The sequence below is a fragment of the Salmo salar genome, chromosome 14, assembly GCF_965601325.2.
Source record: "Salmo salar chromosome 14, fSalSal1, whole genome shotgun sequence".
In the NCBI taxonomy this organism is placed as follows: domain Eukaryota; kingdom Metazoa; phylum Chordata; class Actinopteri; order Salmoniformes; family Salmonidae; genus Salmo; species Salmo salar.
In genome coordinates, this window is record NC_138304.1 from 43,885,116 (window position 1) to 44,029,294 (window position 144,179).

General features: G+C 47.0%; 4 protein-coding genes and 2 long non-coding RNA genes across 10 annotated transcripts in view; 4 read left to right on the plus strand and 2 right to left on the minus strand.

The window, feature by feature from the left end:
* The window catches only part of LOC145860352 (uncharacterized), a 6,840-nt gene extending 2,740 nt beyond the window's left edge, over positions 1 to 4,100 (minus strand). Inside the window, exon 1 of the long non-coding RNA XR_014380381.1 lies at positions 3,751 to 4,100. This is a non-coding gene — a long non-coding RNA (uncharacterized LOC145860352). The remainder of the gene's footprint in view (positions 1 to 3,750) is intronic.
* Positions 4,101 to 10,128: 6,028 nt separating this feature from the next.
* On the plus strand, positions 10,129 to 13,859 carry LOC123726707 (uncharacterized). Its single transcript, XR_006758826.2, has 2 exons — positions 10,129 to 10,646; positions 13,242 to 13,859. It is a non-coding gene; the product is annotated as an uncharacterized LOC123726707 (long non-coding RNA).
* A 1,842-nt stretch (positions 13,860 to 15,701) lies between these two features.
* On the plus strand, positions 15,702 to 69,029 carry LOC106569638 (cullin-3). The gene is made up of 16 exons (XM_014141192.3): positions 15,702 to 15,977; positions 18,729 to 18,926; positions 19,866 to 19,979; positions 22,446 to 22,606; positions 23,080 to 23,194; positions 25,034 to 25,262; positions 26,825 to 26,970; positions 27,488 to 27,664; positions 27,874 to 28,044; positions 28,337 to 28,444; positions 64,522 to 64,646; positions 64,741 to 64,837; positions 65,587 to 65,721; positions 65,897 to 66,083; positions 66,571 to 66,716; positions 68,446 to 69,029. Exons 1-16 carry the CDS (start codon positions 15,918 to 15,920, stop codon positions 68,575 to 68,577), a joined length of 2,301 nt encoding a protein of 766 aa, XP_013996667.2. The 5' UTR covers positions 15,702 to 15,917; the 3' UTR covers positions 68,578 to 69,029.
* An 8,579-nt stretch (positions 69,030 to 77,608) lies between these two features.
* On the plus strand, positions 77,609 to 85,928 carry LOC145860353 (cullin-3). 3 transcript variants are annotated; one of them, XM_082960995.1, is made up of 8 exons: positions 77,609 to 77,754; positions 78,010 to 78,187; positions 81,420 to 81,544; positions 81,639 to 81,735; positions 82,485 to 82,619; positions 82,795 to 82,981; positions 83,469 to 83,614; positions 85,344 to 85,928. In XM_082960995.1, exons 4-8 carry the CDS (start codon positions 81,688 to 81,690, stop codon positions 85,473 to 85,475), a joined length of 648 nt encoding a protein of 215 aa, XP_082817121.1. In that variant the 5' UTR covers positions 77,609 to 77,754; positions 78,010 to 78,187; positions 81,420 to 81,544; positions 81,639 to 81,687; the 3' UTR covers positions 85,476 to 85,928. The 3 variants fall into 3 exon arrangements, with proteins under 3 accessions (XP_082817121.1, XP_082817122.1, XP_082817123.1); XM_082960996.1 differs by having other exon boundaries at positions 78,089 to 78,187; XM_082960997.1 differs by lacking the exon at positions 78,010 to 78,187 and having other exon boundaries at positions 77,617 to 77,754.
* An 8,565-nt stretch (positions 85,929 to 94,493) lies between these two features.
* Positions 94,494 to 120,364, plus strand: LOC106569635 (AP-1 complex subunit sigma-3). 3 transcript variants are annotated; one of them, XM_045694395.2, is made up of 6 exons: positions 94,505 to 94,653; positions 94,909 to 95,086; positions 109,891 to 110,069; positions 118,263 to 118,371; positions 118,614 to 118,751; positions 120,036 to 120,364. In XM_045694395.2, exons 3-6 carry the CDS (start codon positions 109,891 to 109,893, stop codon positions 120,069 to 120,071), a joined length of 462 nt encoding a protein of 153 aa, XP_045550351.1. In that variant the 5' UTR covers positions 94,505 to 94,653; positions 94,909 to 95,086; the 3' UTR covers positions 120,072 to 120,364. The 3 variants fall into 3 exon arrangements, with proteins under 3 accessions (XP_045550350.1, XP_045550351.1, XP_045550349.1); XM_045694393.2 differs by having other exon boundaries at positions 94,519 to 94,653; positions 94,988 to 95,086; XM_045694394.2 differs by lacking the exon at positions 94,909 to 95,086 and having other exon boundaries at positions 94,494 to 94,653.
* Positions 120,365 to 121,096: 732 nt separating this feature from the next.
* On the minus strand, positions 121,097 to 124,051 carry scg2b (secretogranin II b). Its single transcript, XM_014141187.3, has 2 exons — positions 123,963 to 124,051; positions 121,097 to 123,309 (listed from the first exon to the last, which is right to left on the minus strand). The coding sequence occupies exon 2, from the start codon at positions 123,307 to 123,309 to the stop codon at positions 121,504 to 121,506; it is 1,806 nt and encodes a 601-aa protein (XP_013996662.3). The 5' UTR covers positions 123,963 to 124,051; the 3' UTR covers positions 121,097 to 121,503.
* Positions 124,052 to 144,179: the final 20,128 nt, after the last annotated feature.

Here is a 144,179-nt window from a genome sequence, read left to right on the forward strand (position 1 = left end):
TTTTAGATAAAACTATAGTAAATATATTCACGTCACCAAGTAAATGATTAAAACACACTGTTTTGCTGTAGTGAAGCAGGTTGAGAGCTTCAAGTTCCTTGGCGTCCACTTCACCAACAAACTAACATGGTCCAAGCACACCAAGACAGTCGTGAAGAGGGCACGACAAAACCTATTCCTCCTCAGGAGACAGAAAAGATTTGGCATGGGTCCTGAGATCGTCAAAAGGTTCTACAGATGCACCATCGAGAGCATCCTGACGGGTTGCATCACCGGCTGGTATGGCAACTGCTTGACCTCCGACCGCAAGGCACTACAGAGGGTAGTGCGTACGGCCCAGTACATCACTGGGGCCAAGCTTCCTGCCATCCAGGACCTCTATACAAGGCGGTGTCAAAAATTGTCAAAGACTCCAGCCACCCTTGTCATAGACTGTTCTCTCTGCTACCGCACGGCAAGCGGTACCGGAGCGCCAAGTCTAGGTGCAAGAGGCTTCTAAACAGTTAATTTTGCCTACTCAAAAACCTGACTCAAACAGTGAGGGATGTTATTTACATTAGCTAGCTGGCTAAGGCTATCCAACTCGGCAACTCTTCCAAGACAAGGTAAGCTTTCGTTTTTATTCATTCATTTCCACCGGGGACCAATGGTGTAGCTGCTAAACTGCTTGCTGTATACTGTACTGCATGATTGCACACGCATTAGTTCTAGTTTGATGAGTTTAATGTTAATATGGTGACAACGATGTAGGCTGTGCAGTGGTTAGCAGTTATGGTATAAAGGTTTGGCTTAGAGAGTTTTTTTGCCTGGTCACAGACAGCTGTTGTGTTGTGCACTGAACTCCACAAGCGAAGGGAAATGGTGAGAAGAGGAGAGCGCGTAGATCCATGCTAGCATTGTGCTAAAGGCTAATTAGCAATGACTCACAAAATTATTTCTAACTTCCTTCATACTGGACAAAGAGACAAAACTTTTTTTTGTATTTGCTACATATAGGTCTACTAATACAGGACTAGTACTAGTAAGTCCCAGTGCATTACTTTTGTGCGAAATATATATATTATTATTATTATGTATTTTTTTATTCCGATTTTTCAGGGGGTGCTGCAGCACCCTCACCACCCCTACTTTACATACAGTTGAAGCCGGAAGTGTACAGACACTTAGGTTGGAGTCATTAAAACTTGTTTTTCAACCACTCCACAAATTTCTTGTTAAGAAACTATAGTTTTGGCAAGTCGGTTAGGACATCTACTTCGTGCATGACACAAGTAATTTTACCAACAATTGTTTGCAGACAGATTATTTCACTTAGAATTCACTGTATCACAATTCCAGTGGGCCAGAAGTTTACATATACTAAGTTGACTGTGCCTTTAAACAGCTTGGAAAATTCCAGAAAATGATGTCATGGCTTTAGAAGCTTCTGATAGGCTAATTGACATCATTTGAGTCAATTGGAGGTGTACCTGTGGATGTATTTCAAGTGCCTCTTTGCTTGACATCATCAAAAGAAATCAGCCAAGACCTCAGAAAGAAAATTGTAGACCTCCACAAGTCTGATTCATCCTTGGGAACAATTTCCAAACGCCTGAAGGTACCACGTTCATCTGCACAAACAATAGTACGCAAGTATAAACACCATGGGACCACACAGCCGTCATACCGCTCAGGAAGGAGATGCGTTCTGTCTCTTAGAGATGAACGTACTTTGGTGCGAAAAGTGCAAATCAATCCCAGAACAACAGCAAAGGACCTTGTGAAGATGCTGGAGGAAACAGGTACAAAAGTATCTATATCCACAGTAAAACAAGTCTTATATCAACATAACCTGAAAGGCCGCTCAGCAAGGAAGAAGCCACTGCTCCAAAACCGCCATAAAAAAGCCAGACTACGGATTGCAATAGCACATGGGGACAAAGATCGTACTTTTTGAAGAAATGTCCTCTTGTCTGATGAAACAAAAATAGAACTGTTTGGCCATAATGACCATCATTATGTTTGGAGGATAAAGGGGAGGCTTACAAGCCAAAGAACACCATCCCAACCGTGAAACACGGGGGTGGCAGCATCATGTTGTGGGGGTGCTTTGCTGCAGGAGGGACTGGTGCACGTCACAAAATAGATGCCAACATGAGGAAGGAAAATTATGTGGATATATTGAAGCAACATCTCAAGACATCAGTCAGGAAGTTAAAGCTTGGTCGCAAATGGGTCTTCCAAATGGACAATGACCCCAAGCATACTTCCAAAGTTGTGGCAAAATGGCTTAAGGACAACAAAGACAAGGTATTGGAGTGGCCATCACAAAGCCCTGACCTCAATCATATAGAAAATGTGTGGGTATAACTGAAAAAGCTTGTGCGAGGAAGGAGGGCTAGAAACCTGACTCAGTTACACCAGCTCTGTCAGGAGGAATGGGCCAAAATTCACCCAACTTATTGTGGCAAGCTTCCCGAAACATTTGACCCAAGTTAAACAATTTAAAGGCAATGCTACCAAATACATTTCAGTCATTTAGCAGACACTCTTATCCAGAGCAACTTACAGTAGTGAATGCATACATTTCATACATTTTTTTTCCTCCGTACTGGTCCCTCGTGGGAATCGAACCCACAACCCTGGCGTTGCAAACACCATGCTCTACCAACTGAGCCACACAGGACTACTTAAATACTAATTGAGTGTATGTAAACTTCTGACCCACTGGGAATGTGATGAAAGAAATAAAAGCTGAAATAAATCATTCTCTCTACTATTATTCTGACATTTCACATTCTTAAAATAAAGTGGTGATCCTAACTTACCTAAGACATGGAATTTTTACAAGGATTAAATGTCAGGAATTGTGAAAAACTGAGTTTAAATGTATTTGGCTAAGGTGTACGTAAACTTCTGACTTCAACTGTATATATGTTTGTAGGTTAGGTTGTAGCGACCTTATGATGGGTATAGGGCAAATTCAAGTATCATGTAGTAGCCTAAACCTATCATTGTTACATTGAGCTGGGTAAATGGCATATGAATGACAGTCATCACATATGCTGTAATAGAAAGAAGGCCATGCTCATAAAAAATGTATTGTCCCGCCATCGACCGCCACTGCTATTGATGTACTAGGTCTACTTAAGTTATATAAGAACTATGCATGCATTCTCTGTATCAACCCCTGTGAATGAAAGTAAACAAAGATATGTATTTGACTTTCACAGTAGCTCCCTAGAATTGACAACACAGAAGGCCAGGTTCAGAGAGAAACTCATGGCCATTAAACAGAGGACAAGCTGACAAATACATCTCATCCCTGTTTCACTGAATATATCCCTGGATATATTTTCTCAGTAGCCAATGTGGAATATAAACTGTTTCAAGGTCAACACCATTATGGGATTCATTTCCTCCAATATTGTGCTGTTGGCACATAGACAAAAGTGACTTGCTAAAATGATGAAACAGGGATACGGTAGTCAGCAGCGTTTGTTTTCCTGACCTTCCATAATGTCAGCGCTTTTTGCATCAGTGCCCATGCACCGTGGATAACGTTGGGCCAACGTAGCATAAATCAACGGCAGCAGCAGTGCACCTATCAGCATTACTGAAAAAACTACAGGTAGCCTGTGACTTGTTCTGCCTTCACCACAACGTGCACCCGCCGTTTACCGTTAACTTTAACAACAAAAACACATACCACTTATAAAAGGGGAAAACGTTTGTTCTATAATCTTTGCACATACTTTTCATGTCTCTTACCTGTCCTGAGTTCGACATTTGTATGCTTCTTCAGCGAACGACAGCAGATTTAGATTGCCAGCTAGGCTGCCAAAGAATAGCACGCGACACTGACATCTGTAGGTTGATTTTGGTACTTCCGTTTTTAATTAAGGACTCAACATTTTAAATGATGTACAGAACTGCGGGAAGCAGGGCTGTCGAGGGTGCTGCAGAAGCCCCTAAAAAATCGAAGAAGAAAAATACCAGGAAATAAAAATATGTCTATATAAAAAAAATCCCAAAAAGTTGTGCACTGGGCCTTTACTAGTCCTGTATTAGCAGAACGATTTAGCCTTTATCTACAGATGCTTTCAGACTTCAGTGGTTAACTTCCTGTGTTTACTCAACACCATGACACAGTTAGAGGAAGGAAGTCAGTCTATCTGTCAGTTGCTGTAAGGGTTGTTATCAGCAAGCAAACAGCAGCTGAGACACTGTTTTGTGGAATGGGAGGAACGCAGATTACAGGCTACAGCGGTGGTTCCCAACCTTTTTCGATGACTGTACCACCAACTGAATTTTGCTCTGCCAGGAGTACCCCTGAAGTACCCCCTCATGTGCATTTTACCAGTAGGCCCAGGGCCAACTTTAGCCTTTTGGCTAGAGTTGTTAAGCGAGATTTGTTTTGGGGGACCAATTTACAGCTAATTGCCTGCAATTCTAGCATTTTATAATGACTTGTGCCATGTTAATAAGATTTCTGAGTGAGAATTACTAACAAAATCAATGGGGGTCCCCTGGACATCAGGGCTGGCTAGACTAACTACCAATCTAAAAACATTTGGCTGACATTGCTAATTGAGTGACTGTCAGTGACTGACATAACAAGAGGAAACTGCTGATGAACAACCACATTTCTAAATTGCCCCTGGTGTGATCTACTATTCTAACTCACAATAGTGAGTTGAGACTCCACTGAGTTCCCCCAAAAATATGATAAATAAAAAGCTTATGTCGCTTATGCCTGGAACCGGCCCTGAGTAGGCCTATGGTCTTGTGAGTCTTCTCCAGTACCCCCTGTGGTTAGGACAAGTACCCCCAGGGATCCTAGTACCCCTGATTGGGAACCACTGGGCCACAGTGTTGAAACATGCCACTATGTACACACACCCTATTCACTATTTAATACACTACTTTTGACCAGAAACGTATGGGCCCTGGTCAAAAGTAGTGCACTCCATAGGGAATAGTGTAGCATTTGTAACGGGCCCACAGGCAGCACACACACATGCTTAAACACCATTTACACACATATCTATGTGCTCATGTGGCCCAATTGACATTGAAAGGACTAAAACCAAATCGAAAATGTGTAGGAATGATAATGGACCTACTGTACATTTACAGTCTCTACTCTCTGTCCAGCTAGCTAACAGTCATCTATAGTCTCTTCTCTCTGTCCAGCTAGCTAACAGTCATCTATAGTCTCTTCTCTCTGTCCAGCTAGCTAACAGTCATCTATAGTCTCTACTCTCTGTCCAGCTAGCTAACAGTCATCTATAGTATCTTCTCTCTGTCCAGCTAGCTAACAGTCATCTATAGTCTCTTCTCTGTCCAGCTAGCTAACAGTCATCTATAGTCTCTTCTCTCTGTCCAGCTAGCTAACAGTCATCTATAGTCTCTTCTCTCTGTCCAGCTAGCTAACAGTCATCTATAGTCTCTTCTCTCTGTCCAGCTAGCTAACAGTCATCTATAGTCTCTTCTCTCTGTCCAGCTAGCTAACAGTCATCTATAGTCTCTTCTCTCTGTCCAGCTAGCTAACAGTCATCTATAGTCTCTTCTCTCTGTCCAGCTAGCTAACAGTCATCTATAGTCTCTTCTCTCTGTCCAGCTAGCTAACAGTCATCTATAGTCTCTTCTCTCTGTCCAGCTAGCTAACAGTCATCTATAGTCTCTTCTCTCTGTCCAGCTAGCTAACAGTCATCTATAGTCTCTACTCTCTGTCCAGCTAGCTAACAGTCATCTATAGTCTCTTCTCTCTGTCCAGCTAGCTAACAGTCATCTATAGTCTCTACTCTCTGTCCAGCTGATAACAGTCATCTATAGTCTCTTCACTCTGTCCAGCTAGCTAACAGTCATCTATAGTCTCTTCTCTCTGTCCAGCTAGCTAACAGTCATCTATAGTCTCTTCTCTCTGTCCAGCTAGCTAACAGTCATCTATAGTCTCTACTCTCTGTCCAGCTAGCTAACAGTCATCTATAGTCTCTACTCTCTGTCCAGCTAGCTAACAGTCATCTATAGTCTCTTCTCTCTGTCCAGCTAGCTAACAGTCATCTATAGTCTCTACTCTCTGTCCAGCTGATAACAGTCATCTATAGTCTCTTCACTCTGTCCAGCTAGCTAACAGTCATCTATAGTCTCTTCTCTCTGTCCAGCTAGCTAACAGTCATCTATAGTCTCTTCTCTCTGTCCAGCTAGCTAACAGTCATCTATAGTCTCTACTCTCTGTCCAGCTAGCTAACAGTCATCTATAGTCTCTTCTCTCTGTCCAGCTAGCTAACAGTCATCTATAGTCTCTACTCTCTGTCCAGCTGATAACAGTCATCTATAGTCTCTTCTCTCTGTCCAGCTAGCTAACAGTCATCTATAGTCTCTTCTCTCTGTCCAGCTAGCTATCAGTCATCTATAGTCTCTTCTCTCTGTCCAGCTAGCTAACAGTCATCTATAGTCTCTACTCTCTGTCCAGCTAGCTAACAGTCATCTATAGTCTCTTCTCTCTGTCCAGCTAGCTAACAGTCATCTATAGTCTCTTCTCTCTGTCCAGCAAGCTAACAGTCATCTATAGTCTCTACTCTCTGTCCAGCTAGCTAACAGTCATCTATAGTCTCTACTCTCTGTCCAGCTAGCTAACAGTCATCTATAGTATCTTCTCTCTGTCCAGCTAGCTAACAGTCATCTATAGTCTCTTCTCTGTCCAGCTAGCTAACAGTCATCTATAGTCTCTTCTCTCTGTCCAGCTAGCTAACAGTCATCTATAGTCTCTTCTCTCTGTCCAGCTAGCTAACAGTCATCTATAGTCTCTTCTCTCTGTCCAGCTCGCTAACAGTCATCTATAGTCTCTTCTCTCTGTCCAGCTAGCTAACAGTCATCTATAGTCTCTTCTCTCTGTCCAGCTGATAACAGTCATCTATAGTCTCTTCTCTCTGTCCAGCTGATAACAGTCATCTATAGTCTCTACTCTCTGTCCAGCTAGCTAACAGTCATCTATTGTCTCTTCTCTCTGTCCAGCTAGCTAACAGTCATCTATAGTCTCTTCTCTCTGTCCAGCTAGCTAACAGTCATCTATAGTCTCTTCTCTCTGTCCAGCTAGCTAACAGTCATCTATAGTCTCTTCTCTCTGTCCAGCTAGCTAACAGTCATCTATAGTCTCTACTCTCTGTCCAGCGGATAACAGTCATCTATAGTATCTTCTCTCTGTCCAGCTAGCTAACAGTCATCTATAGTCTCTTCTCTCTGTCCAGCTAGCTAACAGTCATCTATAGTCTCTTCTCTCTGTCCAGCAAGCTAACAGTCATCTATAGTCTCTTCTCTCTGTCCAGCTAGCTAACAGTCATCTATAGTCTCTTCTCTGTCCAGCTTGATAACAGTCATCTATAGTCTCTTCTCTCTGTCCAGCTAGCTAACAGTCATCTATAGTCTCTTCTCTCTGTCCAGCTAGCTAACAGTCATCTATAGTCTCTTCTCTCTGTCCAGCTAGCTAACAGTCATCTATAGTCTCTTCTCTCTGTCCAGCTAGCTAACAGTCATCTATAGTCTCTTCTCTCTGTCCAGCTAGCTAACAGTCATCAATAGTCTCTTCTCTGTCCAGCTTGATAACAGTCATCTATAGTCTCTTCTCTCTGTCCAGCTAGCTAACAGTCATCTATAGTCTCTTCTCTCTGTCCAGCTAGCTAACAGTCATCTATAGTCTCTTCTCTCTGTCCAGCTAGCTAACAGTCATCAATAGTCTCTTCTCTCTGTCCAGCTAGCTAACAGTCATCTATAGTCTCTACTCTCTGTCCAGCTAGCTAACAGTCATCTATAGTCTCTTCTCTCTGTCCAGCTAGCTAACAGTCATCTATAGTCTCTTCTCTCTGTCCAGCAAGCTAACAGTCATACAGCTAGCTAACATTCATTGAACAAAGCTAGACAGTCAGGAAGCATCACAAATTCTAAAAGTAATGGACAGAGGACTACCTTTGGCAAATTTTGACTTCAAGGAAATATAATACATTTTAGGTGTGGCCCTCTGGACCTCGGTGAAGACCAAATGCGGCCCCTGGGGCAAAATGAATTTGACACCCCTGGCCTACATTGTAGTACATTATCACTGCTTACTTTGAGTAATATTACACAGTAATGTCTATGACTATAATGTGAAAGACTCTGTTTGACTTACAGGTTGTATCTTCATGTCAATCGCCCGACGCCTTCAGAGAGCTTCTTCTCAACCAGAGGAATCCGATGTCCCTCCTAGACGGTCTCTTCTGGCTGTACACACCGTTGGGGTTAACACTGTAGCACTTGTAGTACCAGAAACCTCACAGGTAACTCTCAGCACAGTTCACATGCTGTCCTGGTCCATGTCGTAGGTAGAACACCTCTGGATGTTGTTGTGGGAGAGGGCATAATCAAAGGGGTTTAGGATTAAGTTGAATTTAATTGTGATACATTTTGAATCCAGATGTGTCATTCAACATAAAAAACACAATAAAATGTTAGGCCCTAATTTATGGATTTCACAAGACTGGGAATACAGATATGTTTCTGTTGGTCACAGACACCTTAAAAGGTAGGGGCATGTATCAGAAAACCAGTCAGTATCTGCTGTGACCACCATTTGACTCATGCAGCGTGACACATCTCCTTCGCATAGAGTTGATCAGGCTGTTGATTGTGGCCTGTGGAATGTTGTCCCACTCCTCTTCAATGGCTGTGCGAAGTTGTTGGATATTGGCGGGAACTGGAACACGCTGTCATACACGTCGATCCAGAGCATCCCAAACATGCTCAATGGGCTACATGTCTGGCGAGTATGCAGGCCATGGGAAAACTGGGACATTTTCAGCTTCCAGGAATTTTGTACAGATCCTTGTGACATGGGCCGTGCATTATCATGCTGAAACATGAGGTGATGGAGGCGGATGAATGGCACGACAATGGGCCTCAGGATCTCATCACGGTATATCTGTGAATTCAAATTGCCATCGATACAATGTAAGTGTTAACATGGCAGCTAAGAAAGCCATTTATACAGTGTTACAGTGTTTATAGGCTACTGTATACACTGAGTGTACAAAATATTAGGAACACCTTCCTAATATTGAGTTGCACACCCAGAACAACCTCAATTTGTCAGGACATGGACTCTGCAAAGTGTCAAGCGTTCCACAGGGATGCTGGCCCATGTTGACTCCAATGCTTACCACAGTTGTGTCAAGTTGGCTGGATGTCCTTTGGGTGGTGGACCATTCTTGATACACACAGGAAACTGTGGAGTGTAAAAAACCCAGCAGCGTTGAGGTTCTTGACACACTCAAACCGGTGTGCCTGGCACCTACTACCACACCCCGTTAAATCTTTTGTATTGCCCATTCACCCTCTGAATGGCACACATATACAATCCATGTTTCAATTGTCTCAAGGCTTAAAAATACTTAATTAACCTTAACCTAATCTCCCCTACAGCTACACTGATTGAATTGGATTAAACAGGTGAGGGGATCATAGCTTTCACCTGGATTCACCTGGTCAGTCTATGTCATGGAAAGAGCAGGTGTTCCTAATATTTTGTAGACTCAGTGTATGTAACAGCAGATAAGGATAGCAGTGTGGGAACTGGAAAATATGTTTTGGACTTCTCAAGGATCCATTTTGACCTAGATCTAACGTAAAGGTCCCTATTTTTCACAACTTTCAAAAGTTGATAGAGACATTCTAGGCCTGCAAGAAAATAGTCTACAAAAGCCTATAAAAGTATACACATTTTCTAGTATAGGAATCACCTAAGTAGATCTAGCTATTTATATATTCTTAATTCCATTCCTTTACTTTAGATTGTGTGTATTGTTAGATATTACTGCACTGTTGGAACTAGGAACACAAGCGTTTCGTTACAACCGCAATAACACCTGCTAAACACGTGTATGTGACAAATACCATTTTATTTTATTTTCAAATTAGTTTTAGTGACTGGAACGGATGGAGAGAATACAGATGCAGGTGAATGGCAGACGACAGTAAACAAGAGACAGAAAATGAAAGTGATTCAATGAAATCACCACAACGTTGCAGTGTCTTCCTACGTGTCACTGACCCGTACTAGATTGCCTATTGCTGCTTTACGTTGACAGAACGGATAAATATTTAACTGTCGCAGAGAAAGTGGGCGGCATCGGGTCTCAGAGAAGAAAATGACACTAGTTGGCCTACGTCATGTGGCTGTGTTATCAATGGTGCGATGACAGGGTAATTGTTTGTTTTGTTCATTAAAAAAAAGTGAGAGGAAGAAAACGTTGCTCCACATGGATCACTAACCGGGTACGCGCGCGACAATCACATTGACAACCGAGATGAGGGGAGGAAAAACTAGGCCTACCATGTGACTGAAATAGTGTATGTACAGAGGAAAACAGTTTAGGAGAGCATGATATCTATTTACCAGGTCAGGTGAGGCAAGTGGCTAAGGGTTAGATATTTTGTCCCAATGGCACTTTACGCGCGGACATAAATCAGTCGTTTCAGCACCATGGATAGCGAACGGAGACTCGCGCAGGTAATCATAGAAATGCGGTCGGAAATCCGGAAATTGGAGTTAGAGAACATGGGGCTGAGAAGAGTTGGAAACAAGTTAAGAAGGAGTACTACCGCCCCTACATTAGTGGCCGAATACAAAAGTGAGTCAACCCTTCACGTTTTCCTTTTTTCTCACTGTTTTTAGGGGTTGAAGCATATTGTTTTTTCTCTGTATTCTTATCATTTGTTTCCCTTGACATGGTGAAATAACTCAAACAGGGATTGGTAACTTGTTTTCTAATTTGGCACACAGAAACAAGACGCCATGAGTAACTTGGTGAAAAAGAATGGCACCGATTGGCCTACAGGTGGTGCTGTTATAAGCAGTCTCACTTAAACCCTCATATCTATAGGCCCGTTTGACCTAGAGACTTGAAACGTTGTATGTAGGTGTCTTTCCTTATGCTGAACCAATCTGCCTCAAGGACCCATAAGGTCCGTCAGGATAGATTTTCCTCCATCTTGGAAATTTCGGAAAACATTTTAAAAACATATTCTCATGAAACATAAGACCAAATAACACCCAATTTAGAATGTAGGCCCATGGCACATCTCTTAAATTAATTGGTTAAGAGATGGCTAAGTTAGGGATAAATCAGGAAATCAGGGCTATCATGGCCTATCAACTTGAATCTTGTCATCAAAGTCATTACCATGATGAACCATGTTAAGATTGGCATTGATATCTTTGAACAATAAGGAAACCACTGACAATTCAGTTTTTTGACTTGTAATGCTAATGCTTAAAACAATCATAAAATGTCTTCTTCTAATGGACTTAAAGTCACAGATTCACTCCAAATTTGGTCTTTGGACTCATCACAATAGTCCCTAAAAAGTTTGAGAAAATAATGCTGATGAGTTCAAAGATGGCCGCACTATGCCAGAATATGCTAAAAATGCTATAAAAATCTTCTCATGAACCATAGGACCAAATTACATCAAATTTGGAATGTAGGCACATGGACATGTCTTAACTGAGTTTGAGATAATACCCCAAAAATATATGTCAATTTAAACCGCTGTAGCTCTGTAGCTCAGTTGGTAGAGCATGGGGTTTGCACCGCATGGTGTTTGCAACGCCAGGGTTGTGGGTTCGATTCACACGGGGGGCCAGCACAGGAAAAAAAAAACATGTATGAAATGTATGTATTCACTACTGTAAGTCGCTCTGGAGAAGAGCGTCTGCTAAATGACTAAAATGTTGTTTTTTTTAAATGTAAAAAATCCACTCCACAGTGGCCTATCAACTTGACCTTGTCATCTCTGTTAGGGACATCCCTAAGATAAGCCACACTGAATTTGTTATTATTATAAAAAAGTTAACTAACTCATTCTTTGTTCGTGTAATGTTAATGTTAATGTTCAAAATCATATGCAATCATCTTTTCCTCATGAACCATTCGTAAGATTCACCCTAGATTCTGTATTTAGACTCGTTACATCAGAATAGTTGCTACATTAAAATATAGCTGCACTGTACAACTAGATGCATGTTAGCATGCCTAGTTAAATAAAGGTTAAATTAAAAATAAAAATAAATAAAAAGCACATATGCCAATGATAAAAAATACTTTTAAAAATGATTCTTCTCATGAACCATATTGACTCCAGAATGGGTATATAGACTCAATGAATTAGCCTCTAATGAATTTGAGATTGATTAGTTGCTGCATTCAAAGTCAGCCACCCTACACTACTAGATGGCACCATATCACAGCAGGGCTAGAAGAAGTGAAGCGATGGACATGGGGCCATGAAATTTGGTATGTAAACCTTACGTATATGTCCTTAGAAGCTGTGTGACTATAAAGTGACTGCACCAGACCAGTTGGTGGCACTATAGATGTCATTGGCACCAGTGGCACCATAGGATACTAGAGCAATAACTAGTGATCAAGTGGACTTTGTCTCGTGCAAATTAATGTTAGATTTAAATTATGCAGACAAACAATGTGAATTATTGTGATTAGTATATCTGTATAATCACATAAACTAGCCCTATTATTGGTTTGAACTTAGTGAAAAGTGGATGTTTTATTCTGGAAAATGTGAAATTGGAAGTCTTGCTGCTTGCGCAATCAGCATATATGTATGTATGTATGTATGTATGTATGTATGTATGTATGTATGTATGTATGTATGTATGTATGTATGTATATATATATATATATATGTATATGTATGTGTGTGTGTGTATATATATATATATTTATATATATGTGTGTATATATATATATGCAGTATACATATAAATATTCATATATAACCTCAATACATTAAGTAATGACTTTCAGAATGATTACCTGCTGCATCCTACAGCACTACACAAAACTTACATTTACATTACATTTTAGTCATTTAGCAGACGCTCTTATCCAGAGCGACTTACAGTAGTGAATGCATACATTTCATTTCATGCATTATTATTTTTTTAAATGTTGTACTTCACTTGCGTCATCCTTGTGGTATTGAAAGATAAACATGGTAATGCTTTCACATAAAGGAAGATAGTTCCTACATGATGTGCTTGCTTTGTTATATCCAACTGATCTTGTGTTCTTTCTGTCATCCCGTAAACACTGCTGCTTGCAGTTATATTTTTGGTTTGTAGCCTTATGTGAAGAATACATGGGATAATGCAATGCATTTGGCTATACAACATTATTTTACAATCTGTCTATTGCCTTATTCAGAGAGCATCGTCATGACTGTGAGAAGATATTCCATCTTCCAGTCCTTGGTCGATCATCGACCCAGGAGATTTTAATGTGACCATGGTGCAGAGAGAGAGAGAGAGAGAGAGAGAGAGAGGGAGAGAGAGATGGAATAGCCCTCTGACGGAGGCACGGTGGACACTGGACAGCATAATGTGACATGTGAAGGGTGACATTTACTTTGTTTTTCCGTTTATCACCTGACCCTCGCCTGACCCTCGTCTTGTTGTGATGTGTGTTTTGTCCTATATTTATTTATTTTATTTTTTATTTAATCCCAGGCCCCGTCCCCGCAGGAGGCCTTTTTCCTTTTGCCTTTTGGTAGGCCGTCATTGTAAAGAAGAATTTGTTCTTAACTGACTTGCCTAGTTAAATAAAGGTTCAATAAAAAAATTAAAAAATAAATAACTATAGCCTTGGATTGATAAGAGTGCAACGTTACCCTCTTGTGGGTGTTTGCTGTATTGCAGTGGAGGCTTATTTTCACGAATGTAGCCAGCACCGGCTACTTTAATTCTCTGAGCAAATACCAACAGTAATTGTAACACAATTATTTTTGTGCATAGCCAAAATAATTAAAGTAATTCTTTAAAATGTCACCGTCTCCATTTTCATTTCATCATCTGATTTTGTATAAGGCCTAGTGTAATATCTAGATGTAGCCTAATATTTAGGCCTACAGTAACAACAGGTTCCAGGCCCATTTATAGGGAAACAGTCTGATGGGGGGGGACAAGTAGTTTATTAAAGGTTCAAGGTAGAGATTTCCTTGTAATAATGGGTAACAGTACAAAACACCTACACAAAAGGCTTTTTTGATCGAAGTGCCTTCCTGAAGTGCAATAGTGCTTTCACAGGACTACAGGTTACAAAACAAAAAACAGATCAACAAGTGACAAACATAACCTACCTGTAAACAGTTAGACTAGGCAATAAGAGAACAGTAAAATAACAGTTAGACTAGGAGGCAATAAGAGAACAGTAAAATAACAGTTAGACTAGGAGGCAATAAGAGAACAGTCAAATAACAGTTAGACTAGGAGGCAATAAGAGAACAGTAAAATAACAGTTAGACTAGGAGGCAATAAGAGAACAGTAAAATAACAGTTAGACTAGGCAATAAGAGAACAGTAAAATAACAGTTAGACTAGGCAGTAAGAGAACAGTAAATAACAGTTCGACTAGGAGGCAATAAGAGAACAGTAAAATAACAGTTAGACTAGGCAGTAAAATAACAGTTAGACTAGGAGGCAATAAGAGAACAGGAAAATAACATTTAGACTAGGCAATAAGAGAACAGTAAATAACAGTTAGACTAGGAGGCAATAAGAGAACAGTAAAATAACAGTTAGACTAGGCAATAAGAGAACAGTAAATAACAGTTAGACTAGGCAATTAGAGAACAGTAAATAACAGTTAGACTAGGAGGCAATAAGAGAACAGTAAATAACAGTTAGACTAGGCAATAAGAGAACAGTAAATAACAGTTAGACTAGGCAATTAGAGAACAGTAAATAACAGTTAGACTAGGAGGCAATAAGAGAACAGTAAATAACAGTTAGACTAGGAGGCAATAAGAGAACAGTAAATAACAGTTAGACTAGGCAATTAGAGAACAGTAAATAACAGTTAGACTAGGAGGCAATAAGAGAACAGTAAATAACAGTTAGACTAGGAGGCAATAAGAGAACAGTAAATAACAGTTAGACTAGGAGGCAATAAGAGAACAGTAAATAACAGTTAGACTAGGCAATAAGAGTAAATAACACACATAGGCCTTTATTTACTTTAACAGTCACTTGGCGGGTTCAGAAACAACAAATCACAATTACCTCTCAGGACCTGTAGGACAAAATATTTTAAGCCTACCTGAAAAAAAGGGTTGTTTTTCTACATTTCACATGGTAACTAAGTGTTTCCTTAAAGGGACAGATACTATGGTTCCTACCCTGTCACACTATTAGGACGAGTACATCACAATATCCCTTTGTTTACATTAGCACTGTGTCATGTTGTTGGCTTTAATGTGTTCATGCACACTGGTATTTAAATAACAAAACAGCATGGATATCATGTGAGTGAGACTGTATTGGCCAACTCATCATAGTTGACAGGCCTAGTGCATGAGTACTGACTACTCAATTATGTAGCTAGGTAAGTATCTAGTGAGCACAAAGAAAGAATGCTAGATTTTGAAATGTGCACGTTTGTGTAATATTTAAAAAAAAATCAATGTCACCTCCAATTTTGGCCACCTGATAAAATGCAATATGATATGAACTGAATAGACTGTATACACATACATTGTCCAGACTTGATACTGGGTTAAAGTGAATTGGATATATATCCAACTGGTGGAATGAGGATGAACGTGCTATATCTTTTTGCAATATTATGTTTTCCATGGTTCATCTCGCGTGATTTCGGTTCGCTGTTACCACTGCCCTGTAGAAGCTTGTTGTCCGCCATCACTGCAAGGAGAAGCTAGGCAAAAATTGAGAGAAGAGGAGTGACAACAACAGCGCAGAGAGACGGACCCAAGCCCAAGGGGAAGGTCGAGGGGGATCTTTACCACTTTCCATTCGCAGGCATCCCTGTTGCAGCCTAAAATAGTATTTCATGATAACGTAGAGAAGACGGACGTACTAACTAATCATGTCCAACCTCAAAGGCGGCGTCAAGAAGGACACCAAGATGAGGATAAGAGCCTTTCCTGTAAGTATTAGCCGGGTACGCTGAGACGCGAGCACTGGGGATGTAATTTGCTAAAGACGGGCCTGGCTAGTTAGCTAAACATATACTTTGAAAATGTCACTGTCAGCTAACAACAACCTAGCTAAATTAGCTTCGTGTTGCGTAGATTCATATTCGCTAGTTTGCTAACTAACTTTGATTCGATAAGTTTCTGTTATTTGTACAGTGCACATTGGAAAATATCCACTAGCTAACTATTAGTTAGCAAACGTTAGCTAACTTGCGGTGTTGCTGACAAACTAGTTTCTAGCTAGGTTGTTGGCTAGCTATATACATTGGCAGCCAGCTAACTTTATTAGCTAGTTAGCAGAAACCTAGCTTGGTAACTAACTAGTTACCTGGTTAACTAAACTTTAAGTCAACTATCTATCGTTAGCTAGTAAGCTACCGGCTAACATACTAACGTTAGCCAGGACCTAGTCTAGGTAGCAGCTAACGTTAGCTAGTTCCTTAGCTGTGTAGCCAACTGCCCACCCGTAAAAATTGCCTGTAGCGTAGGCCTAATTTACTAACTCAGAAAGGGTATAACCAGAGATTATAAACTAATTTGTCAGTGTTTAAAAAAAAAATAATCTGTCACGATTTGTAGATATTTAGCATGGCTATATTTAGCCTGACTATGTTGCAGAACTAGCTAAGCATGTATACCGATTGCTCTACGTTAGTTAGTTAACGTTAGTCTCTCTTTTTATGAGAGCAGCCCTACATTGTTGGATGCCAGACATTGGCTGTATGTGTGAAGGAATGACATTGCAGTCGGCCCTGGGCTTAGACAGAAATGTACTCTCTCATCCCCTGAATATCTCACACACATGCACAGTGTTACACTGACTGCTTGAATGCTGCAGGAATAACAGCAGCGGAATGGCCGTGCGAGTGCTTCTGTGACCACGCACTCAGTCTGTGCACCTGGACAGTAGCCAGGGTATGGGATATGCAGTTTTGTCTGCCTGCATACCTGCAGCAGCCCCACCTAATAATAACTGAGCAGGAGAAGGGATGAGCTTTTCATCTTACACAACTACTTGCCCCCCAGTTTATTAGGCCCATGTTCCAAATTTAGGCCCACCAAAGTGACTTTCAGTGTAGTGTGTGTGTTTGGGGCCTATGTGTTTGCTTGCATGTCTGCATGCTTGAGCAGGCTTTAATTTAGACTTCCATGAAGAACTGGATTCTATTTAGGCAGTTTTCCCCTTTGCACATGTTGGTGCATCCTGTACCCCTCAGTTCAGTTGTTGGCCCCAATATAATAAAACAGATGATGTAATTACTTTGTGGAGTGGGGGGGGCACTCAGTGTAGAATAATGACTTGATGGCATGGCCCTCTCTCTTGCTCATTTTAAACTCTTTGACTGTTTTAATATGCTCTCTGGTCAGGTGACGGGATCCCTGAGGTTTGAATGGCCAAAAGAATGGACATCTTGACAGGGTTTGATAGCTAGCTAAGCTTTTGTCATACTAATAAGCTATGGGGCAAAAAGACTTGACTCATCTTGGCACCTCTGCTGTGCCCACATGAATTTTAATCAGAATCATATCTGTAGGTGATTTTTTTTTTTTTTTTAAATGTATTGTCCGCATATTTTTTTCCCCTCGCCTCATCTTGGAATTTTCCATTCTTCTGCACCTGCCTAGGGAAAGACAAAATACTTTCCCATAACAAATTCTCTCATTAATTAATGTGTTTATACAGACAGGCTAGCATAACAACTCCTGGTTTGTTCACTTTGTTGTAGTGATAGACCCTATCTGCATTAATAATGTCATAGATTATGATCATGTAGGCTAACGCAAGCAAATATATAATTTACTGCTATGTACACCCTACTCGTTCTACTATTGATAATTACCAATACTTCAAATATTTAAACACCTAGGCTTAGACCGACATTCATGCTATTTCTAACCCACCGGAGGGGATGTGACCTGGACACGTCAGCCTCTGTTGATGACCATTGTCCGGCCCAACAACTACATGTACTTTTGTTTTTAAGCGTCTTTGAGATTATCTGTATAATGAAAATCCCTAACTTAAATAAATATATTATTGTTTGTATTTAACTTATTGTGTGTTGTACCATCAACAATAGGCCTGATACAGATGTTCTGACTACAATTAGCCTAGTCACTAGATTTTCTAATGGACCAACTCCTACCTTCTCTCTACCAATGAGAAACACAGACATCCCTAATAATAGGCCAATGGTGTTGTCTCTTTGTTTCAAATGTGTCCAGACAAGGTATGTTTCAACTGCCATGATTGAGTCACTGTGAAGTCATAATTGACTGTTTTGTTTTTCATGTTATTGTCACTCAAGTTTTAGGCCCTAGCTGCCACCTGTGGTTTATCAAAGAAAGCTCTTAGAACATTTTTAAGTTAAGGCTTCAAATCCTCACGCAAATCACAAAAATGCATACTAGGTGCAGGGCCAGCTTGTCGGTGAGTCGTCGATCATAGCCATACCTAAACAACTTTAATGAGACTGTAAGATCCTTATAAACTTGCATCATTGTTCTAACCCGATAGCAACCTCTAATGAATTACCAACATCTATGCACTGCTGTCATATATCAATTGACAAAGATGTCATCTGTTCAGATTTGCAGAATGAGGAAACAATCCTTACTAAGAATGAACGGACACGGGTGAAAAGGGTTGAACTGTTCCATTGTCATTGTTTCTTCATTGTGTCCGATTTCTCTCTCCCTAGATGACAATGGATGAGAAGTATGTCAACAATATCTGGGACCTTCTGAAGAACGCTATCCAGGAGATCCAGAGGAAGAACAACAGCGGGCTGAGCTTCGAGGAGCTCTACAGGAACGCCTACACCATGGTGCTGCACAAACATGGCGAGAAGCTCTACACGGGCCTGCGCGAGGTCGTCACTGAGCACCTCGTCAACAAAGTAAAGGACTACGCCTCCCACAATGCACCGCTGTTTATCTTCTATAAATCATTTCCCATAATACGCTGTGAAAGTGACCATCCCTCATGCCTTGTAGTTTGGTTTTTATGGTCTTCAAGAGCAAAAGCATGTGAAAATGACTGCACTTTCATGAATTTGAGGATATAATCTTGAATCCCATTCAAAATTTGTGACTGGGTAAATCGGAATAGGTGTTGACTTTCACAGCGAATTAGGCCCAGGAGTTTCTCCTGGTCACGTGACCATGTGGTCAAGAGAAACTCCTGGCCTTGTCTGTAACGTTTACCTTTTTTAACGGACACAATTTGATATGCAAAATCAGCACCTGTACACACACAACACAGTGCAATCCAGTTTGCAAATTAAGTGCAGCGCACAATGAAACAATCCCTTGTTCAGCTAAAATATAGATAGACGAATGATAGATCAGAGCTATATAGCCTACATGAAAAGTCACCACACTCAAAACAGAACCAGACAGACAGACTTGATAAAACTCTTGTGATTGATTAGTATGGGATCTGTAGCAGTGTATTCTGTCTGGGGACTAGGCTAATTCATATGAACCACCTGCTGGTCTGCACTGGAATTTAGTATTTGGCATCGCCTTCTCTCATGAATATAACATTTAGCATTCAGCAGGCCAGATAGCTGGGGTCATAACCTGTATGTCCACATGTTGTCAGTCTCCAGTTGTTGTAACACAGAGCCCTGGGTAGACGATGCCCATAGGTACAGATCTAGGATCGGTTCATTCAATCTCATTCCTATCTTACACCATTAGGTTGGAAACTCCAAAAATGGAGACACTGATCTCAAATGTTTTTGCCTTGGATCAGTGTCTACAGGCAACTTCAACATAGACAGAAGCTATATCTTCACTAAGACTTTCAGTACTTATTTTATGTCTTTCCGCAGGTACGGGAAGATGTCCTAAACTCGTTAAACAATAACTTTCTGCAGACTTTGAATCAAGCGTGGAACGACCACCAGACAGCGATGGTCATGATCAGAGACATCCTGATGTACATGGTAGGTGAACTGCTTTAGATCTAGTTCGCGTGTCTAACTCATTCCACGGCGGGCCGAGTGTCTGCAGGTTTTCGCTCCACCCTTGTACTTGGTTGAGGAATTAAGGTCACTAACTAGTAAAGAACTCCATCTCACCTAGGTCTTAATTGAAAGTTTGACATTCCTGTTCTAGTGCGTTCTATGGTTATTGACGGAAGAACAACAGTTTTGTTGCACTGAATTGGAAGTGTCCAGTTCATGTCAACCATGCCCAGAAGCACAACTACTGTCTGTATTCCGGGGATATGCTGGAAAATATGCAGAATTTCCATGAATCTGCAGAATTCCCAAACCCCAGTCCAGAAGGATTCTCTAGATGTCCTTTTAACCCCAGACAGGCCTAGTCAGTAGTATTGCTTCTCCAGAAAGCTGTAGAGTTTTATCTCCAGTTTAGTGTTTTGTCTCCAGTGGTTTCCCTAAAGTGTAAATAATAGTTTTCCTCGTATGAAAGAATGGCCCGGGCAGACTCTCTTCAACAACGTGTCATGGTGGGGGTTGGGCGTGCCAGCCTTCTAGTTGCTGTTTACCCTGGGCAGACTCTCCTCAACAACGTGTCATGGCGGGGGTTGGGCGGGCCAGCCTTCTAGTTGCTGTTTACCCTGTTTACCCTGGGCAGACTCTCTTCAACAACGTGTCATGGTGGGGGTTGGGCGGGCCAGCCTTCTAGTTGCTGTTTACCCTGGCAGACTCTCCTCAACAACGTGTCATGGCGGGGGTTGGGCGGGCCAGCCTTCTAGTTGCTGTTTACCCTGGCAGACTCTCCTCAACAACGTGTCATGGTGGGGGTTGGGCGGGCCAGCCTTCTAGTTGCTGTTTACCCTGTTTACCCTGGGCAGACTCTCCTCAACAACGTGTCATGGTGGGGGTTGGGCGTGCCAGCCTTCTAGTTGCTGTTTACCCTGTTTACCCTGGCAGACTCTCCTCAACAACGTGTCATGGCGGGGGTTGGGCGTGCCAGCCTTCTAGTTGCTGTTTACCCTGGGCAGACTCTCCTCAACAACGTGTCATGGTGGGGGTTGGGCGGGCCAGCCTTCTAGTTGCTGTTTACCCTGTTTACCCTGGGCAGACTCTCCTCAACAACGTGTCATGGTGGGGGTTGGGCGGGCCAGCCTTCTAGTTGCTGTTTACCCTGTTTACCCTGGGCAGACTCTCCTCAACAACGTGTCATGGTGGGGGTTGGGCGTGCCAGCCTTCTAGTTGCTGTTTACCCTGTTTACCCTGGCAGACTCTCCTCAACAACGTGTCATGGCGGGGGTTGGGCGTGCCAGCCTTCTAGTTGCTGTTTACCCTGGGCAGACTCTCCTCAACAACGTGTCATGGTGGGGGTTGGGCGGGCCAGCCTTCTAGTTGCTGTTTACCCTGTTTACCCTGGGCAGACTCTCCTCAACAACGTGTGATGGTGGGGGTTGGGCGGGCCAGCCTTCTAGTTGCTGTTTACCCTGGGCAGACTCTCTTCAACAACGTGTCATGGCGGGGGTTGGGCGGGCCAGCCTTCTAGTTGCTGTTTACCCTGTTTACCCTGGCAGACTCTCCTCAACAACGTGTCATGGTGGGGGTTGGGCGGGCCAGCCTTCTAGTTGCTGTTTACCCTGTTTACCCTGGCAGACTCTCCTCAACAACGTGTCATGGCGGGGGTTGGGCGGGCCAGCCTTCTAGTTGCTGTTTACCCTGGGCAGAACAAAGAGCTTCTTTTATTTCTCCAGTTTTTTGGGCAACTAGTGGCAACTCTGCTTGATTTACTGTAACAGTAAGGCCAGCTGTCTGTGTGCTGTATGAGGTGGGGGACAATCCAGTGACACAGCCGCTATGGAGACTGCAGAATTCTCTCGGGATTCTTTTGTTTTTCTCTCTCCTTCTCCCTGCTCTCTCCCCCCACCCTTCTCAATTCAAAGGGCTCAATCGCTCTCTCTCCTCAATTCAAAGGGCTTTAGTGGCCTGGGAAACATATGTTAACATTGCCAAAGCAAGTGACATGGATAATAAACAAAAGTGAAATAAACAATATAAAATTAACAGTAAACCGTACACTCACAAAAGTTTCAAAGGAAGTTTGACCTTTTCCCTGCGTCCTGGGTCTCCAGTTAGCTGCCTGGCCTACTCAGTGCTAGGTGCAGAAATGGGATGATGATGTACTCTTATTTTGGTATTAAAAACATCTAATCCCAGAACTGAGATTTCAGCCATATTTATTTTGTATCTGCGTAGTAGGCTATAGATTTGTATTGGTGAGTGTAACCAAGGACACCAGCCTATCAGGTATCATATGGCTTTTCAGAGCAAAAAATGACATTTTTGGGAGTCCTCCCCCTTACCTGTTCCTGAATTTTTCAGTTGAGTAAACTCTAACTGTGCAAAGAATATTCTGTTCGGAGGACAAAGTATTCAAATGGGTTTTATTCTAACGCACTGTACTCCACTTGGCTCCAGGACCGGGTGTACGTGCAGCAAAACAACGTGGAGAACGTCTACAACCTGGGCCTGATCATCTTCAGAGACCAGGTGGTACGCTATGGCTGCATCCGAGACCACCTGCGACAGACCCTGCTGGACATGATCGCACGGGAGAGGAAAGGAGAGGTGGTGGACAGGTAAGGACTGTTCTGGGATCTGTCTAACAAAAGAAAGACCTGTATCTATTCACAAAGTGTCTCAGAGTATTAGTGCTGATCTGGGATCAGTTTTGCCTTTCCGATCATGATGACTGACTTGCTTTGTGTATACAGTCCCTGCTACTGTTGATTAGATAGTAGGTATTTGGTGAGGCTGGTGCATAAGTCATATCCTAGGGGACAATGGCCGGCTGTGATGTGAGGTTTAAGCCCCTGAAACCACTTCATCTTTCTCTTTGGCTGTTTTTTTATGTAGGCCTATGATAAGGGCAGTAGCACATCCTATTCACAGAGAATTGACCTTTCAACTTGGGAGATGAACTACTACATTAATACCCAACTCATCACCACTCTGGCAAATAGGTTTTATTCAATGTTACTTAAAGAGAAAAATCCACCCCAAAATCTAGATCATATGTTTATTCCTCGTGTGTGTGTGTGTGTGTGTACAGGGGAGCGATCAGGAACGCCTGTCAGATGCTGATGATTCTGGGTCTGGAGGGTAGGTCTGTGTACGAGGAAGACTTTGAGTCCCCCTTCTTAGAAATGTCTGCAGAATTCTTCCAGGTGGGTTGGGCAACATTTTACACGCTCTCTTTTTTTTGTCCAGTCATTGTGACTGCTGAGATTTGTTTTATGATGTTGGCATGGATGCTAAAACCACAAAAACACGTAACCAAGCTATTACAACACGTTAAGCTGCATTAAGTCAGTGGAGCTTCTCACTATCCTCATCTAACCCCATATAGGTGACCTCTTGGTTTGTGGTCATCCAAATCCTGTTCATGAGTCGAAGCCCATCACTTCGTCATTTTGTGCTCCTCAATTGTCCACACTAATAAAATGCTTTTTATTTTTCAGTTTTACATAAAATTGTATTGCTCTATCAACCTCTTCCAACTTCCACTTTTATCTGAAATACCTCTATCTCACGTCAAACCCTACCCTGTCCTACCCCCCCTCCTCAAACCGTACCCTGTCCTACCCCCCTCCTCAAACCCTACCCTGTCCTACCCCCCCTCCTCAAACCCTACCCTGTCCTACCCCCCCTCCTCAAACCCTACCCTGTCCTACCCCCCCCTCCTCAAACCGTACCCTGTCCTACCCCCCCTCCTCAAACCGTACCCTGTCCTACCCCCCTCCTCAAACCCTACCCTGTCCTACCCCCCCTCCTCAAACCCTACCCTGTCCTACCCCCCCTCTTCAAACCGTACCCTGTCCTACCCCCCCTCCTCAAACTGTACCCTGTCCTACCCCCCCATCTCAAACCTGTACCCTGTCCTACCCCCCCATCTCAAACCTGTACCCTGTCCTACCCCCCCTCCTCAAACCTGTACCCTGTTCTACCCCCTCCTCAAACCTGTACCCTGTCCTACCCCCCTCCTCAAACCGTACCCTGTCCTACCCCCCCCATCTCAAACCGTACCCTGTCCTACCCCCCCATCTCAAACCGTACCCTGTCCTACCCCCCCATCTCAAACCTGTACCCTGTCCTACCCCCCCATCTCAAACCTGTACCCTGTCCTACCCCCCATCTCAAACCTGTACCCTGTCCTACCCCCCCATCTCAAACCTGTACCCTGTTCTACCCCCTCCTCAAACCGACCCTGTCCTACCCCCTCCTCAAACCGTACCCTGTCCTACCCCCCTCCTCAAACCTGTACCCTGTTCTACCCCCCCCCTCAAACCGTACCCTGTTCTACCCCCCCTTAAACCTGTACCCTGTTCTACCCCCCCTAAAACCGTACCCTGTCCTACCCCCCCTCCTCAAACCGTACCCTGTTCTACCCCCTCCTCAAACCGACCCTGTCCTACCCCCTCCTCAAACCGTACCCTGTCCTACCCCCCTCCTCAAACCGTACCCTGTCCTACCCCCCTCCTCAAACCGTACCCTGTTCTACCCCCCCCTCCTCAAACCGTACCCTGTTCTACCCCCCTCCTCAAACCGTACCCTGTTCTACCCCCCCTCCTCAAACCGTACCCTGTTCTACCCCCCCTCCTCAAACCGTACCCTGTTCTACCCCCCCTCAAACCTGTACCCTGTCCTACCCCCTCCTCAAACCTGTACCCTGTTCAACCCCCCCCTTCAAACCGTACCCTGTTCTACCCCCCCTTCAAACCGTACCCTGTTCTACCCCCCCTTCAAACCGAACCCTGTTCTACCCCCCCTTCAAACCGTACCCTGTTCAACCCCCCCTTCAAACCGTACCCTGTCCTACCCCCCCTTCAAACTGTACCCTGTCCTACCCCCCCCTTCAAACCGTACCCTGTTCTACCTCCCCCCCTTCAAACCGTACCCTGTTCTACCCCCCCCTTCAAACCGTACCCTGTCCTACCCCCCCCCCCCCCTCAAACCGTACCCTGTTCTACCCCCCCCTAAAACCGTACCCTGTACCAACCCCTCAGATGGAGAGCCAGAAGTTCCTAGCGGAGAACAGTGCCAGTGTTTACATCAAGAAGGTGGAGGCCAGGATCAACGAGGAGATAGAGCGGGTGCTGCACTGCCTGGACAAGTCCACAGAGGAGCCCATCGTCAAGGTGGTGGAACGGGAGCTCATCTCCAAACACATGAAGACCATCGTGGAGATGGAGAATTCTGGCCTTGTTCACATGCTCAAGAACGGCAAGACAGAAGGTGAACATGGAAAACAGGCTTGTTTTACAGGCAATGGATTAAGACTGAATTGAGTTCTAATCAACACTTTACTTGTGTGTTTAATTATATCTGGAGACCTGGGCCCTTTTTTTTCAAAAAGCATCCTCCTGTCCAAAGAATCTTTCTCACTGTGGTCTAAAAGAGGAAAACGTAATCCTAGATCAGCGTTCCCCTTCTGAGACTTGGGCTGTGGGTGATTTTCATGTAAAAAGGTTGTCCGGACATAGGCATGTTATTCAGGGTTAATCAATGATTCTCCAGACCTAGCCATAGTCTTCTATCCAATCTTATTTTTCTGACTGTCCACACTCATATCAGATTTGCACATTCCCACTGATGTAGCCTCTGAAGTAGCACACAGATGTAACACTCATTTCCTGTCACTGTTACATAACATTTTCGGGGTGGTTGATAACGGCAAGTCATGCGCACACAAACAAAAATCACTTTAGAGCAAACAAATGAGGCCACATATTGGAGCATCAGAATTGCGTTAGGATTGAGGTCCACGTATGGACATGGTATGAATCTGAAGGCAAAAGATCATATTCAATATGTTTTGTTGTTGCTGTTCATACCTTAGGAAAAATATCAGATTGGGATCAGATATGGAAATAATTGGCAATAGATCTGAATGGGTTGCCTATGTAACCGTAGCCAATTAGGCACAATCTACCGGACACCCAAAGCTGATTAGTGAAGCTACTGGAGTCAAAAAGTGAAACGGAGAAAAACATCTCCGCACACTTCCAGTCAGATCCACATTTATTTTAATTATAGCTGAGCTTTTGGTCAGTCGACCAATCAGAGCATATCTCCACAAACAACAGTGGGATAGAAGGCCACACAGAGAGCCAGAGATAATTAGACAGGTGTGTTAGTCTGACGTATCCAAAAGGGCCACTAGATGTCATACTACCAGATAGGAATACAAATACTAGATAGTACAAGACCTATTATCGATGAGTGGACTGAATCAAACCCTCCTGTTGATGATTATCAAATCAGAGAGAGAAATAAGTTCTCTGTCACTCATGTATTTACTGGTTCACGTCAGTTCACTTTCTTGACTGGAATTTGCTTCAAACGCATTTCCTGAGCTCTGCATTTACCTCACAGATTAACTCTGAAACCAGACACGCAGAAATACAGACAGGCAGAGCCAGTGAATCTTTGACATCTAAACCAATGTGAAATACAGACAGGCAGAGCCAGTGAATCTTTGACATCTAAACCAATGTGAAATACAGACAGGCAGAGCCAGTGAATCTTTGACATCTAAACCAATGTGAAATACAGACAGGCAGAGCCAGTGAATCTTTGACATCTAAACCAATGTGAAATACAGACTGTAGATCTGTGTATTGGTTTGAACTTCCTTCATAACTAATCTATTCTCCATTTTCCTCCCCCCCCCCCCTTCCTTTCTCCCCCCTTCCTCTCTCCCCCCGCCTTATTCCTCTTCCTCTCTCCCCCCTCTTCCTCTCTCCCTCTCTCCTCCCCTCTTCCTCTCTCTCCTCTCTCTTCCTCTTGCGCTCCAGACCTGGGCTGTATGTACAAGCTGTTCAGCCGTGTGCCTAATGGCCTGAAGACCATGTGTGAGTGTATGAGCTCCTACCTGAGGGAGCAGGGCAAGGCTCTGGTGTCAGAGGAGGGAGAGGGCAAGAACCCTGTCGACTACATTCAGGTACACTGGGCCTAACCTCAAATCAAAGATTGGCTGGCATTTTTATTCTCTGAACATGTCCATAACAATCAGGGCACAGATTATTTCCTGACCAGAAAGAACTCAAATCTAAAGCGTTTTTAAAATAGTAACATTGGTAACTACCCCCATAAGCATTGAAGCTAAGGTTCCAGCCCACTCTTTTCAGGGAGTATCTTTTGGTTATCACTACGGCAACAGCTTCCAGGAACGACACAATATGTACATCTTACAGTTATTCAGAAAATAAGCAAAAGGAATAAAACAACAATATGTACATAACTGCCAAGTGGTACAGTAATTAGAATTTCAGTACAGAAGAAAGATCATTGTTATTGTGGTAAACAATGATCTTTTTAGGGCATCCCCAAGAGTTAACACGTAAACCACTTGAAATCTCTATAGTATCTGTGTGTTTGTGTGTTATTACTTATTTTAAAGCGTGCTATGAATTTTAATTCCCTTTCAATAAAGTTGGATTTGATTCCCTGTCCTATAGGGCCTGTTGGACCTGAAGACGCGGTTCGACCGTTTCCTCCTGGAGTCGTTCAACAACGACCGGCTCTTCAAGCAGACCATCGCCGGAGACTTTGAGTACTTCCTCAACCTCAACTCCCGCTCCCCAGAGTACCTCTCCCTCTTCATCGACGACAAGCTCAAGAAGGGAGTCAAAGGGGTACGTCAGTGTTGCTAAATGTTATATTACTACACTTCAGTGGACTAATCTCATGTAGTACCCTACCTTCCACATAGTGCACTAGTTCTGGACAGGACCACGTGGAGACGTGGTTATTAAAGGAAAACTATTCAAACCAATATCCTGTCTCCTGTCTGTCTCCTGTCTGTCTCCTGTCTGTCTGTCTGTCTGTCTGTCTGTGTCTCCAGCTGACAGAACAGGAGGTGGAGTCCATCTTGGACAAGGCCATGGTTCTATTCCGGTTCATGCAGGAGAAGGATGTGTTTGAGAGATACTACAAACAGCACCTGGCCCGGAGGCTGCTCACCAACAAGAGTGTCTCGGACGACTCTGAAAAGAACATGATCTCTAAGTTGAAGGTGAGGAGATGAACGAGTCTGCTGTCAATTACACGTTGACATTTCATATCCAATATATTACTAATTCATTTGATTTTAATTAGATTATTACTTTATTATTATTAATCAGGAATTCAGAATGTTCATGACTATCTTACATCTCTATCTAAGCATTAGAATGGACTGGTAGTTGTTTGACCTGGTTTTCCATATTGTGCTGGTCACAACCCTGAACATGTGACTCGCTGTGCTGTGTGAATGGTTGTGCTGTGTGACGTGCTGTGTGACTCGCTGTGCTGTCTTCTCTGTGTAGACTGAGTGTGGCTGTCAGTTCACCTCTAAACTGGAAGGGATGTTCAGAGACATGAGCATCTCCAACACCACCATGGACGAGTTCAGACAACACCTACAGTCCACGGGGGTAAGACTTATACATCCACACACACCCCTAACAGTCCACACACACACCCCCAACAGTCCACATTGTCATCACCCCCCCCCCCCCCCAACAGTCCACATTGTCATCACCCCCCCCCCCCCCCAACAGTCCACATTGTCATCACCCCCCCCCCCCAACAGTCCACATTGTCATCACCCCCCCAACAGTCCACATTGTCCACACCCCCCCAACAGTCCACATTGTCAACACCCCCCCAACAGTCCACATTGTCAACACCCCCCCAACAGTCCACATTGTCAACACCCCCCCAACAGTCCACATTGTCCACACCCCCCCAACAGTCCACATTGTCCACACCCCCCCCCCAACAGTCCACATTGTCCACACCCCCCCAACAGTCCACATTGTCCACACCCCCCCCCAACAGTCCACATTGTCCACACCCCCCCCAAGAGTCCACACGGTCCACACCCCCCCAACAGTCCACATTGTCCACACCCCCCCAACAGTCCACATTGTCCACACCCCCCCAACAGTCCACATTGTCCACACCCCCCCCAACAGTCCACATTGTCCACACCCCCCCCAACAGTCCACATTGTCATCACCCCCCCAACAGTCCACATTGTCATCACCCCCCCAACAGTCCACATTGTCATCACCGCCCCAACAGTCCACATTGTCAACACCTCCCCCCATTACAGTCCACATTGTCAACACCCCCCCCAACAGTCCACATTGTCATCACCCCCCCCAACAGTCCACATTGTCATCACCCCCCCAACAGTCCACATTGTCATCACCCCCCCAACAGTCCACATTGTCATCACCCCCCCAACAGTCCACATTGTCATCACCCCCCCAACAGTCCACATTGTCATCACCCCCCCAACAGTCCACATTGTCAACACCTCCCCCCCATTACAGTCCACATTGTCAACACCTCCCCCCATGACAGTCCACATTGTCAACACCTCCCCCCATGACAGTCCACATTGTCAACACCTCCCCCCCATGACAGTCCACATTGTCAACACCTCCCCCCCATGACAGTCCACATTGTCAACACCTCCCCCCCATGACAGTCCACATTGTCAGCACCTCCCCCCCCATTACAGTCCACATTGTCAGCACCCCCCCAACACAGTCCACATTGTCAACACCCCCCCCAACAGTCCACATTGTCATCACCCCCCCAACAGTCCACATTGTCAACACCCCCCCAACAGTCCACATTGTCATCACCCCCCCAACAGTCCACATTGTCATCACCCCCCCAACAGTCCACATTGTCATCACCACCCCCCCAACAGTCCACATTGTCATCACCCCCCCCCCAACAGTCCACATTGTCAACATCACCCCCCCAACAGTCCACATTGTCAACACCTCCCCCCCATTACAGTCCACATTGTCAACAGCCCCCCAACATTCCACATTGTCATCACCCCCCCAACAGTCCACATTGTCAACACCTCCCCCCCATTACAGTCCACATTGTCAAGACCTCGCCCCCATTACAGTCCACATTGTCAAGACCTCGCCCCCATTACAGTCCACATTGTCAACACCCCCCCCCTAACAGTCCACATTGTCAACACCCCCCATTACAGTCCACATTGTCAACACCCCCCATTACAGTCCACATTGTCAACACCCCCCATTACAGTCCACATTGTCAACACCTCCCCCCATTACAGTCCACATTGTCAACAGCCCCCCCAACAGTCCACATTGTCATCACCCCCCCAACAGTCCACATTGTCATCACCCCCCCAACAGTCCACATTGTCATCACCCCCCCAACAGTCCACATTGTCATCACCGCCCCAACAGTCCACATTGTCAACACCTCCCCCCATTACAGTCCACATTGTCAACACCCCCCCCAACAGTCCACATTGTCATCACCCCCCCCAACAGTCCACATTGTCATCACCCCCCCAACAGTCCACATTGTCATCACCCCCCCAACAGTCCACATTGTCATCACCCCCCCAACAGTCCACATTGTCAACACCTCCCCCCCATTACAGTCCACATTGTCAACACCTCCCCCCATGACAGTCCACATTGTCAACACCTCCCCCCATGACAGTCCACATTGTCAACACCTCCCCCCCATGACAGTCCACATTGTCAACACCTCCCCCCCATGACAGTCCACATTGTCAACACCTCCCCCCCATGACAGTCCACATTGTCAACACCTCCCCCCCATGACAGTCCACATTGTCAACACCTCCCCCATGGCAGTCCACATTGTCAACACCTCCCCCCATGACAGTCCACATTGTCAACACCTCCCCCCCATGACAGTCCACATTGTCAACACCTCCCCCCCATGACAGTCCACATTGTCAACACCTCCCCCCCATGACAGTCCACATTGTCAACACCTCCCCCCCATTACAGTCCACATTGTCAACAGCCCCCCCAACAGTCCACATTGTCATCACCCCCCCAACAGTCCACATTGTCAACACCTCCCCCCCTAACAGTCCACATTGTCAACACCTCCCCCCCATTACAGTCCACATTGTCAACACCTCCCGCCCCATTACAGTCCACATTGTCATCACCCCCCCCCAACAGTCCAAATTGTCAACACCTCCCCCCATTACAGTCCACATTGTCAACACCTCCCCCCCATTACAGTCCACATTGTCAACACCTCCCCCCATTACAGTCCACATTGTCAACACCCCCCCCCCCCAACAGTCCACATTGTCATCACCCCCCCAACAGTCCACATTGTCATCACCCCCCCAACAGTCCACATTGTCATCACCCCCCCAACAGTCCACATTGTCATCACCACCCCCCCAACAGTCCACATTGTCATCACCACCCCCCCAACAGTCCACATTGTCATCACCACCCCCCCAACAGTCCACATTGTCATCACCACCCCCCCAACAGTCCACATTGTCATCACCAACCCCCAACAGTCCACATTGTCAACATCACCCCCCCAACAGTCCACATTGTCAACACCTCTCCCCCATTACAGTCCACATTGTCAACAGCCCCCCAACATTCCACATTGTCATCACCTCCCCAACAGTCCACATTGTCATCACCTCCCCAACAGTCCACATTGTCAACACCTCCCCAACAGTCCACATTGTCAACACCCCCCCAACAGTCCACATTGTCAACACCCCCCCAACAGTCCACATTGTCATCACCCCCCCAACAGTCCACATTGTCAACACCTCCCCCCATTACAGTCCACATTGTCAACAGCCCCCCAACAGTCCACATTGTCATCACCCCCCCCAACAGTCCACATTGTCAACACCTCCCCCCCTAACAGTCCACATTGTCAACACCTCCCCCCCCATTACAGTCCACATTGTCATCACCCCCCCAACAGTCCAAATTGTCAACACCTCCCCCCATTACAGTCCACATTGTCAACACCTCCCCCCCATTACAGTCCACATTGTCAACACCTCCCCCCCATTACATTCCACATTGTCATCACCCCCCCAACAGTCCACATTGTCAACACCTCCCCAACAGTCCACATTGTCAACACCTCCCCAACAGTCCACATTGTCAACACCCCCCCAACAGTCCACATTGTCATCACCCCCCCAACAGTCCACATTGTCAACACCTCCCCCCATTACAGTCCACATTGTCAACAGCCCCCCAACAGTCCACATTGTCATCACCCCCCCCAACAGTCCACATTGTCAACACCTCCCCCCCCAACAGTCCACATTGTCAACACCTCCCCCCCTAACAGTCCACATTGTCAACACCTCCCCCCCCATTACAGTCCACATTGTCATCACCCCCCCAACAGTCCAAATTGTCAACACCTCCCCCCATTACAGTCCACATTGTCAACACCTCCCCCCATGACAGTCCACATTGTCAACACCTCCCCCCCATGACAGTCCACATTGTCAACACCTCCCCCCCATGACAGTCCACATTGTCAACACCTCCCCCCCATGACAGTCCACATTGTCAACACCTCCCCCATGGCAGTCCACATTGTCAACACCTCCCCCCATGACAGTCCACATTGTCAACACCTCCCCCCCATGACAGTCCACATTGTCAACACCTCCCCCCCATGACAGTCCACATTGTCAACACCTCCCCCCCATGACAGTCCACATTGTCAACACCTCCCCCCCATTACAGTCCACATTGTCAGCACCTCCCCCCCATTACAGTCCACATTGTCATCACCCCCCCAACAGTCCACATTGTCATCACCGCCCCAACAGTCCACATTGTCAACACCTCCCCCCATTACAGTCCACATTGTCAACACCCCCCCCAACAGTCCACATTGTCATCACCCCCCCCAACAGTCCACATTGTCATCACCCCCCCAACAGTCCACATTGTCATCACCCCCCCAACAGTCCACATTGTCATCACCCCCCCAACAGTCCACATTGTCATCACCCCCCCAACAGTCCACATTGTCAACACCTCCCCCCCATTACAGTCCACATTGTCAACACCTCCCCCCCATGACAGTCCACATTGTCAACACCTCCCCCCACGACAGTCCACATTGTCAACACCTCCCCCCACGACAGTCCACATTGTCAACACCTCCCCCCCATGACAGTCCACATTGTCAACACCTCCCCCCCATGACAGTCCACATTGTCAACACCTCCCCCCCATGACAGTCCACATTGTCAGCACCTCCCCCCCATTACAGTCCACATTGTCAGCACCCCCCCAACACAGTCCACATTGTCAACACCCCCCCAACACAGTCCACATTGTCAACACCCCCCCAACAGTCCACATTGTCAACACCTCCCCCCCATTACAGTCCACATTGTCAACAGCCCCCCAACATTCCACATTGTCATCACCCCCCCAACAGTCCACATTGTCAACACCTCCCCCCCATTACAGTCCACATTGTCAAGACCTCGCCCCCATTACAGTCCACATTGTCAACACCCCCCCCCCAACAGTCCACATTGTCATCACCCCCCCAACAGTCCACATTGTCATCACCCCCCCAACAGTCCACATTGTCAACACCTCCCCCCTAACAGTCCACATTGTCAACACCTCCCCCCCTAACAGTCCACATTGTCAACACCCCCCATTACAGTCCACATTGTCAACACCCCCCATTACAGTCCACATTGTCAACACCTCCCCCCATTACAGTCCACATTGTCAACAGCCCCCCCAACAGTCCACATTGTCATCACCCCCCCAACAGTCCACATTGTCAACACCTCCCCCCCTAACAGTCCACATTGTCAACACCTCCCCCCCATTACAGTCCACATTGTCAACACCTCCCGCCCCATTACAGTCCACATTGTCATCACCCCCCCCCAACAGTCCAAATTGTCAACACCTCCCCCCATTACAGTCCACATTGTCAACACCTCCCCCCCATTACAGTCCACATTGTCAACACCTCCCCCCATTACAGTCCACATTGTCAACACCTCCCCCCATTACAGTCCACATTGTCAACACCCCCCCCCCCAACAGTCCACATTGTCATCACCCCCCCAACAGTCCACATTGTCATCACCCCCCCAACAGTCCACATTGTCATCACCCCCCCAACAGTCCACATTGTCATCACCCCCCCAACAGTCCACATTGTCATCAACCCCCCAACAGTCCACATTGTCATCACCACCCCCCCAACAGTCCACATTGTCATCACCACCCCCCCAACAGTCCACATTGTCATCACCACCCCCCCAACAGTCCACATTGTCATCACCAACCCCCAACAGTCCACATTGTCAACATCACCCCCCCAACAGTCCACATTGTCAACACCTCCCCCCCATTACAGTCCACATTGTCAACAGCCCCCCAACATTCCACATTGTCATCACCTCCCCAACAGTCCACATTGTCATCACCTCCCCAACAGTCCACATTGTCAACACCTCCCCAACAGTCCACATTGTCAACACCCCCCCAACAGTCCACATTGTCAACACCCCCCCAACAGTCCACATTGTCATCACCCCCCCAACAGTCCACATTGTCAACACCTCCCCCCATTACAGTCCACATTGTCAACAGCCCCCCAACAGTCCACATTGTCATCACCCCCCCCAACAGTCCACATTGTCAACACCTCCCCCCCTAACAGTCCACATTTTCAACACCTCCCCCCCCATTACAGTCCACATTGTCATCACCCCCCCAACAGTCCAAATTGTCAACACCTCCCCCCATTACAGTCCACATTGTCAACACCTCCCCCCCATTACAGTCCACATTGTCAACACCTCCCCCCCATTACATTCCACATTGTCATCACCCCCCCAACAGTCCACATTGTCAACACCTCCCCAACAGTCCACATTGTCAACACCTCCCCAACAGTCCACATTGTCAACACCTCCCCAACAGTCCACATTGTCAACACCTCCCCAACAGTCCACATTGTCAACACCCCCCCAACAGTCCACATTGTCAACACCCCCCCAACAGTCCACATTGTCATCACCCCCCCAACAGTCCACATTGTCCACACCCCCCCAACAGTCCACATTGTCATCACCACCCCCCCAACAGTCCACATTGTCAACACCTCCCCCCCTAACAGTCCACATTGTCAACACCTCCCCCCCCATTACAGTCCACATTGTCATCACCCCCCCAACAGTCCACATTGTCATCACCCCCCCAACAGTCCACATTGTCAACACCTCCCCCCATTACAGTCCACATTGTCAACACCTCCCCAACAGTCCACATTGTCAACACCTCCCCCCATTACAGTCCACATTGTCAACACCTCCCCCCCATTACATTCCACATTGTCATCACCCCCCCAACAGTCCACATTGTCAACGCCTCCCCCCATTACAGTCCACATTGTCAACACCTCCCCCCCATTACAGTCCACATTGTCAACACCTCCCCCCCATTACAGTCCACATTGTCAACACCTCCCCCCCATTACAGTCCACATTGTCAACACCTCCCCCCCATTACAGTCCACATTGTCAACACCTCCCCCCCATTAGTCCACATTGTCAACACCTCCCCCCCATTACATTCCACATTGTCATCACCCCCCCAACAGTCCACATTGTCAACACCTCCCCAACAGTCCACATTGTCAACACCTCCCCAACAGTCCACATTGTCAACACCTCCCCAACAGTCCACATTGTCAACACCTCCCCAACAGTCCACATTGTCAACACCTCCCCAACAGTCCACATTGTCAACACCTCCCCAACAGTCCACATTGTCAACACCTCCCCAACAGTCCACATTGTCAACACCTCCCCAACAGTCCACATTGTCAACACCTCCCCAACAGTCCACATTGTCAACACCTCCCCAACAGTCCACATTGTCAACACCTCCCCAACAGTCCACATTGTCATCACCCCCCCAACAGTCCACATTGTCAACACCTCCCCCCCATTACAGTCCATTGTCAACACCTCCCCCCCATTACAGTCCACATTGTCAACACCTCCCCCCCATTACAGTCCACATTGTCAACACCTCCCCCCCATTACAGTCCACATTGTCAACACCTCCCCCCCAACAGTCAGCATTGTCAACACCTCCCCCCCAACAGTCAGCATTGTCAACACCTCCCCCCCAACAGTCCACATTGTCATCACCCCCCCCAACAGTCCACATTGTCAACACCTCCCCCCATTACAGTCCACATTGTCAACACCTCCCCCCATTACAGTCCACATTGTCAACACCTCCCCCCATTACAGTCCACATTGTCAACACCTCCCCCCATTACAGTCCACATTGTCATCAACCCCCCAACAGTCCACATTGTCAACACCTCCCCCCCAACAGTCCACATTGTCAACACCTCCCCCCCAACAGTCCACATTGTCAACACCTCCCCCCCATTACAGTCCACATTGTCAACACCTCCCCCCCATTACAGTCCACATTGTCAACACCTCCCCCCCATTACAGTCCATATTGTCAACACCTCCCCCCCATTACAGTCCACATTGTCAACACCTCCCCCCCAACAGTCAGCATTGTCAACACCTCCCCCCCAACAGTCAGCATTGTCAACACCTCCCCCCCAACAGTCCACATTGTCATCACCCCCCCCAACAGTCCACATTGTCAACACCTCCCCCCATTACAGTCCACATTGTCAACACCTCCCCCCATTACAGTCCACATTGTCAACACCTCCCCCCATTACAGTCCACATTGTCAACACCTCCCCCCATTACAGTCCACATTGTCAACACCTCCCCCCATTACAGTCCACATTGTCATCAACCCCCCAACAGTCCACATTGTCAACACCTCCCCCCCAACAGTCCACATTGTCAACACCTCCCCCCCAACAGTCCACATTGTCAACACCTCCCCCCCAACAGTCCACATTGTCATCACCCCCCCCAACAGTCCACATTGTCAACACCTCCCCCCATTACAGTCCACATTGTCAACACCTCCCCCCATTACAGTCCACATTGTCAACACCTCCCCCCATTACAGTCCACATTGTCAACACCTCCCCCCATTACAGTCCACATTGTCATCAACCCCCCAACAGTCCACATTGTCAACACCTCCCCCCCAACAGTCCACATTGTCAACACCTCCCCCCCAACAGTCCACATTGTCAACACCTCCCCCCCATTACAGTCCACATTGTCAACACCTCCCCCCCCATTACAGTCCACATTGTCAACACCTCCCCCCCATTACAGTCCATATTGTCAACACCTCCCCCCCATTACAGTCCACATTGTCAACACCTCCCCCCATTACAGTCCACATTGTCAACACCTCCCCCCATTACAGTCCACATTGTCATCAACCCCCCAACAGTCCACATTGTCAACACCTCCCCCCCAACAGTCCACATTGTCAACACCTCCCCCCCAACAGTCCACATTGTCAACACCTCCCCCCCATTACAGTCCACATTGTCAACACCTCCCCCCCATTACAGTCCACATTGTCAACACCTCCCCCCCATTACAGTCCATATTGTCAACACCTCCCCCCCATTACAGTCCACATTGTCAACACCTCCCCCCCAACAGTCAGCATTGTCAACACCTCCCCCCCAACAGTCAGCATTGTCAACACCTCCCCCCCAACAGTCCACATTGTCATCACCCCCCCCAACAGTCCACATTGTCAACACCTCCCCCCATTACAGTCCACATTGTCAACACCTCCCCCCATTACAGTCCACATTGTCAACACCTCCCCCCATTACAGTCCACATTGTCAACACCTCCCCCCATTACAGTCCACATTGTCAACACCTCCCCCCATTACAGTCCACATTGTCATCAACCCCCCAACAGTCCACATTGTCAACACCTCCCCCCCAACAGTCCACATTGTCAACACCTCCCCCCCAACAGTCCACATTGTCAACACCTCCCCCCTAACAGTCCACATTGTCAACACCTCCCCCCCAACAGTCCTCATTGTCAACACCTCCCCCCATAATGTCCACATTGTCAACACCTCCCCCCATTACAGTCCACATTGTCAACACCTCCCCCCCCAACAGTCCACATTGTCATCACCCCCACAACAGTCCACATTGTCATCACCCCCCCCAACAGTCCACATTGTCAACACCCCCCCCCCTAACAGTCCACATTGTCAACACCTCCCCCCATTACAGTCCACATTGTCATCACCCCCCCAACAGTCCACATTGTCATCAACCCCCCAACAGTCCACATTGTCATCAACCCCCCAACAGTCCACATTGTCAACACCTCCCCCCTAACAGTCCACATTGTCAACACCTCCCCCCCCAACAGTCCTCATTGTCAACACCTCCCCCCTAACAGTCCACATTGTCAACACCTCCCCCCCCAACAGTCCTCATTGTCAACACCTCCCCTCTAACAGTCCACATTGTCAACACCTCCCCCCATTACAGTCCACATTGTCAACACCTCCCCCCATTACAGTCCACATTGTCAACACCCCCCCCCCAACAGTCAGCATTGTCAACACCTCCCCCCCAACAGTCAGCATTGTCAACACCTCCCCCCCAACAGTCCACATTGTCAACACCTCCCCCCCAACAGTCCACATTGTCAACACCTCCCCCCCATTACAGTCCACATTGTCAACAGCCCCCCAACAGTCCACATTGTCATCACCCCCCCAACAGTCCACATTGTCATCACCCCCCCAACAGTCCACATTGTCAACACCCCCCCAACAGTCCACATTGTCATCACCCCCCCTAACAGTCCACATTGTCAACACCTCCCCACATTACAGTCCACATTGTCAACACCTCCCCCCCATTACAGTCCACATTGTCAACACCTCCCCCCATTACAGTCCACATTGTCAACACCTCCCCCCCCCAACAGTCAGCATTGTCAACACCTCCCCCCCAACAGTCAGCATTGTCAACACCTCCCCCCCAACAGTCCACATTGTCATCACCCCCCCAACAGTCCACATTGTCATCACCCCCACAACAGTCCACATTGTCATCACCCCCCCCCAACAGTCCACATTGTCAACACCCCCCCCCTAACAGTCCACATTGTCAACACCTCCCCCCATTACAGTCCACATTGTCATCACCCCCCCAACAGTCCACATTGTCATCAACCCCCCAACAGTCCACATTGTCATCAACCCCCCAACAGTCCACATTGTCAACACCTCCCCCCCAACAGTCCACATTGTCAACACCTCCCCCCCTAACAGTCCACATTGTCAACACCTCCCCCCCTAACAGTCCACATTGTCAACACCTCCCCCCCCAACAGTCCTCATTGTCAACACCTCCCCCCTAACAGTCCACATTGTCAACACCTCCCCCATTACAGTCCACATTGTCAACACCTCCCCCCCAACAGTCAGCATTGTCAACACCTCCCCCCCAACAGTCAGCATTGTCAACACCTCCCCCCCAACAGTCCACATTGTCAACACCTCCCCCCCATTACAGTCCACATTGTCAACACCTCCCCCCATTACAGTCCACATTGTCAACACCTCCCCCCCATTACAGTCCACATTGTCAACAGCCCCCCAACAGTCCACATTGTCATCACCCCCCCAACAGTCCACATTGTCATCACCCCCCCAACAGTCCACATTGTCATCACCCCCCCAACAGTCCACATTGTCATCACCCCCCCAACAGTCCACATTGTCATCACCCCCCCTAACAGTCCACATTGTCATCACCCCCCCTAACAGTCCACATTGTCAACACCTCCCCCCATTACAGTCCACATTGTCAACACCTCCCCCCCATTACAGTCCACATTGTCAACACCTCCCCCCCATTACAGTCCACATTGTCAACACCTCCCCCCCATTACAGTCCACATTGTCAACACCTCCCCCCCATTACAGTCCACATTGTCAACACCTCCCCCCATTACAGTCCACATTGTCATCACCCCCACAACAGTCCACATTGTCATCACCCCCCCCAACAGTCCACATTGTCAACACCCCCCCCTAACAGTCCACATTGTCAACACCTCCCCCCATTACAGTCCACATTGTCATCACCCCCCCAACAGTCCACATTGTCATCAACCCCCCAACAGTCCACATTGTCATCAACCCCCCAACAGTCCACATTGTCAACACCTCCCCCCTAACAGTCCACATTGTCAACACCTCCCCCCCAACAGTCCTCATTGTCAACACCTCCCCCCTAACAGTCCACATTGTCAACACCTCCCCCCATTACAGTCCACATTGTCAACACCTCCCCCCATTACAGTCCACATTGTCAACACCCCCCCCCCAACAGTCAGCATTGTCAACACCTCCCCCCCAACAGTCAGCATTGTCAACACCTCCTCCCCAACAGTCCACATTGTCAACACCTCCTCCCCAACAGTCCACATTGTCAACACCTCCCCCCATTACAGTCCACATTGTCAACACCTCCCCCCATTACAGTCCACATTGTCAACACCTCCCCCCCATTACAGTCCACATTGTCAACAGCCCCCCAACAGTCCACATTGTCATCACCCCCCCAACAGTCCACATTGTCATCACCCCCCCTAACAGTCCACATTGTCAACACCTCCCCCCCCAACAGTCCTCATTGTCAACACCTCCCCCCCAACAGTCCTCATTGTCAACACCTCCCCCCTAACAGTCCACATTGTCAACACCTCCCCCCATTACAGTCCACATTGTCAACACCTCCCCCCATTACAGTCCACATTGTCAACACCCCCCCCCCCCAACAGTCAGCATTGTCAACACCTCCCCCCCAACAGTCAGCATTGTCAACACCTCCCCCCCAACAGTCCACATTGTCAACACCTCCTCCCCAACAGTCCACATTGTCAACACCTCCCCCCATTACAGTCCACATTGTCAACACCTCCCCCCATTACAGTCCACATTGTCAACACCTCCCCCCCATTACAGTCCACATTGTCAACAGCCCCCCAACAGTCCACATTGTCATCACCCCCCCCAACAGTCCACATTGTCATCACCCCCCCAACAGTCCACATTGTCATCACCCCCCCCAACAGTCCACATTGTCATCACCCCCCCCAACAGTCCACATTGTCATCACCCCCCCCAACAGTCCACATTGTCATCACCCCCCCCAACAGTCCACATTGTCATCACCCCCCCCAACAGTCCACATTGTCAACACCCCCCCTAACAGTCCACATTGTCATCACCTCCCCCCATATTACAGTCCACATTGTCAACACCTCCCCCCATTACAGTCCACATTGTCAACACCTCCCCCCCATTACAGTCCACATTGTCAACACCTCCCCCCCATTACAGTCCACATTGTCAACACCTCCCCCCCATTACAGTCCACATTGTCAACACCTCCCCCCCATTACAGTCCACATTGTCAACACCTCCCCCCATTACAGTCCACATTGTCATCACCCCCACAACAGTCCACATTGTCATCACCCCCCCCAACAGTCCACATTGTCAACACCCCCCCCTAACAGTCCACATTGTCAACACCTCCCCCCATTACAGTCCACATTGTCAACACCTCCCCCCATTACAGTCCACATTGTCATCAACCCCCCAACAGTCCACATTGTCATCAACCCCCCAACAGTCCACATTGTCAACACCTCCCCCCTAACAGTCCACATTGTCAACACCTCCCCCCCAACAGTCCTCATTGTCAACACCTCCCCCCTAACAGTCCACATTGTCAACACCTCCCCCCATTACAGTCCACATTGTCAACACCTCCCCCCATTACAGTCCACATTGTCAACACCCCCCCCCCAACAGTCAGCATTGTCAACACCTCCCCCCCAACAGTCAGCATTGTCAACACCTCCTCCCCAACAGTCCACATTGTCAACACCTCCTCCCCAACAGTCCACATTGTCAACACCTCCCCCCATTACAGTCCACATTGTCAACACCTCCCCCCATTACAGTCCACATTGTCAACACCTCCCCCCCATTACAGTCCACATTGTCAACAGCCCCCCAACAGTCCACATTGTCATCACCCCCCCAACAGTCCACATTGTCATCACCCCCCCTAACAGTCCACATTGTCAACACCTCCCCCCCCAACAGTCCTCATTGTCAACACCTCCCCCCCAACAGTCCTCATTGTCAACACCTCCCCCCTAACAGTCCACATTGTCAACACCTCCCCCCATTACAGTCCACATTGTCAACACCTCCCCCCATTACAGTCCACATTGTCAACACCCCCCCCCCCCAACAGTCAGCATTGTCAACACCTCCCCCCCAACAGTCAGCATTGTCAACACCTCCCCCCCAACAGTCCACATTGTCAACACCTCCTCCCCAACAGTCCACATTGTCAACACCTCCCCCCATTACAGTCCACATTGTCAACACCTCCCCCCATTACAGTCCACATTGTCAACACCTCCCCCCCATTACAGTCCACATTGTCAACAGCCCCCCAACAGTCCACATTGTCATCACCCCCCCCAACAGTCCACATTGTCATCACCCCCCCAACAGTCCACATTGTCATCACCCCCCCCAACAGTCCACATTGTCATCACCCCCCCCAACAGTCCACATTGTCATCACCCCCCCCAACAGTCCACATTGTCATCACCCCCCCCAACAGTCCACATTGTCATCACCCCCCCCAACAGTCCACATTGTCAACACCCCCCCTAACAGTCCACATTGTCATCACCTCCCCCCATATTACAGTCCACATTGTCAACACCTCCCCCCATTACAGTCCACATTGTCAACACCTCCCCCCCATTACAGTCCACATTGTCAACACCTCCCCCCCATTACAGTCCACATTGTCAACACCTCCCCCCCATTACAGTCCACATTGTCAACACCTCCCCCCCATTACAGTCCACATTGTCAACACCTCCCCCCCATTACAGTCCACATTGTCAACACCTCCCCCCCAACAGTCCACATTGTCAACACCTCCTCCCCAACAGTCCACATTGTCAACACCTCCCCCCATTACAGTCCACATTGTCAACACCTCCCCCCCAACAGTCCACATTGTCAACAGCCCCCCAACAGTCCACATTGTCATCACCCCCCCAACAGTCCACATTGTCATCACCCCCCCTAACAGTCCACATTGTCAACACCTCCCCCCCCAACAGTCCTCATTGTCAACACCTCCCCCCTAACAGTCCACATTGTCAACACCTCCCCCCATTACAGTCCACATTGTCAACACCTCCCCCCATTACAGTCCACATTGTCAACACCCCCCCCCCCCCAACAGTCAGCATTGTCAACACCTCCCCCCAACAGTCAGCATTGTCAACACCTCCCCCCCAACAGTCCGCATTGTCAACACCTCCTCCCCAACAGTCCACATTGTCAACACCTCCCCCCATTACAGTCCACATTGTCAACACCTCCCCCCCATTACAGTCCACATTGTCAACAGCCCCCCAACAGTCCACATTGTCATCACCCCCCCAACAGTCCACATTGTCATCACCCCCCCAACAGTCCACATTGTCATCACCCCCCCAACAGTCCACATTGTCATCACCCCCCCCAACAGTCCACATTGTCATCACCCCCCCCAACAGTCCACATTGTCATCACCCCCCCCAACAGTCCACATTGTCATCACCCCCCCCAACAGTCCACATTGTCAACACCCCCCCAACAGTCCACATTGTCATCACCCCCCCCAACAGTCCACATTGTCATCACCCCCCCCAACAGTCCACATTGTCATCACCCCCCCCAACAGTCCACATTGTCAACACCCCCCCTAACAGTCCACATTGTCATCACCTCCCCCCATATTACAGTCCACATTGTCAACACCTCCCCCCATTACAGTCCACATTGTCAACACCTCCCCCCCATTACAGTCCACATTGTCAACACCTCCCCCCCATTACAGTCCACATTGTCAACACCTCCCCCCCATTACAGTCCACATTGTCATCAACCCCCCAACAGTCCACATTGTCAACACCTCCCCCCCCAACAGTCCACATTGTCAACACCTCCCCCCCTAACAGTCCACATTGTCAACACCTCCCCCCCTAACAGTCCACATTGTCAACACCTCCCCCCATTACAGTCCACATTGTCAACACCTCCCCCCCATTACAGTCCACATTGTCAACAGCCCCCCAACAGTCCACATTGTCATCACCCCCCCAACAGTCCACATTGTCATCACCCCCCCCAACAGTCCACATTGTCATCACCCCCCCCAACAGTCCACATTGTCATCACCCCCCCCAACAGTCCACATTGTCATCACCCCCCCCAACAGTCCACATTGTCAACACCCCCCCTAACAGTCCACATTGTCATCACCTCCCCCCATTACAGTCCACATTGTCAACAACTCCCCCCCATTACAGTCCACATTGTCAACACCTTCCCCCCCATTACAGTCCACATTGTCAACACCTCCCCCCATTACAGTCCACATTGTCAACACCTCCCCCCCATTACAGTCCACATTGTCAACACCTCCCCCCAACAGTCCACATTGTCATCACCCCCACAACAGTCCACATTGTCATCACCCCCCCAACAGTCCACATTGTCAACACCCCCCCCTAACAGTCCACATTGTCAACACCTCCCCCCATTACAGTCCACATTGTCATCACCCCCCCAACAGTCCACATTGTCATCAACCCCCCAACAGTCCACATTGTCATCAACCCCCCAACAGTCCACATTGTCAACACCTCCCCCCCTAACAGTCCACATTGTCAACACCTCCCCCCCTAACAGTCCACATTGTCAACACCTCCCCCCCTAACAGTCCACATTGTCAACACCTCCCCCCATTACAGTCCACATTGTCATCAACCCCCCAACAGTCCACATTGTCAACACCTCCCCCATTACAGTCCACATTGTCAACACCTCCCCCCATTACAGTCCACATTGTCATCACCCCCCCCAACAGTCCACATTGTCAACACCCCCCCTAACAGTCCACATTGTCATCACCTCCCCCCATATTACAGTCCACATTGTCAACACCTCCCCCCATTACAGTCCACATTGTCAACACCTCCCCCCCATTACAGTCCACATTGTCAACACCTCCCCCCCATTACAGTCCACATTGTCAACACCTCCCCCCCATTACAGTCCACATTGTCAACACCTCCCCCCCATTACAGTCCACATTGTCAACACCTCCCCCCATTACAGTCCACATTGTCATCACCCCCACAACAGTCCACATTGTCATCACCCCCCCCAACAGTCCACATTGTCAACACCCCCCCCTAACAGTCCACATTGTCAACACCTCCCCCCATTACAGTCCACATTGTCAACACCTCCCCCCATTACAGTCCACATTGTCATCAACCCCCCAACAGTCCACATTGTCATCAACCCCCCAACAGTCCACATTGTCAACACCTCCCCCCTAACAGTCCACATTGTCAACACCTCCCCCCCAACAGTCCTCATTGTCAACACCTCCCCCCTAACAGTCCACATTGTCAACACCTCCCCCCATTACAGTCCACATTGTCAACACCTCCCCCCATTACAGTCCACATTGTCAACACCCCCCCCCCAACAGTCAGCATTGTCAACACCTCCCCCCCAACAGTCAGCATTGTCAACACCTCCTCCCCAACAGTCCACATTGTCAACACCTCCTCCCCAACAGTCCACATTGTCAACACCTCCCCCCATTACAGTCCACATTGTCAACACCTCCCCCCATTACAGTCCACATTGTCAACACCTCCCCCCCATTACAGTCCACATTGTCAACAGCCCCCCAACAGTCCACATTGTCATCACCCCCCCAACAGTCCACATTGTCATCACCCCCCCTAACAGTCCACATTGTCAACACCTCCCCCCCCAACAGTCCTCATTGTCAACACCTCCCCCCCAACAGTCCTCATTGTCAACACCTCCCCCCTAACAGTCCACATTGTCAACACCTCCCCCCATTACAGTCCACATTGTCAACACCTCCCCCCATTACAGTCCACATTGTCAACACCCCCCCCCCCCAACAGTCAGCATTGTCAACACCTCCCCCCCAACAGTCAGCATTGTCAACACCTCCCCCCCAACAGTCCACATTGTCAACACCTCCTCCCCAACAGTCCACATTGTCAACACCTCCCCCCATTACAGTCCACATTGTCAACACCTCCCCCCATTACAGTCCACATTGTCAACACCTCCCCCCCATTACAGTCCACATTGTCAACAGCCCCCCAACAGTCCACATTGTCATCACCCCCCCCAACAGTCCACATTGTCATCACCCCCCCAACAGTCCACATTGTCATCACCCCCCCCAACAGTCCACATTGTCATCACCCCCCCCAACAGTCCACATTGTCATCACCCCCCCCAACAGTCCACATTGTCATCACCCCCCCCAACAGTCCACATTGTCATCACCCCCCCCAACAGTCCACATTGTCAACACCCCCCCTAACAGTCCACATTGTCATCACCTCCCCCCATATTACAGTCCACATTGTCAACACCTCCCCCCATTACAGTCCACATTGTCAACACCTCCCCCCCATTACAGTCCACATTGTCAACACCTCCCCCCCATTACAGTCCACATTGTCAACACCTCCCCCCCATTACAGTCCACATTGTCAACACCTCCCCCCCATTACAGTCCACATTGTCAACACCTCCCCCCCATTACAGTCCACATTGTCAACACCTCCCCCCCAACAGTCCACATTGTCAACACCTCCTCCCCAACAGTCCACATTGTCAACACCTCCCCCCATTACAGTCCACATTGTCAACACCTCCCCCCCAACAGTCCACATTGTCAACAGCCCCCCAACAGTCCACATTGTCATCACCCCCCCAACAGTCCACATTGTCATCACCCCCCCTAACAGTCCACATTGTCAACACCTCCCCCCCCAACAGTCCTCATTGTCAACACCTCCCCCCTAACAGTCCACATTGTCAACACCTCCCCCCATTACAGTCCACATTGTCAACACCTCCCCCCATTACAGTCCACATTGTCAACACCCCCCCCCCCCCAACAGTCAGCATTGTCAACACCTCCCCCCCAACAGTCAGCATTGTCAACACCTCCCCCCCAACAGTCCGCATTGTCAACACCTCCTCCCCAACAGTCCACATTGTCAACACCTCCCCCCATTACAGTCCACATTGTCAACACCTCCCCCCCATTACAGTCCACATTGTCAACAGCCCCCCAACAGTCCACATTGTCATCACCCCCCCAACAGTCCACATTGTCATCACCCCCCCAACAGTCCACATTGTCATCACCCCCCCAACAGTCCACATTGTCATCACCCCCCCCAACAGTCCACATTGTCATCACCCCCCCCAACAGTCCACATTGTCATCACCCCCCCCAACAGTCCACATTGTCATCACCCCCCCCAACAGTCCACATTGTCAACACCCCCCCAACAGTCCACATTGTCATCACCCCCCCCAACAGTCCACATTGTCATCACCCCCCCCAACAGTCCACATTGTCATCACCCCCCCCAACAGTCCACATTGTCAACACCCCCCCTAACAGTCCACATTGTCATCACCTCCCCCCATATTACAGTCCACATTGTCAACACCTCCCCCCATTACAGTCCACATTGTCAACACCTCCCCCCCATTACAGTCCACATTGTCAACACCTCCCCCCCATTACAGTCCACATTGTCAACACCTCCCCCCCATTACAGTCCACATTGTCATCAACCCCCCAACAGTCCACATTGTCAACACCTCCCCCCCCAACAGTCCACATTGTCAACACCTCCCCCCCTAACAGTCCACATTGTCAACACCTCCCCCCCTAACAGTCCACATTGTCAACACCTCCCCCCATTACAGTCCACATTGTCAACACCTCCCCCCCATTACAGTCCACATTGTCAACAGCCCCCCAACAGTCCACATTGTCATCACCCCCCCAACAGTCCACATTGTCATCACCCCCCCCAACAGTCCACATTGTCATCACCCCCCCCAACAGTCCACATTGTCATCACCCCCCCCAACAGTCCACATTGTCATCACCCCCCCCAACAGTCCACATTGTCAACACCCCCCCTAACAGTCCACATTGTCATCACCTCCCCCCATTACAGTCCACATTGTCAACAACTCCCCCCCATTACAGTCCACATTGTCAACACCTTCCCCCCCATTACAGTCCACATTGTCAACACCTCCCCCCATTACAGTCCACATTGTCAACACCTCCCCCCCATTACAGTCCACATTGTCAACACCTCCCCCCAACAGTCCACATTGTCATCACCCCCACAACAGTCCACATTGTCATCACCCCCCCAACAGTCCACATTGTCAACACCCCCCCCTAACAGTCCACATTGTCAACACCTCCCCCCATTACAGTCCACATTGTCATCACCCCCCCAACAGTCCACATTGTCATCAACCCCCCAACAGTCCACATTGTCATCAACCCCCCAACAGTCCACATTGTCAACACCTCCCCCCCTAACAGTCCACATTGTCAACACCTCCCCCCCTAACAGTCCACATTGTCAACACCTCCCCCCCTAACAGTCCACATTGTCAACACCTCCCCCCATTACAGTCCACATTGTCATCAACCCCCCAACAGTCCACATTGTCAACACCTCCCCCATTACAGTCCACATTGTCAACACCTCCCCCCATTACAGTCCACATTGTCAACACCTCCCCCCATTACAGTCCACGTTGTCAACACCTCCCCCCCCCAACAGTCAGCATTGTCAACACCTCCCCCCCAACAGTCAGCATTGTCAACACCTCCCCCCCAACAGTCAGCATTGTCAACACCTTCCCCCCAACAGTCCACATTGTCATCACCCCCCCAACAGTCCACATTGTCATCACCCCCACAACAGTCCACATTGTCATCACCCCCCCCAACAGTCCACATTGTCAACACCTCCCCCCCAACCGTCCACATTGTCAACACCTCCCCCCCTAACAGTCCACATTGTCAACACCTCCCCCCCTAACAGTCCACATTGTCAACACCTCCCCCCCAACAGTCCTCATTGTCAACACCTCCCCCCTAACAGTCCACATTGTCAACACCTCCCCCATTACAGTCCACATTGTCAACACCTACCCCCATTACAGTCCACATTGTCAACACCTCCCCCCCAACAGTCCACATTGTCAACACCTCCCCCCCAACAGTCAGCATTGTCAACACCTCCCCCCCAACAGTCAGCATTGTCAACACCTCCCCCCCAACAGTCCACATTGTCAACACCTCCCCCCCATTACAGTCCACATTGTCAACACCTCCCCCCATTACAGTCCACATTGTCAACACCTCCCCCCCATTACAGTCCACATTGTCAACAGCCCCCCAACAGTCCACATTGTCATCACCCCCCCAACAGTCCACATTGTCATCACCCCCCCAACAGTCCACATTGTCATCACCCCCCCAACAGTCCACATTGTCATCACCCCCCCTAACAGTCCACATTGTCAACACCTCCCCCCATTACAGTCCACATTGTCAACACCTCCCCCCCATTACAGTCCACATTGTCAACACCTCCCCCCCATTACAGTCCACATTGTCAACACCTCCCCCCCATTACAGTCCACATTGTCAACACCTCCCCCCATTACAGTCCACATTGTCAACACCTCCCCCCCCCAACAGTCAGCATTGTCAACACCTCCCCCCCAACAGTCAGCATTGTCAACACCTCCCCCCATTACAGTCCACATTGTCATCAACCCCCCAACAGTCCACATTGTCAACACCTCCCCCTCAACAGTCCACATTGTCAACACCTCCCCCCCAACAGTCAGCATTGTCAACACCTCCCCCCCAACAGTCCACATTGTCAACACCTCCCCCCCATTACAGTCCACATTGTCAACACCTCCTCCCCAACAGTCCACATTGTCAACACCTCCCCCCCCCAACAGTCCACATTGTCAACACCTCCTCCCCAACAGTCCACATTGTCAACACCTCCCCCCATTACAGTCCACATTGTCAACACCTCCCCCCATTACAGTCCACATTGTCAACACCTCCCCCCCATTACAGTCCACATTGTCAACAGCCCCCCAACAGTCCACATTGTCATCACCCCCCCAACAGTCCACATTGTCATCACCCCCCCTAACAGTCCACATTGTCAACACCTCCCCCCCCAACAGTCCTCATTGTCAACACCTCCCCCCTAACAGTCCACATTGTCAACACCTCCCCCCATTACAGTCCACATTGTCAACACCTCCCCCCATTACAGTCCACATTGTCAACACCCCCCCCCCCCAACAGTCAGCATTGTCAACACCTCCCCCCCAACAGTCAGCATTGTCAACACCTCCCCCCCAACAGTCCACATTGTCAACACCTCCTCCCCAACAGTCCACATTGTCAACACCTCCCCCCATTACAGTCCACATTGTCAACACCTCCCCCCCATTACAGTCCACATTGTCAACAGCCCCCCAACAGTCCACATTGTCATCACCCCCCCAACAGTCCACATTGTCATCACCCCCCCAACAGTCCACATTGTCATCACCCCCCCAACAGTCCACATTGTCATCACCCCCCCCAACAGTCCACATTGTCAACACCTCCCCCCCATTACAGTCCACATTGTCAACACCTCCCCCCCATTACAGTCCACATTGTCATCAACCCCCCAACAGTCCACATTGTCAACACCTCCCCCCCCAACAGTCCACATTGTCAACACCTCCCCCCCTAACAGTCCACATTGTCAACACCTCCCCCCCTAACAGTCCACATTGTCAACACCTCCCCCCATTACAGTCCACATTGTCAACACCTCCCCCCCATTACAGTCCACATTGTCAACAGCCCCCCAACAGTCCACATTGTCATCACCCCCCCAACAGTCCACATTGTCATCACCCCCCCCAACAGTCCACATTGTCATCACCCCCCCCAACAGTCCACATTGTCATCACCCCCCCCAACAGTCCACATTGTCATCACCCCCCCCAACAGTCCACATTGTCAACACCCCCCCTAACAGTCCACATTGTCATCACCTCCCCCCATTACAGTCCACATTGTCAACAACTCCCCCCCATTACAGTCCACATTGTCAACACCTTCCCCCCCATTACAGTCCACATTGTCAACACCTCCCCCCATTACAGTCCACATTGTCAACACCTCCCCCCCATTACAGTCCACATTGTCAACACCTCCCCCCAACAGTCCACATTGTCATCACCCCCACAACAGTCCACATTGTCATCACCCCCCCAACAGTCCACATTGTCAACACCCCCCCCTAACAGTCCACATTGTCAACACCTCCCCCCATTACAGTCCACATTGTCATCACCCCCCCAACAGTCCACATTGTCATCAACCCCCCAACAGTCCACATTGTCATCAACCCCCCAACAGTCCACATTGTCAACACCTCCCCCCCTAACAGTCCACATTGTCAACACCTCCCCCCCTAACAGTCCACATTGTCAACACCTCCCCCCCTAACAGTCCACTTTGTCAACACCTCCCCCCTAACAGTCCACATTGTCAACACCTCCCCCCCCAACAGTCCTCATTGTCAACACCTCCCCCCTAACAGTCCACATTGTCAACACCTCCCCCATTACAGTCCACATTGTCAACACCTCCCCCCATTACAGTCCACATTGTCAACACCTCCCCCCATTACAGTCCACGTTGTCAACACCTCCCCCCCCCAACAGTCAGCATTGTCAACACCTCCCCCCCAACAGTCAGCATTGTCAACACCTCCCCCCCAACAGTCAGCATTGTCAACACCTTCCCCCCAACAGTCCACATTGTCATCACCCCCCCAACAGTCCACATTGTCATCACCCCCACAACAGTCCACATTGTCATCACCCCCCCCAACAGTCCACATTGTCAACACCTCCCCCCCAACAGTCCACATTGTCAACACCTCCCCCCCTAACAGTCCACATTGTCAACACCTCCCCCCCTAACAGTCCACATTGTCAACACCTCCCCCCTAACAGTCCACATTGTCAACACCTCCCCCCCAACAGTCCTCATTGTCAACACCTCCCCCCTAACAGTCCACATTGTCAACACCTCCCCCATTACAGTCCACATTGTCAACACCTCCCCCCATTACAGTCCACATTGTCAACACCTCCCCCCCAACAGTCCACATTGTCAACACCTCCCCCCCAACAGTCAGCATTGTCAACACCTCCCCCCCAACAGTCAGCATTGTCAACACCTCCCCCCCAACAGTCCACATTGTCAACACCTCCCCCCCCATTACAGTCCACATTGTCAACACCTCCCCCCATTACAGTCCACATTGTCAACACCTCCCCCCCATTACAGTCCACATTGTCAACAGCCCCCCAACAGTCCACATTGTCATCACCCCCCCAACAGTCCACATTGTCATCACCCCCCCAACAGTCCACATTGTCATCACCCCCCCAACAGTCCACATTGTCAACACCCCCCCAACAGTCCACATTGTCATCACCCCCCCTAACAGTCCACATTGTCAACACCTCCCCCCATTACAGTCCACATTGTCAACACCTCCCCCCCATTACAGTCCACATTGTCAACACCTCCCCCCCATTACAGTCCACATTGTCAACACCTCCCCCCCATTACAGTCCACATTGTCAACACCTCCCCCCATTACAGTCCACATTGTCAACACCTCCCCCCCCCAACAGTCAGCATTGTCAACACCTCCCCCCCAACAGTCAGCATTGTCAACACCTCCCCCCATTACAGTCCACATTGTCATCAACCCCCCAACAGTCCACATTGTCAACACCTCCCCCTCAACAGTCCACATTGTCAACACCTCCCCCCCTAACAGTCCACATTGTCAACACCTCCCCCCCATTACAGTCCACATTGTCAACACCTCCCCCCATTACAGTCCACATTGTCAACACCTCCCCCCCCAACAGTCAGCATTGTCAACACCTCCCCCCCCAACAGTCAGCATTGTCAACACCTCCCCCCCAACAGTCAGCATTGTCAACACCTCCCCCCCAACAGTCCACATTGTCAACACCTCCCCCCCATTACAGTCCACATTGTCAACACCTCCCCCCATTACAGTCCACATTGTCAACACCTCCCCCCCATTACAGTCCACATTGTCAACACCTCCCCCCATTACAGTCCACGTTGTCAACACCTCCCCCCCCCAACAGTCAGCATTGTCAACACCTCCCCCCCAACAGTCAGCATTGTCAACACCTCCCCCCCAACAGTCAGCATTGTCAACACCTTCCCCCCAACAGTCCACATTGTCATCACCCCCCCAACAGTCCACATTGTCATCACCCCCACAACAGTCCACATTGTCATCACCCCCCCCAACAGTCCACATTGTCAACACCTCCCCCCCAACAGTCCACATTGTCAACACCTCCCCCCCTAACAGTCCACATTGTCAACACCTCCCCCCCTAACAGTCCACATTGTCAACACCTCCCCCCTAACAGTCCACATTGTCAACACCTCCCCCCCAACAGTCCTCATTGTCAACACCTCCCCCCTAACAGTCCACATTGTCAACACCTCCCCCATTACAGTCCACATTGTCAACACCTCCCCCCATTACAGTCCACATTGTCAACACCTCCCCCCCAACAGTCCACATTGTCAACACCTCCCCCCCAACAGTCAGCATTGTCAACACCTCCCCCCCAACAGTCAGCATTGTCAACACCTCCCCCCCAACAGTCCACATTGTCAACACCTCCCCCCCATTACAGTCCACATTGTCAACACCTCCCCCCATTACAGTCCACATTGTCAACACCTCCCCCCCATTACAGTCCACATTGTCAACAGCCCCCCAACAGTCCACATTGTCATCACCCCCCCAACAGTCCACATTGTCATCACCCCCCCAACAGTCCACATTGTCATCACCCCCCCAACAGTCCACATTGTCAACACCCCCCCAACAGTCCACATTGTCATCACCCCCCCTAACAGTCCACATTGTCAACACCTCCCCCCATTACAGTCCACATTGTCAACACCTCCCCCCCATTACAGTCCACATTGTCAACACCTCCCCCCCATTACAGTCCACATTGTCAACACCTCCCCCCCATTACAGTCCACATTGTCAACACCTCCCCCCATTACAGTCCACATTGTCATCACCCCCCCAACAGTCCACATTGTCATCAACCCCCCAACAGTCCACATTGTCATCAACCCCCCAACAGTCCACATTGTCAACACCTCCCCCCCTAACAGTCCACATTGTCAACACCTCCCCCCCTAACAGTCCACATTGTCAACACCTCCCCCCCTAACAGTCCACTTTGTCAACACCTCCCCCCTAACAGTCCACATTGTCAACACCTCCCCCCCCAACAGTCCTCATTGTCAACACCTCCCCCCTAACAGTCCACATTGTCAACACCTCCCCCATTACAGTCCACATTGTCAACACCTCCCCCCATTACAGTCCACATTGTCAACACCTCCCCCCATTACAGTCCACGTTGTCAACACCTCCCCCCCCCAACAGTCAGCATTGTCAACACCTCCCCCCCAACAGTCAGCATTGTCAACACCTCCCCCCCAACAGTCAGCATTGTCAACACCTTCCCCCCAACAGTCCACATTGTCATCACCCCCCCAACAGTCCACATTGTCATCACCCCCACAACAGTCCACATTGTCATCACCCCCCCCAACAGTCCACATTGTCAACACCTCCCCCCCAACAGTCCACATTGTCAACACCTCCCCCCCTAACAGTCCACATTGTCAACACCTCCCCCCCTAACAGTCCACATTGTCAACACCTCCCCCCTAACAGTCCACATTGTCAACACCTCCCCCCCAACAGTCCTCATTGTCAACACCTCCCCCCTAACAGTCCACATTGTCAACACCTCCCCCATTACAGTCCACATTGTCAACACCTCCCCCCATTACAGTCCACATTGTCAACACCTCCCCCCCAACAGTCCACATTGTCAACACCTCCCCCCCAACAGTCAGCATTGTCAACACCTCCCCCCCAACAGTCAGCATTGTCAACACCTCCCCCCCAACAGTCCACATTGTCAACACCTCCCCCCCCATTACAGTCCACATTGTCAACACCTCCCCCCATTACAGTCCACATTGTCAACAGCCCCCCAACAGTCCACATTGTCATCACCCCCCCAACAGTCCACATTGTCATCACCCCCCCAACAGTCCACATTGTCATCACCCCCCCAACAGTCCACATTGTCAACACCCCCCCAACAGTCCACATTGTCATCACCCCCCCTAACAGTCCACATTGTCAACACCTCCCCCCATTACAGTCCACATTGTCAACACCTCCCCCCCATTACAGTCCACATTGTCAACACCTCCCCCCCATTACAGTCCACATTGTCAACACCTCCCCCCCATTACAGTCCACATTGTCAACACCTCCCCCCCATTACAGTCCACATTGTCAACACCTCCCCCCATTACAGTCCACATTGTCAACACCTCCCCCCCCCAACAGTCAGCATTGTCAACACCTCCCCCCCAACAGTCAGCATTGTCAACACCTCCCCCCATTACAGTCCACATTGTCATCAACCCCCCAACAGTCCACATTGTCAACACCTCCCCCTCAACAGTCCACATTGTCAACACCTCCCCCCCTAACAGTCCACATTGTCAACACCTCCCCCCCATTACAGTCCACATTGTCAACACCTCCCCCCCATTACAGTCCAGCATTGTCAACACCTCCCCCCCCAACAGTCAGCATTGTCAACACCTCCCCCCCCAACAGTCAGCATTGTCAACACCTCCCCCCCAACAGTCCAGCATTGTCAACACCTCCCCCCCAACAGTCCACATTGTCAACACCTCCCCCCCATTACAGTCCACATTGTCAACACCTCCCCCCATTACAGTCCACATTGTCAACACCTCCCCCCCATTACAGTCCACATTGTCAACACCTCCCCCCCCCATTACAGTCCACGTTGTCAACACCTCCCCCCCCCAACAGTCAGCATTGTCAACACCTCCCCCCCAACAGTCAGCATTGTCAACACCTCCCCCCCAACAGTCAGCATTGTCAACACCTTCCCCCCAACAGTCCACATTGTCATCACCCCCCCAACAGTCCACATTGTCATCACCCCCACAACAGTCCACATTGTCATCACCCCCCCCAACAGTCCACATTGTCAACACCTCCCCCCCAACAGTCCACATTGTCAACACCTCCCCCCCTAACAGTCCACATTGTCAACACCTCCCCCCCTAACAGTCCACATTGTCAACACCTCCCCCCTAACAGTCCACATTGTCAACACCTCCCCCCCAACAGTCCTCATTGTCAACACCTCCCCCCTAACAGTCCACATTGTCAACACCTCCCCCATTACAGTCCACATTGTCAACACCTCCCCCCATTACAGTCCACATTGTCAACACCTCCCCCCCAACAGTCCACATTGTCAACACCTCCCCCCCAACAGTCAGCATTGTCAACACCTCCCCCCCAACAGTCAGCATTGTCAACACCTCCCCCCCAACAGTCCACATTGTCAACACCTCCCCCCCATTACAGTCCACATTGTCAACACCTCCCCCCATTACAGTCCACATTGTCAACACCTCCCCCCCATTACAGTCCACATTGTCAACAGCCCCCCAACAGTCCACATTGTCATCACCCCCCCAACAGTCCACATTGTCATCACCCCCCCAACAGTCCACATTGTCATCACCCCCCCAACAGTCCACATTGTCAACACCCCCCCAACAGTCCACATTGTCATCACCCCCCCTAACAGTCCACATTGTCAACACCTCCCCCCATTACAGTCCACATTGTCAACACCTCCCCCCCATTACAGTCCACATTGTCAACACCTCCCCCCCATTACAGTCCACATTGTCAACACCTCCCCCCCATTACAGTCCACATTGTCAACACCTCCCCCCATTACAGTCCACATTGTCATCAACCCCCCAACAGTCCACATTGTCAACACCTCCCCCTCAACAGTCCACATTGTCAACACCTCCCCCCCTAACAGTCCACATTGTCAACACCTCCCCCCCTAACAGTCCACATTGTCAACACCTCCCCCCTAACAGTCCACATTGTCAACACCTCCCCCCCCAACAGTCCTCATTGTCAACACCTCCCCCCTAACAGTCCACATTGTCAACACCTCCCCCCATTACAGTCCACATTGTCAACACCTCCCCCCCAACAGTCAGCATTGTCAACACCTCCCCCCCAACAGTCAGCATTGTCAACACCTCCCCCCCAACAGTCAGCATTGTCAACACCTCCCCCCCATTACAGTCCACATTGTCAACAGCCCCCCAACAGTCCACATTGTCATCACCCCCCCAACAGTCCACATTGTCATCACCCCCCCAACAGTCCACATTGTCAACACCCCCCCAACAGTCCACATTGTCATCACCCCCCCTAACAGTCCACATTGTCAACACCTCCCCCCCATTACAGTCCACATTGTCAACACCTCCCCCCCATTACAGTCCACATTGTCAACACCTCCCCCCCATTACAGTCCACATTGTCAACACCTCCCCCCCATTACAGTCCACATTGTCAACAGCCCCCCAACACAGTCCACATTGTCATCACCCCCCCAACAGTCCACATTGTCATCACCCCCCCAACAGTCCACATTGTCAACACCCCCCCAACAGTCCACATTGTCATCACCCCCCCTAACAGTCCACATTGTCAACACCTCCCCCCCATTACAGTCCACATTGTCAACACCTCCCCCCCATTACAGTCCACATTGTCAACACCTCCCCCCCATTACAGTCCACATTGTCAACACCTCCCCCCCATTACAGTCCACATTGTCAACACCTCCCCCCATTACAGTCCACATTGTCAACACCTCCCCCCCCCAACAGTCAGCATTGTCAACACCTCCCCCCAACAGTCAGCATTGTCAACACCTCCCCCCCAACAGTCCACATTGTCATCACCCCCCCAACAGTCAGCATTGTCAACACCTCCCCCCCAACAGTCCACATTGTCATCACCCCCCCAACAGTCCACATTGTCATCACCCCCACAACAGTCCACATTGTCATCACCCCCCCCAACAGTCCACATTGTCAACACCCCCCCCCTAACAGTCCACATTGTCAACACCTCCCCCCTAACAGTCCACATTGTCAACACCTCCCCCCCCAACAGTCCTCATTGTCAACACCTCCCCCCTAACAGTCCACATTGTCAACACCTCCCCCATTACAGTCCACATTGTCAACACCTCCCCCCATTACAGTCCACATTGTCAACACCTCCCCCCCCCAACAGTCAGCATTGTCAACACCTCCCCCCCAACAGTCAGCATTGTCAACACCTCCCCCCCAACAGTCCACATTGTCAACACCTCCCCCCCATTACAGTCCACATTGTCAACACCTCCCCCCATTACAGTCCACATTGTCAACACCTCCCCCCCATTACAGTCCACATTGTCAACAGCCCCCCAACAGTCCACATTGTCATCACCCCCCCAACAGTCCACATTGTCATCACCCCCCCAACAGTCCACATTGTCATCACCCCCCCAACAGTCCACATTGTCATCACCCCCCCAACAGTCCACATTGTCAACACCCCCCCAACAGTCCACATTGTCATCACCCCCCCTAACAGTCCACATTGTCAACACCTCCCCCCATTACAGTCCACATTGTCAACACCTCCCCCCCATTACAGTCCACATTGTCAACACCTCCCCCCCATTACAGTCCACATTGTCAACACCTCCCCCCCATTACAGTCCACATTGTCAACACCTCCCCCCATTACAGTCCACATTGTCAACACCTCCCCCCCCAACAGTCAGCATTGTCAACACCTCCCCCCCAACAGTCAGCATTGTCAACACCTCCCCCCCAACAGTCCACATTGTCATCACCCCCCCAACAGTCAGCATTGTCAACACCTCCCCCCCAACAGTCCACATTGTCATCACCCCCCCAACAGTCCACATTGTCATCACCCCCACAACAGTCCACATTGTCATCACCCCCCCCAACAGTCCACATTGTCAACACCCCCCCCCTAACAGTCCACATTGTCAACACCTCCCCCCTAACAGTCCACATTGTCAACACCTCCCCCCCCAACAGTCCTCATTGTCAACACCTCCCCCCTAACAGTCCACATTGTCAACACCTCCCCCATTACAGTCCACATTGTCAACACCTCCCCCCATTACAGTCCACATTGTCAACACCTCCCCCCCCCAACAGTCAGCATTGTCAACACCTCCCCCCCAACAGTCAGCATTGTCAACACCTCCCCCCCAACAGTCCACATTGTCAACACCTCCCCCCCATTACAGTCCACATTGTCAACACCTCCCCCCATTACAGTCCACATTGTCAACACCTCCCCCCCATTACAGTCCACATTGTCAACAGCCCCCCAACAGTCCACATTGTCATCACCCCCCCAACAGTCCACATTGTCATCACCCCCCCAACAGTCCACATTGTCATCACCCCCCCAACAGTCCACATTGTCATCACCCCCCCAACAGTCCACATTGTCAACACCCCCCCAACAGTCCACATTGTCATCACCCCCCCTAACAGTCCACATTGTCAACACCTCCCCCCATTACAGTCCACATTGTCAACACCTCCCCCCCATTACAGTCCACATTGTCAACACCTCCCCCCCATTACAGTCCACATTGTCAACACCTCCCCCCCATTACAGTCCACATTGTCAACACCTCCCCCCATTACAGTCCACATTGTCAACACCTCCCCCCCCAACAGTCAGCATTGTCAACACCTCCCCCCCCAACAGTCAGCATTGTCAACACCTCCCCCCCAACAGTCCACATTGTCATCACCCCCCCAACAGTCAGCATTGTCAACACCTCCCCCCCAACAGTCCACATTGTCATCACCCCCCCAACAGTCCACATTGTCATCACCCCCCCAACAGTCCACATTGTCATCACCCCCACAACAGTCCACATTGTCATCACCCCCCCCAACAGTCCACATTGTCAACACCCCCCCCCTAACAGTCCACATTGTCAACACCTCCCCCCATTACAGTCCACATTGTCATCACCCCCCCAACAGTCCACATTGTCATCACCCCCCCAACAGTCCACATTGTCATCAACCCCCCAACAGTCCACATTGTCATCAACCCCCCAACAGTCCACATTGTCATCAACCCCCCAACAGTCCACATTGTCAACACCTCCCCCCCTAACAGTCCACATTGTCAACACCTCCCCCCCTAACAGTCCACATTGTCAACACCTCCCCCCTAACAGTCCACATTGTCAACACCTCCCCCATTACAGTCCACATTGTCAACACCTCCCCCCATTACAGTCCACATTGTCAACACCTCCCCCCCCCAACAGTCAGCATTGTCAACACCTCCCCCCCAACAGTCAGCATTGTCAACACCTCCCCCCCAACAGTCAGCATTGTCAACACCTCCCCCCCATTACAGTCCACATTGTCAACACCTCCCCCCCATTACAGTCCACATTGTCAACACCTCCCCCCCATTACAGTCCACATTGTCAACACCTCCCCCCCATTACAGTCCACATTGTCAACACCTCCCCCCCATTACAGTCCACATTGTCATCACCCCCCCAACAGGCCACATTGTCATCACCCCCCCCAACAGTCCACATTGTCATCACCCCCCCCAACAGTCCACATTGTCATCACCCCCCCCAACAGTCCACATTGTCATCACCCCCCCAACAGTCCACATTGTCGTCATCACCCCCCCAACAGTCCACATTGTCAACACCCCCCCCCCCCTAACAGTCCACATTGTCAACACCTCCCCCCCTAACAGTCCACATTGTCATCACCCCCCCCAACAGTCCACATTGTCATCAACCCCCCAACAGTCCACATTGTCAACACCTCCCCCCCAACAGTCCACATTGTCAACACCTCCCCCCCATTACAGTCCACATTGTCAACACCTCCCCCCATTACAGTCCACATTGTCATCACCCCCCCAACAGGCCACATTGTCATCACCCCCCCAACAGTCCACATTGTCATCACCCCCCCAACAGTCCACATTGTCATCACCCCCCCAACAGTCCACATTGTCATCACCCCCCCAACAGGCCACATTGTCATCACCCCCCCAACAGGCCACATTGTCATCACCCCCCCAACAGTCCACATTGTCAACACCCCCCCCCCCAACAGTCCACATTGTCAACACCTCCCCCCCAACAGTCCACATTGTCAACACCTCCCCCCCTAACAGTCCACATTGTCAACACCTCCCCCCCTAACAGTCCACATTGTCAACACCTCCCCCCTAACAGTCCACATTGTCAACACCTCCCCCCCAACAGTCCTCATTGTCAACACCTCCCCCCTAACAGTCCACATTGTCAACACCTCCCCCATTACAGTCCACATTGTCAACACCTCCCCCCATTACAGTCCACATTGTCAACACCTCCCCCCCAACAGTCCACATTGTCAACACCTCCACCCCAACAGTCAGCATTGTCAACACCTCCCCCCCAACAGTCAGCATTGTCAACACCTCCCCCCCAACAGTCAGCATTGTCAACACCTCCCCCCCAACAGTCCTCATTGTCAACACCTCCCCCCCAACAGTCCTCATTGTCAACACCTCCCCAACAGTCCACATTGTCAACACCTCCCCCCCTAACAGTCCACATTGTCAACACCTCCCCCCCTAACAGTCCACATTGTCAACACCTCCCCCCTAACAGTCCACATTGTCAACACCTCCCCCATTACAGTCCACATTGTCAACACCTCCCCCCATTACAGTCCACATTGTCAACACCTCCCCCCCCAACAGTCAGCATTGTCAACACCTCCCCCCCAACAGTCAGCATTGTCAACACCTCCCCCCCAACAGTCCACATTGTCAACACCTCCCCCCCATTACAGTCCACATTGTCAACACCTCCCCCCATTACAGTCCACATTGTCAACACCTCCCCCCCATTACAGTCCACATTGTCATCACCCCCCCAACAGTCCACATTGTCATCACCCCCCCAACAGTCCACATTGTCATCACCCCCCCAACAGTCCACATTGTCATCACCCCCCCAACAGTCCACATTGTCATCACCCCCCCAACAGGCCACATTGTCATCACCCCCCCAACAGGCCACATTGTCATCACCCCCCCAACAGGCCACATTGTCATCACCCCCCCAACAGTCCACATTGTCAACACCTCCCCCCCAACAGTCCACATTGTCAACACCTCCCCCCATTACAGTCCACATTATCAACACCTCCCCCCCCCAACAGTCAGCATTGTCAACACCTCCCCCCCAACAGTCAGCATTGTCAACACCTCCCCCCCATTACAGTCCACATTGTCAACACCTCCCCCCCATTACAGTCCACATTGTCAACACCTCCCCCCCATTACAGTCCACATTGTCAACACCTCCCCCCCATTACAGTCCACATTGTCATCACCCCCCCAACAGGCCACATTGTCATCACCCCCCCAACAGTCCACATTGTCATCACCCCCCCAACAGTCCACATTGTCATCACCCCCCCAACAGTCCACATTGTCATCACCCCCCCAACAGGCCACATTGTCATCACCCCCCCAACAGGCCACATTGTCATCACCCCCCCAACAGGCCACATTGTCATCACCCCCCCAACAGTCCACATTGTCAACACCTCCCCCCCAACAGTCCACATTGTCAACACCTCCCCCCATTACAGTCCACATTATCAACACCTCCCCCCCCCAACAGTCAGCATTGTCAACACCTCCCCCCCAACAGTCAGCATTGTCAACACCTCCCCCCCATTACAGTCCACATTGTCAACACCTCCCCCCCATTACAGTCCACATTGTCAACACCTCCCCCCCATTACAGTCCACATTGTCAACACCTCCCCCCCATTACAGTCCACATTGTCATCACCCCCCCAACAGGCCACATTGTCATCACCCCCCCAACAGTCCACATTGTCATCACCCCCCCCAACAGTCCACATTGTCATCACCCCCCCAACAGTCCACATTGTCGTCATCACCCCCCCAACAGTCCACATTGTCAACACCCCCCCCCCCTAACAGTCCACATTGTCAACACCTCCCCCCCTAACAGTCCACATTGTCATCACCCCCCCCCAACAGTCCACATTGTCATCAACCCCCCAACAGTCCACATTGTCAACACCTCCCCCCCAACAGTCCACATTGTCAACACCTCCCCCCCATTACAGTCCACATTGTCAACACCTCCCCCCATTACAGTCCACATTGTCATCACCCCCCCAACAGGCCACATTGTCATCACCCCCCCAACAGTCCACATTGTCATCACCCCCCCAACAGTCCACATTGTCATCACCCCCCCAACAGGCCACATTGTCATCACCCCCCCAACAGGCCACATTGTCATCACCCCCCCAACAGTCCACATTGTCAACACCCCCCCCCCCCTAACAGTCCACATTGTCAACACCCCCCCCCCCCTAACAGTCCACATTGTCAACACCTCCCCCCCTAACAGTCCATATTGTCAACACCTCCCCCCCTAACAGTCCATATTGTCAACACCTCCCCCCATTACAGTCCACATTGTCAACACCTCCCCCCCAACAGTCCACATTGTCAACACCTCCCCCCCTAACAGTCCACATTGTCAACACCTCCCCCCCTAACAGTCCACATTGTCAACACCTCCCCCCCTAACAGTCCACATTGTCAACACCTCCCCCCCAACAGTCCACATTGTCAACACCTCCCCCCCAACAGTCCACATTGTCAACACCTCCCCCCCAACAGTCCACATTGTCAACACCTCCCCCCCTAACAGTCCACATTGTCAACACCTCCCCCCCCCAACATTCCACATTGTCATCAACCCCCCAACAGTCCACATTGTCAACACCTCCCCCCCCAACAGTCCACATTGTCATCAACCCCCCAACAGTCCACATTGTCAACACCTCCCCCCCAACAGTCCACATTGTCAACACCTCCCCCCCTAACAGTCCACATTGTCAACACCTCCCCCCCCCAACAGTCCACATTGTCAACACCTCCCCCCCCCAACAGTCCACATTGTCAACACCTCCCCCCCTAACAGTCCACATTGTCAACACCTCCCCCCCTAACAGTCCACATTGTCAACACCTCCCCCCCCAACAGTCCACATTGTCATCAACCCCCCAACAGTCCACATTGTCAACACCTCCCCCCCCAACAGTCCACATTGTCAACACCTCCCCCGCCAACAGTCAGCATTGTCAACACCTCCCCCCCAACAGTCCACATTGTCAACACCTCCCCCCCAACAGTCCACATTGTCAACACCTCCCCCCCCAACAGTCCACATTGTCATCACCCCCCCATTACTGTCCACATTGTCAACACCTCCCCCCCAACAGTCCACATTGTCAACACCCCCCCCCCCCCCCCCCCCATTACAGTCCACATTGTATAAGATATGATAAAAGTACTATTTCCATCAAATGAAAAACTGGCATTGCCATAACATGTCTGTGTTATAAACCCTGGACTCCTCCTGTGTCTTGGTTTTCCTTTTCATGTTGTGACTGCCGTTTCTCCCAGCTGTCTCTAGGGGGCGTCGACCTCACAGTAAGAGTACTCACCACTGGCTATTGGCCCACACAGTCGGCCACGCCCAAATGCACCATCCCACCCTCCCCGAGACACGCCTTCGAGGTCTTCAGAAGGTACCAGCCATCCTCTGAGCCTCATCGATGGATCTGTTATCTATTACTTATGTCTTCCACAGTGCAATCCATTTAATATACATTCTTCTGTTAGGTTCTACTTGGCCAAACACAGTGGCAGACAGTTGACCCTCCAGCACCACATGGGCTCAGCCGACCTCAACGCTACCTTCCACGGCCCCATCAAGAAGGTAAAGGTTTCCTGTCGGCAATAAGGCATGGGGGGGGTCTACTCAGAATGACATGAACTGTAGCTTTCCTGTTGTATGTTAATGTCAATACTGTTTTACATTTCTCTCACTCTCCCTCTCACTCTCCCTTCTCTCCACCTCTTTCTACCTGTAACTCTGGTCACTCTGTCTCAATTCAAGGGGCTTTATTGGCATGGGAAACATATGTTAACATTGCCAAATTAAGTGAAATAGATAATAAACAAAAGTGAAAAACTAAAATGTACAGTAAACATTACACTCACAGAAGTTCCAAAAGGATAAAGACATTTCAAATGATGACAGTACAAGTACAAAAGGGAAAATAAATCAACATAAATATGGGTTATATTTACAATGGTGTTTGTTCTTCACTTCTTTTCTTGTGGCAACAGGTCACAAATCTGGCTGCTGTGATTGCACACTGTGGTATTTCACCCAATAGGTATGGGAGTTTATCAAAATTGGGTTTGTTTTCGAAGTCTTTGTGGATCTTTGTAACCTGAGGGAAATATGTCTCTCTAATGGTCGTACATTTGGCAGGAGGTTAGGAAGTGCAGCTCAGTTTCCACCTCATTTTGTGGGCAGTGTGCACATAGCCGGTCTTCTCTTGAGAGCCAGGTCTGCCTACGGCGGTCTTTCTCAATAGCAAGGCTATGCTCACTGAGTCTATACATAGTCAAAGCTTTCCTTAAGTTTGGGTCAGTCATAGTCTCTCTCTGTCTCTCCAGGAGGATGGTTCGGAGGTAGGAGTGGGAGGAGCCCAGGTGACGGGCTCTAACACCAGGAAGCACATACTGCAGGTCTCCACCTTCCAGATGACCATCCTCATACTCTTCAACAACAGAGAAAAGTCCACGTTCGAGGTAAGAGCCAGATACAGGTCAGTCTCCATCACATGAAAGTGTAAGAATTCACAGATAAAGATGGCAAGCGGAAAAACTGAACTTCCTTCCTCCTCTCCCATTTTCTGCTTCCCTCCACTCCCTCTGCTCCTCCTTTACGCTCTCTCCCTCTCTCCCCCCTCATCCCCCACTGTAGGAGATCCAGCAGGAGACGGATATACCGGAGAGGGAGCTGGTGCGAGCGCTGCAGTCGCTGGCTTGCGGGAAGCCCACCCAGCGCGTCCTCACCAAGGAGCCCAAGTCCAAGGAGATCGAGAACGGCCACGTGTTTACAGTCAACGATCAGTTTACCTCCAAACTGCACAGAGTCAAAATACAGACAGGTGAGTGTGTCGTCTGTTATTCTAATGAGATGGGTTTTATAAATGATAAAAGGAGCCATATCACAGTGGTCTTCTGGTCTGGGGAGCTACAGGCTTAGGGTTTTAGGCTCATCTTCTAACTATTGCTCATTTAACCTGTGGGCATGTTGACCTTTGCCCTGATATTTGTTCAGCAGGATGTGCAGATAGAGATATGCTATTTAGAACAAACATACTTCTCTGACATGTCGAGTTTTGCAAAATAATTGGCTCTATTTGTGGTATTTCTATCTGCAACGTTTGGCTACTGAACGTGGCCCTCCGCCGAGGTTGCTGTCTCTCTCCCCCTCCCTCCGCCGAGGTTGCTGTCTCTCCCCCCCTCCCTCCGCCGAGGTTGCTGTCTCTCCCACCCTCCCTCCGCCGAGGTTGCCACTCCCTCCGCCGTGCTTGCTGCCACCCCACCCCCCCTCCGCCGTGCTAAGGTTGCTGTCTCTCTCCCTCCCTCCAGTCGCTGCTAAGCAGGGCGAGTCGGACCCTGAGAGGAAGGAGACGCGGCAGAAGGTGGACGACGACAGGAAGCATGAGATCGAGGCGGCCATCGTCCGCATCATGAAGTCCAGGAAGAGGATGCAGCACAATGTCCTGGTAGCAGAGGTGGGTGCGTCCTTAACGTCCTGGTAGCAGAGGCCTTAACGTCCTGGTAGCAGAGGCCTTAACGTCCTGGTAGCAGAGGCCTTAACGTCCTGGTAGCAGAGGCCTTAACGTCCTGGTAGCAGAGGCCTTAACGTCCTGGTAGCAGAGGCCTTAACGTCCTGGTAGCAGAGGCCTTAACGTCCTGGTAGCAGAGGCCTTAACGTCCTGGTAGCAGAGGCCTTAACGTCCTGGTAGCAGAGGCCTTAACGTCCTGGTAAGAGGTGGGTTGTTTCCTGGACACAGAGTAAGCTTAGGCCTATATGGCATCCATAGAGATTCTAACGGCAAGTGGTAGTGTTACCATGGAGATGGCCTTTCAGCAGTTGAGCAAATCAAATGGAGGCTTCCTCTCCCCTCCTTTTGAAGAAGTTCTAAGGTAATTGAGGAGAGAGAAAGTGGAGAAAAAAAGCGCTTTTATGAAATGAGAAGCTCCTTCTCTCGTGTGTCATCAGTCAAATGACGTTTACAGGGGTGGATCCCAAAATACATGTGTGAAGAGATAAAAACCTTGAGGCATATTGTTTTTACACGCCTGCATGCTATTCTCCTTCAGACAAAACAAAAGCTGATTCAAAGGGGGTGTGGCAGATTTCAAAACTCTTCCAATAAAAACCCGTAGTATACACATGACTCTTCTCGATGAAAGGTGGCTATAGAGGAGGGGATGAGCCTCTTCCGTTCTCCTACTAGACCACTTATCAGTTTCTGGGGTTACTGTGGACAGAGGAGAAAGGGTGGCGGACAGACCTTTGCCCTAGACTAAAAATAACTAGCTCAATGGGAGAATTTCCATTGAATCTGTTTAGGGAAACCGGTCCATGAGGTCGGGAGAGAACTCTCTGCCTTGATCTCCACTAGCTGTACTGCCCTGGACTTGGTTTGTTTCACAGGGACAACACACATTGTTCAATATTTCAGACTAAAAGGCGCTGCGTGGCCAATCTGTTGTCTGCATTGGCCGTGCAGCAGTAAGGGTGATAGGGCCACTGCAGAAGTCAGGGCTTTCATACTTCTCAGAGCAGTGCAGAGCTGTTGTGAAGGAAGTTGTCAAGGAAGTGAGTTTGTGTTTATACAGGACCGCCCTCACCTTCCATCAACCAATCATGTCAATGCGTAGTTTTACGGAGCCCTCTGCATTGTTACGAAATGTGCACGGCGGTGCGGTATGGAGCTCAATTTGGCCTCTGCATGCTTCCGTAGGCTCCACAACGTCCTCCGTATGGAACCACTGACCACATTTTCGGATCAAGCATAAATTGTCTCTGAGCCAGCTGGGAAATGTTCATGTGTTGTCCATTCAGTCGCTCGTCATAGCATGTGTAGGGTTGATGTGCAGCCAGGTTTGGAAGATGTTTTTTATTATTAAAATCTGCATCCCTAGATCATTTCAGTCAATTTGGTTGAATATAAGATTTTGTTTTCAATGTATTCTTTTTTTTAACTTGGAAATGTTTATCCCTACAGTATTTGTGGGTACTTTGAGGTAACTTTTTCAACATGTGTACCGGCAATCATCTCTGTGCTATTCTTTCACCAATCATGTTATGGTTTTTAATGGAAATACACTTCCTCAGAACTTGGATATTTTGGCACATGTTATTTCAGTGCAGGACATTTCAGCACAGTCTCTTGAACCAGAGAAACAATAGTGTAGTGTCTAATAGTGTTATTGTACTGCCTTTCTCCCCAGGTCACCCAGCAGCTGAGGGCCCGGTTCCTCCCCAGCCCTGTGGTCATTAAGAAGCGCATTGAAGGACTCATAGAGAGAGAATACTTGGCACGGACGCCTGAGGACCGCAAAGTCTACACCTACGTTGCATAAGAGGAGAGGAGCATTGTTGGAGAAGAGAAATGGATTGAGGGGAGGTTTTTTTGGAGGGGGAGTGTTGTGCGCATGGACTGGGAAGTTCCTTTTTAAAAGATAAATGCTGGGAAGCTGACTCCTCCCTTTACAAAAATGACAAAAACCAGAAGTAAATGGCAAAAAAAATAATACAAAAAAAAATCAAATCCATGAAGTGTTGTAGATTTTTTTTATCAGGCCAACTACTATTACTCTTGCTCCCTGTGAGAATTTCAACATGGATGGATTCCAGCTTTTCACCGTTTTACCCTTGTAGAGATCAACCTTAAAGAATCCCTCGGGAAAGATGTGAATGCACCACTTTTTTTTTTTTTTTTGGTTTTCAATACTGTATAAAAATGAGAATGAATTATTAAAAACAAAACAGCAAATGTGGATTGCTACAAAAATAAATAAAAAAATATTGAATATTGAGGTTTTATTTCTTATCCAACAATTATTTAATGCTGATCCTTCAGGCTAACACTAGCTGCAAAATCGTTGAATTCAAGTGTGTGCGCGTGTGTCCTGAGTTTCAGACAGGGATATACTCAATCTGTGTTTAAGGCCAAGTTCTTTATTACCAATGAGTACAGGTTGGAGATACTTAAAGCTACATCTATTTTTACCCATTTAATCTTAAAGAACAAGTTCCTCATGAGCTCAGTTCAGCTGTTGTGTCCCATTTTGTAAACAAAAACATGGTTAAAAATGTTATTTTGATATCCTGGATGGTCAGCCCTTGCATCCATAAGCTCCAGGCCCGTCCCTCTGCTAGGATTCTAGCTTAAGAGTCAAATGAGTGACCATGAATGTGTCAGGATGAGCTATCTACCACCTCATGGCTGTTGGTCACATACTGAGACTTTGCATTTCCTTAACATAGTGAAAAGTACAAAGGGGAGAATTCCATTTACATCAATGACTGAAGTTCGCATACTGACTGCAGGAATGTCAACCAGAGAACTGAATGTTAATTTCCCTCCCATAAACCACTGTTGTTTTAGAGAATTTGACAGTAAGTCCAACCGACCTAACATTTTTACATTTTAGTCATTTAGCAGACGCTCTTATCCAGAGCGACTTACAGTAGTGAATGCATGCATTTCATTTCATGCATTTTTTTTTTTGTACATATGGCAGACCAGGTGTAACCACGCCAGCCCTGGAACTCCACATCTGGCTTCTTCACCTGCGGGACTATCTGAGACCAGCCACCTGGACAGCTGATGAAACTGTTTGCACAACTGAATAATTTCTGCACAAACTGTCAAACCGTCCCAGGGAAGCTCACCTACGTGCTCGTCATCACCAGGGTCTTGACCTGACTGCAGTTTGGTGTCGTAACCGACTTCAGTGGGCAAATGCTCATCTTCGATGGCCACTGGCACACTGGAGAAGTGTGCTCTTCATGGATGAATCCCGGTTTCAACTGTACCGGGCAGATGGCAGACAGAGTTTATGGCGCCGTATGGGCAAGCGGTTTGATGATTGTGAACATGGTGGTGGTGGGGATATGGTATGAGCAGGCATAAGCTACGGACAATGAACACAATTGCATTTTATCAAGGCAATTTTAATGCAGAGATACCGTGACGAGTTCTTGAGGCCAACGAACACAATTGCATTTTATCAAGGCCCATTGTCGTGCCATTCATCAGCATGTTTCAGCATGATAATGCACTGCCATGTCACACAGCTCTGTACACACTTCCTGGAAGCTAAAAATGTCCCAGTTCTTCCATGGCCTGCATACTCAGACATGTTGAGCAAGTTTGGGATGCTCCGGATCGACGTGGTGTTCCAGTTCCCGCCAATATCCAGCAACATTGCACAGCCATTGAGGAGTGGGACAACATTCCACAGGCAATAGCCTGATCAATGCTTCTTCCTTTTTTTTAAGGTATCTGTGACAGATGCATATCTGTATTCCCAGTCATGTGAAATCCAAAGATTAGAGCCTAATTAATTTTTCAATTGGCTGATTTCCTTATATGATCTGTAACTCAGTAAAATATTTAACATTTTTGCATGTTGCGTTTATATTTTTGTTCAGCGTTAGAGCTGAATCATTTCAGCTAGTATTAGAATTGGTTCTTTAGGTAAGAAAGAGTTTATCAAATGGTTGTGTGTGTTTGGTTCCATTGGGGTCACAGCTTGAGACTGGAAAATACTAGCCTATGTTGATATGGTGCGTTTGGGTCACATAATAACAGTCTTAAGCAACTTTGACATTCGTATGCGATGAATACAATCTTATAGTGTGTTTGTATATAACTACTGTAGCCAAGCACCACCCCACCATGTGAACCCTGTTCTCTACTTCTACCTAGACCATGGGTCCATCAAAGGGACCTTTTGCAGACTGGAGGTCATCAGGCCGGAGCTTCTGGACCAGCATGCCCCTGATGTAACTAATCTGGGGGAAAGAGGATGAGACATGACCATGCCAGAATGGACAAAAGAGTTAATGTTGACAGATATTTATTTTTATTGCAGAAACTCCCATGGCATAGCCCCAAGGAATATCCAGACCATTGGTTTGTTATGTCTACTGTGTAAGTGTCCACCACCCTTGGGTCTCAACTCTTCTGCAGTGGAATGAGGCTCTGGTCACATACACAGTGGTCACATACACATGGTTAGCAGATGTTATTGCGAGTGTAGCGAAATGCTTGTACACGCAACCTTCTAATTGGTTGCCTCTGGAATTTTACATACACATACACTCCTGAAGGGAAGAGAACCTATTCAGATCATAGATTACTTTGTTCAGACAGTAAAAGTTTTACCCAAGGTGTGTTCAGACAATAAAGGTTTTAACCAAGGTGTGTTCAGACAGTAAAGGTTTTACCCAAGGTGCATTCAGACAGCAAGTCTTACCCAAGGTGTATTCAGACAGTAAAGGTCTTACCCAAGGTGTATTCAGACAGTAAAGGTCTTACCCAAGGTGTATTCAGACCATACAAGTCTTACCCAAGGTGCGTACAGACAGTACAAGTCTTACCCAAGGTGCGTTCAGACCGTACAAGTCTTACCCAAGGTGCGTTCAGACCGTACAAGTCTTACCCAAGGTGCGTTCAGACAGTCTTACCCCAGGTGCACTATTTTGGTATTTGTTTTATTGGTCCACTGTTGATTCAGCCCCAAAATGGTTTGCATGTCAGCAGTCAAGTTTTCAAGATATTAGACTTTCAAGAAGCAAAGTCAGTTGCCACATCCTCAAGTGATCCCGCGTTCAAAACAACTGGGAACTCAGATCTCCGACTTCATTGTGTTCAAGGCAACTGGGGAAAAAGAACTCAGATTTGACCTAGTTAACATGTTGATGGTGGGGTATTGCAGGTTAGTATACAGACTGTGTGGTGCCTACCAACACATGGATGGTGGGGTACTGCAGGTTAGTATACAGACTGTGTGGTGCCTACCAACTCATTGATGGTGGGGTACTGCAGGTTAGTATACAGACTGTGTGGTGCCTACCAACACATTGATGGTGGGGTATTGCAGGTAGGGTTGCACATTTTGGGAAATATTCACAGGTGGAAACTTTCCGTGGGAATCAACGGGAATATATGGGAAATAATGGAAATTAATATTAATACCATTTAAATGTAGATGTTTTTTGCATTTGAGATATTTATCATATCATAGGGAGACAGAAACATAAACCTTTTACCTTATCATAAGTAGACATTGCAAATGATTAAATCATTCCAACAGAAATAAAAAACTATTTAGTTATGAATTGAACTTTAATTAAATGAGTTGACTCTTCACATGGGATGATTTCACTGAACAACAAAAGGGAATATTGAATGATCCCCCAATGATCCATCGCAACCAAAAACGTTTTCAACATACGTAAAATAATACTCTAGAAACGAAAGCTTTGGTTGTCTTCCTCTCAGGCTTCCAATTTCTTCTCCCTGGACCTCCTCAATGTCTACCTCTTGAACATCAGACTCTGAGGCCTCATCTTTACTGTCACTTTCCAACCTTGTTGAGAATGGCTCGTTGTCAGGCACAAAAAGCCTCAAATTTGCCCGGATGGCCACCGATTTTTCAACCCTTGTATTGGTCAGCCTGTTGCGTGCTTTGGTGTGTGTGTGTTCCCAAACAAGGACCAGTTGCGCTCTGAGGCAGCTGATGTTGGTGGGATTTGGAGGATGATGGAGAGAACAGGGGAAAGAGCCTCAGATCCACAAAGTCCCTTCCACCAGGTGGCTGAGATATGTTGCCACGACTGCCGTATTGCATCTCCATCCTAAAGCCCTGGCTTGGAAGTGTACTTCGCCAGACTGCCAAGAACCTTGCCCTCATCCAGGCCAAGGTGGCAAGACACGGTAGTGATGACACCATAGGCCTTGTTGATCTCTGCACCAGACAGGATGCTCTTGCCAGCATACTTGGGGTCCAACAAGTACGCTGTGGCCTGTATGGGCTTCAGGCAGAAGTCTTCACGCTTTTTGATGTATTTCAGAACTGCAGTTTCCTCTGCTTGGAGCAACAGTGAAGTGGGCTGGGCAGTACGGATTTCTTCTCTTACATCTGCAAACAGAGTCTGAACATCAGACAGGATGGCATTGTCTCCCTCAATCCGTGCAATGGCTACTGCTATAGGTTTCAGGAGTTTCAGGCTGCTTACCACTCTCTCCCAAAATACATCTTCCAGGAGGCCATATTTGCAGACTGTGATATGGCAATTTATTGGAGTGACTCCTTCCCCTCCAGGAGACTGTCAAACATGATGACAACACCACCCCAACAGGTGTTGCTGGGCAGCTTCAATGTGATGCTCTTATTCTTCTCACTTTGCTTGGTGAAGTAGATTGCTGCTATAACTTGATGACCCTTCACATACCTAACCATTTCCTTGGCTCTCTTGTAGACTGTATCCATTGTTTTCAGTGCCATGATGTCCTTGTAGAGCAGATTCAGTGCATGAGCAGCACAGCCAATGGGTGTGTTGTGAGGGTAGGACTCCTCCACTTTAGACCAAGCAGCCTTCATGTTCGCAGCATTGTCTGTCACCAGTGCAAATACCTTCTGTGGTCCAAGGTCATTGATACTGCCTTCAGCTCATCTGCAATATAGAGACCGGTGTGTCTGTTGTCCCTTGTGTCTGTGCTCTTGTAGAATACTGGTTGAGGGGTGGCGATGATGTAGGTAATTATTCCTTGCCCACAAACATTCGACCACCCATCAGGGATGATTGCAATACAGTCTGCTTTCTCTATGATTTGCTTGATCTTCACTTGAAGTCTGTTGAACTCTGCATTCAGCAAATGAGTAGATAAAGCATGTCTGGTTGGAGGGGTGTATGCCGAGCGAAGAACATTCAGAAATCTCTTCCAATACACATTGCCTGTGAGCATCAGAGGTCAACCAGTTGCATACACAGCTCGAGCAAGACATTCATCAGCATTTCTTTGACTACGTTCCTCTCTATTGAGTCAAAAAAACTTCTGATTCCCGGAGGACCATGAGCTGTTGCTATCGAGAAGGTGTCTGATTCATAATTTCACCTCGAATAGAAGTAGATGGACTTTTGTCAGAGGCTGCTTGTTGTGAGCGCTGAGGGAACTTTATCCACTTGGCCAGATGATTCTGCATCTTTGTTGCATTCTTCACATATGATTTGGCACAATATTTGGAAATGTACACAGCTTTTCCTTCTACATTAGCTGCAGTGAAATGTCTCCACACATCCGATAGTGCCCGTGGCATTTTCCTGTAAAGATTCTTTTTTGTTGTTGTAAAAAACAAAACAAATTCAATTCAATGTACAGATAAATAGTTAAGCAGTAATATTAAACGTCTCCTTTGTAAGATAAATGTTGTAAAATGAAACATGTATGGAAACAGGTGAATTAACACTCCTCAGCAGGCTCAAGCAAGCTAAAATCCACATGGTAGCAAAAACTAACTAGCAGAAATTGTTAACAAGTTAGAAATTATTTAAACACACTTTGCTGTAGGCTACTATTTACTAGTAAACAAAAAAATTATGTATGTCATATAAAATATATTCACCCCACCCAGTATTGTAATCAAAACTCACCAGAAAGTATGTAGTCCTTGGCTCAGAGAGTGTACTAGTGTGGGCTCAATAGCATCTCATTAGTGTCCAAGATCTTGAGAATTAGTTGTACATGTGATGGAAGAATGCACTGTGCATGCAGAGGGTTGAAATTCCCTTGAATTGGGGATAGTTTAACCAAAATAAGACCTAGAATTGCCTTATGTGTATCACACAAAAAAAGGTTAAATGTTATAAGCTAACTTTTTTTGATGAATTTAAGGAAAATTCCCAGGCTTAACTTCCCATGGAACATTTCCGGAATAATTCCGGAAATTTACAGACCCTCTGCAACACTAATTGCAGGTTAGTAAATGGACTGTGTGGAGCCTACCAACATGTTGATGGTGGGGTATTGCATCTGAAAGGATCCCAGACCTTGTGTCTCAGATATATCCAGATGGTGACCGTATACTTCCTAGATTGAAAAGTCATTTAAAGTAATACAATAAACCAGTATGGTCAGATGTTGATCTTTATGCAGAAGCTGAGTTCAGCACAAACGTTGTAGCTGAGTTCACAAACACACACGAGCAATCTCTCTCAGCTCTCTCCTTGTTCCTGCATACCATGTGGACTGTACCACCTGGACAAACATTGCATACCATGTGGACTGTACCACCTGGACAAACACTGCATACCATGTGGACTGTACCACCTGGACAAACACTGCATACCATGTGGACTGTACCACCTGGGCAAACACTGCATACCATGTGGACTGTACCACCTGGACAAACACTGCATACCATGTGGACTGTACCACCTGGGCAAACACTGCATACCATGTGGACTGTACCACCTGGACAAACACTGCATACCATCTGGACTGTACCACCTGGACAAACACTGCATACCATGTGGACTGTACCACCTGGACAAACACTGCATACCATGTGGACTGTACCACCTGGACAAACACTGCATACCATCTGGACTGTAACACCTGGACAAACACTGCATACCATCTGGACTGTAACACCTGGAGAAACAAAAGAGGGGATGTTGGTAAAACCTGAGCCCTAGGACCATGCCTCAGGACTACCTGACATGATGACTCCTTGCTGTCCCCAGTCCACCTGGCCGTGCTGCTGCTCCAGTTTCAACTGTTCTGCCTGCGGCTATGGAACCCTGACCTGTTCACCGGACGTGCTACCTGTCCCAGACCTGCTGTTTTCAACTCTCTAGAGACAGCAGGAGCGGTAGAGATACTCTCAATGATCGGCTATGAAAAGCCAACTGACATTTACTCGAGGTGCTGACTTGTTGCACCCTCGACATCTACTGTGTCGATAATTATGGTCAAATAATAAAAATAAAAATAAAATATATATATATATTATTTGACCATGCTGGTCATTTATGAACATTTGAACATCTTGGCCATGTTCTGTTATAATCTCCACCCGGCACAGCCAGAAGACGACTGGCCACCCCTCATAGCCTGGTTCCTCTCTAGGTTACTTCCTAGGTTTTGGCCTTTCTAGGCAGTTTTTCCTAGCCACCGTGCTTCTACACCTGCATTGCTTGCCGTTTGGGGTTTTAGGCTGGGTTTCTGTACAGCACTTTGAGATATCAGCTGATGTAAGAAGGGCTATATAAATACATTTGATTTGATTTGATTTGAAAACAGAATCCTGATAGTTCTGTAGCCTGTACAAAGAAAGTCACACCCAACAATTCAATGGGTAAACCTATTAACCAACGTTTTGGTAATGTAGTGCCTTTTTTTAACCAGATAACTTGTGTAGCCTATGACAGCAGCATAGAGAGGCAGGGGGTGGGTTTAACTTGTGTAGCCTATGACAGCAGCATAGAGAGGCAGGGGTGGGTTTAACTTGTGTAGCCTATGACAGCAGCATAGAGAGGCAGGGGGTGGGTTTAACTTGTGTAGCCTATGACAGCAGCATAGAGAGGCAGGGGGTGGGTTTAACTTGTGTAGCCTATGACAGCAGCATAGAGAGGCAGGGGGTGGGTTTTTCTTCTTGACCAATCTCTGGTTCCATACCTTTATTAGCTACAACCATGACGGTGCTGTCAATGGGACTATTGTAATGTGAGTTAAAACAGGGGTTGTGTATGTCTGGTAGTGCCATACGTTGATCTAAATTAATATATAGCCTACAGTGAGAGTAATAACCTTGACAATTACAGATGATCATTAAAGGACAAATATTTCATCATGATCATGAAACAAGGACCAGCATAGAATACTCTCACACATAGGTTAGTGTTAACACTTTGACTTTGCAAACAGTTTCTGCACCCTCAAGAACCTACTTTCCCCCACAAAACAAAATACAACACATTTACACTATGTATGTCAACATTTTGCAAATAACTGACCTTGTGAATTCCTTTGAGAAACCAGACGATATTACAATAGAAAGACACTGCTTTCATAATCAAGTGTTCTGCTCTCTAAAGCCAGCTGAGTTGTGGCCAGTCCAAACGCGACAGGGAAAAAGTGCCAACTGGTTGATTTGTTTTGTGTAGTGCTGCCCCCTCAAGTCTTTTCCAAGAACAAGAAGTGCACAGGCTTCTGAAACACCATGTCAGGTGACACGTTCATTCATTGATTCTTTAGGCTCCTTTTTGAATTTCTTGGGAAACGCCTGCACATTAACAGTTTATGAAGGCTAAAACAACGACGCAAACTGCTTAATAACCTTTGGCCTACCACTCAGTAGCCACACTGGCAATGTATTTTTAACACTTTTCATTTAGCTCATTTTGCATCAGTATGCTAATAGGCCTCGCCTGGTACAGTAACCACCTCCGTTTCTAACATACGGTGCAGCATTCGAACAGGTGTAGAGCTCACATCCAATCCAGAAAAAGAGAACAGGTGTAGAGCTCACATCCAATCCAGAAAAAGAGAACTGGTGACGTAGGGTTATTCCCCACAGTCTCCAGCAGGGAGGAGTTTACCCGTTCAGCTCGGAGGTCAGCGAGCATTCTGGAGGAACAACCACAGATATGCGCTCTTTCAGTTGTCAGACACGCTGTGCGAGGTGAAACTATTTCACTAACTTTTATTTACTAAAAACGATCCCCAAAAAATCCTCAAAGTGGTGAGTTAGTGTTGGTTTTCGTTTTTTTCCCGATGCATAACCCGCTGTTCTAATTTAGTATTGAGTCAGACTATTCTGACAGTCACTAGACTGTACCTGTAAATTAGCTGCCAGGTGTATGTTTAGGATTTCTGAGTCAGTTTCAACTGTATATTTGTCATTTATCGTTTGCCCCCTCTATACACTATAAATATATTCATATAAATACATCGTTTATTCTAAATGTTTGATGGGCTTTGAATGGGTATGCTACAGTATTTCTGCGGAAGGGACAGTCGGAAGTAAGGGGTATTTCCATCCTGTGGAACATATTCCGTCACTTGTCGCTTGGCAGGTGACTCTGCACAGCCCCGGTGACAGTTGCAACCTGGGATATGTTTATACAGCTTAGGCGTCATAGCCTATTTGGGACTGCCTTGCCCTTTCAATAACTGTAAGTAGTGTTTTCATAAAGTATTCATACCCCTTGACTTATTCCACATTTGTTGTGTTACAGCCTGAATTCAAAATGGATTAAATCTATTTTTTCTCACCCATCTACACACAATACCCCATAATGACAAAGTGAAAACATGTTTTTAGACATTTTAATAAATGTATTGATAATTAAGTACAGAAATATTCAATTTACATAAGTAACACACCCCTGTGTTAATAAATGTTAGAATCACCTTTGTCAGTGATTACAGCTGGGAGTCTTTCTGGGTAAGTCTCTAAGAGCTTTGCACACCTGGATTGTATAATATTCTTCACTTTGGTTGTTGATCAATGCTAGACAGCCATTTTCAAGTCTTGCCATAGATTTTCAAGCCGATTAAGTCATAACTGTAACTAGGCCGATGTTATTTCGGTAAGCAACTCCAGTGTATATTTGTCCTTGTGTTGTAGGTTTTTGTCCTGCTGAATGATGAATGTGTCTCCTAGTGTCAGGTGGAAAGCAGACTGAACTAGGTTTTCTGCTAGGATTTTGCATGCGCTTTATTCTGTTTTATTTTTATCAACAAACCAAAAAACTCCCTTGTCCTTGCCGCTGACAAGCATGATGCAGCCACCACCATGCTTGAAATATGAAGTGGTACTCAGTGGTGTGTTGTGTTGGATAACATAACGCTTTGTATTCAGGGCATAAAGTTCATTTCTTTGCAATTTTTTTTAGCAGTTTAACTTTTTTAGTTCCTTATTGTAAACAGGAAGCATGTTGTGGAATATGTGTATTCTGTACAGGCTTCCTTCTTTTCACTCTGTCATTTAGGTTAGTATTGTGGAGTAACTACAATGTTGTTGATCCATCCTCAGTTTTATCCTATCACAGCCCTTAATCCAAATCACATTGTATTGGTCACATACACGTGGTTAGCAGATGTTATTGCGGGTGTAGTGAAGTGCTTGTGTTTCTAGCTCCGACAGAGCAGTAATATCTAACAAGTAATGTCAACACCTCCCCCCCATTACAGTCCACATTGTCAACACCTCCCCCCATTACAGTCCACATTGTCAACACCTCCCCCCCATTACAGTCCACATTGTCATCACCCCCCCAACAGTCCACATTGTCATCACCCCCCCAACAGTCCACATTGTCATCACCCCCCCAACAGTCCACATTGTCATCACCCCCCCAACAGTCCACATTGTCATCACCCCCCCAACAGGCCACATTGTCATCACCCCCCCAACAGGCCACATTGTCATCACCCCCCCAACAGGCCACATTGTCATCACCCCCCCAACAGTCCACATTGTCAACACCTCCCCCCCAACAGTCCACATTGTCAACACCTCCCCCCATTACAGTCCACATTATCAACACCTCCCCCCCCCAACAGTCAGCATTGTCAACACCTCCCCCCCAACAGTCAGCATTGTCAACACCTCCCCCCCATTACAGTCCACATTGTCAACACCTCCCCCCCATTACAGTCCACATTGTCAACACCTCCCCCCCATTACAGTCCACATTGTCAACACCTCCCCCCCATTACAGTCCACATTGTCATCACCCCCCCAACAGGCCACATTGTCATCACCCCCCCAACAGTCCACATTGTCATCACCCCCCCCAACAGTCCACATTGTCATCACCCCCCCAACAGTCCACATTGTCGTCATCACCCCCCCAACAGTCCACATTGTCAACACCCCCCCCCCCTAACAGTCCACATTGTCAACACCTCCCCCCCTAACAGTCCACATTGTCATCACCCCCCCCCAACAGTCCACATTGTCATCAACCCCCCAACAGTCCACATTGTCAACACCTCCCCCCCAACAGTCCACATTGTCAACACCTCCCCCCCATTACAGTCCACATTGTCAACACCTCCCCCCATTACAGTCCACATTGTCATCACCCCCCCAACAGGCCACATTGTCATCACCCCCCCAACAGTCCACATTGTCATCACCCCCCCAACAGTCCACATTGTCATCACCCCCCCAACAGGCCACATTGTCATCACCCCCCCAACAGGCCACATTGTCATCACCCCCCCAACAGTCCACATTGTCAACACCCCCCCCCCCCTAACAGTCCACATTGTCAACACCCCCCCCCCCTAACAGTCCACATTGTCAACACCTCCCCCCCTAACAGTCCATATTGTCAACACCTCCCCCCCTAACAGTCCATATTGTCAACACCTCCCCCCATTACAGTCCACATTGTCAACACCTCCCCCCCAACAGTCCACATTGTCAACACCTCCCCCCCTAACAGTCCACATTGTCAACACCTCCCCCCCTAACAGTCCACATTGTCAACACCTCCCCCCCTAACAGTCCACATTGTCAACACCTCCCCCCCAACAGTCCACATTGTCAACACCTCCCCCCCAACAGTCCACATTGTCAACACCTCCCCCCCAACAGTCCACATTGTCAACACCTCCCCCCCTAACAGTCCACATTGTCAACACCTCCCCCCCCCAACATTCCACATTGTCATCAACCCCCCAACAGTCCACATTGTCAACACCTCCCCCCCCAACAGTCCACATTGTCATCAACCCCCCAACAGTCCACATTGTCAACACCTCCCCCCCAACAGTCCACATTGTCAACACCTCCCCCCCTAACAGTCCACATTGTCAACACCTCCCCCCCCCCAACAGTCCACATTGTCAACACCTCCCCCCCCCAACAGTCCACATTGTCAACACCTCCCCCCCTAACAGTCCACATTGTCAACACCTCCCCCCCTAACAGTCCACATTGTCAACACCTCCCCCCCCAACAGTCCACATTGTCATCAACCCCCCAACAGTCCACATTGTCAACACCTCCCCCCCCAACAGTCCACATTGTCAACACCTCCCCCGCCAACAGTCAGCATTGTCAACACCTCCCCCCCAACAGTCCACATTGTCAACACCTCCCCCCCAACAGTCCACATTGTCAACACCTCCCCCCCCAACAGTCCACATTGTCATCACCCCCCCATTACTGTCCACATTGTCAACACCTCCCCCCCAACAGTCCACATTGTCAACACCCCCCCCCCCCCCCCCCCCCCCCCCCATTACAGTCCACATTGTATAAGATATGATAAAAGTACTATTTCCATCAAATGAAAAACTGGCATTGCCATAACATGTCTGTGTTATAAACCCTGGACTCCTCCTGTGTCTTGGTTTTCCTTTTCATGTTGTGACTGCCGTTTCTCCCAGCTGTCTCTAGGGGGCGTCGACCTCACAGTAAGAGTACTCACCACTGGCTATTGGCCCACACAGTCGGCCACGCCCAAATGCACCATCCCACCCTCCCCGAGACACGCCTTCGAGGTCTTCAGAAGGTACCAGCCATCCTCTGAGCCTCATCGATGGATCTGTTATCTATTACTTATGTCTTCCACAGTGCAATCCATTTAATATACATTCTTCTGTTAGGTTCTACTTGGCCAAACACAGTGGCAGACAGTTGACCCTCCAGCACCACATGGGCTCAGCCGACCTCAACGCTACCTTCCACGGCCCCATCAAGAAGGTAAAGGTTTCCTGTCGGCAATAAGGCATGGGGGGGGTCTACTCAGAATGACATGAACTGTAGCTTTCCTGTTGTATGTTAATGTCAATACTGTTTTACATTTCTCTCACTCTCCCTCTCACTCTCCCTTCTCTCCACCTCTTTCTACCTGTAACTCTGGTCACTCTGTCTCAATTCAAGGGGCTTTATTGGCATGGGAAACATATGTTAACATTGCCAAATTAAGTGAAATAGATAATAAACAAAAGTGAAAAACTAAAATGTACAGTAAACATTACACTCACAGAAGTTCCAAAAGGATAAAGACATTTCAAATGATGACAGTACAAGTACAAAAGGGAAAATAAATCAACATAAATATGGGTTATATTTACAATGGTGTTTGTTCTTCACTTCTTTTCTTGTGGCAACAGGTCACAAATCTGGCTGCTGTGATTGCACACTGTGGTATTTCACCCAATAGGTATGGGAGTTTATCAAAATTGGGTTTGTTTTCGAAGTCTTTGTGGATCTTTGTAACCTGAGGGAAATATGTCTCTCTAATGGTCGTACATTTGGCAGGAGGTTAGGAAGTGCAGCTCAGTTTCCACCTCATTTTGTGGGCAGTGTGCACATAGCCGGTCTTCTCTTGAGAGCCAGGTCTGCCTACGGCGGTCTTTCTCAATAGCAAGGCTATGCTCACTGAGTCTATACATAGTCAAAGCTTTCCTTAAGTTTGGGTCAGTCATAGTCTCTCTCTGTCTCTCCAGGAGGATGGTTCGGAGGTAGGAGTGGGAGGAGCCCAGGTGACGGGCTCTAACACCAGGAAGCACATACTGCAGGTCTCCACCTTCCAGATGACCATCCTCATACTCTTCAACAACAGAGAAAAGTCCACGTTCGAGGTAAGAGCCAGATACAGGTCAGTCTCCATCACATGAAAGTGTAAGAATTCACAGATAAAGATGGCAAGCGGAAAAACTGAACTTCCTTCCTCCTCTCCCATTTTCTGCTTCCCTCCACTCCCTCTGCTCCTCCTTTACGCTCTCTCCCTCTCTCCCCCCTCATCCCCCACTGTAGGAGATCCAGCAGGAGACGGATATACCGGAGAGGGAGCTGGTGCGAGCGCTGCAGTCGCTGGCTTGCGGGAAGCCCACCCAGCGCGTCCTCACCAAGGAGCCCAAGTCCAAGGAGATCGAGAACGGCCACGTGTTTACAGTCAACGATCAGTTTACCTCCAAACTGCACAGAGTCAAAATACAGACAGGTGAGTGTGTCGTCTGTTATTCTAATGAGATGGGTTTTATAAATGATAAAAGGAGCCATATCACAGTGGTCTTCTGGTCTGGGGAGCTACAGGCTTAGGGTTTTAGGCTCATCTTCTAACTATTGCTCATTTAACCTGTGGGCATGTTGACCTTTGCCCTGATATTTGTTCAGCAGGATGTGCAGATAGAGATATGCTATTTAGAACAAACATACTTCTCTGACATGTCGAGTTTTGCAAAATAATTGGCTCTATTTGTGGTATTTCTATCTGCAACGTTTGGCTACTGAACGTGGCCCTCCGCCGAGGTTGCTGTCTCTCTCCCCCTCCCTCCGCCGAGGTTGCTGTCTCTCCCCCCCTCCCTCCGCCGAGGTTGCTGTCTCTCCCACCCTCCCTCCGCCGAGGTTGCCACTCCCTCCGCCGTGCTTGCTGCCACCCCACCCCCCCTCCGCCGTGCTAAGGTTGCTGTCTCTCTCCCTCCCTCCAGTCGCTGCTAAGCAGGGCGAGTCGGACCCTGAGAGGAAGGAGACGCGGCAGAAGGTGGACGACGACAGGAAGCATGAGATCGAGGCGGCCATCGTCCGCATCATGAAGTCCAGGAAGAGGATGCAGCACAATGTCCTGGTAGCAGAGGTGGGTGCGTCCTTAACGTCCTGGTAGCAGAGGCCTTAACGTCCTGGTAGCAGAGGCCTTAACGTCCTGGTAGCAGAGGCCTTAACGTCCTGGTAGCAGAGGCCTTAACGTCCTGGTAGCAGAGGCCTTAACGTCCTGGTAGCAGAGGCCTTAACGTCCTGGTAGCAGAGGCCTTAACGTCCTGGTAGCAGAGGCCTTAACGTCCTGGTAGCAGAGGCCTTAACGTCCTGGTAGCAGAGGCCTTAACGTCCTGGTAAGAGGTGGGTTGTTTCCTGGACACAGAGTAAGCTTAGGCCTATATGGCATCCATAGAGATTCTAACGGCAAGTGGTAGTGTTACCATGGAGATGGCCTTTCAGCAGTTGAGCAAATCAAATGGAGGCTTCCTCTCCCCTCCTTTTGAAGAAGTTCTAAGGTAATTGAGGAGAGAGAAAGTGGAGAAAAAAAGCGCTTTTATGAAATGAGAAGCTCCTTCTCTCGTGTGTCATCAGTCAAATGACGTTTACAGGGGTGGATCCCAAAATACATGTGTGAAGAGATAAAAACCTTGAGGCATATTGTTTTTACACGCCTGCATGCTATTCTCCTTCAGACAAAACAAAAGCTGATTCAAAGGGGGTGTGGCAGATTTCAAAACTCTTCCAATAAAAACCCGTAGTATACACATGACTCTTCTCGATGAAAGGTGGCTATAGAGGAGGGGATGAGCCTCTTCCGTTCTCCTACTAGACCACTTATCAGTTTCTGGGGTTACTGTGGACAGAGGAGAAAGGGTGGCGGACAGACCTTTGCCCTAGACTAAAAATAACTAGCTCAATGGGAGAATTTCCATTGAATCTGTTTAGGGAAACCGGTCCATGAGGTCGGGAGAGAACTCTCTGCCTTGATCTCCACTAGCTGTACTGCCCTGGACTTGGTTTGTTTCACAGGGACAACACACATTGTTCAATATTTCAGACTAAAAGGCGCTGCGTGGCCAATCTGTTGTCTGCATTGGCCGTGCAGCAGTAAGGGTGATAGGGCCACTGCAGAAGTCAGGGCTTTCATACTTCTCAGAGCAGTGCAGAGCTGTTGTGAAGGAAGTTGTCAAGGAAGTGAGTTTGTGTTTATACAGGACCGCCCTCACCTTCCATCAACCAATCATGTCAATGCGTAGTTTTACGGAGCCCTCTGCATTGTTACGAAATGTGCACGGCGGTGCGGTATGGAGCTCAATTTGGCCTCTGCATGCTTCCGTAGGCTCCACAACGTCCTCCGTATGGAACCACTGACCACATTTTCGGATCAAGCATAAATTGTCTCTGAGCCAGCTGGGAAATGTTCATGTGTTGTCCATTCAGTCGCTCGTCATAGCATGTGTAGGGTTGATGTGCAGCCAGGTTTGGAAGATGTTTTTTATTATTAAAATCTGCATCCCTAGATCATTTCAGTCAATTTGGTTGAATATAAGATTTTGTTTTCAATGTATTCTTTTTTTTAACTTGGAAATGTTTATCCCTACAGTATTTGTGGGTACTTTGAGGTAACTTTTTCAACATGTGTACCGGCAATCATCTCTGTGCTATTCTTTCACCAATCATGTTATGGTTTTTAATGGAAATACACTTCCTCAGAACTTGGATATTTTGGCACATGTTATTTCAGTGCAGGACATTTCAGCACAGTCTCTTGAACCAGAGAAACAATAGTGTAGTGTCTAATAGTGTTATTGTACTGCCTTTCTCCCCAGGTCACCCAGCAGCTGAGGGCCCGGTTCCTCCCCAGCCCTGTGGTCATTAAGAAGCGCATTGAAGGACTCATAGAGAGAGAATACTTGGCACGGACGCCTGAGGACCGCAAAGTCTACACCTACGTTGCATAAGAGGAGAGGAGCATTGTTGGAGAAGAGAAATGGATTGAGGGGAGGTTTTTTTGGAGGGGGAGTGTTGTGCGCATGGACTGGGAAGTTCCTTTTTAAAAGATAAATGCTGGGAAGCTGACTCCTCCCTTTACAAAAATGACAAAAACCAGAAGTAAATGGCAAAAAAAATAATACAAAAAAAAATCAAATCCATGAAGTGTTGTAGATTTTTTTTATCAGGCCAACTACTATTACTCTTGCTCCCTGTGAGAATTTCAACATGGATGGATTCCAGCTTTTCACCGTTTTACCCTTGTAGAGATCAACCTTAAAGAATCCCTCGGGAAAGATGTGAATGCACCACTTTTTTTTTTTTTTTTTGGTTTTCAATACTGTATAAAAATGAGAATGAATTATTAAAAACAAAACAGCAAATGTGGATTGCTACAAAAATAAATAAAAAAATATTGAATATTGAGGTTTTATTTCTTATCCAACAATTATTTAATGCTGATCCTTCAGGCTAACACTAGCTGCAAAATCGTTGAATTCAAGTGTGTGCGCGTGTGTCCTGAGTTTCAGACAGGGATATACTCAATCTGTGTTTAAGGCCAAGTTCTTTATTACCAATGAGTACAGGTTGGAGATACTTAAAGCTACATCTATTTTTACCCATTTAATCTTAAAGAACAAGTTCCTCATGAGCTCAGTTCAGCTGTTGTGTCCCATTTTGTAAACAAAAACATGGTTAAAAATGTTATTTTGATATCCTGGATGGTCAGCCCTTGCATCCATAAGCTCCAGGCCCGTCCCTCTGCTAGGATTCTAGCTTAAGAGTCAAATGAGTGACCATGAATGTGTCAGGATGAGCTATCTACCACCTCATGGCTGTTGGTCACATACTGAGACTTTGCATTTCCTTAACATAGTGAAAAGTACAAAGGGGAGAATTCCATTTACATCAATGACTGAAGTTCGCATACTGACTGCAGGAATGTCAACCAGAGAACTGAATGTTAATTTCCCTCCCATAAACCACTGTTGTTTTAGAGAATTTGACAGTAAGTCCAACCGACCTAACATTTTTACATTTTAGTCATTTAGCAGACGCTCTTATCCAGAGCGACTTACAGTAGTGAATGCATGCATTTCATTTCATGCATTTTTTTTTTTGTACATATGGCAGACCAGGTGTAACCACGCCAGCCCTGGAACTCCACATCTGGCTTCTTCACCTGCGGGACTATCTGAGACCAGCCACCTGGACAGCTGATGAAACTGTTTGCACAACTGAATAATTTCTGCACAAACTGTCAAACCGTCCCAGGGAAGCTCACCTACGTGCTCGTCATCACCAGGGTCTTGACCTGACTGCAGTTTGGTGTCGTAACCGACTTCAGTGGGCAAATGCTCATCTTCGATGGCCACTGGCACACTGGAGAAGTGTGCTCTTCATGGATGAATCCCGGTTTCAACTGTACCGGGCAGATGGCAGACAGAGTTTATGGCGCCGTATGGGCAAGCGGTTTGATGATTGTGAACATGGTGGTGGTGGGGATATGGTATGAGCAGGCATAAGCTACGGACAATGAACACAATTGCATTTTATCAAGGCAATTTTAATGCAGAGATACCGTGACGAGTTCTTGAGGCCAACGAACACAATTGCATTTTATCAAGGCCCATTGTCGTGCCATTCATCAGCATGTTTCAGCATGATAATGCACTGCCATGTCACACAGCTCTGTACACACTTCCTGGAAGCTAAAAATGTCCCAGTTCTTCCATGGCCTGCATACTCAGACATGTTGAGCAAGTTTGGGATGCTCCGGATCGACGTGGTGTTCCAGTTCCCGCCAATATCCAGCAACATTGCACAGCCATTGAGGAGTGGGACAACATTCCACAGGCAATAGCCTGATCAATGCTTCTTCCTTTTTTTTAAGGTATCTGTGACAGATGCATATCTGTATTCCCAGTCATGTGAAATCCAAAGATTAGAGCCTAATTAATTTTTCAATTGGCTGATTTCCTTATATGATCTGTAACTCAGTAAAATATTTAACATTTTTGCATGTTGCGTTTATATTTTTGTTCAGCGTTAGAGCTGAATCATTTCAGCTAGTATTAGAATTGGTTCTTTAGGTAAGAAAGAGTTTATCAAATGGTTGTGTGTGTTTGGTTCCATTGGGGTCACAGCTTGAGACTGGAAAATACTAGCCTATGTTGATATGGTGCGTTTGGGTCACATAATAACAGTCTTAAGCAACTTTGACATTCGTATGCGATGAATACAATCTTATAGTGTGTTTGTATATAACTACTGTAGCCAAGCACCACCCCACCATGTGAACCCTGTTCTCTACTTCTACCTAGACCATGGGTCCATCAAAGGGACCTTTTGCAGACTGGAGGTCATCAGGCCGGAGCTTCTGGACCAGCATGCCCCTGATGTAACTAATCTGGGGGAAAGAGGATGAGACATGACCATGCCAGAATGGACAAAAGAGTTAATGTTGACAGATATTTATTTTTATTGCAGAAACTCCCATGGCATAGCCCCAAGGAATATCCAGACCATTGGTTTGTTATGTCTACTGTGTAAGTGTCCACCACCCTTGGGTCTCAACTCTTCTGCAGTGGAATGAGGCTCTGGTCACATACACAGTGGTCACATACACATGGTTAGCAGATGTTATTGCGAGTGTAGCGAAATGCTTGTACACGCAACCTTCTAATTGGTTGCCTCTGGAATTTTACATACACATACACTCCTGAAGGGAAGAGAACCTATTCAGATCATAGATTACTTTGTTCAGACAGTAAAAGTTTTACCCAAGGTGTGTTCAGACAATAAAGGTTTTAACCAAGGTGTGTTCAGACAGTAAAGGTTTTACCCAAGGTGCATTCAGACAGCAAGTCTTACCCAAGGTGTATTCAGACAGTAAAGGTCTTACCCAAGGTGTATTCAGACAGTAAAGGTCTTACCCAAGGTGTATTCAGACCATACAAGTCTTACCCAAGGTGCGTACAGACAGTACAAGTCTTACCCAAGGTGCGTTCAGACCGTACAAGTCTTACCCAAGGTGCGTTCAGACCGTACAAGTCTTACCCAAGGTGCGTTCAGACAGTCTTACCCCAGGTGCACTATTTTGGTATTTGTTTTATTGGTCCACTGTTGATTCAGCCCCAAAATGGTTTGCATGTCAGCAGTCAAGTTTTCAAGATATTAGACTTTCAAGAAGCAAAGTCAGTTGCCACATCCTCAAGTGATCCCGCGTTCAAAACAACTGGGAACTCAGATCTCCGACTTCATTGTGTTCAAGGCAACTGGGGAAAAAGAACTCAGATTTGACCTAGTTAACATGTTGATGGTGGGGTATTGCAGGTTAGTATACAGACTGTGTGGTGCCTACCAACACATGGATGGTGGGGTACTGCAGGTTAGTATACAGACTGTGTGGTGCCTACCAACTCATTGATGGTGGGGTACTGCAGGTTAGTATACAGACTGTGTGGTGCCTACCAACACATTGATGGTGGGGTATTGCAGGTAGGGTTGCACATTTTGGGAAATATTCACAGGTGGAAACTTTCCGTGGGAATCAACGGGAATATATGGGAAATAATGGAAATTAATATTAATACCATTTAAATGTAGATGTTTTTTGCATTTGAGATATTTATCATATCATAGGGAGACAGAAACATAAACCTTTTACCTTATCATAAGTAGACATTGCAAATGATTAAATCATTCCAACAGAAATAAAAAACTATTTAGTTATGAATTGAACTTTAATTAAATGAGTTGACTCTTCACATGGGATGATTTCACTGAACAACAAAAGGGAATATTGAATGATCCCCCAATGATCCATCGCAACCAAAAACGTTTTCAACATACGTAAAATAATACTCTAGAAACGAAAGCTTTGGTTGTCTTCCTCTCAGGCTTCCAATTTCTTCTCCCTGGACCTCCTCAATGTCTACCTCTTGAACATCAGACTCTGAGGCCTCATCTTTACTGTCACTTTCCAACCTTGTTGAGAATGGCTCGTTGTCAGGCACAAAAAGCCTCAAATTTGCCCGGATGGCCACCGATTTTTCAACCCTTGTATTGGTCAGCCTGTTGCGTGCTTTGGTGTGTGTGTGTTCCCAAACAAGGACCAGTTGCGCTCTGAGGCAGCTGATGTTGGTGGGATTTGGAGGATGATGGAGAGAACAGGGGAAAGAGCCTCAGATCCACAAAGTCCCTTCCACCAGGTGGCTGAGATATGTTGCCACGACTGCCGTATTGCATCTCCATCCTAAAGCCCTGGCTTGGAAGTGTACTTCGCCAGACTGCCAAGAACCTTGCCCTCATCCAGGCCAAGGTGGCAAGACACGGTAGTGATGACACCATAGGCCTTGTTGATCTCTGCACCAGACAGGATGCTCTTGCCAGCATACTTGGGGTCCAACAAGTACGCTGTGGCCTGTATGGGCTTCAGGCAGAAGTCTTCACGCTTTTTGATGTATTTCAGAACTGCAGTTTCCTCTGCTTGGAGCAACAGTGAAGTGGGCTGGGCAGTACGGATTTCTTCTCTTACATCTGCAAACAGAGTCTGAACATCAGACAGGATGGCATTGTCTCCCTCAATCCGTGCAATGGCTACTGCTATAGGTTTCAGGAGTTTCAGGCTGCTTACCACTCTCTCCCAAAATACATCTTCCAGGAGGCCATATTTGCAGACTGTGATATGGCAATTTATTGGAGTGACTCCTTCCCCTCCAGGAGACTGTCAAACATGATGACAACACCACCCCAACAGGTGTTGCTGGGCAGCTTCAATGTGATGCTCTTATTCTTCTCACTTTGCTTGGTGAAGTAGATTGCTGCTATAACTTGATGACCCTTCACATACCTAACCATTTCCTTGGCTCTCTTGTAGACTGTATCCATTGTTTTCAGTGCCATGATGTCCTTGTAGAGCAGATTCAGTGCATGAGCAGCACAGCCAATGGGTGTGTTGTGAGGGTAGGACTCCTCCACTTTAGACCAAGCAGCCTTCATGTTCGCAGCATTGTCTGTCACCAGTGCAAATACCTTCTGTGGTCCAAGGTCATTGATACTGCCTTCAGCTCATCTGCAATGTAGAGACCGGTGTGTCTGTTGTCCCTTGTGTCTGTGCTCTTGTAGAATACTGGTTGAGGGGTGGCGATGATGTAGGTAATTATTCCTTGCCCACAAACATTCGACCACCCATCAGGGATGATTGCAATACAGTCTGCTTTCTCTATGATTTGCTTGATCTTCACTTGAAGTCTGTTGAACTCTGCATTCAGCAAATGAGTAGATAAAGCATGTCTGGTTGGAGGGGTGTATGCCGAGCGAAGAACATTCAGAAATCTCTTCCAATACACATTGCCTGTGAGCATCAGAGGTCAACCAGTTGCATACACAGCTCGAGCAAGACATTCATCAGCATTTCTTTGACTACGTTCCTCTCTATTGAGTCAAAAAAACTTCTGATTCCCGGAGGACCATGAGCTGTTGCTATCGAGAAGGTGTCTGATTCATAATTTCACCTCGAATAGAAGTAGATGGACTTTTGTCAGAGGCTGCTTGTTGTGAGCGCTGAGGGAACTTTATCCACTTGGCCAGATGATTCTGCATCTTTGTTGCATTCTTCACATATGATTTGGCACAATATTTGGAAATGTACACAGCTTTTCCTTCTACATTAGCTGCAGTGAAATGTCTCCACACATCCGATAGTGCCCGTGGCATTTTCCTGTAAAGATTCTTTTTTGTTGTTGTAAAAAACAAAACAAATTCAATTCAATGTACAGATAAATAGTTAAGCAGTAATATTAAACGTCTCCTTTGTAAGATAAATGTTGTAAAATGAAACATGTATGGAAACAGGTGAATTAACACTCCTCAGCAGGCTCAAGCAAGCTAAAATCCACATGGTAGCAAAAACTAACTAGCAGAAATTGTTAACAAGTTAGAAATTATTTAAACACACTTTGCTGTAGGCTACTATTTACTAGTAAACAAAAAAATTATGTATGTCATATAAAATATATTCACCCCACCCAGTATTGTAATCAAAACTCACCAGAAAGTATGTAGTCCTTGGCTCAGAGAGTGTACTAGTGTGGGCTCAATAGCATCTCATTAGTGTCCAAGATCTTGAGAATTAGTTGTACATGTGATGGAAGAATGCACTGTGCATGCAGAGGGTTGAAATTCCCTTGAATTGGGGATAGTTTAACCAAAATAAGACCTAGAATTGCCTTATGTGTATCACACAAAAAAAGGTTAAATGTTATAAGCTAACTTTTTTTGATGAATTTAAGGAAAATTCCCAGGCTTAACTTCCCATGGAACATTTCCGGAATAATTCCGGAAATTTACAGACCCTCTGCAACACTAATTGCAGGTTAGTAAATGGACTGTGTGGAGCCTACCAACATGTTGATGGTGGGGTATTGCATCTGAAAGGATCCCAGACCTTGTGTCTCAGATATATCCAGATGGTGACCGTATACTTCCTAGATTGAAAAGTCATTTAAAGTAATACAATAAACCAGTATGGTCAGATGTTGATCTTTATGCAGAAGCTGAGTTCAGCACAAACGTTGTAGCTGAGTTCACAAACACACACGAGCAATCTCTCTCAGCTCTCTCCTTGTTCCTGCATACCATGTGGACTGTACCACCTGGACAAACATTGCATACCATGTGGACTGTACCACCTGGACAAACACTGCATACCATGTGGACTGTACCACCTGGACAAACACTGCATACCATGTGGACTGTACCACCTGGGCAAACACTGCATACCATGTGGACTGTACCACCTGGACAAACACTGCATACCATGTGGACTGTACCACCTGGGCAAACACTGCATACCATGTGGACTGTACCACCTGGACAAACACTGCATACCATCTGGACTGTACCACCTGGACAAACACTGCATACCATGTGGACTGTACCACCTGGACAAACACTGCATACCATGTGGACTGTACCACCTGGACAAACACTGCATACCATCTGGACTGTAACACCTGGACAAACACTGCATACCATCTGGACTGTAACACCTGGAGAAACAAAAGAGGGGATGTTGGTAAAACCTGAGCCCTAGGACCATGCCTCAGGACTACCTGACATGATGACTCCTTGCTGTCCCCAGTCCACCTGGCCGTGCTGCTGCTCCAGTTTCAACTGTTCTGCCTGCGGCTATGGAACCCTGACCTGTTCACCGGACGTGCTACCTGTCCCAGACCTGCTGTTTTCAACTCTCTAGAGACAGCAGGAGCGGTAGAGATACTCTCAATGATCGGCTATGAAAAGCCAACTGACATTTACTCGAGGTGCTGACTTGTTGCACCCTCGACATCTACTGTGTCGATAATTATGGTCAAATAATAAAAATAAAAATAAAATATATATATATATTATTTGACCATGCTGGTCATTTATGAACATTTGAACATCTTGGCCATGTTCTGTTATAATCTCCACCCGGCACAGCCAGAAGACGACTGGCCACCCCTCATAGCCTGGTTCCTCTCTAGGTTACTTCCTAGGTTTTGGCCTTTCTAGGCAGTTTTTCCTAGCCACCGTGCTTCTACACCTGCATTGCTTGCCGTTTGGGGTTTTAGGCTGGGTTTCTGTACAGCACTTTGAGATATCAGCTGATGTAAGAAGGGCTATATAAATACATTTGATTTGATTTGATTTGAAAACAGAATCCTGATAGTTCTGTAGCCTGTACAAAGAAAGTCACACCCAACAATTCAATGGGTAAACCTATTAACCAACGTTTTGGTAATGTAGTGCCTTTTTTTAACCAGATAACTTGTGTAGCCTATGACAGCAGCATAGAGAGGCAGGGGGTGGGTTTAACTTGTGTAGCCTATGACAGCAGCATAGAGAGGCAGGGGTGGGTTTAACTTGTGTAGCCTATGACAGCAGCATAGAGAGGCAGGGGGTGGGTTTAACTTGTGTAGCCTATGACAGCAGCATAGAGAGGCAGGGGGTGGGTTTAACTTGTGTAGCCTATGACAGCAGCATAGAGAGGCAGGGGGTGGGTTTTTCTTCTTGACCAATCTCTGGTTCCATACCTTTATTAGCTACAACCATGACGGTGCTGTCAATGGGACTATTGTAATGTGAGTTAAAACAGGGGTTGTGTATGTCTGGTAGTGCCATACGTTGATCTAAATTAATATATAGCCTACAGTGAGAGTAATAACCTTGACAATTACAGATGATCATTAAAGGACAAATATTTCATCATGATCATGAAACAAGGACCAGCATAGAATACTCTCACACATAGGTTAGTGTTAACACTTTGACTTTGCAAACAGTTTCTGCACCCTCAAGAACCTACTTTCCCCCACAAAACAAAATACAACACATTTACACTATGTATGTCAACATTTTGCAAATAACTGACCTTGTGAATTCCTTTGAGAAACCAGACGATATTACAATAGAAAGACACTGCTTTCATAATCAAGTGTTCTGCTCTCTAAAGCCAGCTGAGTTGTGGCCAGTCCAAACGCGACAGGGAAAAAGTGCCAACTGGTTGATTTGTTTTGTGTAGTGCTGCCCCCTCAAGTCTTTTCCAAGAACAAGAAGTGCACAGGCTTCTGAAACACCATGTCAGGTGACACGTTCATTCATTGATTCTTTAGGCTCCTTTTTGAATTTCTTGGGAAACGCCTGCACATTAACAGTTTATGAAGGCTAAAACAACGACGCAAACTGCTTAATAACCTTTGGCCTACCACTCAGTAGCCACACTGGCAATGTATTTTTAACACTTTTCATTTAGCTCATTTTGCATCAGTATGCTAATAGGCCTCGCCTGGTACAGTAACCACCTCCGTTTCTAACATACGGTGCAGCATTCGAACAGGTGTAGAGCTCACATCCAATCCAGAAAAAGAGAACAGGTGTAGAGCTCACATCCAATCCAGAAAAAGAGAACTGGTGACGTAGGGTTATTCCCCACAGTCTCCAGCAGGGAGGAGTTTACCCGTTCAGCTCGGAGGTCAGCGAGCATTCTGGAGGAACAACCACAGATATGCGCTCTTTCAGTTGTCAGACACGCTGTGCGAGGTGAAACTATTTCACTAACTTTTATTTACTAAAAACGATCCCCAAAAAATCCTCAAAGTGGTGAGTTAGTGTTGGTTTTCGTTTTTTTCCCGATGCATAACCCGCTGTTCTAATTTAGTATTGAGTCAGACTATTCTGACAGTCACTAGACTGTACCTGTAAATTAGCTGCCAGGTGTATGTTTAGGATTTCTGAGTCAGTTTCAACTGTATATTTGTCATTTATCGTTTGCCCCCTCTATACACTATAAATATATTCATATAAATACATCGTTTATTCTAAATGTTTGATGGGCTTTGAATGGGTATGCTACAGTATTTCTGCGGAAGGGACAGTCGGAAGTAAGGGGTATTTCCATCCTGTGGAACATATTCCGTCACTTGTCGCTTGGCAGGTGACTCTGCACAGCCCCGGTGACAGTTGCAACCTGGGATATGTTTATACAGCTTAGGCGTCATAGCCTATTTGGGACTGCCTTGCCCTTTCAATAACTGTAAGTAGTGTTTTCATAAAGTATTCATACCCCTTGACTTATTCCACATTTGTTGTGTTACAGCCTGAATTCAAAATGGATTAAATCTATTTTTTCTCACCCATCTACACACAATACCCCATAATGACAAAGTGAAAACATGTTTTTAGACATTTTAATAAATGTATTGATAATTAAGTACAGAAATATTCAATTTACATAAGTAACACACCCCTGTGTTAATAAATGTTAGAATCACCTTTGTCAGTGATTACAGCTGGGAGTCTTTCTGGGTAAGTCTCTAAGAGCTTTGCACACCTGGATTGTATAATATTCTTCACTTTGGTTGTTGATCAATGCTAGACAGCCATTTTCAAGTCTTGCCATAGATTTTCAAGCCGATTAAGTCATAACTGTAACTAGGCCGATGTTATTTCGGTAAGCAACTCCAGTGTATATTTGTCCTTGTGTTGTAGGTTTTTGTCCTGCTGAATGATGAATGTGTCTCCTAGTGTCAGGTGGAAAGCAGACTGAACTAGGTTTTCTGCTAGGATTTTGCATGCGCTTTATTCTGTTTTATTTTTATCAACAAACCAAAAAACTCCCTTGTCCTTGCCGCTGACAAGCATGATGCAGCCACCACCATGCTTGAAATATGAAGTGGTACTCAGTGGTGTGTTGTGTTGGATAACATAACGCTTTGTATTCAGGGCATAAAGTTCATTTCTTTGCAATTTTTTTTAGCAGTTTAACTTTTTTAGTTCCTTATTGTAAACAGGAAGCATGTTGTGGAATATGTGTATTCTGTACAGGCTTCCTTCTTTTCACTCTGTCATTTAGGTTAGTATTGTGGAGTAACTACAATGTTGTTGATCCATCCTCAGTTTTATCCTATCACAGCCCTTAATCCAAATCACATTGTATTGGTCACATACACGTGGTTAGCAGATGTTATTGCGGGTGTAGTGAAGTGCTTGTGTTTCTAGCTCCGACAGAGCAGTAATATCTAACAAGTAATATCTAACAAACCACACAACATATACCCAATACACACAAATCTAAGTAGGAATAAATTAAGACTATATACATATGGATGAGCGATGTCAGAGCGGAATGGACTAAGATACAGTAGAATAGTATAGAATACAGTGTATACATATGAGATGAGTAATGGAAGATATGTATGCATTATTAAGTGAATGAGATACCGTAGAATAGTATAGGAAACAATATATACATGAGATGAGGATTGGCAGATATGTAAACATTAAGTGACCAAAGGTGGCACCTCTGCAACTGTTTTAACGTCACCATTGGCCTCATGGTGAAATCCCTGAGTGGTTTCCTTCCTCTCCGGCAACTGCACAATGATCTGGTACTGGTGCTCCCTGTATATAGTTCCACATTGATCTTGGACTGGTACTCCCTGTATATATCTCCACATTGATCTGGTACTGGTACTCCCTGTATATAGTTCCACATTGATCTGGTACTGGTACTCCCTGTATATAGCTCCACATTGATCTGGTACTGGTACTCCCTGTATATAGCTCCACATTCATCTGGTACTGGTACTCCCTGTATATAGCTCCACATTGATCTGGTACTGGTACTCCCTGTATATAGCTCCACATTGATCTGGTACTGGTACTCCCTGTAAATAACTCCACATTGATCTTGTGCTCCCTGTATATAGCTCCACATTGATCTGGTACTCCCTGTATATAGCTCCACATTGATCTGGTACTCCCTGTATATAGCTCCACATTGATCTGGTACTCCCTGTATATAGCTCCACATTGATCTGGTACTCCCTGTATATAGCTCCACATTGATCTGGTACTGGTACTTCCTGTATATAGCTCCACATTGATCTGGTACTGGTGCTCCCTGTATATAGCTCCACATTGATCTGGTACTGGTGCTCCCTGTATATAGCTCCACATTGATCTGGTACTGGTACTCCCTGTATATAGCTCCACATTGATCTGGTACTGGTACTCCCTGTATATAGCTCCACATTGATCTGGTACTGGTACTCCCTGTATATAGCTCCACATTGATCTGGTACTGGTACTCCCTGTATATAGCTCCACATTGATCTGGTACTCCCTGTATATAGCTCCACATTGCTCTGGTACTGGTACTCCCTGTATATAGCTCCACATTGCTCTGGTACTGGTACTCCCTGTATATAGCTCCACATTGATCTGGTACTGGTACTCCCTGTATATAGCTCCACATTGATCTGGTACTGGTACTCCCTGTATATAGCTCCACATTGATCTGGTACTGGTACTCCCTGTATATAGCTCCACATTGATCTGGTACTTCCTGTATATAGCTCCACATTGATCTGGTACTGGTACTCCCTGTATATAGCTCCACATTGCTCTGGTACTGGTACTCCCTGTATATAGCTCCACATTGATCTGGTACTGGTACTCCCTGTATATAGCTCCACAGTGATCTGGTACTCCCTGTATGTAGCTCCACATTGATCTGGTACCCCCTGTATGTAGCTCCACATTGATCTGGTACTGGTACTCCCTGTATATAGCTCCACATTAATCTGGTACTGGTACTCCCTGTATATAGCTCCACATTGATCTGGTACTCCCTGTATATAGCACAACATTGATCTGGTACTGGTACTCCCTGTATATAGCTCCACATTGATCTGGTGCTCCCTGTATATAGCTCCACATTGATCTGGTACTCCCTGTATATAGCTCCACATTGATCTGGTACTCCCTGTATATAGCTCCACATTGATCTGGTACTGGTACTCCCTGTATATAGCTCCACATTGATCTGGTACTGGTACTCCCTGTATATAGCTCCACATTGATCTGGTACTGGTACTTCCTGTATATAGCTCCACATTGATCTGGTACTCCCTGTATATAGCTCCACATTGATCTGGTACTGGTACTTCCTGTATATAGCTCCACATTGATCTGGTACTTCCTGTATATAGCTCCACATTGATCTGGTACTCCCTGCATATAGCTCCACATTGATCTGGTACTGGTACTCCCTGTATATAGCTCCACATTGATCTGGTACTGGTACTCCCTGTATATAGCTCCACATTGATCTGGTACTGGTACTCCCTGAATATAGCTCCACATTGATCTGGTACTCCCTGTATATAGCTCCACATTGATCTGGTACTGGTACTCCCTGTATATAGCTCCACATTGATCTGGTAATGGTACTCCCTGTATATAGCTCCACATTGATCTAGTACTGGTACTCCCTGTATATAGCTCCACATTGATCTAGTACTGGTACTCCCTGTATATAAGCTCCACATTGATCTGGTACTGGTACTCCCTGAATATAGCTCCACATTGATCTGGTACTGGTACTCCCTGAATATAGCTCCACATCGATCTGGTACTGGTACTCCCTGTATATAGCTCCACATTGATCTGGTACTGGTACTCCCTGTATATAGCTCCACATTGATCTGGTAGTGGTACTCCCTGTATATAGCTCCACATTGATCTGGTACTTCCTGTATATAGCTCCACATTGATCTGGTACTGGTACTCCCTGTATATAGCTCCACATTGCTCTGGTACTGGTACTCCCTGTATATAGCTCCACATTGATCTGGTACTCCCTGTATATAGCTCCACATTGATCTGGTACTGGTACTCCCTGTATATAGCTCCACAGTGATCTGGTACTCCCTGTATGTAGCTCCACATTGATCTGGTACCCCCTGTATGTAGCTCCACATTGATCTGGTACTGGTACTCCCTGTATATAGCTCCACATTGATCTGGTACTGGTACTCCCTGAATATAGCTCCACATTGATCTGGTACTCCCTGTATATAGCTCCACATTGATCTGGTACTGGTACTCCCTGTATATAGCTCCACATTGATCTGGTACTCCCTGTATATAGCTCCACATTGATCTGGTACTCCCTGAATATAGCTCCACATTGATCTGGTACTCCCTGTATATAGCTCCACATTGATCTGGTACTGGTACTCCCTGTATATAGCTCCACATTGATCTGGTACTGGTACTCCCTGTATATAGCTCCACATTGATCTGGTACTCCCTGTATATAGCTCCACATTGATCTGGTACTCCCTGTATATAGCTCCACATTGATCTGGTACTCCCTGTATATAGCTCCACATTGATCTGGTACTGGTACTCCCTGTATATAGCTCCACATTGATCTGGTACTGGTACTCCCTGTATATAGCTCCACATTGATCTAGTACTGGTACTCCCTGTATATAGCTCCACATTGATCTAGTACTGGTACTCCCTGTATATAAGCTCCACATTGATCTGGTACTGGTACTCCCTGAATATAGCTCCACATTGATCTGGTACTGGTACTCCCTGAATATAGCTCCACATTGATCTGGTACTGGTAGTCCCTGTATATAGCTCCACATTGATCTGGTACTGGTACTCCCTGTATATAGCTCCACATTGATCTGGTAGTGGTACTCCCTGTATATAGCTCCACATTGATCTGGTACTTCCTGTATATAGCTCCACATTGATCTGGTACTGGTACTCCCTGTATATAGCTCCACATTGCTCTGGTACTGGTACTCCCTGTATATAGCTCCACATTGATCTGGTACTCCCTGTATATAGCTCCACATTGATCTGGTACTGGTACTCCCTGTATATAGCTCCACAGTGATCTGGTACTCCCTGTATGTAGCTCCACATTGATCTGGTACCCCCTGTATGTAGCTCCACATTGATCTGGTACTGGTACTCCCTGTATATAGCTCCACATTGATCTGGTACTGGTACTCCCTGAATATAGTTCCACATTGATCTGGTACTCCCTGTATATAGCTCCACATTGATCTGGTACTGGTACTCCCTGTATATAGCTCCACATTGATCTGGTACTGGTACTCCCTGTATATAGCTCCACAGTGATCTGGTACTCCCTGTATATAGCTCCACATTGATCTGGTACTCCCTGTATATAGCACCACATTGATCTGGTACTGGTGCTCCCTGTATATAGCTCCACATTGATCTGGTGCTCCCTGTATATAGCTCCACATTGATCTGGTACTCCCTGTATATAGCTCCACATTGATCTGGTACTCCCTGAATATAGCTCCACATTGATCTGGTACTCCCTGTATATAGCTCCACATTGATCTGGTACTGGTACTCCCTGTATATAGCTCCACATTGATCTGGTACTGGTACTCCCTGTATATAGCTCCACATTGATCTGGTACTCCCTGTATATAGCTCCACATTGATCTGGTACTCCCTGTATATAGCTCCACATTGATCTGGTACTGGTACTCCCTGTATATAGCTCCACAGTGATCTGGTACTCCCTGTATGTAGCTCCACATTGATCTGGTACCCCCTGTATGTAGCTCCACATTGATCTGGTACTGGTACTCCCTGTATATAGCTCCACATTAATCTGGTACTGGTACTCCCTGTATATAGCTCCACATTGATCTGGTACTCCCTGTATATAGCACCACATTGATCTGGTACTGGTACTCCCTGTATATAGCTCCACATTGATCTGGTGCTCCCTGTATATAGCTCCACATTGATCTGGTACTCCCTGTATATAGCTCCACATTGATCTGGTACTCCCTGTATATAGCTCCACATTGATCTGGTACTCCCTGTATATAGCTCCACATTGATCTGGTACTCCCTGTATATAGCTCCACATTGATCTGGTACTCCCTGTATATAGCTCCACATTGATCTGGTACTCCCTGTATATAGCTCCACATTGATCTGGTACTGGTACTCCCTGTATATAGCTCCACATTGATCTGGTACTGGTACTCCCTGTATATAGCTCCACATTGATCTGGTACTGGTACTCCCTGTATATAGCTCCACATTGATCTGGTACTCCCTGTATATAGCTCCACATTGATCTGGTACTGGTACTTCCTGTATATAGCTCCACATTGATCTGGTACTCCCTGTATATAGCTCCACATTGATCTGGTACTCCCTGCATATTGCTCCACATTGATCTGGTACTGGTACTCCCTGTATATAGCTCCACATTGATCTGGTACTGGTACTCCCTGTATATAGCTCCACAGTGATCTGGTACTCCCTGTATGTAGCTCCACATTGATCTGGTACCCCCTGTATGTAGCTCCACATTGATCTGGTACTGGTACTCCCTGTATATAGCTCCACATTGATCTGGTACTGGTACTTCCTGTATATAGCTCCACATTGATCTGGTACTTCCTGTATATAGCTCCACATTGATCTGGTACTCCCTGCATATAGCTCCACATTGATCTGGTACTGGTACTCCCTGTATATAGCTCCACATTGATCTGGTACTGGTACTCCCTGTATATAGCTCCACATTGATCTGGTACTGGTACTCCCTGAATATAGCTCCACATTGATCTGGTACTCCCTGTATATAGCTCCACATTGATCTGGTACTGGTACTCCCTGTATATAGCTCCACATTGATCTGGTACTGGTACTCCCTGTATATAGCTCCACATTGATCTAGTACTGGTACTCCCTGTATATAGCTCCACATTGATCTAGTACTGGTACTCTCTGTATATAAGCTCCACATTGATCTGGTACTGGTACTCCCTGAATATAGCTCCACATTGATCTGGTACTGGTACTCCCTGAATATAGCTCCACATCGATCTGGTACTGGTACTCCCTGTATATAGCTCCACATTGATCTGGTACTGGTACTCCCTGTATATAGCTCCACATAGATCTGGTAGTGGTACTCCCTGTATATAGCTCCACATTGATCTGGTACTTCCTGTATATAGCTCCACATTGATCTGGTACTGGTACTCCCTGTATATAGCTCCACATTGCTCTGGTACTGGTACTCCCTGTATATAGCTCCACATTGATCTGGTACTCCCTGTATATAGCTCCACATTGATCTGGTACTGGTACTCCCTGTATATAGCTCCACATGGATCTGGTACTCCCTGTATGTAGCTCCACATTGATCTGGTACCCCCTGTATGTAGCTCCACATTGATCTGGTACTGGTACTCCCTGTATATAGCTCCACATTGATCTGGTACTGGTACTCCCTGAATATAGCTCCACATTGATCTGGTACTCCCTGTATATAGCTCCACATTGATCTGGTACTGGTACTCCCTGTATATAGCTCCACATTGATCTGGTACTGGTACTCCCTGTATATAGCTCCACAGTGATCTGGTACTCCCTGTATATAGCTCCACATTGATCTGGTACTCCCTGTATATAGCACCACATTGATCTGGTACTGGTACTCCCTGTATATAGCTCCACATTGATCTGGTGCTCCCTGTATATAGCTCCACATTGATCTGGTACTCCCTGTATATAGCTCCACATTGATCTGGTACTCCCTGAATATAGCTCCACATTGATCTGGTACTCCCTGTATATAGCTCCACATTGATCTGGTACTGGTACTCCCTGTATATAGCTCCACATTGATCTGGTACTGGTACTCCCTGTATATAGCTCCACATTGATCTGGTACTCCCTGTATATAGCTCCACATTGATCTGGTACTCCCTGTATATAGCTCCACATTGATCTGGTACTGGTACTCCCTGTATATAGCTCCACATTGATCTGGTACTGGTACTCCCTGTATATAGCTCCACATTGATCTAGTACTGGTACTCCCTGTATATAGCTCCACATTGATCTAGTACTGGTACTCCCTGTATATAAGCTCCACATTGATCTGGTACTGGTACTCCCTGAATATAGCTCCACAATGATCTGGTACTGGTACTCCCTGAATATAGCTCCACATTGATCTGGTACTGGTACTCCCTGTATATAGCTCCACATTGATCTGGTACTGGTACTCCCTGTATATAGCTCCACATTGATCTGGTAGTGGTACTCCCTGTATATAGCTCCACATTGATCTGGTACTTCCTGTATATAGCTCCACATTGATCTGGTACTGGTACTCCCTGTATATAGCTCCACATTGCTCTGGTACTGGTACTCCCTGTATATAGCTCCACATTGATCTGGTACTCCCTGTATATAGCTCCACATTGATCTGGTACTGGTACTCCCTGTATATAGCTCCACAGTGATCTGGTACTCCCTGTATGTAGCTCCACATTGATCTGGTACCCCCTGTATGTAGCTCCACATTGATCTGGTACTGGTACTCCCTGTATATAGCTCCACATTGATCTGGTACTGGTACTCCCTGAATATAGCTCCACATTGATCTGGTACTCCCTGTATATAGCTCCACATTGATCTGGTACTGGTACTCCCTGTATATAGCTCCACATTGATCTGGTACTGGTACTCCCTGTATATAGCTACACAGTGATCTGGTACTCCCTGTATATAGCTCCACATTGATCTGGTACTCCCTGTATATAGCACCACATTGATCTGGTACTGGTGCTCCCTGTATATAGCTCCACATTGATCTGGTGCTCCCTGTATATAGCTCCACATTGATCTGGTACTCCCTGTATATAGCTCCACATTGATCTGGTACTCCCTGAATATAGCTCCACATTGATCTGGTACTCCCTGTATATAGCTCCACATTGATCTGGTACTGGTACTCCCTGTATATAGCTCCACATTGATCTGGTACTGGTACTCCCTGTATATAGCTCCACATTGATCTGGTACTCCCTGTATATAGCTCCACATTGATCTGGTACTCCCTGTATATAGCTCCACATTGATCTGGTACTGGTACTCCCTGTATATAGCTCCACAGTGATCTGGTACTCCCTGTATGTAGCTCCACATTGATCTGGTACCCCCTGTATGTAGCTCCACATTGATCTGGTACTGGTACTCCCTGTATATAGCTCCACATTAATCTGGTACTGGTACTCCCTGTATATAGCTCCACATTGATCTGGTCCTCCCTGTATATAGCACCACATTGATCTGGTACTGGTACTCCCTGTATATAGCTCCACATTGATCTGGTGCTCCCTGTATATAGCTCCACATTGATCTGGTGCTCCCTGTATATAGCTCCACATTGATCTGGTACTCCCTGTATATAGCTCCACATTGATCTGGTACTCCCTGTATATAGCTCCACATTGATCTGGTACTCCCTGTATATAGCTCCACATTGATCTGGTACTCCCTGTATATAGCTCCACATTGATCTGGTACTCCCTGTATATAGCTCCACATTGATCTGGTACTCCCTGTATATAGCTCCACATTGATCTGGTACTCCCTGTATATAGCTCCACATTGATCTGGTACTGGTACTCCCTGTATATAGCTCCACATTGATCTGGTACTGGTACTCCCTGTATATAGCTCCACATTGATCTGGTACTCCCTGTATATAGCTCCACATTGATCTGGTACTGGTACTTCCTGTATATAGCTCCACATTGATCTGGTACTCCCTGTATATAGCTCCACATTGATCTGGTACTCCCTGCATATAGCTCCACATTGATCTGGTACTGGTACTCCCTGTATATAGCTCCACATTGATCTGGTACTGGTACTCCCTGTATATAGCTCCACATTGATCTGGTACTGGTACTCCCTGAATATAGCTCCACATTGATCTGGTACTCCCTGTATATAGCTCCACATTGATCTGGTACTGGTACTCCCTGTATATAGCTCCACATTGATCTGGTAGTGGTACTCCCTGTATATAGCTCCACATTGATCTGGTACTTCCTGTATATAGCTCCACATTGATCTGGTACTGGTACTCCCTGTATATAGCTCCACATTGATCTGGTACTGGTACTCCCTGTATATAGCTCCACATTGATCTGGTACTCCCTGTATATAGCTCCACATTGATCTGGTACTCCCTGTATATAGCTCCACATTGATCTGGTACTGGTACTCCCTGTATATAGCTCCACAGTGATCTGGTACTCCCTGTATGTAGCTCCACATTGATCTGGTACTCCCTGTATATAGCACCACATTGATCTGGTACTGGTACTCCCTGTATATAGCTCCACATTGATCTGGTGCTCCCTGTATATAGCTCCACATTGATCTGGTGCTCCCTGTATATAGCTCCACATTGATCTGGTACTCCCTGTATATAGCTCCACATTGATCTGGTACTCCCTGTATATAGCTCCACATTGATCTGGTACTCCCTGTATATAGCTCCACATTGATCTGGTACTCCCTGTATATAGCTCCACATTGATCTGGTACTCCCTGTATATAGCTCCACATTGATCTGGTACTCCCTGTATATAGCTCCACATTGATCTGGTACTGGTACTCCCTGTATATAGCTCCACATTGATCTGGTACTGGTACTCCCTGTATATAGCTCCACATTGATCTGGTACTCCCTGTATATAGCTCCACATTGATCTGGTACTGGTACTTCCTGTATATAGCTCCACATTGATTTGGTACTCCCTGTATATAGCTCCACATTGATCTGGTACTCCCTGCATATAGCTCCACATTGATCTGGTACTGGTACTCCCTGTATATAGCTCCACATTGATCTGGTACTGGTACTCCCTGTATATAGCTCCACATTGATCTGGTACTGGTACTCCTTGAATATAGCTCCACATTGATCTGGTACTCCCTGTATATAGCTCCACATTGATCTGGTACTGGTACTCCCTGTATATAGCTCCACATATATCTGGTAGTGGTACTCCCTGTATATAGCTCCACATTGATCTGGTACTTCCTGTATATAGCTCCACATTGATCTGGTACTGGTACTCCCTGTATATAGCTCCACATTGCTCTGGTACTGGTACTCCCTGTATATAGCTCCACATTGATCTGGTACTCCCTGTATATAGCTCCACATTGATCTGGTACTGGTACTCCCTGTATATAGCTCCACAGTGATCTGGTACTCCCTGTATGTAGCTCCACATTGATCTGGTACCCCCTGTATGTAGCTCCACATTGATCTGGTACTGGTACTCCCTGTATATAGCTCCACATTAATCTGGTACTGGTACTCCCTGTATATAGCTCCACATTGATCTGGTACTCCCTGTATATAGCACCACATTGATCTGGTACTGGTACTCCCTGTATATAGCTCCACATTGATCTGGTGCTCCCTGTATATAGCTCCACATTGAACTGGTGCTCCCTGTATATAGCTCCACATTGAACTGGTACTCCCCTTTATATAGCTCCACATTGATCTGGTACTCCCTGTATATAGCTCCACATTGATCTGGTACTGGTACTCCCTGTATATAGCTCCACATTGATCTGGTACTGGTACTCCCTGTATATAGCTCCACATTGATCTGGTACTCCCTGTATATAGCTCCACATTGATCTGGTACTCCCTGAATATAGCTCCACATTGATCTGGTACTCCCTGTATATAGCTCCACATTGATCTTGTACTCCCTGTATATAGCTCCACATTGATCTGGTACTGGTACTCCCTGTATATAGCTCCACATTGATCTAGTACTGGTACTCCCTGTATATAAGCTCCACATTGATCTGGTACTGGTACTCCCTGTATATAGCTCCACATTGATCTAGTACTGGTACTCCCTGTATATAAGCTCCACATTGATCTGGTACTGGTACTCCCTGTATATAGCTCCACATTGATCTGGTACTGGTACTCCCTGTATATAGCTCCACATTGATGTGGTGCAAATAAAATTAGATTTTATCTTTGTAGTGACTGGGTGTATTGATTCACCATCCAAAGTGTAATTAATAACTTCACCATGCACAAAGCCATATTCAATGTTTGATTTATTTTTACCCATCTACCAATAGGTGCCCATCTTTGTGAGGCTTTGGGGCAGCAGCGTAGCCTAGTGGTTAGAGCGTTGGACTAGTAACTGAAAGGTTGCAAGTTCGAATCCCCGAGCTGACAAGGTACAAATCTGTCATTCTGCCCCTGAACACTGTTCCTAGGCCGTCATTGAAAAATAACAATTTGTTCTTAACTGACTTGCCTAGTTAAATAAAGGTCAAATAAAATTGGAAAACCTCCCTGGTCTTTGTGGTTGAATCTGTGTTTGAAATTCACTGCTCAACTGAGGGCCCTTACAGATAAATGGGTACAGAGATGAGGTAGTCATTCAACAATCATGTATTCTAGAGTCCATGTGACTTGTTCACCATATTTAGGCTTGCCATAACAAATGGGTTAAATTCTTATTGATTCATTTCAAGACATTTCAGATTTACATGTTTAATACATTTAAAAAAAGTTTCTAAACACATAATTCCGCTTTGACATTATGGGGTATTGTGTGAAGGCCAGTGACACAAAATCTACATTTGATCCGTTTTAATTTCAGGCTGTAACACAACAAGATGTGGGAAAAAAATCAAGGGGTGTAAATACTTTCTGAATGCACTGTATGTCTCTCTAAATTTAGAAAGGTATAAGGTTTTAATTGCAGAACTTCTAATCCTATGTTATTTATGTATCCTACTCTCTGTCCCACTGTCAGACCAACGATGCCTCAAGTCCCTGAAATATCAATGGCTTTGCTGCCATTCATTAACAACAATACACATCAGCAGTGCAAGGTTAAGAAAAAAACACATTTATATTAAGTTAATTCATTTCTATATTGTGTATTCTGTATGGCTTTGCTGGCCAAAGAATGGCTTTGCTGGCATCGCCGGCTCAGTTTAACAGTTGACAAAAACACATATCCTCAGAGAAAGCTTGTCCAGATATTCCAGTCAGCTGTGGTCCTCTGAAGTCAACAATAGCAGGAAGATGAAAGCAGAGATCCCTTGACCCCATTGGCCTAGTTCTAATGAATATCAAATTGGACATCCAGCTGAACAAAGCAAGGAAACACGCTCTCTAAACAGCACTAACACGTCTCTTGAATTCTCTTGGAAGCAAAACAGTATTACTAAATGAAAGAGGTTGGGTACAGGGGAGTAATGATTACATCTCATCAGTTTACATGTAATTGGATTACAAAAAAACTGTCACTGTAATCAGAATCAAAATAAAGAAAAACCTTTGAATGAGTAGGTGTGTCCAAGCTGGTACTATATACAGTACTATACAGTTGAAGTCGGAAGTTTACATACACTTAGGTTGCAGTCATTAAAACTCGTTTTTCAACCACTCCACAAATTTCTTGTTAACAAACTATAGTTTTGGCAAGTCGGTTAGGACATCTACTTTGTGCATGCCACAAGTCATTTTTTCAACAATTGTTTACAGACAGATTATTTCACTTATAATTCACTGTATCACAATTCCAGTGGGTCAGAAGTTTACATACACTAAGTCTACTGTGCCTTTAAACAGATTGGTAAATTCCAGAAAATGATCTCATGGCTTTAGAAGCTTCTGATAGGCTAATTGACATCATTTGAGTCAATTGGAGGTGTACCTGTGGATGTATTTCAAGGCCTACCTTCAAACTCAGTGCCTCTTTGCTTGACATCATGGGAAAATCAAAAGAAATCAGCCAAGACATCAGAAAAAACCCCAAGTCTGGTTCATCCTTGGGAGCAATTTCCAAACGCCTGAAGGTACCACGTTCATCTGCACAAACAATAGTACGCAAGTATAAACACCATGGGACCACGTAGCCGTCATACCGCTCAGGAAGGAGATGCGTTCTGTCTCCTAGAGATGAGCGTACTTTGGTGCGAAAAGTGCAAATCAATCCCAGAACAACAGCAAAGGACCTTGTGAAGATGCTGGAGGAAACGGGTACAAAAGTATCTATATCCACAGTAAAACGAGTCCTATATCGACATAACCTGAAAGGCCTCTCAGCAAGGAAGAAGCCACTGCTCCAAAACCGCCATAAAAAAGCCAGACTACAGTTTGCAACTGCACATGGGGACAAAGATCGTACTTTTTGGAGAAATGTCCTCTGGTCCGATGAAACGAAAATAGAACTGTTTGGCCATTATGTTTGAAGGAAAAAGGGGTAGGCTTGCAAGCCGAAGAACACCATCCCAACCGTGAAGCACGGGGGTGGCAGCATCATGTTGTGGGGGTGCTTTGCTGCAGGAGGGACTGGTGCACGTCACAAAATAGATGCCAACATGAGGAAGGAAAATTATGTGGATATATTGAAGCAACATCTCAAGACATCAGTCAGGAAGTTAAAGCTTGGTCGCAAATGGGTCTTCCAAATGGACAATGACCCCAAGCATACTTCCAAAGTTGTGGCAAAATGGCTTAAGGACAACAAAGTCGAGGTATTGGAGTGGCCACCACAAAGCCCTGACCTCAATCTTATAGAAAATCTGTTGGCAGAACTGAAAAAGCGTGTGCGAGCAAGGAGGCCTACAAACCTGACTCAGTTACACCAGCTCTGTCAGGAGGAATGGGCCACAATTCACCCAACTTATTGTGGGAAGCTTGTGGAAGGCAACCCGACACATTTGACCCAAGTTAAACAATTTAAAGGCAATGCTACCAAATACTAATTGAGTGTATGTAAACGTCTGACCCACTGGGAATGTGATGAAAGAAATAAAAGCAGAAATAAATCATTCTCTCTACTATTATTCTGACATTTCACATTCTTAAAATAAAGTGGTGATCCTAACTGACCTAAGACATGGAATTTTTACAAGGATTAAATGTCAGGAATTGTGAAAAACTGAGTTTAAATGTATTTGGCTAAGGTGTAGGTAAACTTCCGACTTCAACTGTAAACAGTACCAGTCAACAGTATGGACACACCTACTCATTCCAGGGTTTTCACCTAACTACCTGAATGAAGGTTTGAAAGATAAATATTGGAACCCAGCGTTCTGCCCTATATATTTCTCTCCTCTCTGCATGTCCTCTCCTAACCCATCTCGTCCTTTCAGATGCGTTTCCTGCTCCTCTTCAGTCGCCAGGGCAAGCTCCGTCTCCAGAAGTGGTTCACGCCCATCCCCGAGCGAGAGAAGAAGAAGATCACCAGGGACATGACCACCATGGTGTTGGCACGGAAACCACGCTCCTGCAACTTCCTGCACTGGAAAGACCTGAAGATCGTCTACAAGAGGTGAGGGAGGGGGGGTGGGGGGGGGGAAAGACCTGAAGATCGTCTACATGAGGAGGGGAGGAGGGGGAGGAAAGACCTGACAATCGTCTACAAGAGGTGAGGAGGGGGGGGGGGGGGGAGACCTGAAAATCGTCTACAAGAGGTGAGGGGGGAGAGAGGAGGGGAGGAGGGGGAGGAAAGACCTGAAGATCGTCTACATGAGGAGGGGAGGAGGGGGAGGAAAGACCTGACAATCGTCTACAAGAGGTGAGGAGGGGAGGAAGTGAAGAGGAGAACTCTATTTGCTTACTATTTATCTCAGATTGCATGTCAAATTCTTAGTCCAAAGTGGTTTCCTCTTCTTCATATTAAATAACCCCCCCTGCCCCAGCCCTGCTACCCCCCCACCCACCACTCTCTAACTGTAATACTGTATTGCCCTATTACCCCCCCCCCACCCACCACTCTCTAACTGTAATACTGTATTGCCCTGTTACCCCCCCCCCCACCCACCACTCTCTAACTGTAATGCTATATTGCCCTGTTACCCCCCCACCCACCACTCTCTAACTGTAATGCTGTATTGCCCTGTTACCCTCCCCCACCCACCTGTCTAACTGTAATGCTGTATTGCCCTGCTACCCCCCCCCACCCACCACTCTCTAACTGTAATGCTGTATTGCCCTGTTACCCCCACCCACCACTCTCTAACTGTAATGCTGTATTGCTCTGTTACACCCCCCACACTCTCTAACTGTAATGCTGTATTGCCCTGTTACCCCCCCCCCCCACCCACACTCTCTAACTGTAATGCTATATTGCCCTGTTACCCCCCCACCCACCACTCTCTAACTGTAATGCTGTATTGCCCTGTTACCCCTCCACCCACACTCTCTAACTGTAATGCTGTATTGCCCTGCTACCCCCCCACCCACCACTCTCTAACTGTATTGCTGTATTGCCCTGTTACCCCCCCCACCCACCACTCTCTAACTGTAATGCTGTATTGCCCTGTTACCCCCCCCCACCCACACTCTCTAACTGTAATGCTGTATTGCCCTGCTACCCCCCCACCCACCACTCTCTAACTGTAATGCTGTATTGCCCTGTTACCCCCTCCCCCCACCCACCACTCTCTAACTGTAATGCTGTATTGCCCTGTTACCCCCCCACACTCTCTAACTCTCATCTTTTTTTCCCAAGATGGCGTAGCAGTTCAGACGTCCTCTACCCTCCTCTTGTCGTGTCCCGTGTATATATATATATTTACATATTATTATTTTTTTCTTCACTTATCTTTTTATATATATATTTTTTTTTAATTCTAAAAACTCAACCTCAAAGCACTCTCCTGCAACCCGCCTCACCAATTTAAAAAAGAAAGTATTATTTTACCTCATCTGAATTCCACAACAGAAGCTAGCAAGAGGTTAGCCATTTTCACTGGCTAACGTTGAAGTTCAGCTAGCCACGGTTAGCTGTCCTCAGCTATCCGTTAGCTCGAAAAGCTATCGCCAGTTTTTGTACAGCGCGACTCAGACCAGAGCATACCGGACCTATTCTCTCTCCTTTCCCCGATTTCTACCGCAGGCTCTGGACATTTACACCTGGATCTTGCAGCTAACTAGCTGCTACCTGAGTGACTATTGGCAACGTCGGTCACGGAATTAACACACATTATTACGGAGCTAGCCAGCTGAAGAGTTCCGTCAGCCACTCCTGGGCTATTCCTGAGCTAGCCAGCTGAAGTGTCTCCTGGGCTACAACTCACCTATCCTGACCCGTTTTACTGCCGATGCGGAGCCCCATCGGGTCTTCACGACTGGACCACCGACGTTATCTGCCCGAGGGAGTTATCCAACTGGCCCCTCCGTCGCGACGTAACCTGATCGCCCATCTGCGGCCCGCTAATCGTTAGCTGTCTTTTCGGCTGCGATCTGAATAGGTCTATCGGACACTTTTCTTGGGCCACTATAACTAACTATTTTGCCAACTTGGACTGGTCCCCCCTTCCACACGGAACCCCACTAACCCACAGACGGAAACGCACGAGGTGGCTAAAAACAGACCTCCCTCCCATCTTCCACCAGCTTGCTACCTATGGCCCGGCTAGCTGTCTGAATCTCACTGGACCCTTTGATCACTCGGCTAAGCATGCCTCTCCTTAATGTCAATATGCCTTCTCCATTGCTGTTCTGGTTAGTGTTTATTGGCTTATTTCACTGTAGAGCCTCTAGCCCTGCTCATTATACCTTATCCAACCTCTCAGTTCCTCCACCCACACATGCTTTGACATCTTCTGGTTTCAATGATGTTTCTAGAGACAATATCTCTCTCATAATCACTAAATGCCTAGGTTTACCTCCTCTGTACTCACATCCCACCATACCTTTGTCTGTACATTATACCTTGAAGCTATTTTATCGCCCCCAGAAACCTGCTCCTTTTTCTCTCTATTCTGGACGTCACAGACGACCAATTCTTATAGCTTTTAGCCGTACCCTCATACTTATTCTTCTCTGCTCCTCTGGGGATGTAGAGGTGAATCCAGGCCCTGCAGTGCCTGGCTCCACTCCTACTCCCCAGGCGCTCTCTTTTGATGACTTCTGTAACCGTAATAACCTTGGTTTCATGCATGTTAACATTAGAAGCCTCCTCCCTAAGTTTGTTTTATTCACTGCTTTAGCACACTCTGCCAACCCGGATGTCCTAGCTGTGTCTGAATCTTGGCTTAGGAAGTCCACCAAAAACTCTGAAATCTTCATCCCTAACTACAACGTTTTCAGACAAGATAGAACGACCAAAGGGGGCGGTGTTGCAATCTACTGCAGAGATAGCCTGCAGAGTTCTGTCCTGCTATCCAGGTCTGTACCCAAACAATTTGAACTTCTACTTTTAAAAATCCACCTCTCCAAAAACAAGTCTCTCACCGTTGCCGCCTGCTATAGACCCCCCTCGGCCCCTAGTTGTGCTCTGGACACCATATGTGAACTGATTGCCCCCCATCTATCTTCAGAGCTCGTGCTACTAGGTGACCTAAACTGGGACATGCTTAACACCCCAGCCATCCTACAATCCAAGCTTGATGCCCTCAATCTCACACAAATTATTAATGAACCCACCAGGTACAACCCCAAATCCGCAAACACTGGCACCCTCATAGATATCATCCTAACCAACGTGCCCTCTAAATACACCTCTGCTGTTTTCAACCAAGATCTCAGCGATCACTGCCTCATTGCCTGCACCCGTAATGGGTCAGCGGTCAAACGACCTCCACTCATCACTGTCAAACGCTCCCTGAAACATTTCAACGAGCAAGCCTTTCTAATCGACCTGGCCCTGGTATCCTGGAAGGATATTGACCTCATCCCGTCAGTAGAGGATGCCTGGTTATTTTTTTTAAATGCCTTCCTCTCCATCTTAAATAAGCATGCCCCAATCAAGAAATTTAGAACCAGGAACAGATATAGCCCTTGGTTCTCCCCAGACCTGACTGCCCTTAACCAACACAAAAATATCCTGTGGCGTTCTGCATTAGCATCGAACTGCCCCCGCGATATGCAACTTTTTAGGGAAGTTAGAAACCAATACACACAGGCAGTTAGAAACACCAAGGCTAGCTTTTTCAAACAGAAATTCGCTTCGTGCAACTCCAACTCTAAAAAGTTCTGGGACATTGTAAAGTCCATGGAGAATAAGAACACCTCCTCCCAACTGCCCACTGCACTGAGGATAGGAAACTCTGTCACCACCGATAAGCCCACTATAATTGAGAATTTCAATAAGCATTTTTCTACGGCTGGCCATGCTTTCCACCTAACTACCCCTACTGCATTCAACAGCACTGCACCCCCCACAGCTACTCGCCCAAGCCTCCCCCATTTCTCCTTCTCCCAAATCCATTCAGCTGATGTTCTGAAAGAGCTGCAAAATCTGGACCCCTACAAATCAGCTGGGCTTGACAATCTGGACCCTTTCTTTCTAAAATTATCTGCCGAAATTATTGCAACCCCTATTACTAGCCTGTTCAACCTCTCTTTCGTGTCGTCTGAGATTCCCATAGATTGGAAAGCAGCTGCTGTCATCCCCCTCTTCAAAGGAGGTGACACTCTTGACCCAAATTGCTACAGACCTATATCCATCCTACCCTGCCTTTCTAAGGTCTTCGAAAGCCAAGTCAACAAACAGATTACCGACCATTTCGCATCCCACCGCACCCTCTCCGCTATGCAATCTGGTTTCAGAGCTGGTCATGGGTGCACCTCAGCCACGCTCAAGGTCCTAAACGACATCGTAACCGCCATCGATAAGAAACAATACTGTGCTGCCGTATTCATTGACCTGGCCAAAGCTTTTGACTCTGTTAATCACCACATCCTCATCGGCAGACTCAGTAGCCTTGGTTTCTCAAACGATTGCGTCGCCTGGTTCACCAACTACTTCTCTGACAGAGTTCAGTGTGTCAAATCGGAGGGCCTACTGTCTGGACCTCTGGCAGTCTCTATGGGGGTACCACAGGGTTCAATTCTTGGGCCAACTCTTTTCTCTGTATACATAAATGATGTCGCTCTTGCTGCTGGTGAATCTCTGATCCACCTCTACGCAGACGACACCATTCTGTACACTTCTGGCCCTTCTTTGGACACTGTGTTAACAACCCTCCAGACGAGCTTCAATGCCATTCAACTCTCCTTCCGTGGTCTCCAACTGCTCCTAAACACAAGTAAAACTAAATGCATGCTCTTCAACCGATCGCTGCCTGCACCTGCCCGCCTGTCCAGCATCACTTCTCTGGACGGTTCTAACTTAGAATTTGTGGACAACTACAAATACCTAGGTGTCTGGTTAGACTGTAAACTCTCCTTCCAGACTCACATCAATCATCTCCAATCCAAAGTGAAATCTCGAATTGGCTTCCTATTTCGCAACAAAGCATCCTTCACTCATGCTGCCAAACATACCCTCGTAAAACTGACCATCCTACCAATCCTCGACTTCGGCGATGTCATTTACAAAATAGCTTCCAATACCCTACTCAACAAGCTGGATGCAGTCTATCACAGTGCCATCCGTTTTGTCACCAAAGCCCCATATACTACCCACCACTGCGACCTGTACGCTCTCGTTGGCTGGCCTTCGCTTCATAATCGTCGCCAAACACATTGGCTCCAGGTCATCTACAAGACCCTGCTAGGTAAAGTCCCCCCTTATCTCCGCTCACTGGTCACCATAGCAGCACCCACCTGTAGCACGCGCTCCAGCAGGTATATCTCTCTGGTCACCCCTAAAGCCAACTCCTCCTTTGGTCGTCTCTCCTTCCAGTTCTCTGCTGCCAATGACTGGAACGAACTACAAAAATCTCTGAAACTGGAAACACTTATCTCCCTCACTAGCTTTAAGCACCAGCTGTCAGAGCAGCTCACAGATCACTGCACCTGTACATAGCCCATCTATAATTTAGCCCAAACTACTACCTCTTCCCCTACTGTATTTATTTATTTTGCTCCTTTGCACCATATTATTTATATTTTTATCTCTGAACTTTCTTCAAACTACAAATCTACCATTCCAGTGTTTTTCTTGCTATACTTTATTTACTTTGCCACCATGGCATTTTTTTTGCCTTTACCTCCCTTATCTCACATCATTTGCTCACATTGTATATAGTCTTATTTTTTTTTTTTTCTACTGCATCATTGATTGTATGTTGTTTTACTCCATGTGTAACTCTGTGTTTTTGTATGTTGTCGAACTGCTTTGCTTTATCTTGGCCAGGTCGCAATTGTAAATGATAACTTGTTCTCAACTTGCCTACCTGGTTAAATAAAGGTGAAAAAAATAAAAATAAAAAAATAAAATGTAATGCTGTATTGCCCTGTTACCCCCCCCCCCCACCCACCACTCTCTAACTGTAATGCTGTATTGCCCTGTTACCCCCCCACCCACACTCTCTAACTGTATTGCTGTATTGCCCTGCTACCCCCCCACCCACCACTCTAATTGTAATGCTGTATTGCCCTGCTACCCCTCCACCCACCTCTCTAACTGTAATGCTGTATTGCCCTGTTACCCCCCCACCCACCACTCTAATTGTAATGCTGTATTGCCCTGCTACCCCCCCACCCACCACTCTAATTGTAATGCTGTATTGCCCTGTTACCCCCCCACCACTCTCTAACTGTAATGCTGTATTGCCCTGTTACCCCCCCCCACCCACCTCTCTAACTGTAATGCTGTATTGCCCTGTTACCCCCCCACCCACCACTCTCTAACTGTAATGCTGTATTGCCCTGCTACCCCCCCACCCACCTCTCGCTAACTGTAATGCTGTATTGCCCTGTTACCCCCCCCCCCCCCCACCCACCACTCTCTAACTGTAATGCTGTATTGCCCTGCTACCCCCTCCCCCACCTCTGTAACTGTAATGCTGTATCTCCCTGCTATCCCCCCACCCACCTCTCTAACTGTAATGCTGTATTGCCCTGTTACCCCCTCCCCCCACCTCTCTAACTGTAAGGCTGTATTGCTCTGTTACCCCCCCCCCCACCACTCTCTAACTGTAATGCTGTATTGCCCTGCTACCCCCCCCCCACCCACCACTCTAACTGTAATGCTGTATTGCCCTGTTACCCCCCACCCACCTCTCTAACTGTAATGCTGTATTGCCCTGTTACCCCCCCACCCACCACTCTAACTGTAATGCTGTATTGCCCTGCTACCCCCCCACCCACCTCTCTCTAACTGTAATGCTGTATTGCCCTGTCACCCCCCCACCCACCACTCTCTAACTGTAATGCTGTATTGCCCTGTCACCCCCCCACCCACCACTCTCTAACTGTAATGCTGTATTGCCCTGTCACCCCCCCACCCACCACTCTCTAACTGTAATGCTGTATTGCCCTGCTACCCCCCCACCCACCACTCTCTAATTTTAATGCTGTATTGCCCTATTACCCCCCTCCCCCCACCACTCTCTAATTGTAATGCTGTATTGCCCTGCTTCCCCCCCACCCACTACTCTCTAACTGTAATGCTGTATTGCCCTATTACCCCCCCCACCCACCACTCTCTAACTGTAATTCTGTATTGCCCTGTTACCCCCCCACCCACCACTCTCTAACTGTAATGCTGTATTGCCCTGTTACCCCCCACCCACCACTCTCTAACTGTAATTCTGTATTGCCCTGTTACCCCCCCACCCACCACTCTCTAACTGTAATGCTGTATTGCCCTGTTACCCCCCCCCCCCCACCCACCACTCTCTAACTGTAATGCTGTATTGCCCTGTTACCCCCACCCACCTCTCTAACTGTAATACTGTATTGCCCTGCTACCCCCCCACCCACCACTCTCTAACTGTAATGCTGTATTGCCCTATTACCCCCCCCACCCACCACTCTCTAACTGTAATTCTGTATTGCCCTGTTACCCCCCCACCCACCACTCTCTAACTGTAATGCTGTATTGCCCTGTTACCCCCCACCCACCACTCTCTAACTGTAATTCTGTATTGCCCTGTTACCCCCCCACCCACCACTCTCTAACTGTAATGCTGTATTGCCCTGTTACCCCCCCCCACCCACCACTCTCTAACTGTAATGCTGTATTGCCCTGTTACCCCCACCCACCTCTCTAACTGTAATACTGTATTGCCCTGCTACCCCCCCACCCACCACTCTCTAACTGTAATGCTGTATTGCCCTGTTACCCCCCCACCCACCACTCTGTAACTGTAATGCTGTATTGCCCTGTTACCCCCCACCCACCACTCTCTAACTGTAATGCTGTATTGCCCTGTTACCCCCCCACCCACCACTCTCTAACTGTAATACTGTATTGCCCTGTTACCCCCCCACCCACCACTCTCTAACTGTAATACTCTATTGCCCTGTTACCCCCCCACCCACCACTCTCTAACTGTAATACTCTATTGCCCTGTTACCCCCTCCCACCCACCACTCTCTAACTGTAATGCTGTATTGCCCTGTTACCCCCTCCCACCCACCACTCTCTAACTGTAATGCTGTATTGCCCTGCTACCCCCCCCCACCCACCTCTCTAACTGTAATGCTGTATTGCCCTGTTACCCCCCTACCCACCACTCTAACTGTAATGCTGTATTGCCCTGTTACCCCCCCACCCACCTCTCTAACTGTAATGCTGTATTGCCCTGTTACCCCCCCCCCCCCACCCACCACTCTCTCACTGTAGGTATGCCAGTCTGTATTTCTGCTGTGGTTTGGATGCTGAGGAGAATGAACTTCTAGCCTTGGAGATGCTGCATCGCTATGTGGAGCTGTTGGACAAGTACTTTGGCAACGTACGTAAGGGGCAACCTTTATTTTCTTTCACCCAGCACTTTCTTTATTTCAGTTGATCTCTCTCTCTCTATGTCTATCTGTCACATATTTCCTTCCCTTTCAACCTATTTCTTCCCAAACTCAGACTGAAACTGCACTGCCTGTGTAGTCGATATTATTTAACACACAGTAAAATGATTCCTGCTAGACTGGACAGTACCTCTTGAACGTTGGGTGATTTCCTCTTCCTTTACCCATGCAGGTGTGTGAGCTGGACATTATCTTTAACTTTGAAAAGGCCTACTTCATCCTGGATGAGTTTCTATTAGGGGGAGAGGTACAGGAGACGTCCAAACTAGTGGTGGCCCGCTCCGTCGAGGCCTCGGACATGCTACAGGAGGTGAGAATACTGCCACGCTCAGGGTAGAACCTGCCCCGTAGGCACTGATCTAAGATCAGTATTTCTGCATCCGATCTTATCTAGGATCAGTATTTCTGCATCCGATCTTATCTAGGATCAGTATTTCTGCCTCTATTCTTAGCTCAGACTATTTTGGGGAGAATGATCAGTGTCTAGAAGCAACATGGGAAACGCTTTATCTTACGGTCTGATATTTATCTTGTATTTACATATGTAATTACATAATAATTAGCTATAATTAACCTATTGTTTATTTGGGATTGAACACACAAGCATAGCTATACCATTTTGTAACAAGTAGTTACCAATTTGAATGAATTATTTATAGTAGGTACTCTGAAGTAGCATTTTACCCTATAATTCCTTAGTAATACCAGGTGAAAGTGTTACTGTTTCAGCATGGGTTGATAATGTGCAGTGCAGCAGCTAACTGACTTCCCGATGAGCTCTCCTGTCTATCTCCACTAACAGGCTTCCCTTCATGAACCATATTAACTGGTGCCAATAATGATGGACCTATTCTGTCTCTTCTCTCTCTCTCTCTCTCTCTCTCTCTCAGAAAGAGAGACTGATGGACCTATTCTCTCTCTCTCTCTCTCTCTCTCTCTCTCTCTCTCTCTCTCTCTCTCTCTCTCTCTCTCTCTCTCTCTCTCTCTCTCTCTCTCTCTCAGAAAGAGAGACTGATGGAGATTATCCTTCTATTTCCTTTATTCTTCAGTTGCTGTAAGTCTGAGCGTTGGCAGTATCTGTCTGCTTCCTGTATTGTCCGTTTGTCCTCAGCTCTCGGTGGCGCTATAGACGCACCAAGCCAGAGTCACACTCTGCATGGCCTTCTCTTCTTTCACACCATCTTCTTGCTTTGGGGGGAATAAAACAAACTTTTTTGATCTAGTCTGATGCACGTGCATGCTATCTGAAGTTGTTGCATCATCACGCTTGTTTTAATCTTCCTCACCACCCTTCATCATCATTGCTATAGGCTGAGATTGACAACAGTGATTTTGGTCTGGAGCTGGGATGGCCTTGAATGTGGACAGAAAGGTTGATGATTATGTTTGTAGCGTAGTAGTCTACATTGTGTTGGCGCTCTACGCTCCTATGTCTTCTGCACGGATGTAACATGCATCCAATTAGAATGAAAATCATTCTACTTCTATGGTTAGATGTTACGTAGGTATGGCTATGAATATTCATCACATTAGGACAAGGCTTGTTGATATGGAGATCACACGTTTCACCTGTCCCTCCGTCTCTCCGCTCTAGACCATGGAGGAATACATGAGCAAGCCTGCATTCTAACACTGGGGGAAATGGATCTACACACACCAGAAGGATTCTGGACAATTACAGAAGTGGAGGTCTTACTACTGTACAGAACCATGGAGTTATGAGTTGTAGAATGAGGGTGTGTTTTTAAATAGGGAGGTACAGTGAAATGTATCTTGTTTCTGCAAATAGGACAATAACATGATGACCAATAAATTGGTAGAAGACGCTCATTGATTGGGCTATTATGAAATGTATATTGATACTGTATGATCACCCATCCCTCTAGATCGTTGATGTACATTGAAGTTACTGAAAACTGTGGTTATGACAATCATAATAGTTCACCAACAAGTACTTTATAATCAATACTCAGATTATGTACACTGTATTGACATTTTAACAAGTGCCTTTTTAGAAATATGTATTTGAAGTTGTGTTTTAAATGTATCTTGTGTAGACTAGTCTTTCTCTGTGTGACTTGGTGTAGGATTACACCTTCTTGGAAAGGGAGTGATTATTTCTCTGGGTGAATGTCACTGTTATTTTGTTTTATATAACTAATTATAGATCTTGAATGTTGAAGACTTTGGAATTAAAATGTGTATTTTGATACAGAAGCCTCTGGTGATTTGTGTTTCTGGTGTAGACCAGACTATTTGATGTTCATTATTTTTGACGTTTTATCCGCGGAAGCTGTCCATGGTGCTGAAGTTTGAAAACAAACTAGATAAACATTAATAAAACGACCACAATCAGTAGAATTATGAATTTATAGACAGACACTTTACTTTCTTTATAATCTTACCTCGAGTTTGTGTTGATTCTGCCTCGGGAATTGTCCACAGGTTCAAGCTTGCTCAAGAGGGATGTGAAAAATGTACTTCTCACACTTTCATTGTGGAATCAAGCTTCATTCAGAAGGTATTTCTGATCATCAATATCTAATCATCACTGTCAGTCAATGTATGATCATTCAGAAGGCATTTCTGATCACTGTTGTAGTGATCAGTGTTTATTAAAAAAAAAAAAAAAACAGAACGCAGCAAGAAGAAAAATACCGCTAATGCTTTATTCATCTCCAACTCGTCACACATTATTAAACACGTACAAAATGGTTTAAAAATGAGCATATATACCACAACAATAGAGAGAGTTCAGCGATTACAGAGCTTGCAGCGTTACAGGGTTGGAAGGCAGGACGGTGACGGTCTTACTCTAGCCTATATCAGGGAATTACATTTTCACAATGTTACAAGATTGGAAACTCACAAACCCAGATGTTTACACAACACACTTTGCCTCCATGCCCAGCACACTGATATAATTCATATATGTTACTTCATGTATATACACATTTTATGTAAACCAGAGTATGTCCAGCAGACGGGTAATTTTGAGATAGTATAAACATGACTTATTAATATTTCAGTAGAGGATGTCGTGCTTGACCTCAGATCTTAGCTTACATTCCAGCAAATGGTTTTCCGCGACGCTCCTTTTCCTCCTCTTTCTCAGACTCTGGAGCCGCGGTCTCTGGCTTTACCTCATCTTTCACCTGCGTCTCCGTGGACGCCACTACCTCCTCGTTAGCAACTGAATCTCTCTTTGTCAGCGTGCCTGCTTTCTCACTGTCCGCTTGGTCAAAGTAATCTTTCATGGCTTGTTCGTATAGCTCATAAGGAAACTGTCCGTTCGCCTGAGATTGGGTGTCGCGTTTGCTGATGGTGCTAGGGTACTCCGTTAATATTTTGGCCGCCAGAAATGTTGTTATCTCGTCTTCGTCCGCCTCGTCATCGTCATCAGCTTCTCTCCTAAAAGGCATCTTGTTGAGCTCCGACATAAATAAGTTTTCCCTTCGGCCGGACTGAGCTGGGATTTTTGGAGGAGCCGCTGGTGCTGGTGCTGAAACTCTCGCCGGGGCGGGTGGTGCTGAAACCCTGGCCGGGACAGAGACACTTTTGAGCGGCCTCCGACTCACAGGATAGTCGTTGCTGATGGTTTCCATTTCAATGATTTTCAAGAAGTCTTCCTCGTCCATGTCCTCAGGAGCGTTTTTGACTGGTAGTCTCCGACTATAGTATCTGATCTTCGGTTTGGTTCTGTAGCGGGAAGAGGCTTGCGGGTGACGGTCTAGTTTTCTGATCTCCTCGGTGATTAGCATATCGATGAGGTCCTCCGGGGGGATGTGGAGCTTGAGGGAGATCTCTAACAGCTCGTTCAGGGCCTGGGGGTCGACCAGGGGGTGGCGAATCACTCTATTTTTTTGCTCTCCAGCTTGCCTCTTTGCTGTCTCATGTTCACTCATCTCCAGTATCTTCAACAGGTAATAATCCACTAGTTTAGTATTGTCCTCTGGGTCCTCTTTGTCCTGGCTGGCTCTGCGCTGCACCTGCATTCCATCGCCTTCCTCCTCTTCATCCTCGTCATAGTTCTGCTCCAGAGCCCTGTCGAACTCCTCGTGGCTCCCGTTTACCACCTCCTCCGTCTCGACCTGCTCTTCTAAAGGAATCCACTCCTCCCCGCCCGCCACATCCTCGTAGGCCAGGTTCCTCAGACTGAATAAATCATCATCATCATCATCATCATCATCAAAAATTCCGCGCTTCTGGCCATTGGATGTGGATAGTTTCTCCAGCTCTTCGAAGATGGAGCGCAGGTTAGCAAGGCTCTGAGGGGTGTATTGTTCGTCCAGGTCCTCCGTAGCGCGCTTGGCGCTGTCCCTATTCTCCTCGTCCTCGAACATTAGCGGGTACTTCTTGTGCGGCCTCGGGAAGCCACCGTAGGCAGGTGCATTTACGGGGCTGCCTGTGTTCACCGATTGGTACCTGTGCGTGCGACGTTCGTTCCCCGGCACCACGGGAGCGGGTCTGGGGGGACTAGCGGGCTGCTCCTGGAGGGTCCTGAGCAAGGCTCTCACCAGCTGCTCAGCCGGGATGTCTTGCTGCCTCTGGGTTGGCGAGGGAGACTGCCTTTCGGGTGCGCCTTCGTCCTGGAGAGAAGCGAGCTGGAGGAGGATGTGGAACTTTTCGACCTCATCATAGTCTCTTGTTGGCTCTTCTCGCTCTCTGCCCCCGTCTGTCCGCTGCTTCAGGCTCTCGATGTACTCCAGGGCTTTGATCATGTCTGAGCTGGGTGGGTATGCAGCGGGTTGCCGGTCCTCTGACTCCCCGCCTCTGAGCCTGTGATGGCGGGGGAGGGACGCGCACGCATGGAGGAGGCAGGCGAGAACAACAGTTTTCCCCGTGGATAGCTTGGGGAGTGACAGCATCTTCATATCGAGAGAGAGAGAGAGAGCTGAGTTTAACACAATAATATGCCTGCACATTTTTTACATTTTGATCTGAGATTCTAACTCTTTAAGGATGTTACCAACACACTCCAATGCAAATGATTATTTTAATGAAAAATCTGGGTTTCAATTCATGCCGAGTTCATTGATAACCCTTATAAGTGATGAATGCTATGACTCAATGCACAAATGATAAAAAGTAGGTTATAGCCAGAGCAGGATATAATCACCCACCAAGGAAAAGTGAGCTATATTTGTGAATCACTGTTTTTAAATGACTAGACTACATCACAGGATGAGTCACTGCCCGTTGTCAGGGCAACCTTTTTCGCTTGTGGCTGCCTTTCTCCAAACCATCTCGATTAAACACTTTTTTCTGAAGGATATAATAATAATTCATTCACATCTCAATGTTGCCCAATGACAAAATGCATTAGACTATTTGACATGCATCACAACAACATGCACACAGCTATCATTTATTCAAATCCATTTCAAGCCATTCCCGAGATCTGATAAGCGATGAGAACTTGAGAGAGAAAATCTAAACATGGAATGCTAGAAAGCCCACAAATAACTTACAAACATCGTAATCTTTGTTTGAAAAATAAAAGACATGCATGAGTTTTTACCTTTTGGCAAGTAGCTCAGACGACAGTAGTAAACGTGTATAGCATCTCCTCCCAGTCGTAGCGCGGGTGATTCTGTTTTCAGCACCAGGACAGCTCCGGGTGATATATGAGGCAACACCTGACTCGCGCGTCATCACAGCAGTACGCACGCAATACCCAGCCTTTGGAAATCCATAATACATGATTTAGGCTTATGATATAGCATGCTAAGAAAATGCAGTGTGCTTAAAATAGAGCTGGATATTGGCTGTTTCTAGCTGTATCAATTATTATTCAAGCGCTATTCATAACTCCCTTTGGAAAAGTGGTGGGTTATTTTTGGGCTTGTCCCAATTAGCTTTGTGAAAGCCAATAGTTATCACTATGAAATCGCTTCTTACAGCATTTAATTGTATAGCTTCATTTACCTCCCCATTAAGATTGCAGTTCTTGTAAATATTAATTTGCTAATGAGGCACACATTTACTCAAGCAGTAAGCAATAGCTTAACCATAAAAACTACAACCATAGGAATCACAGATGTCTGTTGATATCCATTGCAGTGATTTGCATTAGCCTAATGGTATTATCAGAAAAATAAGGCGTGACAGGGAGTTATCCTACTACATCCGTCTCTCGCGGAAGATAAGGGGTTACAACCACCGGTGATGACTCACAACCTGAACCCACCACTGAGGAGCCGCAGAATCTTAGTCGCAGTTCTCTGTCTCGCTTATGGCAGAGAAGAGACGCCGCCGGTGGTAAATGCGTCTACTGGCGTGGCTCGGCTCCTCCTGGTATAGTGATTTTTTTTTAAATCGGGCCATTGATCAGGACGCCCATCCCAACACGTCACGGGCAGGTTAGGGTCCTGGTGGCACGCAAAGTCAACGCCAAAGCAGTGGCAGGCGTTAAATAATAATGCTGCGTATCAACAACATGTCAACAGGCCTACCCAGTTACAGAAATTTAATAATATGTATTGGTGGGAATTTATACAGGGAATTTAATACCGGTATTTCAGATACACTGTATATACATTAGTATGTGGACACCCCTTTAAATTAGTGGATTCTATTTCAGCCACACCCGTTGCTGACAGGTGTATACAATCAAGTAAACAGCCATGCAATCTCCATAGACAAACATTGGCAGTAGAATGGCCTTACTGAAGAGCTCAGTGACTTTCAATGTAGCACCATCCAACAAGTCAGTTCATCAAATGTCTGCCCTGCTAGAGCTGCCCTGGTCAACTGTAAGGGCTGTTATTGGGAAGTGGAAAAGTCTAGGAGCAACAACGGCTCATCCGCAAAGTGGTAGTCCACACAAGTTCTCAGAACAGGACCGCCGAGTGCTGAAGCGCGTAGCGTGTGAAAATCGTCTGTCCTCGGTTGCAACACTCACTACCGAGTTCCAAACTGCCTCTGGAAGCAACGTCACCACAAGAACTGTTCGTCGGGAGCTTCATGAAATGGGTTTCCATGGCCGAGCAGCCACACACAAGCCTAAGATCACAATTTGCAATGCCAAACGACGGCTGGAGTCATGTAAAGCTCGTCGCCATTGGACTCTGGAGCAGGAAATGCTTTCTCTGGAGTGATGAATCACGCTTCACCATTTGAAAGTCCAACAGACAAATCTGGGTTTGACGTAGGCCAGGAAAACGCTACCTGCCCAAATGCATAGTGCCAACTGTAAAGTTTGGTGGAGGAGGAATAATGGTCTGGGGCTGTTTTTCATGGTTCGGGCTTGGCCCCTTAGTACTAGTGTAGGGAAATATTACTGCTACAGCATAGAATGACGATTCTGTGTTTATAGCTTGTGGCTAGAGTTTGGGGAAGGCCCTTTTCTGTTTCAGCATGACAATGCCCCCGTGCACAAAGCGAGGTCCATACAGAAATGGTTTGGAAGAATTTGACAGAGCCCTGACATCAAACCCGTCAAACAACTTTGGGATGAATTGGAACACCGACTGCAAGCAACTTTGGGATGAATTGGAACACCGACTGCAAACAACTTTGGGATGAATTGGAACACCGACTGCAAACAACTTTGGGATGAATTGGAACACCGACTGCAAACAACTTTGGGATGAATTGGAACACCGACTGCAAACAACTTTGGGATGAATTGGAACACCGACTGCAAACAACTTTGGGATGAATTGGAACACCGACTGCAAACAACTTTGGGATGAATTGGAACACCGACTGCAAACAACTTTGGGATGAATTGGAACACCGACTGCAAACAACTTTGGGATGAATTGGAACACCGACTGCGAGCCAGGCCTAATCACCCAACATCAGTGCCCGACCTCACTAATGCTCTTGTGGCTGAATGGAAGCAAGTCCCCGCAGCAATGTTCCAACATCTAGTGGAAAGCCTTCCCAGAAGAGTGGAGGCTGTTATAGCAGCAAAGGGGGGGGACCAACTCCATGTTAACGCCCATGATTTTGTAATGAGATGTTCGACGAGCAGGTGTCCACATACTTTTGGTCATGTAATGTGTGGTTTAATGGTATTCAGACTTTTTTATTAATTGAACCTTATGGATCCTCATTAAACTCAGCAAATTGAGTCATTTCAATTATATAACCTGCATTGATGCCCAAACAACAGTACTTCTCGTTGTCCTTCTACCTTCTAAAGTGCTTCAAACTATTCCCTCAGAGCTCAATAAACTCACAGCATTCACTCAGAAGTGCTCTTACAATTCACCCTTGCAATGCCCTCCACACCTCACATAACCATCACATCACATGACTTGCTGTCATCGTGTACAATAACTTCAGCTTTTTAAATACCCACCAAGGTTGTATCCATTCAAGTACCCACTAGTTCCTCCCTCCACACGTCCTGAGGTGCTCCACGTTTCACTTGGCTGCTATTGGAGGTGTTTTGCTTTAACATTCCGTCAGCTGACTGTTCTCGAGGGAGAGGGCCTGAAGAGCCTCTCTGACGTGAGCAGACAGATTCATTTGCAAGAGACTCACATGAAGATGTGCGTGTGTGCTTGTGTTTTTCTCTCTCTCTGTGTGTGTGTGTGTGTGTGTGTGTGTGTGTGTGTGTGTGTGTGTGTGTGTGTGTGTGTGTGTGTGTGTGTGTGTGTGTGTGTGTGTGTGTGTGTGTGTGTGTGAGAGATAGGGCTGTGGTAGTATAATCCCTCTGCATCATCATGATCATCACAACCTCCATTGAAAAAATACAACTTTTAGCCGGAGGAACATCAGGGTCATGTGGATGAGGAACATAGATCAGGGTCATGTGGATGAGGAACATAGATCAGGGTCATGTGGATGAGGAACATATATCAGGGTCATGTGGATGAGGAACATAGATCAGGGTCATGTGGATGAGGAACATAGATCAGGGTCATGTGGATGAGGAACATATATCAGGGTCATGTGGATGAGGAACATATATCAGGGTCATGTGGATGAGGAACATAGATCAGGGTCATGTGGATGAGGAACATAGATCAGGGTCATGTGGATGAGGAACATATATCAGGGTCATGTGGATGAGGAACATATATCAGGGTCATGTGGATGAGGAACATAGATCAGGGTCATGTGGATGAGGAACATAGATCAGGGTCATGTGGATGAGGAACATAGATCAGGGTCATGTGGATGAGGAACATAGATCAGGGTCATGTGGATGAGGAACATATATCAGGGTCATGTGGATGAGGAACATAGATCAGGGTCGTGTGGATGAGGAACATAGATCAGGGTCGTGTGGATGAGGTAACAGAGATAATGGTTATGTGGATGAGGTAACAGAGATCAGGGTTACGAGGACCAGAAACAAGCAATCTTCTGCATTACTCATTTTCAGTGAGCTCCAAAAGTATTGGGACAGTGACCATTTTTTGTTGTCGTTTTGGCTCTGTACTCCAGCACTTTGGATTTGAAATGATACAATGACCTTGAGGTTAAAATGCAGACTGTCAGCTTTAATTTGAAGGTATTTTCATCCATATCTGGGGAACCGTTTAGTAATTACAGCACTTTTTATATATAGTCCCCCCATTTTAAAGTATTGGGACAAATTCACTTATGTGTATTAAAATAGGAAAAAGTGTAGTATTTGGTCCCACATTCTTAGCACACAATGACTACACCAAGCTTGTGACTACAAACTTGTTGGATGTATTTGCTGTTTGTTTTGGTTGTGTTTCAGATTATTGTGTGGATGAGGAACATAGATCAGGGTGATGTGGATGAGGAACATATATCAGGGTCATATGGATGAGGAACATATATCAGGGTCATGTGGATGAGGAACATATATCAGGGTCGTGTGGATGAGGAACATATATCAGGGTCATGTGGATGAGGAACATAGATCAGGGTCATGTGGATGAGGAACATAGATCAGGGTCATGTGGATGAGGAACATATATCAGGGTCATGTGGATGAGGAACATATATCAGGGTCATGTGGATGAGGAACATAGATCAGGGTCATGTGGATGAGGAACATAGATCAGGGTCATGTGGATGAGGAACATAGATCAGGGTCATGTGGATGAGGAACATAGATCAGGGTCATGTGGATGAGGAACATATATCAGGGTCATGTGGATGAGGAACATAGATCAGGGTCGTGTGGATGAGGAACATAGATCAGGGTCGTGTGGATGAGGAACATAGATCAGGGTCGTGTGGATGAGGTAACAGAGATAATGGTTATGTGGATGAGGTAACAGAGATCAGGGTTACGAGGACCAGAAACAAGCAATCTTCTGCATTACTCATTTTCAGTGAGCTCCAAAAGTATTGGGACAGTGACCATTTTTTGTTGTCGTTTTGGCTCTGTACTCCAGCACTTTGGATTTGAAATGATACAATGACCTTGAGGTTAAAATGCAGACTGTCAGCTTTAATTTGAAGGTATTTTCATCCATATCTGGGGAACCGTTTAGTAATTACAGCACTTTTTATATATAGTCCCCCCATTTTAAAATATTGGGACAAATTCACTTATGTGTATTAAAATAGGAAAAAGTGTAGTATTTGGTCCCACATTCTTAGCACACAATGACTACACCAAGCTTGTGACTACAAACTTGTTGGATGTATTTGCTGTTTGTTTTGGTTGTGTTTCAGATTATTGTGTGGATGAGGAACATAGATCAGGGTGATGTGGATGAGGAACATATATCAGGGTCATATGGATGAGGAACATATATCAGGGTCATGTGGATGAGGAACATATATCAGGGTCGTGTGGATGAGGAACATATATCAGGGTTGTGTGGATGAGGAACATATATCAGGGTCATGTGGATGAGGAACATATATCAGGGTCGTGTGGATGAGAAACATATATCAGGGTCATGTGGATGAGGAACATATATCAGGGTCGTGTGGATGAGGAACATATATCAGGGTCGTGTGGATGAGGAACATATATCAGGGTCGTGTGGATGAGGAACATATATCAGGGTCGTGTGGATGAGGAACATAGATCAGGGTCGTGTGGATGAGGTAACAGAGATAATGGTTATGTGGATGAGGTAACAGAGATCAGGGTTACGAGGACCAGAAACAAGCAATCTTCTGCATTACTCATTTTCAGTGAGCTCCAAAAGTATTGGGACAGTGACCATTTTTTGTTGTCGTTTTGGCTCTGTACTCCAGCACTTTGGATTTGAAATGATACAATGACCTTGAGGTTAAAATGCAGACTGTCAGCTTTAATTTGAAGGTATTTTCATCCATATCTGGGGAACCGTTTAGTAATTACAGCACTTTTTATATATAGTTCCCCCATTTTAAAGTATTGGGACAAATTCACTTATGTGTATTAAAATAGGAAAAAGTGTAGTATTTGGTCCCACATTCTTAGCACACAATGACTACACCAAGCTTGTGACTACAAACTTGTTGGATGCATTTGCTGTTTGTTTTGGTTGTGTTTCAGATTATTTTGTGCCCAATAAAAATGTATGGTAAATAATGTATTGTGTCATTTTGGAGTCCGATTTATTGTAAATAATAATATAATATGTTTCTAAACAGTTCTACATTAATGTGGATGCTACCATGATTACAGATAACCCTGAATGAATCCTGAATAATGATGAGTGAGAAGGTTACAGAAGCACAAATATCATATCCGGAGACATGCTGACCCCTGTCCCAATACTTTTGGAGCTCACTGCAAATGTGTTATCTCAAATCTTCATTATAAATGTTTGCCATAGCCTATAGGGTCTGTCTGTGTGTGTGTGTGTGTGTGTGTCTGTGTGTGTTTTCACATTCAAATACTGTATGGAAAGGAGGGCAAGGCACACAAAGGAGAGACAGCTTTTTTTTTATTTCTCCTGCAATCCATCAGGATGTGAGAATTAATTTATGAAGAAGTGGGACTGACACACATGACAGGAGAAAGAGAAAAATAGAATGATAGAGAGACAGACAGAGAGAGAGAGAGAGAGACTTTTGACTTTTTGTCTTTCTTTAATGAAACATTCTCATTTCATTAAACCCCCCCCCCCCCCCCCTTAAAAATAAAACACCAAAATATATCCTGTACTGCATACATGTACCATACTCACCTTGCCCTCTACCCCATGACACAAAACAACACCACACATCCCAATAACCAAAACCTCACCACTTCTACAACCGTATAGCCAAAACATCTTCCCCAGCTATACAGACAGACCCCCCAACACACCATATCTCCTCAAACATCTCCCCCAGTTATACATACAGACCCCCCAACACACCATATCTCCTCAAACATCTCCCCCAGTTATACAGACAGACCCCCCAACACACCATATCTCCTCAAACATCTCCCCCAGTTATACAGACAGCCCCCCAACACACCATATCTCCTGAAACATCTCCCCCAGCTATACAGACAGACCCCCCAACACACCATATCTCCTCAAACATCTTCCCCAGTTATACAGACAGACCCCCCAACACACCATATCTCCTCAAACATCTCCCCCAGTTATACAGACAGCCCCCCAACACACCATATCTCCTGAAACATCTCCCCCAGTTATACAGACAGACCCCCCAACACACCATATCTCCTCAAACATCTCCCCCAGTTATACAGACAGACCCCCCAACACACCATATCTCCTCAAACATCTCCCCCAGTTATACAGACAGACCCCCCAACACACCATATCTCCTCAAACATCTCCCCCAGTTATACAGACAGACCCCCCAACACACCATATCTCCTCAAACATCTCCCCCAGTTATACAGACAGACCCCCCAACACACCATATCTCCTCAAACATCTTCCCCAGCTATACAGACAGCCCTCTCAACATACCATATCTCCTCAAACATCTCCACACTTTTTTATCATTTTATACAACTCAAATTCCACCCTAAGGCACGCAGAGACCATCCCATTAAACAATAGTAAAGGGTCTGTTATCCCCCCACCTTTGACCCCGTTCCTCCTTGTTAGACAAATAGCCAACTTTGCCTGAGCAAACAGAAAATTAAACAAAACACATTTGGCCTTCTCCTTATTCGAATACCTGTATCCCATGATAAACACTCCAACAGTAAGACCCACCCCCAACCTCTCACACAGACATCCCAACAGTAAGACCCACCCCCAACCTCTCACACAGACATCCCAACAGAGACATTAATGACATTAACCTGGTGCACACAGAAAACACAGTTTCTTTCATAACACAGAAAGGACACCCCTGTCCGACTCCCGGTTCAACCTGTACCAACCAGCTGTTAGTGGCCAGGGCTCCATGAAGAACCCTCCACTGGAGGTCCCCTGACCTCTTTGGTACTGGGGGTTTGTAAAGCCCCCTCCATCTAAAACCCACCATACTCTCCACCCCACATACCCCCTGCCACTGATGTGCCTTCAATCCTGTTAGGCTCCTAATGTTCCTAACCTTAACGCAGAGGTTGTAGAGGGCTTTACCTCCCACCCCTTCAAACTCTCCCAGGCTCGGAGTGTTAAAATCTAACAAGTCATCCAGACCCCCTTGCCAGTCCACTGTCTCTGCCGTCACCTGCAGTGGCGGAAACATTGGTGGCCCCTCAAACACCCCCCTTACCGGCTCAGACAGTGCCTCCTGGACCTCCTCCAGGAATCTCTCCAGCAGCCTAAGAGACATTATTCCTGTTTGTTGTGCTAGGACTTCCGGGGTTTTCTGCCCCTCTTCTCCCAGCAGTCTCAGGTCACCCAGCCTTTGTAAACCCGTTGCCATCAGTTGCCTCTGCAGGGTGGCCGACTGAACCGATCTCAAAGGGATGGCTGGGTTGTGGAAGATAGGCTCCTCCCACACCCACAGGCCAGCTTCACACCCCCTTCTCGTGTGGGCCTTAGCAGCTGCCAGGCCCTCAGCACTGCAGAGTAAAAGTCTGAGAGACCTGCTGTACTCATCCTCTCCAGCTTCATGAGGAACAGCTGCCGGTCCAACCCTAATCCGCCAGCTCTCCTCAGCAGCGCGCATGCTGGTTCCCTCCAGCCGACATCAGTATGGTACAGCAGTTTCTGCTTTTATTCGGAAAGCAGCCACCCTATTCTCCAGTTCCACCAGGCCCTGTCTTCCTTCGTGGATGGTCATGTACAACACTGCCGTCCTCAGCCAGTGATGGCCTGACCAGAAAAAGTCCACCAGCTTGCGTTGCAGGTCTGCGAGCAGACCGGCGGGGGGTTGAGGACAGCCAGTTTATGACACAGGGAAGATGCCACCAGGTTGTTGATTTTCAGCACCCTCCCTCTATATGACACTAGGGACAGGAGCCACCTCCACCTGGCCAGTCTTGACAACACTGCCTGTGACAGCCCCTTCCAGTTCTTCCTGACCAACCTCTCCGAGACCAGGTGATGAAGCTCCCACCGTACACCTTCAGACTAGTCTCCAGTGCCTGCATATCCTGCCCATTGCTGCCCATCACAGAAACGTAGTCTGCATATGCTGACACTGTTATGCCTGTCACCACACCCATGCCTGTCCAGCACACTTCCTGCAGTCTCCTGCGTAGCAGGCCCAAAAAAGACTCAATGACTAGTGTATATAACTGCCCCGATAGAGGGCATCCTTGCTAATGCCTCGAATTACCCAGACTGGCCTACTGAGCCCCCCCTCCCACCTTGACCATACATGACGCCCCAGCATACAACATCTTCACACAGGTCATTTTCTTTCTCCCCAAACCACAAACCAGACATCACATTAAACAGATACTCATGGTCCACTCTATCAAAAGCCTTCTCTTGATCTAAAGAAACCAGTCCAAAATTCACATTAGAACCTCTCGACAAATCCAACATGTCCCTGATTAAGAACAAGTTGTCCGTGATTGACCTTCTCAGTACACAATATGTTTTGGCCTTCGAAGTCCCATCTGGGACTTCAGTCTGTTAGAGAGGACCTTGGCAAATATCTTGTAGTCCGCACAGAGCAATGCCACAGGCCTCTAGTTCTAAAGTCCCCTTTTTTGGGCAGGAGAGTCAGAGCTGCCCGACGGCAGCTCATCGGCAACTCTCCTACCCCGATGCACTCACACAACACGCAAAAGAAGTCCAGTCCAATTATTCCCCAGAATGTTTTATAAAACTCCACTGGGAGTCCATCGACCCCCGGTGCACGACCGGGGGACATCTGGGTATCGGCCTCTGCCAGTTCATGGGACAACAGAGGAATGTGAATTTCATCCCTCTGTACCCCAGAGAGCTTAGGGAGTTCTGCAAACAAGACCTGAGCACACATAGGATCACACATTTCTGCCCTATACAACTCAGTATAAAACTCCACAGTTCGCTCCAGCATCTCCCCCACCACAGAGGTCACCCACCCATCAGACAGCTGTAGACAATGCATACCCTTGGCTTCACCGCTCTGTCTTTCTAAACCAAAGAAGGAGCTGGGAGCATCCATCTCCTTGAGCATGGAGAACCTAGCTCTTACAAGTGCTCCCTTTGTTTTAACCTGGAAAAAACTGCCCAGGTCACTACGTAATTCAGCTAAATTAGCCTGGAGGCCTACATTGCCTTGCTCCACCATCTCTACCTCCATCTCACTAATACTACACTCTAGTTCCCACAATACTCTCCTAGCCTCTGAGGATGAGAGAGCTGTATACTGTTGACAGAAAAGCCAAATTTGGACCTTCCCCACATCCCACCATTAACTCAGAGACTCATACTCCTCTCTTTGCTGCCTCCACCTTTACCAAAAAGTCTGGAAACCTGAGCAAAAAGTGGCAACTTGTAAGAGCTTTACATTAACCTGTTGAGGACAGACGTTCCGCTAGCGGAACCCCGTTCCGCCTGCGGAACCCCTAGCCAACAGCCAATGGCATCGCACGGCGCGAAAAACAAAACCAACTAAAATACCACAATTCAATTTTCTCAAACAATCAACTATTTTACACCATTTTAAAGATAAGACTCTCGTTAATCTAACCACATTGTCCGATTTCAAAAAGACTTTACAGCGAAAGCAAAACAGATTATGTTAGGAGAGTACATAGACACAAACAATCACACAGCCATTTTCCAAGCAAGCATATGTCACATAAACCCAAACCACAGCTAAATGCAGCACTAACCTTTGATGATCTTCATCAGATGACACTCCTAGGACATTATGTTATACAATACATGCATGTTTTGTTCAATCAAGTTCATATTTATATAAAAAAACAGCTTTTTACATTAGCATGTGATGTTCAGAACTAGCATACCCACTGAAAACTTCCGGTGAATTTACTAAATTACTCATGATAAACGTTCACAAAAAACATAACAATTATTTTAAGAATTATAGATACAGAACTCCTTTATGCAATCGTGGTGTCAAATTTTAAAATAGCTTTTCGGCGAAAGCACATTTTGCAATATTCTGAGTACATAGCTCGGCCATCATGGCTAGCTATTTTGACACCTACTAAGTTTGGGGCTCACTAAACTCAGAATTACTATTAGAAAAATTGGATTACCTTTGCTGTTCTTTGTCAGAATGCACTCCCAGGACTTCCACTTCAACAACAAATGTTGTTTTGGTTCCAAATAATCCATAGTTATATCCAAATACCTCCGTTTTGTTTGTGCGTTCAGGTCACTCTCCGAAGGGTGACGCGCGAGCACATTTCGTGACAAAACATTTCAAAATATGCCATTAACATACTTAGAAGCATGTCAAACGCTGTTTAAAATCATTTTTTATGCTATTTTTCTCGTAAAATAGCGATAATATTCCAACCGGGCAATGTTGTATTCATTCAAAGGCTGAAAGAAAAAAATTGAGTAGTCTCGTGAACGCGCATCTCAGTCTCACTGTCCCCAGGCTGACCACTTACAAATTCTGCTGCTGTTCCCTTGCCCAGAGACAGCAGACACCCCATTCCACTTTCTGGCGGCTTTAGAGAGCCAATGGAAGCCTTAAAAAATGTCACGTTAGAGCACAGATGCTGTATTTTCGATAGAGATGCAACAGAAGGACAACAAATTGTCAGACAGGGCACTTCCTGTATGAAGTCTTCTCAGGTTTTGGCCTGCCATATGAGTTCTGTTATACTCACAGACACCATTCAAACAGTTTTAGAAACTTTTGAGTGTTTTCTATCCAAATCTACTAATTGTATGCATATTGTAGTTTCTGGGCAGGAGTAGTAACCAGATTAAATCGGGTACGTTTTTTTATCCGGCCGTGAAAATACTGCCCCCTATCCCAAAGAAGTTAAACTTCCAATAGGATGATTGCTGAGGCCCTGGTGAAATAGACAGCCGAGCCATGGTTATGTGGTGATCTGAAAACCCCACTGGGAGAATGGTAGCACCCAACAGCCTATTGCTCTGATTCCTGGACATGTTGTGCCGACCCTCCCACTCTGTCTGCCGTATTCTCTCTGTTCTTGTTTCCTTGTTAGGATGCCGGTGGGCGGAGTTGGAAGGGTCGTCAGCTAAATGGGAAGCACCTGGGCCCGGCTGTGTCCCAGGATAAAGAGACCTCTTCCACAGTCATTGAGAGAGGACTCTCTCCATGCAGACACTTTGTTGATTTTGGTTGTGTAGTTTTGTGGCTTTTTGGTTATTTGCTTTGGCACCTTTCAACACCCTGCATTATTACATTCAGGTATGCAAAACACTCATTTACACTACTGATTACTGATTACACACGCCATTGTTAATTATTTAGTTACTTTAGTTAATAAATATATATTTTGATACTCCTTGTCTCCACGTTGTCTCCCTTTTGTTGCGAACTCAGAGCCGGTTCGTAACAATGTAAAACCGATCAAGTCGGGCTGCACTCACTCTAGCCCCAAATACCTTCACCCATGTTCTGCATTAGCATTGAATAGCCCCCGTGATATGCAACTTTTCAGGGAAGTTAGGAACAATATACACAGGCAGTTAGGAAAGCTAAGGCTATCTTTTTCAAACAGAAATGTGCATCCTGTAGTACAAACTCAAAAAGGTTCTGGGACACTGTAAAGTCCATGGAGAATAAGAGCACCTCCTCCCAGCTGCCCACTGCTCTGAGGCTAGGAAACACTGTTACCACCGAGAAATCCACTATAATTGAGAATTTCAATAAGCATTTCTCTATGGCTGGCCATGCTTTCCACCTGGCTACCCCTACCCCGGTCAACTGCCCCGCACCCTCCACAGCAACCCGCCCAAGCCCCCACCATTTCTTCTTCACCCAAATCCAGAAAGCTGATGTTCTGAAAGAGCTGCAAAATCTGGACCCCTACAAATCATCCGGTCTAGACCATCTGGACCCTCTCTTTCTAAAATTATCTGCTGAAATTGTTGCAACCCCTATTACTAGCCTGTTCAACCTCTCTTTCGTATCGTCTGAGATTCCCAAAGATTGGAAAGCTGCCGCGGTCATCCCCCTCTTCAAAGGGGGTGACACTCTAGACCCAATGTTCTACAGACCTATATCTATCCTACCCTGTCTTTCTAAGGTCTTCAAAAGCCAAGTTAACAAACAGATTACCGACCATTTCGAATCCCACCGTACCTTCTCCGCTATGCAATCTGGTTTCAGAGCTGGTCATGGGTGCACCTCAGCCACGCTCAAGGTCCTAAACGATATCATAACCGGCATCGATAAGAGACATTACTGTGCAGCCGTATTCATCGACCTGGCCAAGGCTTTCGACTCTGTCAATCGCCACATTCTTATTGGCAGACTCGACAGCCTTGGTTTCTCAAATGATTGCCTCGCCTGGTTTACCAAGTACTTCTCTGATAGAGTTCAGTGTGTCAAATCAGAGGGCCTGTTGTCCGGACCTCTGGCAGTCTCTATGGGGGTGCCACAGGGTTCAATTCTCGGGCCAACTCTCTTCTCTGTATACATCAATGATGTCGCTCTTGCTGCTGGTGATTCTCTGATCACCTCCATGCAGATGACACCATTCTGTATACTTCTGGCCCCTCTTTGGACACTGTGTTAACTAACCTCCAGACGAGCTTCAATGCCATACAACTCTCCTTCCGTGGCCTCCAACTGCTCTTAAATGCAAGTAAAACTAAATGCATGCTATTCAATCGATCACTGCCCGCACCTGCCCGCCCGTCCAGCATCACTACTCTGGACGGCTCAGACTTAGAATACGTGGACAACTACAAATACCTAGGTGTCTGGTTAGACTGTAAACTCTCCTTCCAGACTCACATTAAGCATCTCCAATCCAAAATTAAATCTAGAATCAGCTTCCTATATCGCAACAAAGCATCCTTCACTCATGCTGCCAAACATACCCTCGTATGACCATCCTACTGACCATCCTACTGATCCTAGACTTCGGCGATGTCATCAATAAATTAGCCTCCAACACTACTCAACAAATTGGATGCAGTCGATCACAGTGCCATCCGTTTTGTCACCAAAGCCCCATACACTCACCACTGCAACCTATACGCTCTCGTTGGTTGGCCCTCGCTTCATACTCATCGCCAAACCCACTGGCTACAGGTTATCTACAAGTCTCTGCTAGGTAAAGCCCCACCTTATCTCAGCTCACTGGTCACCATAGCAGCACCCACTCATAGAACGTGCTCCAGCAGGTATATCTCACTGCTCACCCCCAAAGCCAATTCCTCCTTTGGCCGCCTTTCCTTCCAGTTCTCTGCTGCCAATGACTGGAACGAACTAAAAAAATAACTGAAGCTGGAGACTCATATCTCCCTCACTAACTTTAAGCACCAGCTGTCAGAGCAGCTCACAGGTCACTGCACCTGTACATAGCCCATCTGTAAACAGCCCATCTATCTACCTCATCCCCTACTGTATTTATTTATTTATCTTGCTCCTTTGCACCCCAGTATCTCTACTTGCACATTCATCTTCTGCACATCTACCATTCCAGTGTTTAATTGCTATATTGTAATTACTTCGCCACCTTGGCCTATTTATTGCCTTAACTCCCTTATCTTACCTCATTTGCACTCACTGTATATAGACTTTTTGTTTTCTTTTTTCTACTGTATTATTGACTGTATGTTTTGTTTATTCCATGTGTAACTCTGTGTTGTTGTATGTGTCGAATTGCTATGCTTTATCTTGGCCAGGTCGCAGTTGCAAATGAGAACTTGTTCTCAACTAGCCTACCTGGTTAAATAAAGGTGAAATGAAATAAAATGTAAAAACAGTTATACTGTCTTGTGTTGATGTCTAGTTCTCCAAACATCCACTAGGTCAAACTGATTAATGATGTCCCTTAACACTCCCACTGACCCAGAATGAGGCTCTTCCCCATTTCTGTCTTTCATAAAATCCATTGTACAGTTCCAGTCCCCACCAACCACCAGCGTCTTCTCAGGCACTACCTGTGAGTGTTCAAATCAAATCACATTTATTTATATAACTCTTCTTACATCAGCTGATATCTCAAAGTGCTGTACAGAAACCCAGCCTAAAACCCCAAACAGCAAGCAATATGCAGGTGTAGAAGCACGGTGGCTAGGAAAAACTCCCTAGAAAGGCCAAAACCTAGGAAGAAACCTAGAGAGGAACCAGGCTATGAGGGGTGGCCAGTCCTCTTCTGGCTACGCCGGGTGGAGATTATAACAGAACATGGCCAAGATGTTCAAATGTTCATAAATGACCAGCATGGTCAAATAGTAATAATCACAGTAGTTGTCGAGGGTGCAACAGGTCAGCATCTCAAGAGTAAATGTCAGTTGGCTTTTCATAGCCGATCATTGAGAGTATCTCTATCGCTCCTGCTGTCTCTAGAGAGTTGAAAACAGCAGGTCTGGGACAGGTAGCACGTCCGGTGAACAGGTCAGGGTTCCATAGCCACAGGCAGAGCAGTTGAAACTGGAGCAGAAGCACGGCCAGGTGGACTGGGGACAGCAAGGAGTCATCATGCCAGGTCGTCCTGAGGCATGGTCCTAGGGCTCAGGTCCTCCGAGAGAGAGAGAGAGAAAGAAAGAAAGAAAGAAAGAGAGAATTAGAGAGAGCAAACTTAAATTCACACAGGACACCGGATAAGACAGGAGAAATACTCCAGATATAACAGACTGACCCTAGCCCCCCGACACATAAACTACTGCAGCATAAATACTGGAGGCTGAGACAGGAGGGGTCAGGAGACACTGTTGCCCCATCCGATGATACCCCCGAACAGGGCCAAACAGGCAGGATATAACCCCACCCACTTTTCCAAAGCACAGCCCCCACACCACTAGAGGGATACCTTCAACCACCAACTTACCATCCTGAGACAAGGCCGAGTATAGCCCACAAAGATCTCCGCCACGGCACAACCCAAGGGGGGGCACCAACCCAGACAAGAAGACCACGTCAGTGACTCAACCCACTCAAGTGACGCACCCCTCCTAGGGACGGCATGGAAGAGCACCAGTAAGCCAGTGACTCAGCCCCTGTAATAGGGTTAGAGGCAGAGAATCCCAGTGGAGAGAGGGGAACCGGCCAGGCAGAGACAGCAAGGGCGGTTTGTTGCTCCAGAGCCTTTCCGTTCACCTTCACACTCCTGGGCCAGACTACACTCAATCATATGACCTACTGAAGAGATGAGTCTTCAGTAAAGACTTAAAGGGTGAGACCGAGTCTGCGTCTCTCACATGGGTAGGCAGAACATTCCATAAAAATGGAGCTCTATAAGAGAAAGCCCTGCCTCCAGCTGTTTGCTTAGAAATTCTAGGGACAATTAGGAGGCCTGCGTCTTGTGACCGTAACGTACGTGTAGGTATGTATGGCAGGACCAAATCGGAAAGATAGGTAGGAGCAAGCCCGTGTAATGCTTTGTAGGTTAGCAGTAAAACCTTGAAATCAGCCCTTGCCTTAACAGGAAGCCAGTGTAGGGAGGCTAGCACTGGAGTAATATGATCACATTTTTTGGTTCTAGTCAGGATTCTAGCAGCCGTATTTAGCACTAACTGAAGTTTATTTAGTGCTTTATCCGCGTAGCCGGAAAGTAGAGCATTGCAGTAGTCCAACCTAGAAGTAACAAAAGCATTAATTAATTTTTCTGCATCATTTTTGGACAGAAAGTTTCTGATTTTTGCAATGTTACGTAGATGGAAAAAAGCTGTCCTTGAAACAGTCTTGATATGTTCTTCAAAAGAGAGATCAGGGTCCAGAGTAACGCTGAGGTCCTTCACAGTTTTATTTGAGACGACTGTACAACCATAAAGATGAATTGTCAGATTCAACAGAAGATCTCTTTGTTTCTTGGGACCTAGAACAAGCATCTCTGTTTTGTCCGAGTTTAAAAGTAGAAAGTTTGCAGCCATCCACTTCCTTATGTCTGAAACACAGGCTTCTAGCGAGGGCAATTTTGGGGCTTCACCATGTTTCATTGAAATGTACAGCTGTGTGTCATCCGCATAGCAGTGAAATTTAACATTATTTTTTCGAATGACATCCCCAAGAGGTAAAATATATAGTGAAAACAATAGTGGTCCTAAAACGGAACCTTGAGGGACACCGAATTTTACAGTTGATTTGTCAGAGGACAAACCATTCACAGAGACAAACTGATATCTTTCCGACACATAAGATCTAAACCAGGCCAGAACTTGTCCGTGTAGACCAAATTGGGGTTCCAATCTCTCCAAAAGAATGTGGTGATCGATGGTATCAAAAGCAGCACTAAGGTCTAGGAGCACAAGGACAGATGCACAGCCTCGGTCTGACGCCATTAAAAGGTAATTTACCACCTTCACAAATGCAGTCTCAGTGCTATGATGGGGTCTAAAACCAGACTGAAGCGTTTCGTATACATTATTTGTCTTCAGGAAGGCAGTGAGTTGCTGCGCAACAGCTTTTTTTAAATTACATTTTTTAGAGGAATGGAAGATTCGATGTAGGCCTATAGTATTTTATATTTTCTGGGTCAAGGTTTGGCTTTTTCAAGAGAGGCTTTATTACTGCCACTTTTAGTGAGTTTGGTACAGATCCGGTGGATAGAGAGCCGTTTATTATGTTCAACATAGGAGGGCCAAGCACAGGAAGCAGCTCTTTCAGTAGTTTAGTTGAAATAGGGTCCAGAATGCAGCTTGAAGGTTTAGAGGCCATAATTATTTTCAACATTGTGTCAAGAGATATAGTACTAAAACACTTGAGGGTCTCCCTTGATCCTAGGTCCTGGCAGAGTTGTGCAGACTCAGGACAATGGAGCTTTGGAGGAATACGCAGATTTAAAGAGGAGTCTGTAATTTGCTTTCTAATGATCATGATCTTTTCCTCAAAGAAGTTCATGAATTTATTACTGCTAAAGTGAAAGCCATCCTCTCTTGGGGAATGCTGCTTTTTAGTTAGCTTTGCGACAGTATCAAAAATACATTTTGGATTGTTCTTATTTTCCTCAGTTAAGTTGGAAAAATAGGATGATCGAGCAGCAGTGAGGGCTCTTCGATACTGCACGGTAGTGTCTTTCCAAGCTAGTCGGAAGACTTCCAGTTTGGTGTGGCGCCATTTCCGTTCCAATTTTCTGGAAGCTTGCTTCAGAGCTCGTGTATTTTCTGTATACCAGGGAGCTAGTTTCTTATGACAAATGTTTTTAGTTTTTAGGAGTGTAACTGCATCTAGGGTATTGCGCAAGGTTAAATTGAGTTCCTCAGTTAGGTGGTTAACTGATATTTGTCCTCTGACGTCCTTGGGTAGGCAGAGGGAGTCTGGAAGGGCATCAAGGAATCTTTGGGTTGTCTGAGAATTTATAGCACGACTTTTGATGCTCCTTGGTTGGGGTCTGAGCAGATTATTTGTTGCGATTGCAAACGTAATAAAATGGTGGTCCGATAGTCCAGGATTATGAGGAAAAACATTAAGATCCACAACATTTATTCCATGTGACAAAACTAGGTCCAGAGTATGACTGTGGCAGTGAGTAGGTCCAGAGACATGTTGGACAAAACCCACTGAGTCGATGATGGCTCCGCAAGCCTTTTGGAGTGGGTCTGTGGACTTTCATGTGAATATTAAAGTCACCAAAAATTAGAGTGTTCCTGTCTAAGACACCCAAACAGAAGCACCATCTCTCTCCCTGTGTTAGGGGCATACACATTTATAAGGACAAAACACCTGTTGTTAATTTCTGCTTTTACAACAACCAGCCTACCCTACACCCCAATTTTGAGGAGCAAATTTTTACAGATAGACCCGGTACAAAAAGGACTGCCACCCCTGCACTAAGATTTGTCCCATGGCTCAACACACTTGCCCCTTTCCACCAGAGCCCCCAATCGACTTCATTCACCATATCACTATGCGTCTCCTGCAGAAACAATACCTGTACTTTTTTTGGTTTCACATATTCACCCAGCACGCTCCTCTTTCCCGCATCTCTGGCGCCATTTATATTGAGCGATCCTACCCGAAGAGTCTCCATAAGAAGTGGGAGAAAAGCCAGCAAAGAAAGAGACCAATAGCAAAGCTCAAAAAACCACATTGCCAGAAAGAAGCTATACATCTAAACAGTGTCTGAAGGTAGACCCTTACGCACTGTTGTGACCCACTTCCTCAACCTAAACCGTTTCCTGGGTGAGAGGACACCATGCCCCTCATTTGTCATAGCATGTTGTACTGATCTTACAAACTTTCTCGGATCAGAAAAAAAATCCTCAAGATTAACTTTTTCCACCTTGGTCTCATTCAGGAACCTTGTCAGTTCTCTCACCGTATACTTTGACCCCTCTGCTTGACTGGCTGTCAGCTCCGGACCCATTGAAGAGGAGTCTGAAGAAAAGGCCTCCTCATCATCCTCTTCCTCAGACTCACTTTCCTCCTCCTCATCTCCATCTCCAATCCTGACCACCTGCCCTTCCTCTCTAGTCAGGGCCTCCCCCAGCACCAGGCAAAGGTTCCATGGTGCCTTTGACCACACCCTTTTTCTCTTGACACCCTCCTCCTCCCCCCTAGTTTCTTACACTTCCCCACTATACTCTCCTCATCCACTAGCATAACCTGACTAGACCCAGCATCATCTACACCACCATCTATAACCTGACTAGACCCAGCCTCATCTACACTACATCCATAACCTGACTAGACCCAGCCTCATCTACACCACCATCCATAACCTGACTAGACCCAGCATCATCTACACCACCATCTATAACCTGACTAGACCCAGCCTCATCTATACCACCATCTATAACCTGACTAGACCCAGTCTCATCTACACCACCATCCATAACCTGACTAGACCCAGCCTCATCTACACTACCATCCATAACCTGACTAGACCCAGCCTCATCTACACTACCATCCATAACCTGACTAGACCCAGCCTCATCTACACCACCATCCATAACCTGACTAGACCCAGCCTCATCTACACCACCATCTATAACCTGACTAGACCCAGCCTCATCTACACCACCATCTATAACCTGACTAGACCCAGCCTCATCTACACTACCATCCATGGCATGACTAGACCCAGCATCATCTACACCACCATCTATAACCTGACTAGACCCAGCCTCATCTACACTACCATCCATGGCATGACTAGACCCAGCATCATCTACACCACCATCTATAACCTGACTAGACCCAGCGTCATCTACACTACCATCCATGGCAAGACTAGACCCAGCATCATCTACACCACCATCTATAACCTGACTAGACCCAGCCTCATCTACACCACCATCTATAACATGACTAAACCCAGCCTCATCTACACCACCATCTCTAGCATGACTAGACCCAGCCTCATCTACACCACCATCTATAACCTGACTAGACCCAGCCTCATCTATACCACCATCTCTAGCATGAC

Coding starts and splice junctions, on each gene's coding strand:
- LOC106569638 (XM_014141192.3), top strand. CDS start 15,918: ATGTCCAACCTCAAAGGCGGCGTCAAGAAGGACACCAAGATGAGGATA. Junction 64,647..64,740: donor GCCTTCGAGGTCTTCAGAAG/GTACCAGCCATC, acceptor TTCTTCTGTTAG/GTTCTACTTGGCCAAACACA. Junction 66,717..68,445: donor ACAATGTCCTGGTAGCAGAG/GTGGGTGCGTCC, acceptor CTTTCTCCCCAG/GTCACCCAGCAGCTGAGGGC.
- LOC145860353 (XM_082960995.1), top strand. CDS start 81,688: ATGGGCTCAGCCGACCTCAACGCTACCTTCCACGGCCCCATCAAGAAG. Junction 81,736..82,484: donor TCCACGGCCCCATCAAGAAG/GTAAAGGTTTCC, acceptor CTGTCTCTCCAG/GAGGATGGTTCGGAGGTAGG. Junction 82,982..83,468: donor CAGAGTCAAAATACAGACAG/GTGAGTGTGTCG, acceptor CCCTCCCTCCAG/TCGCTGCTAAGCAGGGCGAG.
- LOC106569635 (XM_045694394.2), top strand. CDS start 109,891: ATGCGTTTCCTGCTCCTCTTCAGTCGCCAGGGCAAGCTCCGTCTCCAG. Junction 118,372..118,613: donor TGGACAAGTACTTTGGCAAC/GTACGTAAGGGG, acceptor TTACCCATGCAG/GTGTGTGAGCTGGACATTAT. Junction 118,752..120,035: donor CCTCGGACATGCTACAGGAG/GTGAGAATACTG, acceptor TCTCCGCTCTAG/ACCATGGAGGAATACATGAG.
- scg2b (XM_014141187.3), bottom strand. CDS start 123,309: ATGCTGTCACTCCCCAAGCTATCCACGGGGAAAACTGTTGTTCTCGCC.